The sequence below is a fragment of the Marmota monax genome, unplaced genomic scaffold (assembly GCF_021218885.2).
Source record: "Marmota monax isolate L192 unplaced genomic scaffold, Marmota_monax_Labrador192_F-V1.1 WCK01_AAM20220418_F8-fsc00180, whole genome shotgun sequence".
Lineage (NCBI taxonomy): Eukaryota > Metazoa > Chordata > Mammalia > Rodentia > Sciuridae > Marmota > Marmota monax.
This window is the reverse complement of record NW_026693881.1, coordinates 3,084,583-3,188,496: the sequence shown is the minus strand read 5'-3', so window position 1 is coordinate 3,188,496 and position 103,914 is coordinate 3,084,583. Positions and strand designations below refer to the sequence as shown.

Sequence of the window (103,914 nt, the reverse complement as noted above, 5' to 3'; positions counted from 1 at the left end):
AAAAGTCATGTTAAGGTATGGAGTAAGGAGGGGAGGAGTGGCCAAGCTCACATTTCCTTGTTAAGAACCAGTCCCGTGGCCATATCCAGATGTGCAGAGTACACAGGCAGGGGGCTCTACCTGGGAGGTCCCTTTGTGGCAAAGCATCCCATGTGGAAAGGAAGCACAAAGCTTGATGGACATCTGGGTGTGTGCCACATCAGACCTCCCTATCATTACAGCCATCCAGTTGAAAGCTGACTCTTAATAATGTATTCCAGAAATAAGAGTGTCTTGAACAAGATCAAAGTTTATTTCTCACATAAACGTTATCCAGAACTGAGTGGTTGGGCAGGTTGTACTGTTAGATCAAGCTATCAAAGACTTAGATTCCTTTTGTCTTTCAAAATGACTGCTAGATCTGTAGCCATGTTCACCTTACAGGCTAGAAGGGGGAAGAAAAGATTAATGAATGGGCTTTCTTTTGAAAAGTTTCCCTAAAATTCCACCTAAACATGTCACCTGGTTCCTCCTTGATTGTGACCACATCTAGTGTCAAGCGAGGAGTGTAGAAGAACAATTTTAGCTGGATGCAATGCCGTACCAACAGCAGAGCAATTTTATCATGGGGAGAGAAGGGGCGAATGGATGTTTGGGGAGTCTACAGGGCCACAGGGTCGCTCTGAGTGTGGAAAGGGGGAATCTACTGCTTCCTACCACATTTCAAGGTGGTAAAGGTTTGATATGGCACATTTATTCCCTCTGATTAGTCATATTGATTACATAAATGAATAGACTACAAAAATTTTAGGATCCGTTCTTTTTCCAATTTCTTTTTTTTGGGGGGCAAACAGGGATTGAACTCAAAGAGTACCGGAACACTGAGCCACCTCCCCAGCCTGCTTTTGTATTTTATTTAGAGACAGGGTCTCACTGAGTTGCTTAGTGCCTCACCTTTGCTGAGGCTGGCTTTGGACTCAAAGATCCTACTGCCACAGTTTCCTGAGTTGCTGGGATTACAGGTGTGCACCACTGCGCCTGGCTTCTTTTTCCAATTTCTAACAGTCTAAATGATCACCAGTTGTCATCCCTGTTTATGTGTTTGACAAGTTTCACATGCTTCCGTCTAATGTTTTCCCAGTTGCATCTCATCTATTCATTTATGAAGTCAGTCGGTGAACTAGCGCATGTTAATTTAGCCTGTATGTGGTTCTTTGCTATTTGAAAGCTGCTGGAGAGGATGAAGAAGAGACACAAGACCTAAGTCCATTGAGTTCAGGGACCATCAAATTGGACAAATAAAGTCAAATGATATTCTAATACACATGAAAAGCTTAAGGAGGGCAAACTTTTTGACCTATCAATTCTACACAGAAAAATACAATCTGAGAAAATTATCAAGGGTTCATGAAAAGATTTAACTCTTTGGGTGTTCATTAGAGCAAACTAAAACAAATAGCAGTATTTTAAAATTTCAAACAGGATTTATTCAAGAAGTTACTGTTTTCTTATGCAACCAAATACAGTCAGATCACCTAAACTACCAAGAAAGAATAGTAATGACATGTGAATCATGTTCATCATTTGTCGTTAAGTAGAAAATACATGGCTTTTGGCATTCTCAGTGCTGTCTACAAGCCATCTACTCTTTTCTGAGAACTATTCTTTGGATATAAGAAGATTTCAGTCCACCTTTTTATTACTGGATGATGTCTGCTGATTGAACCATCCTACTTAAGATGGACCAGTCAAATTCTGTGTTTTAGTAATTTGAAATTGAGATTTGCAAAGACCAGTCTGTTGTTGGTGACATAATTAAGGGATTGAGCAGATGGTTGTGTACTGCTTAGCTATGTATATGGAGAATCAAAGAAATGTGCTTACAAAGAAAAAAGAATGAAGAACACCAACATAGACAGTCGAAAGCCAGAAACCATCCATGACAATGTGGTGCCCAGTTCTAAACTTGATTTTAGAATCCATGAGAAACCTATTTCCTTTTAATAATCCCACCTTTGTCTCTAACCTGGCCTAGCAGGTTCACACTTCCTTGATCTGACCCAAGTTAGAGCTCCCATTTGAAACCCAAAGAGCTATTTCTATGAAAAGTAGCAATACAATCCTTGCTCATTAGGAGATATTATTCTGGCATTTGTGGCAGTATTAGCTGCCAGAGAGGTACTTTTAGGGGTAAGCTCCTACAATTAACAGGGAAAAGCTGCTGTCCCTTTAAATGATGGATAATCTCTCAAGTTGTTCTGTTTCAGATAAGACCCTCCAGAGAAAACCACAAGGAACCAGTTAAAACCAGTCAAGGCCTCCCAGCCCCTCTTGTAGGTGACTTAGAATAAACTTTACTCATTATAATCTCATCATAAAGCTGAGTTCCCTGCCCATTAGGCATTCCCCAGTCAGCCATTTTTTTTGAATATTTACTTTTTAGTTTTAGTTGGACACAATATCTTTATTTTATTTATTTTTATGTGGTGCTGAGAATCAAACCAAGAGCCTCGAATGTGCTAGGTGAGTGCTCTACCGCTGAGCCACAACCCTAGCCCACCTCAGTCAGCCATTTCTTGAACATGAGACTTATGGAGAAGGATGACCTTGAACTTCATGCTCAGTAACATGCTCACTTCTACATGCAACAATGATGAGTTTCCCCAATAAAATCCCCTTTCTTTAAAAATTTTTTTTTGGTTGTAGATGGACACACTATCTTTATTTTTATTTATTTGTTTTTTTAAATGTGGTGCTGTGGATGGAACCCAGGGCCTCAGACGTGCTAGGCAAGTACACTACCACTGAGCTACAACCTCAGACCTCCCCTTACTTTGTGTGTGTAGAGGCAGTGCTTTGGAAATTATCTCAAGTGCTCTTCCTATCTGCTGCAAATAATAAACCTTATTGCACTGTTTTATCTCCCTGTAAATAATAAACCTTATTTAACTCTCTTCACCATTGCACTTGGTTACAGCATATGTGGCAAACTGACGCGGAATGTGATTCTGTATTCATCTTGGCTTGATGAAACTTCCATGGGCAAAGTTCTCAGAATATATGTATATTTGGCGGTGCTGGGGATTGAACCCAGGGCCCTGTGCAAGCAGTCTACCAACTGACATATAACCCCAGCCCCTCAGAAAATATTTTCAAGAAGCACTTTGGATGAAAACTGTATCTGATTGGTCTACACAGATATTTCCCTGCTGTTAGAGTTAAAAATCTCATCGGAAGCTCATGAGAAATCATTTCTGTCTTACAAACAAAATTATTTCTTTGTAAGAGGAACTCAAATTTGAATCTGCTGCCAAGTAGAATATAGCAGATATTAATTTGGAGAAATTCTAAGGTAAAATATCTTCTTGTTAATTTCTAAATCAGCGATAAAGTATTTTATTCCATTTTTATCACCATTTCTAAAGCTGTTTTATTTGCAGTTTTAGCTGTAATAGCAAATCATTTAAAAGGATTTATGTAAAGGGTCCCATACTTATTATGATAGTTTCAAGTGCATTTTTTTTTTTTTTTGGGCACCAGGGATTGAACCCAGGGGCTCTTAACCACTGAGCCACATCTCCAGCCCCTTTTTATATTTTATATAGAGACAGGGTCTTGCTGAGGCCTTAAGTTGTTGAAGCTGGCTTTGAACTCACGATCTTCTTGCTTCAGCCTTCCAAACTGCTGGGATAACAGATTTGCATCACTTTGCCCAGCTCAAGTACTCCTATTGATATTACATGTTTAAGGTGAAAAAAAATCTTGCTCTGTTCTAGTACTTGGAAAGACTACTGTAATAATAAGTACCCTGAGATGGGTTTTAATATTCTGCAGAGTTAATGTTCATATGGGCTATTGATTATATTTGGGGAAGAACAAAGACATCACGAATACTACCCACACTTTTCCGGTAGCTTCCTAGTTGCAAGAAAGTGGAGCCAAACAGGCAAAGATCTTGCATGAGCTCAGCTCTGCTCCTTGAATCATCCTCAGTCCAGTTCACACTTTCCTGGCATGCGTTTCACCTGATGGCAGAGAGTGAAGTGGGGTTGCCAGGTTACTGCTGACGAAGGGCAATTTTTAGAAGCATAAAGTCAGTGTCCACACTCTGGGCACATTGTGAATGTTTAACAGTAACCATTGGGTGGTGTTTATTCTCTGGCTCTTGCTTGAATTTGAGTGTCCATGATGGGTATCACTTTTTTCCCCCCACTCCTTTCAAATATTAGATGGTTTGTATTTTCTTTCCAATGGATTCAGAAGAATATGGTACAATTATGAAACAGCAAATCATAAACACAAAATGAATATTTACTTAATTAATGGAGAAGAATTGAACTTTCAGCTCTCTAGATCTCTTATTAAAGTATCAAATTGGATTTGCCTCTAAAACTTGAGAAAGTTTTGAAACATGGGATGGGACTCAGAAATCTATGTAGCCTGTTTATCAGCCCTTTCCTCTGTGTGCTTGGTAGACTGAGATAATCCTAAAGCTGTTTTCAGAGCCATCTTGAGGGATTTATTATTGAGTTATGTTCTTGGACAAGCCTCAAGTTTCCTCATTTGTAAGATGGTAATAATAATATTTAACTCGGAATCATAGAGCAGAATTTAAGGGAAGTGACCACACATATTGTGTATCAGTAGATAGAAGCTATGATCCCATTAGGCCTCTGGGAAATGGAGTTATGTGCTGTTTTATTTCTTGAAAAGATACTTTTTCTTGGGTCAAAGTTATATAGATACAAAGCACTATACGTTGTATCTTTTAAAATCTTTCCCTTCTGTTCCCCAGCCACTTAAAAATTTCCCTCCATGGGTCTGGAGCTATGGCTCAGTGGTAGAGCACTTGCCTAGCATGTGTGAGGCACTGAGTTCAATTCTCAGCACCACATATAAAATAAAGGTCCTTTCACAACTAAACAATATTTTAAAAAATTGTCTCCATGAAGTCAACCAAGATATGTTTCTTGTGTATCTTTCCAGATGTCTTTTGTGTATCTAAAAGAAAAAAGTATATTTTCCCCACTTTTAAAAAATTTACATAAATAGTATCATGCTATTGCCCATTTTGCCTTCCTTTTAAGCTTGAAAATTGTCCATTTCAGTAGTTTCCTTATTTATTTATTGGTACTGAGGATTGAACCCAGGGGCGCTTAACCAGCACTTTTTCATTTTTTTGAAACAGGGTCTCACTAAGTTGCTTAGGGGTCGCTAATTTGCTGAGGCTGGCCTTGAACTTGGGATCCTTCTGCCTCAGTCTCCCCAGCCCCTGGGATCACAGGTGAGCACCACCGGGCACGGTTTCTCCTTATAAACAAGAGTGGCAACATCGGGCAGGGCTGTGACAGCGAGGGGAGCGAGCCACCGACCACCATGCAGTTGTGCTCCGATGACCGGTTCCAGCCCTGAACCACGGGTATTCGCTCATTCAGCCAGCAAATGGCCCCGGGGACACGGCGCCGAACAGGAGGCTGGGCGTCCTGTGCTAACCGTGCGAGCCCTCGCTGGCCCTGGCTCGCCAGATGGCCCCTCTTACGGTGTGGGCAGGGCCGGCCCCGGAGGCGGGCGCGTCCGCGCGGACCGAGGACCAGGGCAGGGGGAGGCCGGCTGGCGGCTGCTCCGCGCGCGGCAGAGAGGGAGGACCCTCCAGGTGGCAGTGTGCCCGCCAGGATGCGAGGGCCGACACCTGCTGGGTCTGTGCCCGCGGCGCGGCGGCGGCCGCGTGGACTCGGGGACCCCGGTCTGAGTGCGTTCTTACAGGGACGCGGAGCCGCGCTCACAGCCAGCTCCGCGAGTCAGGGACAGTAACAGGCTGGCGCGCGGCGAGCGCAACTGGGCAGAGAACTCGACGGAAAACCCTAGCGTCTTCCGTGTCTGCTAGAAGGTGGTGTCGCGGGAGGGGCAGGACCGCGGGACCCGGGTGGCTGGAGCCGAGGGCGGGGCGGGCGGCGCTGCCCAGCCCTTTAAACTTCTGTGCGCGGGAAACGCGGCCCAACAGACACGGGCGGGCGGGGCCGAGCGGGGCGGGGCGGGACGCGCGCTGCGGCGACCAACGACCGCCCTCGGCCCCGCCCCCTTCCAAGGCCTTGCCAATCAATAGCTCCCTTGAATCCTCCCCAGTCCGCCCCCGCGTCCAGGTCCAGGCCGACGCGCGGAGGGCGGTGGGGCGGGGCTCCTGGCGGGCGTGTCTGGGCGGGTGCCGACGTCGCGCGCGCCCTCGGAGTTTCGAACGCTGTTGGCCCTCGCCGCAGAAAAAAATAGGAGCGCGGCAGCCAATGGCGAGGCAGTAGGGACCCGCGCGCAGGTCCGGCCCCGCCCCGTTCCGCTAGAAAGAAGCCCGAGTCCGGCCATTGGCTCGCGCGGCCTGTCACTCGCCGCGGCGGCCAGCGGGCAGGCGCCTAGCGGTGGCTGGTTCCGCCCAGGCGCGAAATGTAACGCGGGAAAAGCCCAAGCGGGGACCGCGGCGCAGGTTGTTATTTTCGGGGCTCGGTACCGCGCGTTCTGCTTTCCTGTCACCGCAAGACCAGGCCGCCCGTCGCTTCTCGCCGCCGCTACCTGCATTCGGGATTACAGAGAGCGGAGGGCGGCGTGGCCGGGCCGGGTCCAGCCTTCCTGCCCGGACGGGCCCGCCGCGCCGCTCCGCTCCTCCGTGTCCGCCTGCCATGAGCCGGCGGGCCTGAGCCGGCGACGCGGAGCAGCGCGGGCGGGCGAGCGAGGGCCGGACCGGGTCGAGAGCGCGGCGCGCCCGGCGATGATCCGCGGCGGGGAGGCGCCGATGGCAGAGCACCCGCCGCCGCCGCCGCCGCCGCCCGTCGTCTTCTGCCACGAGTCCCCGAAGCGGGTGCTGGTGTCGGTCATCAGGACGACCCCGATCAAGCCCGTGTGCGGCGGCGGGGGCGAGCCGGAGCCGCCGCCGCCGCTCGTGCCCACCAGCCCCGGCTTCAGCGACTTCATGGTGTACCCGTGGCGCTGGGGCGAGAACGCGCACAACGTGACGCTCAGCCCGGGGGCTGCGGGAGCCGCCTCGGCCGCTCCGCCCGCCGCCGCCGAGCGCCCGGGGCCTCGGGGCCGGGGCGCGCCCCCGCCCCCCGCCTCCGCCGCCGCCTCGGGCGGCGAGGACGAGGAGGAGGCGAGCAGCCCGGACGGCGGCCCCCTCAAGGTGAGCGCGGGGCCGCGGCCCGTTAACGGCGCGCCGGCTGCCCCGCGGACGGGTGGGGCGGGGCCGCGCCGAGTGGCAACGCGGGTCGCTCTGGCCGCGGCGGGGGCGGCGGCTGACAGGCCCTGACGTCACTGCCGCGCGCCAAAACCCGCCCGCGGGGGGCAGCGTCACGTGGGCGGCCGGCGGCTGGGACCCGCGGCGCCCCGCCAGCAGGTGCGGCGCGCTCCGGGCGCACCGGACTCCAAGTTAGCGGTCGCCGCGTCCTCTGGCCCGGAGCGAGGCGAGGGCCGGGCGCCCGCAGCCGTGCGCCGGGGTGGGGAAGGAGCGCAGCGCGCGGTTACTGCTCTGTCACTGAGGTCGCCGCGCCCTGCCAGAGGTGTCCTGCGGAGACGACCGAGGCCGGGAGGGGACTTCGGGGCATCCTCCCAGCGAAAGTTGAGCCCTTGCTGCCTTTCATACATCCAGCCTGTTGCTCTCTGGGAAGCTCACTGGACAGTGGTACACTGGGCGCTGACCGCTAGTGGCTCGCTGTCACCGTAGCGCTGGAGGGTGTGCCCACTTGGTGCGCACCTACATCCTGCAGACCAGCCAGTGGAGGCTGGAGGATGGCGGATGACCTTCCGAGCACACGACCAAGCAGCGGGACAGCCCGGAGCTGGCCAGGGTTCTGGGGCCCTGGTCTTGCTGCCTTTCTGTGGCCGTGCCTTCCTTCTTAGACCCCGAGCGCTGGCAGGGCGGCCTTTCCTATCTAGTGGACTGTGCGACTTGAAGGCCTTCCATTCTGTTGGTGCTCAATAAAGGCGCTCCCTAAATATCAGCATGATGAATAGATGGTGCTGATACCATTATGATACCAGATTCGGTTTATCTCTGTATGAGATAAGTAATTTGCTAAAGAGGTAAATCACCGAGTGGATACGGTGAATCTGTTGGCAGATACCTTATTTACAAATTGAAACAAGTTTGGTCATCACATGAGAAGCAAGAATCCCGAAACTATCGTTTTGGCTAAGGAAATTGATACAATTTGTTACTGCTCACATTGTTATTAAAAAACTACAAAGTTATAAGAATGGTGCTTTGATATTTTAAATCTTGAGAAGACTACACTTCAGTAGAAATTTGAGAGTAGAAATGCTAGTAGTTGGGGATATTAATGAAGTTGACTGTTACTGTTGGCTGACTCTAGGTAGTCCTAATAAGGTGGCTGGGATCCACCCATCTTAGATATTTTTAGGCATGTAGGCATATTTTTCTGTTAACATATTTGCATGTTTTAATCCTTTAAAATACACATTTGATTCTATTATATAGTTAAGAGAAAGGCATAGATGTCTGAATGTTTGTGGAGGATTATTTATTATTCAGTAATAAATTTTGCATTATCCAAGATTAGTATTGTCATAGATAAATGAATTAACTTTTTGGTCTGAAACAGACTGTCACAGAAACCTTTTATAAAAGTCGTTAACAAAACGCCTAGGTTTGAATTTTACTTATACATTGTCCACCTTTTATCCAGAGGTAATATATATTGGAAGTTATGAAGAACATGTAGAAGTGAAAAGGCTGTTTTATAGTTCTCTTTGTTCCTTTCTTACACAGTCTTCCATATTTTAACTTTTATAAATTATTTGATAAGCTGATTTTATATTGCTCCTTTATTGATGAAGCAATCCAAATTCAACTCAAAAATTCATTTAACTTCCCCAATTTAAGAAAGATGGGTCTGGTGTATACCTAGTTTGATTTGTGGCCAGCAAATTGGACTAAAGACAGGAAGTCCTGACCCCTTTTACTTTGTTTTGCTTCTCTAAATTACTCAGTAGTGATTGAGTCAGTTCACTTGTTGGGAAGATGGGTGACACTGTTTTTGCAATATAGCCAGTGCTGGGAACATGCTCTCTCCACTGAGCAGAAGGCTACTCCGAGGCACTAACAGCTGTGGACTTGAGAGCATTTGTGCTCATTTAATGTCTGTCTGTTGCCTCTGCTCCCAGGGGAGGTGTTCACATCTGAGTTCTGAACACCCAGTGTCTGCTTTTCTTGCTCTTTTGTTTTTTCTTGCCAGACACTGCCTCTCTTGCCTGGGAAAAGAACATCCTTCATCTGCCAACTTAGTTCTCATCATGAAATTGCTTAGCACTTTTGGTATATGATTATATAATTACATATTAATGTTATCTTCTAAGTTGTAGAATTCTGGGAGGGAAGAGGCAGGTATAACTTCCCTCTGCTGCCTCAGCTTGTGCCTCTGCCCTCAACTCGGATGGCATTCATGATGTTACAGCTCCACCATGAGACTGGAGGGACATGGTTTCTCAGATACCATTCATCCCTCAAGACCTGCCACTGCCCATCCTTCATCCCCGCTTCTATATCCAAATATCTAGACTGTAATCTTACAAACAGTTGATTGTTACACGGTAATTTTTGATTACTCCATGTTAAATCTGTTAGTATAGCAGCATCATTTATTGTCTGCCATGAAGTAAGCACTTCATAATGTTAACAACAAACTGCTAGGCTCTGTTGAACAGTTTGAATCACAATTCATTTAATCCTACCTACTTGATAAGGAAGGAGAAATTAAAGAAGAATCACCAAGCTTGTTAAGATTATATGGTAGGTGGCAGAACTGATGGGGACTTTCCCTTGTTTTAATCCCTGTACCATATTGCTCATACCTATAAGCTGACTATAGTGACTTATTATTTTTTAATATTAAGCCTATGTAAGTAGACTTCTGAAATACTATTTATAGCTCATCTCTATCAGTTAAGATGTTTTAGGTAAGGGTATATAATGATTGGATGAATTGGAATTGAGACTTGGAAAATTGTGAAGATAGGTCGAAGTGGGAGATAAGAGTTAGGAAGCAGATATGCAGGAAATTTGGATCTAGATGTGGAAGTAAGGGAAGTAGGATCAATTACACTTTCTCATCAAGGTACACATGCCTCCCTCTAAGACCTGTTTTTCTTTCCCTTCTAGGTTGTGTTTTCCCTTTATTTGGATTTTATTTATATAAGATTGTGTCAAGGACTTTTAGGTCTTTTAGTCATCACGTGACTAAACACTTTCAAAAATCACTAACCTGCCTTCTGGAGTTATTGCAATTCTGTTCTTCAATTACATTTACTAAAGTATGTAACAATTTTGGGCAGTGGAATCATTTTCCTTCTTAGAATTTCATGCTAGTGTTGCTTTTTTCATTTGACTCATCAACAGGCTCCACAAATAATCTCCCTTGGCTGTGGATGAGTTCCTGTCATTGCCACAACATACCCAGAAACATGTTTTTATTGTGTTGTCACAGCCAGAATGAAAAATGGTTCTCTTTCATATTACTTATTTTAATTTGTGTTGCTAAAAGATGCTCTTTATTCATTTATTTAGGCCATCAGATGGTTAATTTCCCTTATTATTTTCTCAGCTAAAAGAATACATTTAGTGAACCCTTACCTGTATATGGCCAATGTTGTGTATATTTTACTTCTCATTTGGAAAATGTAGACATTTGCTTGTGGAGGAAACAATGTTCCTTAAAAGTTGCTAGAAAACAGCTCTATGGTTAACTTTGTCTCCCTCCCTGTTAGACATGCTTGTCTTTTTATTAAAGCTAGAAGCAGAGATAATAATAGCTAAATTTAAACTTAAGTTTTTGGTATTAATGAATCAGTTGATTCAAATTGTAGTAGAGTAAATGTTTTTATGTATTTGAAAATATTAGAATCCTTCCATGCTGGGCGCAGTAGTGCATGCCTATAATCCCAGCGGCTTAGGAGGCTGAGGCAGGAGGATAGCAAGTTCAAAGCCAGCCTCAGCAACTTAGTGAGGTGCTTAGCAACTCAGTGAAACCCCATCACTAAATAAAATATAAAAAATGGGTTAGGGATGTGGCTCAGTGGTTAAGTGCCCCTGAGTTCAATCCCTGGTTTAAAAAAAAAAAAAATCCTTTTATGGCAAAGGAGTTGTATCACTCAGGTTTTTAATTAACTTGATTTCAAGTTCATTTCTTAAGAGCATCACCTATTATTTGTTTATCATAGATGCTGTCTTATAGTTGTTATTATTTTGCTCTCCCCACCACCCCCACCCCTACTTTCAAACCCAGGGCCTGAAAAGCATGCTAGACAAGCACCTTATGACCGAGCTACACTCTCAGTTCCTATTTTATGTTTTTTTTTAAGCAAAATTTGCCAGATGTGGTGGCACATGCCTGTAATCCCAGTGGCTCAGAAGGCTGAGGAGGAGGATCACAGGTTTGAAGCCAGCTTCAACAATTTAGCCAGGCTGTAAGCAACCCAGTGAGATCCTGTCTCAAAATAAAAAGGGATGGGGATATGGCTTGGTGGTTAAGCTCCCCTGGGTTCAGTCCCTGATATATATATGACCAGCAACAATGCATATGACTATCATGGCTCAATAAATGATGGCAGTAGATTCTCTGATTTTACTCCTGCTTGATCTCTCTATTGGTGGCTCTGGGTTAACAATTTTAGCAAGCAAGGCTAGAGCTAAATGTGGCTAGTTGAAGATATTTAACCAAAAAAGGTTAAAGAATCTGATAACCACCAATAATTTCCCAAAGTTGATTTGCTAATGTGGACAAGTAGGTCAAGTATCATGCCAGTTCCTAGCCTCATTATAACTGGATACTTGTGAGGATTAATTAAGATTGGGGAAAGACCTCTATTATATACCTCCTTCTGCAGTCTTAGTATCAATGAAGAATTGATGAGCTCTTTGTTCCATCAACAATAGTTATTAATGGCATGCATGAATCACTTAGTAGGCTAAAGCAAGTTGCAGAATGCAACCTCCAAATCTCAGTCAGACTCAGCATGACTCTTGGTATATGTCTGTGATGGCTAATATACATGTATTCCACGTCCTGTTCATTCTAGGTCTCAGAAGAAATCCCCTACCTGGGTTAGATGGGTCTCAAGACAGGGAAGAGAGATGGTAGAACCAAGTGATGTTTTCCAAAGGTTTTGCTCAGAAGTCGCACATGTTGTTTTCACTCACATTTTACTGACCAGCAAGTGATATGGCCATGTTGTTCTCTAGACCTACAGTGAGAGGGGTGAATATTTTTACAATATTAAAATTGTGATGATGTGTCTTCTCACATTCTTTTAAAAAAAATTGTGGTAAAACCCAAAACATTTATCACTTGGACCATTTTAAGTATCCAGTACATTAGTGCCAACTACATGCAAGATCTCCAGCATTTAATAAACTTACAAAACTGAAACTTCGTACACATTGAACTTACCTTTTCTTGCTCCCCTCAGTCCCTGACAACTACCATTTTACTTCTTGTTTCTAAGAATTTGACTACTTCAGATACCTCATAAATGAAAGTATGCAAAATTTGTCTTTCTGTGACTAGCTTGTTTCACTTGGCCTAATGTCCTTAAAGTCCATCCATGCTATGGCATGATAGGATCTTCTTTTTTTTTTTAAGAGAGAGAATTTTATTTATTTATTTATTTATTTTTAGTTATTGGCGGACACAACATCTTTGTTTGTATGTGGTGCGAACCCAGGTCGCACACGTGCCAGGCAAGCGCGCTACCGCTTGAGCCACATCCCCAGCCCAATAGGATCCCTTTTTAAAGGTGGAGTAATATCCCACTTTATAATCCATTCATACCACATTTTCTTTATCCATTTATCAGTCAGTAGACATTTGAGTTCTCACCATATCTTGGGTATTGTGAATACTGGTGCAAAGGACACAGGTACACAAATATCTCTTTGAGATCCTGTTTTCAATTCTTTTGGATAGGTAGTGTTCTCACATTATTAATTATTTAAAAAAGAAAGAACTATTGAGAACTAATGAAAATTTATTCTACCAACAGAAAACATCTTTTCAATTATCAATATTTTGGGGGGTTTCTGTTTAATACATAGTCCATATCTAAAGACCAAATGAAAATATAGGTAAGGATTTCATTAACTCTTAAACACTTTGTTGACTTTCAGAACAAAAATAGTAAATAAATGTATAACCAGTTAGGATTTCCATGGTATAAGATTAAAATCAGGTCATTAACTTGTACTGAAAGTAAATTTTAAAATCTAAGGATTTTTAATGCATAGATTGTGCTAGACTGTAAGGATTGAGCTTTTCAAAGTGAAATTTGCTGTAGCTTATTAGGCTTCATGTTTAAGCTGATATTTAAGCTTTTGGAAGTCTTCATTCAGGGTTTTATATTAAAAGCAGTAAAAGCTCCAGCTGTGATGGTACACACCTGTAATCCCAGCAGCTGTGGTGGGGGATGCAGTAGGATCACCAGTTTGAGACTCCCCTGAGCAATTAAGTGAGACCCTGCCTCAAAAGTGAAAAGGGCTGGGGATGCTGGTCAGTGGTTGAGTGCCCTGTGGGTTAAAAATAAATAAATAAAATAAAAATAAAAACAAATTCCCTGTTACCAAAAAAAAAAAAAAAAAAAAAAGAAATTTATTTTGCATGTAGTTGTACATGATGCTTTTTAAAAATATATGTTTTTCCTTTAACTGGCATGTTAAAAGTTAACTTACCTGGGAAATAAAAAATTTTTTAAAATGTTTATAGTAGTTTTAGATACATAGAAAATGTGGGCTGAGATTGTGGCCTGGTGGTAGAGCACTTGCCTAGCATGTGTGAGGTACTGGGTTCGATTCTTAGCACCACATAACTAAATAAATGTATTTTGAATGTATTGTGTCCATCTACAACTAAAAATATTTTAAAAGATATATAGAAAATGTTCCCAGGAACTGCACCCTTTCCCCTGTTGCCAACATGTTACATTAGGGTGGTACTTTAATTACAATAAAAGAACAATATTGATGTTATTAACTGAGGTCCATGGTATATTCAGATTTTAATTGTTTTTAAATTAAGGTGAAATTTTACAGCATTAACTATTAAAAATGTACAGTTCAGTGACATGTTGTGCAGAGTTTCAAAACATTTATCACTTCAAAGAAAGCTATCCATTAAACAGTGAGTCTCCATCCCCCAGTGAACATGCGGATTACCTTTTCCCTTTAAGCAGAGAAGGGTGCTGGAGTTTTAAATAGGATTGTGTTAAATCTATAAGCTCACTTTAGGTAGTATCAATATTAAGTCTTCCAATCCTGAATTAAGTTTTGATGTGTTTTCATTTCCATTTGTGTCAAAATATTTTCTTTTCCATTGTGATTTCTCTTTGATCTGCTGGCTGATTAAGTGTACTTTTAAATTCTCACTTATTTGTTTCTGTTTTCCTCCTGTTGACTTATAGTTTCATTCTATGTGGTCAGAGAAGATAGTTTGTATACTTTCAGTCTTTTAAAATTTGTTGAGGGCTGGGGATGTGGCTCAAGCGGTAGCGCGCTCCCTGGCATGCGTGCGGCCTGGGTTCGATCCTCAGCACCACATACAAACAAAGATGTTGTGTCCGCAAATAACTAAAAATAAATAAATAAATTGATATTTAAAAAGAAATTGTTGAGGATTGTTTTGTGGCCCAACATGGTCTGTTCTGGAAAATATTTCTTGTGGATCTTCTGCTTAGTTACCTTATATACTATGAGGTTTTTGAAGTTTCTGGATAATTTTGATCTCTCTTTCTTTAACTGTGCCAATTTTTGTTCCATATATTTTTGGGGAACTGTTGTTTTTGTGTATATATTTATAAATTGTATCTTTTTCTATCCTTTTGTTTTTAATCTACTTGTGGTTTTGAATCTAATGTGAAACTCTTTTTGGACAGCATATAGCTGGGTCATTAAAAAAATGCATTTCTGTCAATCTCTGCTTTTTAATTGAGAGTTTAACCTGTTCATTTTTGAAGTAATTACTGATGAAGAAGGACTTCTGCCATCTTATTTGATTTTTATGGCTTATGTTTGTTTTGTTTCTGTTTCTCCATTAATGCCTTATGTGCTCAATTGACTTTTTTTTTTAATGTAGTGTACTGTTTTAATTCCTTTCTTTCTTTTTTTTTTTTTTTAATTTGTTAGTGGTTACCCTGAGAAATTTTATTAACCTTTTAAACTTATGATAATCTATTTTGAATCAATATTTTTATAGCTTCAATAGTATACAAACTACTCCTATACAGCTTTGTTCATCCCCCCTTACATTGTCACAAATTACATCTTTAGCTGGGGGTGGCAGCACACGCCTCTTCTAATTCCAGCGACTAGGAAGTCTGAGACAGGAAGATTGCAAGTTCAAAGCCAGCTTCAGCAACTTAGTGAGGCCCTAAGCAATTTAATGATACCCTGTCTCAAATTAAAAGGGCTGGGGATGTGGCTCAGTGGTTAAGCTGAGTTCAATCCCTGGTATACACACACACACACACACACACACAGATTAAATTATATCTTTATACATTGAGATCCTATTAACATGGATGTATAATTATTGTTTTTTAAGTATGACATATGCCTTTTATAAAGAAGTAAAAAGGAGTTAAAAGCTAAAAATACAATAATTCTGGCTTTTATATTTACATTGTTACCCATCCCAGTTCTGTATTTCTTAATCAGGCTGTGAATTATTATCTAGTATCATTTCATTTAAAAAAATTTTATGTAGTTGTAGATGGACACAATGCCTTTATTTTGTTTATTTATGTGGTGCTGAGGATTAAACCCAGTTCCTCAGGCATGCTAGGCAAGCGCTCTGCCGCTGAGCTACAGTCACAGCCCTTGGCATCATTTCATTTTTGCCTGAAGAACCCCCTTTAGCTCTTGTAAGGCAGCTATGCTAGCAATGGATTTTTGTTTTACTGGGAATGGCTTTAATTTCTTTCTTTCTTTGTTTTTTTTTTTGGCGCTGGGGATTGAACTCAGGGGCACTTGACCACTGAGCCACATCCCCAGCCCTTTTTTGTATTTTATTTAAACACAGGGTTTCAATGAATTGCTTAGCACCTCACTTTTGCTGAGGCTGGCTTTGAACTTGTGAGCTGCCTGGCTCAGCCTCCCAGGCTGCTGGGATTCAGGTGCTCCCAGCTTAATTTCATTTTTTGAAGGATATTTTTGCTGGATATAGAATTATTCATTTTTCTTCTTTTAGTGCCTTAAATGTGTCATTTCACTGCTTTCCTAGGAAATCAGCATTAATCTCACTTTGGGACCCCTTTGTGCATGACAAGTCACTTCTCTCTCCCTGCTTTCAAGAGTCTGTCTTCTGACAGTATGATTCAGTGTGTCTCACTGTGGATCTCTTGTGTTTATCTTTTGAGCTTCTCAGATGTTTAGATTTGTGTCTTGCCAGATTTGGGACATTTTCAGGCACTATTCCTTCAAACATTCATTTTGTCCTTTTCTCTTACCTCTAGCACTCCATTTATGTGTATATTGGCATCCTCGATGGTGTCTTACCAGTGTCTTATGTTCTTTTTATTTTTCTTCATTCTTATTTTTTCTTCTGTTCTTCAGAATGGATAATTGCAGCTAGCATTTTCAAACTTACTGATTCTTCTGCCAGCTCAACTGTGCCATATAAACCCTTTAGTGGATTTTTTTTTCACTTTAATTTTTTAGTTTTCAGCTCCATAATATCTATTTGGTTCCTTTTGATAATTCCTATCTCATTATTGGCATTCCTTTTCTTTTCTTTCTTTTCTTTTTTTTTTGTAGTTGCAGATGGACAGCATACCTTCATTTTATTTGTTTATTTTTGTGTGGTGCTGAGGATCGAACCCTCACACATACTAGGCAAACGCTCCACCTCTGTGCCATAACCCAAGCCCTATTGGCATTCTTTTTATTGAGAGATTGTTCTGGTTTCTTTTAGCTTACTGAGCTTATTTGACAGTTGATTTGAAGTCTTTCTCTGTTAAGTCTAATATATGTGCTTCTTCTTGGTCTGTTCCTGTTAATATCTCTTGCATATGTACCATACTTTATTTCTTAGCATGTTTTGTAACATTTGTTAAAAATATCTGAATGTTGTAACTCTGGAACTCACATTCTTCCTCCTCAGGTATTGCTTTTATTGTGTGTTGTGGGTTGTGGTTGTTTAGTGATTTTTCTGAACTAGTTTTCTAAACTTTGTATTCATTGTTGCATTCTCTAAGCTGTGTTACTTTAGCATGTAGCCAGCTAGTATTTTGAGAGAGATTTCCTTGAATGCCTAGAGCTCCCCTCTCCTCTTTCTCCCAGGCCCCACAAAAGGAAAAGAAATGCAGAATAGCTTTGTGTTGGACCTCCCTCCCTCCCTCCCTCCCTCCCAGGGCCTTGCTGGACAAGTATTCTACCACTGAGCTTCATCCACAGCTCACACTGAAAATGTGCTTCATTTCCTGCTTGTGCTGAGCCTGATAATCAGTCAGAAGTGAAATGTTAGAGTCTATACAGTTTTTTTTTTTTTTTTTTTTTTTTTTTAAGCATGCTTCTGACACATGCCCTGGGTGCTTGGGTCATTTTCTGGATTCCCAATACCTGAGTACTTTTCAATGCCCTAATTTTCCAAAGAAACTCTCTCCCAGCTTTTTCTCCCAGGCTTTTCATGGGTTTGAAGTCTCTTGCTCCAGATGGCAGTAGGTTATTATTTGTCTTAAGGTTTTTGAGAAGTGCCCTCTGAATAGCCAATTTTCTGCCCCAAGAGAGTTCCAAGAACAAAGTTCCAGAACAAAGACAGTTCCAGAACAAAAACAAATGTCTTACCATCAGTCCATAGGGTCCCCCATGGAGGTCAAATCAGACAGTTTTTTCAGAAGAAGGTATTCTCTGCTCCCTTTGGAAGCAGGGATTAAGTTCCCATACTGAGCTTTCAGCCTGTGGTCTACAGGACCACCTCTGGGGAAGGGAGAAAGAAAGGGCAAGTAGAAGGGCTGCACAGCTTTCCTCCTGTTTTAAGTGGGCATTTTCTTTTTTTAAATTTTTATTGTTGGTTGTTCAAAACATTGCATAGTTCTTGACATATCATATTTCACACTTTGATTCAAGTGGGTTAATAAGTGGGCATTTTCTTGACTTAGTGTTTACCCAGTTGCTGTAAATTTCTATTTCTGGGCTTGTGACAAAGGTGATTGAGGTAGTTTTTCCTGGATTTTTCCAGTGATCTGTAGCAGATGGCCTGTTGGAGCCACCTACTTCACCATTTTTGCTAATATCACACAAGAAAGATTGATATCTTTTATGATACATGACTTTACTGAGGAGAGTTCAAGAAATTTTAATAAGGTTTATACAAATTGTCCACAGGATGGAATCCGACGTGGTAGACCCAGAGCAGATACTGTCCGGGATTTAATAAATGAAGGAGAACATTCCTCGAGCAGGATCCGATGTAACATCTGTAACAGGGTGTTTCCAAGGGAGAAGTCGCTCCAGGCTCACAAAAGAACTCACACAGGTGAGCTGAACACATTTTAGAGAATGCTGGAAGTAATTCTTAACTGGAAAACTGATCCGGTGTTTGTGCTTATAAATTGTTTGTAGTTACTTTACATTACTAGTATCATTTATGAAGTTTTTAAAAATAGGCACGGCGTAGTCAGTTTCCTGTAGATGGGGAGTGGTGTTTTTAAGAACACTGGTTCCGTGTAGCTATTAAAGTTATAGTAATTTAGATGTCACAGTCATTTTATTAAATTTGGTTCTTCCTTCAGAATTTTACTTAATATTATCTTTGTAATTGTTAAAGTTAATTTGTAGGCCAAATACTAAAACAGCAATGGTCAATAGTTTAATAGAATTTGTAGAGTTTTTTCAGTTTGACCTAACCATTAACTCTATGGTGAACTGATTTTTCTTCTTTCTTTTTTTGAAATAAATGGTAAGTAGGTATCCCCAAGATTCTCATACATCTTTATTTGTACATAGAACTTATACGCTTACATTTTAAATACTATGTACAGAGCCAAAAAAGTAATTTATCGAGGGTCCTGTTCTTTCTATAAAGTTGGCCTCATAGGAATGATTTACCTTATAGTTCATCTAATAATTTAAAGACGAGGAAGCTGAAGTGTCAAAAACCCAATTGCCACTGGTTTATAGACTGTCATTATCTTAAGTACAGAGTGGTGTTGCCCAATACTGCAGTTGCTAGCACATGCGACTGTTGGGCACTTGAAATGTGAGCAGTCTGAATTGAGATGGTGGGTAAGAGTACACTTTGTATGAAAAAAGAGGAATAAATAATCCAGAAATTCATTTTTAGGTGTTGAAATGAAATATTTTAGAGAAACTGGATTAAGAAAAACATTAATTTCACCTGTTTCTTTTTATCTTGTCTAAAGTGGCTTCTATGGGCAGTTCAAAATATATGTCTATTGGGCTGTTCTGGTCTAAAATTGGCCTTGTAATCCTCGGTCCTTTATTTTTCCCATTATGGTGATTGTTTCATATTTTTTTATGTTTGTTGAAGAGAGATATTTTAATATGATAAGGTTTTCTTCATTAAATCCCTGAAAAATGGGTAAAGTTATAATTTTGAATCATTATAAGATGGCTAGGGGAATTTAGATTCCATTAGTAAAAACTTACTTAATGAAATAGTTACTTTTGAGAATTTTTATGTATATATTTTTTAACTTTATTAGTTTGAAATATACCTAAAAAACTGGTTTGCAAGTCATAGAATGCTTGCTGCCAGTGTGGGTAAGAGTGAAGACTGTAGCCTCGTGAGGAGAGGCTCAAGGCCCAGTCCTGACTTACCCCTCCCTGCTCCTCTGGGTGTCACCTGATACTTCGCCGGGAAGCTAAGACCGACATGCCTGATAAGTAGTTAAGCTCTAATAGCGTGTACTTTGCAAAAAGTTTTTCTCTTCCTATTTTAAATAATGCCCCTACAATCCTGTGTTTTATTAAGATACATCCAACTATCATGACCACTTAGTATCTCTCTATATAATGAAAAATTTAGGGGACGATCTGTTATTGTTCTGAGTCATGTTAAGAAGAACCAGTGTGTAATATGTTGGTTAAATGATCTTTTTTTTTTTCAAGAAATAACAATTGTAATTAAGATTGAACAATTATTTTTTGGTACTGGGGACTAAACCCAGGAGTGCTTAGCCACTGAACCATATCCCCAGTCCTTTTTATTTTTAATTTTGAGACAGGATCTTGCTCTTGCTCAGTTGCTTAGGGCCTTGCTAAGTTTTGGAGGCTGCCTTCAAACTTGCCATCCTCTTGCCTCAGCCTCCTGAATCGCTGGGATTACAGGTGTGCACAGCTGTGCCTGGCTTAAACAACATTTTTGAGCACTTTGTGTGAGCCTAGCATTGGGTTATTTATAGGAATTTAAATGAAGTATAAGGTGGTATGAATTTTTGGAAGAAGGCTTTTATGATACATAAACAACACAGGACATAAAGTTCATGAAGGCATACAAAGTTCAAGGATTTGGAAGCCAAGGCAGGTAGGAAGAGTGATTGAGAGTCCACAGGATTGGGAAGATTGTGGGGCTGGGAATATAGGATTTTCGAGGATTAGCACAAGGTGAGTAGGAATTGCCTCCTGACTGAATGATTCTCCAGAAGGGAAGTCAGGATTCAACCCTGTCCCTCACCCGTGGCCAGTGAGGTTGGTGAGGCTGCTACAGTGCAGATATTAGGATACCACTGAATAGTCAGCAGGCAATTTTTAGTTGTCCGAGGCTGGGGGTGATTTATGGGTTGTGGGTATCAAAAAAGCAGAGTTCCATGACAGCTAGTCTGGTATCCTGTGCAGGGAAGTGTCTAGAGGCCACTAGCAGACCTGCTGGAGGGTCTTTTCTGGGCCAGTGGGGGATGCCAGCCTGACCAGGGAAAATACCCCTGGGAAGCAGGAGTGGGAGACATCGTAAAGAATCAGTAAGAGCTAGTGACTGGACTATGGGACTATGGGATAGATAAGCTGAAGTGGTGACTTCAAGGACTTGAACTTGGGTTCCCAAAAGCCCAAGACCTAAGGAAACACTGTGCTCCCCAGAGAAGAGCTGCTGATACCATCTAAGTGCTTGCTGGTCTGCGTGGGCTATGACCTGTGTTTTATTGTTGGCTGGAGTCATGATCTACATACACCAGGTTGATTTTTCTCTGACTCTTCCTCTTCTCACTCACTGCCTCATGTAATATATTCTCTTAGGTGAGAGGCCCTATCTGTGTGACTACCCAGACTGTGGGAAAGCCTTTGTTCAAAGTGGACAGCTCAAAACACATCAGCGTCTTCATACTGGAGAGAAGCCTTTTGTTTGTTCGGAAAATGGTATGGTGTTAGAAATTAAATTTATAGAATAGATACTAGTTATTAGTTAAAATATGTTTTACCTCTGCTTTTTGGAGGGAGAGATTTTTTTCTCCTTTTACAATTTATTTTTCATTGGTGCACTATAATGATACCTCACAGATGGCTTATTATGCCGTATTTGTACATGCATGTACTTCGCTCAGTGTCTTTCCCCAGGACTTGCTCTACTCTATTAATTCCCTTCTATTATTTTAATTAGTGCATTCCATATATGTATGGAAAACCTAAGTACCACAAGATTTATTGTGGTATAACAGTACATGGGCACAGCTAAATTTGGTAGATCTTTTTTCCCTAGTACTTTCCCATGTCTTCCCTTTCTCTCTCCCTCTTGAACCCCTTCCTCTATTTCACTGGTCTCCCATCTATTTTGGTGAGATTCCTTCTTCTTTTTTAATTCCTTTCCCCTCCATCCCCCAACCCCACACCACCCACTTCCACATATGAGAGAAAACATTTGACCCTTAACTTTCTGGCTTATTTCACTTAGCATGATGTTCTCCAGCTCCATCCATTTACCATTTAATTTCATTCTCCTTTATGATTGAGTAGAACTCCATTGTGCAAATATAGACATTTACTTTATTCATTTGTGTGTTCAGAGGCACCTAGGTAGGTTTTATAAACTTGGCTATTGTGAATTGTACAGCTATAATTATTGATATTCATGTATCACTATAATATACTGATTTTAGTTTGTTTGGATAAATACCAAGGACTGGGATAGCTGGATCACATGGTGGTTCCATTCCTAGTTTTTTGAGGAATTTCCATACTGCTTTTCAAAATTTGCAGTCCTATTAACAATGTATAAATGTACCTTCCCTGCTCCCTGTTTTCAAAATAGTTCCTCTGGATTTCAGAAATGTCTGTTGGTTTGGACCTTCTGTCTTCTTCTGGTTAGTTTTGCTAAGGGTTTACCAATCTTGTTTATTTTTTCAAAAGAACCGACTCTTATTTCCATTTTATTAATTTGTTTGTGATCTTAATTATTTCCTGTCTTCTACTGGTTTTGTAATTAGTTCGTTCCTGCTGTAAGACCTCAAGATGTAGCATTAGATTGTTTATTTGGGAGTCTCTCTGTTTTTTTAATGTAGGCACTTAATGCTATAAGCTTTCCTCTTGGAACTGCCTTTATGGTGTCTCAGATTTTGGTGTGTTGTATCACTATTGTTTGATTCCAGGAATTTTTAAGATTTTTCTTCATTTCTTCTATGATCCATTCCTCATTCAAAAAAAATATTGTTCAATCTCCAGATGTTTATGTGGTTTCTGTAATGTTTATTGGTGTTCATTTCTAATTTTATTCCATTTTTATCTGATAAGATGCAAGGGATTATATGTATATACATTTTCCCCCCTTTGTTTTGTGTTAAGATTTGCTTCTTGATCTTTAATATGGCCTATTTTGGAGAAGATTACATGAGCTTCTGAGAAGAAAGTGAATTTAGCTGTTGTTGGATGAAATATTCTAAGATGTCTCTTAGGTCCATTTGAATTTATAGTATTATTTAGGTCAGAAGTGTCTATTTTATGCCTGGATGACTTGTCTATTGGTGAGAGGGATGTATTGCCGTCCTCTGATATTATTGTTTTGGGGTTTATCTGAAACCTAATGTCAAGAGGTGTTAGATTTTTCCTTTTACCAGTATTTAGTGGCCTTTCTTGCTGCTTCTGATTTTTGCTTGAAATCACTTTGTTGAATATGACAATAGCTATTCCTGCTTGTTTTTGGACTCAATTTGCTTGGAATGTCTTTTTCTACTTATTTTCGTGCTGTGGATGCCTGCCTATAAGTCTCTTACAAACAGCATGGTGTTTTTTAAAAAATATTTTTAGTTTTAGATAGATACATGCCTTTATTTATTTATTTTTATGAGCTGCTACGGATGGAACCCAGAGCCTCACATGTGCTAGGCAAGCATTCTACCACTGGGCTACAACCCCAGCCCCCTGGGTCTTTTTTTTTAATCCACTCTGCCAGTCTCTGTCTTTCAGAGAGTTGAGACCATTTATGTTCAATTATTATGGAGGTATATTTATTATTGCCTCCCATTTTGATTTGTTTCATATATTTAATTCGGTTTTAATTTTCTTTTGCTTAATTACTCTTCTAATGAGCTTTATGAATTTGGGAGTTCTCTAGTTTGTTTTTAAGTATTTCCTGTGGTAGTGGCTTAGTGGCTCATGATTTTTTTCAGTTTATCCTTATTTTGGAATACTTTTATTTCTCTATAATTCTCAATGCTCACTTTGCTGGGTATAGCAATCTTGGTAATTGTTTTCCATCGAGCTTAGATTATTATCTCATTCCTTCTGGATTTTATTTCTTTATTTTTACTTATTTGCCCTTCTGGATTTTAGCGTCTGAGCTGAGAAGTCGGAAGTAAACCTTTATTGGTTTATCTCTAAATGTGACCTGATGTTTTTTCTCTTGTGACTTAATATTCTATCCTTGTTTTTTCTGTTTGGAATTTTGATTATGATGTATCTTAGAGATTCTTTTTGATTTTATTTATTTGGGATTCTAGATGCCTCTTATATAGGGATGTCACTTTCATTCCTAGGGTTTAGAAAATTTCCTATTATTTCACTGAAAAGGTTTCTAATGCCATTAGTCTCTTCAATTCCAGTGTCTCTTAATATTGTTCCTGAGTTCTTGTATACTCTAATCATGGTCTCCTCATTTGCTTTTTCTTAACCACTTGCTGAGTATTAAAGTTCATATGTCCTGTCTTTGAGGTTTGAAGTCCTGTTTTCCTTTTTTTTTTTTCTGATACCAGGGATTGAACCTAGGTAGGCTTAAACACTGAGCCACAACCCCAGCTCTTTTTTATTTTTATTTTGAGGCTGGCTTTGAACTTGTGGTCCTCCTGCCTTGGCCTCCCAAGTTGCTGGGATTACAGGCATGTGCCACGCCTGGCTGATGTTCTATTTTCTATGTAATCCAACTTTTTTTTAAATATACCTTTATTTCTTTGTTTATTTATTTTATTTATTTATTATGCGGTGCTGAGGATCGAACCCAGTGCCTCACACATGCAAGGCAAGTGCTCTACTACTGAGCCACAACCCCAGCACCGTAATCCAACTTTTATGATACTTTCAAGTGAATTTTTAATTTTATTGTATCTTTCACTTCCGGGTGTTCTGATTAGTTTCTGTTCAGAATCTGTAGCTTTTTACTGAAATTGTATTTCATTTTCTATATGTGCTCTCTTAATTCATTCCTTAGGTCTTTTAATAATCAATTTTTTATAGTCTTTCTCTGGAATTTCATTCTTTCAATATCTGTGGGTTCCTTAGGGAATTGTAAATTTAAGGGGGAGACTGTTTACTCAAGTTTTCAGAGGTCTTAGACTGGCATGTTTTGATGGAGTCTTCTTCCATCAAGGATTCTTTGGTGAGTGGTTGTCCTGTGCTGTTGTTATATATTAGCTTCAACATACAGGCTCAGTGTTATCCAAGTGCGAAGTTCAAGCTCCAGTGCCTCTCTGTTTGCCACTGTAGAGCTGCTGATTTAGGTCATTCTTGGAGAGCTGCTCAACTGTGGATTCCTCTGAGCCTCCATATTGGAGGCTTTCTCTGTTTTGCTGTGGGAACAAATGTCCATGAGTGGAACCTTAGGCGCCTCCCTCCCCAGGTGGTTCCTGTGTGGGGTCTGCTTGTCGGTTTGGGATTTTTTTTTGTCTCCCTTACTCTCAGTGTTGAAGTACTGTGGAAGTTGGAGCAGGGTTTGTGTGTGTGGAGCAAGGTCCGCTGTCTCTTGAATGGGTTGTGGCTAAGCTCAGCAGTGGAGTCTATGGAGAAATTTTTTAAATTTATTTTTTATTTTTTTAATATTTATTTTTTAGTTGTAGTTGGACACAGTACCTTTATTTTATTTATTTATTTTTATGTGGTGCTGAGGATTGAATCCAGGGCCTCGCACATGCTAGGTGAGCGGTCTACCACTGAGCCACAACCCCAGCCCTATGGAGAAATTTTTGACATAAATTTTTTAAAACATTATTAAGCTTTTTTTGTTAATTGTGACCCATGCTGAAAATCTTGGAAATGACTGATTTTTAAATAAAATATTCTTTACAGATGAAAACCTTAAAAGGCAATTAAAAATACCACATTTAGTTGTAGGGAGTAGAAAATCTTTAAAAGTAAGTGTAGAGCTTGCCTTTATGTTGGTTTTAAACTCTTTAACTATTACGTGAAGAAAGCATATTTTCTTACATAATTTTTTAATCACAATTTTTAAAGATTTTTTTCTTATGCTCATTTTTATGGTTATATTTGAAATTTAGCATGGTTCTACCCTATTCCTATAACTATGGTTTTACATAGAATACTATAGTTTTATGCAAAATGATGACCTCAGGGTTACACATCCAATATCTATTTGACCAGTTTTTAAAATTTGCTTGTCACTAGCAAAGTTGAGGGAATGTTTTTATACTTATAGCTTTGAGTATCTTTTGAGATGTTTCCTGTGATAGACTCCAAGAATGGAATTCTCAGCTTTGAGGTGTTCAGTGTTTATGACTTGCATTTCTCGTGGGGCTTGGCACATGTACATGGCGATGACTAAGTTGTATCAGAGCTGTCTTCCTGTCCCCCCACTGGCATTGCTAAGACCATTCAGAGGCTTGTTTGGTTCTAGTCTGTTGAAGCTCACCGTCTTCATTTAATTAAAGGTAACCTTGCTTGGATACCAATGAGGTGGAACATTTTCAATATGTCTGTTGGATGTCCAGGTTCTAACAAGTGGTTCCGTTGGTGTTTTAAAGGCTGCCTGAGCAGATTCACCCATGCAAACCGCCACTGTCCAAAGCACCCTTATGCCAGACTGAAGCGAGAGGAGCCTACGGACACACTGAGCAAGCACCAGGCTGCAGACAACAAGGCTGCTGCCGAGTGGCTGGCAAAGTAAGGCATCCATGCTTAGTCCCTGGGAGTGGGCCTGTTGGGCTTGGGTCTGGGTTAGAGAATGTTCTTATTTCAAATGTTGCTTCTGTACATCTTATGAAATAACTTGAAATAGCTCCCAAAACAAACAGGCTTGGACCCATTTAATAGATGCTTATATAACACACTATTTTCCCTTTCAAAGCATCCATCACACATTTGTTTATTGCCTACTTTCCCTGCTGGACTAGAAGGTCCATGAGGACAGGAATGTTTGTCTTGTCCCTGGGGAGTCCTTAGGGCCTACCACAGTTTATGGATGTTAAACAGTAGTTGAATGGATAAATTGCATGTTTTGTGAGGATAAATTATATAAGAATCAAATAATGGAATCTGAAAATACAATTTGATTACTCAAATTCAGAGAAATTTTCTATTTAAATGTGATATCCCTGAGGCCCTTAAACTAAAATTTTCCATCACTTCCTCCCTTCCCTTATTAGTCCATTTTCTCTTACTATAACAAAATACCTGAGACTGGCTATTTTAAATGAAAGAGGTTTATTTAGTGTACATGTTGGAGGTTGAAAATTCAAGGTCAGGCAGCCCCATCTGATTGTTTTTGGTGAGGGCTCCATGGCAGATGGAATCATAACAGTGGAAACACCTGTGGCCAGATAGGAAGCCAGAGAGATTCAGGAACCAAGTTCTTTGTTTTTTATAATAATCCACTCTCTTAGAGGACTTAACTCAGGTCCTGCGAGAGAGCTATATTAATACCTTCTAAGGCAGCAAATCCATGGCCTAATTACCTTGTATTGGGTCTCAGCTCTTAAAACTCACTTCTTCTACCTCTCAACATCACCACACTGGGGACCAAGTGTCCCACACATGAAACCTTTTGGGGTATCTACCCAAACCATAGCACTCTTCTTTCTCCTGATTCTAATTTTCCCCAAGCCACAGAAACTTACTGGTCTTCGGTGTCCTATCAGTGACTCTGCCTCCTGGCTAGCTCAAGTTTAGCTACTTGAACTCTCACAATCCATTCTCTGTTCTGTTACCAGAGGGAGGTCTCTAAAATGCCCTCAGGCTGAAGCCTAAACCTCCTGTGGCATTTAAAGCCCTTTAGGACCTGCTTCCTGCTGACCTTTCTAAACTTCCTAGTTGTCCTTCAAATCACACTGAAGTCACTGCATTTCCTATATACCTCTTAAAGGTATTACCAGTACTTTCCTAGATTGAGTAGTCTAGATTTTCTGAAATCTGGTAATTACTTTTTGTATGTGATTTTCAAACAGCTTTGTTGTGGTATAATTGACATATAATAAATTGTATATAATTGAAATGTTCAACTTGATACATCTTGACATATGTCTACACCTGAGACCATCACCAGAGTCCAGATGATGGACTTGAACATTACTTCCCAGTTTCCTCAAGCCCCTCTGTAACTCCCCCACCCTAGCCCCCAAACACTGACCTACTGTCACTTCTGGTTTGCATTTTCTAGAATTTTATACAAATGTAGTCAGCGTATGTCCTGTTCGTCTTGCTTCTGACTTAAGTATTCTGAGATGGATCCACAATTGAGTGTGTCAGAAGTTCATTCCTTTTGTTGCTGACTAGTAATCCATTGTGTGGATACATCTCAACTTGTGTATTCATTTACCTGTTGACATTTTGGGTTGTTTTTAGCTGTTACAGATAAAGTTATTATGAATACTAATACACAAGACTTTGTATGGACATTTTTGTATATAATGGTGCTGTCATTTAAATATCAATTTTCTCTTGTGAATATCAGTCATTCATATAGTTGAATAAGGGTAGTATTGTTAAGTTTTTGAAACTGTATGTTACAGATATTAATCCTTCTGTCATATTTTGGAAATTTAATATTTTTACATAGTCAACTCTGTAAGAAGTGGCCATCCTTCTGTGGACTATTTTTTTGGTACTGGGGATTGAACCTAGTACTCTTTAAGTTGCTGAGGCTGACCTCAAACTGTATCCTTCTGCTTTAGTCTCCCAAGTTGCAGGGATTATAGGTGGGTGCTACTGCTCTCAGCTAGACAGGTTTCTAATGAGGTTTCTAATGACTTTCCCCCTAATATTTCTGTATTACTCTAGTCCATTTCTCATGAGATTTAAGGCAGTTTTTTTGTGTGTGTTTTTTTATCTCTAGTATTAGATCGAATCCAGGAACTTATGCAGGCTAGGCAGGTGCTCTACCACTCAGCTACATCCCCAGCTCGAGAGCAGCTATGGTTTAATGGTAAAAACTCAAGATTAGAGAGTCCAGCGTAAAATCTGAACTGCCAGGTTTTGATTACAGAAGCATGAGCCAGAGTCTTCACTTCTTTCTGAGTTATTTTCCCTTTGTAAATGGAAAGTATATATGTGAACTCACTTTAGAACTGGAACACAGAAAAGCAATACTGTGTTAAAGAACTTTGTTTAACCAGAAGTAACTCTTTTGGGAATTTGTCAACCACAGAGCTGACGTGCCTGCTCTTTACCCAGGTACTGGGAGACGAGAGAGCAGCGCGCCCCCGCTCTGAAGGGCAAGCTGGCTCAGAAGGCTGACCAGGAGCAGCAGGACCCTCTGGAGTTCCTCCAGTCTGATGAGGAGGAGGATGAGAAGAGTGGCGCCCAGCGCCGGCTGCAGGAGCAGCGGGAGCGCCTGCACGGGGCCCTGGCGCTCATCGAGCTGGCCAACCTGACTGGGGCACCGCTCCGCCAGTAGCCTGCACAGACTCTCCACTGTACAGAAGTACTGCCCATGTACTTACAAAGTAGATCCTTGGGCATAAGCTAAGCACCTTATTTGCTTATCATAGGCTGCTATTCTGTAGAAATTCATGAAGAATGTCATTGCCCCAGAGTATGGGGTGAGAGAGAATTGCACTTTTTTTATATGGAAATGGATTGGATGTAAAGTTTAAAATATTTTGTAAATATGGACTGCACAGTACAGGGTAGAAAACTACATATTGTGGGAAGCTAGATTTTGCAAGTTTAATGCATTCTTTGGAAGCAGTTCTCACAGGAAGCACTTTCTGAATAAGACACTTGTGAAAAAAAACAGAATGGTACAAATAGCCAAAGAAGGTTGAAAGAGACTATTTATAAGATCATTTTTAACAATGTATATTAATATGTTTAACAATACTGTAAACACTGAAGCAAGAAAGTATGAAATATGTAAGATATATATTTTAAATTACAAAATAGCGTGTCCAATAAGGCTTGAGAAATGGGAAGCTGACTATTTGGGATGATGTTCTAAGTTATGGACTTGGAAGAAAACAGATATTTGAGGATCTTGGTAAGATGCACAGTAGTTCATAATTTTCAAAATTGGAGTAAAATCAGTCTTATTCTTATCTTTCTGGGGCTTTCTAACTCACTATAATGTTTAAGTTTGAGAAGCACTTGTCATTCCTAGCATGTTAACTGGGGAACTTTTGCACATTTCACATTTGCTGAAATTGAGTGATTAATCTTGCAAAGTCTAGGTAACATGGTAACTGGTAATTTTTTTTTATATACAATGGGCCCTGTAATGAGATTTGGCACTTGGATTTTTATTAATAAAAGGGACATCTACAGGGTTGTTTTGTAGTGAAATGTTTTAGATCTTTTGTTAGCAAACACTAAATTTTAGTTGTACTGCTTTTTAGGATTATTAGCAAGTGGAAGCCTCCGTATTTATATTTTCAGTGCATAAAGCCACCTTCTTGCTTTACTTCAGAATAACATGCCAAGCTATTTTGTGTTCACTAAATTTAGCTATGAGTTAAACACTGCAGAAAATATTAGCTACTCAAATATGTAGGCTTCTGGACTAGTTTTAAACTGCAAGTGTGTTAACTTGTGTGGTGGTTTTTTCCAAATAGATGAAGTTATTGAACACCACTTTATGTACTGAAGCATGAACAGGAAAATCAGGAGCTGAGCAGTCCACCTCCTTTACATAGGCAAAAGCCTCCATGGTTTTAGCTTTTGTTTTGGGCTGAACTAAAGGACATGCAGAGCATGGTAATTTACAGATTGCTTAATTGGAGTGAACCTCAAGAGTAGTAGAGGGGAAAGATAGGCTCTTCAGCACCTTTTTTTTCTTGAGTTGAAGTGCAGTTCACACCTTATCCAGAAGGTAGGCTTCTTTATCCAAACATCCCAGTGTGTGGCAGTGCCCAGGTCACAGCCTTGGGAAGGGGAGGTCTGTAAATGTCTTGAGGAGGAGCGGAAGTGTGAAAGAAAAATGATAGTTAACAATAATGTGTATGATGAGGACATACTTTAAAAATGTAATTCCTCTGTACAGTAAATCACAAATCTTTAGGGATTTTTTTTTTTTTTGTAATAAGAGAATTTATATTTGTAATGGTCTAAGAAGTTTGTTTGTAATCTGGTATATAGAATTTTAACTTGGAGCACTTACAAGCATGGTCAGAGACCATAGCATCTGAATTTTCTTGGTTTAGGTTTCAACATTTACTCTAGAATTTTTCCTTTCAAATATCATTTATATGAACTGTAAAGCAACACTCATTAGTCTTGAAATTTAAAATCTGATAAACTTATCTGAGAAGGAAAGGCAGTACAAATTTAAAAAATACAAATACTTGCCAACTGACAGATGATAAAATTTAAGGGCTTCAAAAAAAGTAGGGGTTTTTATTTGTTTGTTTCTCCAGTCAGCTTTTGTCAACCACAGTAGTTATATTCACAAACATTTTTTATTTGTATAATTGGAATAGCTTAAGAAATTATTACAGCTCTAGAAACAGTTCAGAGATTTTTTTTGATATAAGCTATATCCTTGGAAATACATTGGCATCTAAAATTTGAGGTGTGTTAAGACTGCTTTTTGTTTTAAAAATGTGGTTTACATTCAAACTTTTGAAGTGTTTTATGCTTCACGTGGCTAAGTTGTAGTTTGGCAGATTTAACAGCATATGAATACACATGCTGTAATTTTAAAAGATGCTTTGAATAAAATTTTATTTTAACTTAAAGCTTAAAGAGTATATCCTTGAAGTTTTTATATTTTTTCCTCATAAATATAACCACAATATAAAAGTCTTAAAAACTAGAAACATGATCGACAGCTCTACATTCTTCCATCGAAAGTGTTTGGGTGTTTGGGCTGGGGATGTGGCTCAAGCGGTAGCGCGCTCGCCTGGCATGCGTGCGGCCCGGGTTCGATCCTCAGCACCACATACAAAGATGTTGTGTCTGCCGAAAACTAAAAATAAACCTTAAAAAATTCTCTCTCTCTCTCTCTTTAAAAAAAAAAAAAGAAAAGAAAGTGTTTGGGTGCATTTTATATTACATTCCAGTTCCGTCCCAGGTATCTTTTTTGCATAGCTGTAACAATTGTTCTGTCATTTATACAGTTAGGCTTCGAGAATTTAACTGAAAATTGTTAGGTCTCCTCTGCCACTGAACTACACATCTCCAGTCCTTTTCTTTATCTTGAGATAGTCTCCCCAGGTTGCTGAGGCTGGCCTTGAACTTGCCACAGCCTCAGCCTCCGGAGTCGCTGGGATCACAGGCCCGTACCACGGCTTTGTGTGTGTGGTGCTGGGGATTGAACCTAGGGCCTTCCTTGTGCATGCGAGGCAAGCGCTCTACCAACTGAGCTGCTAATCTTTAGCATTTCCAAAAATCGAAACTTTCACAAGTTAACTAGAACAGGTAGGCTGGCTAGCATGACCAGTTCTGGGAGGATTTCCTTCAGTTAACTAGAACCTCTGATGTGCAATCGCTTTCCTCTTGGGAAAGAAACAGCCCCAGGTGGGGACAGAACCCACCACAAAGTGCGTGCGCAGAGGCAGAAGTGCGCTGAGCCTTCATCTCCCTTCTCCCTACCACCTGCCAAAGGCCCAAGCCGGTACCCACAAACACCTGCCCGCCAGGCACTGAAGCAGCGTTCGTGAGGGCCCTGAACCGGAAACAAGTGTCCGGCGAAGGGAACGACCTGCGACCAGCCTCCCGGGTGGCGTCCACTTCGCCGACCTCTAGAAGGGCGTCCCTTTACGTGGGGTTCTAGAAAAGCCAGTGACCCACGGAATGGGAACGAAGTGGGGGCTTCCCCGGCCCAGGCAGGGGCGCGACGCTGTGAGCCGCGCACGCGGGGCCGGCTGCCTGCCGATGCACGCGAGCCGCGCCCCACAGGTGCTGCAGGAGAGGCCCCGGAGCCGGGGCTCACGGAGCGCTGCCCCCGCGCCGCCGGGGCCGGGCCGGGCAGCGCGGGGGCTCCCCGGGCGGGCGAGGCCGGCGCCCGGCTGGGCCTGGCGGGCGGGACGCGCCGCGGCTCCTCCTGTTCCTGCCGCGCCCTCCCCTTGGCGCCGCCGGCCGGGCGGGCCGAGCCGGGTCCGCGGGCCATGACGGCGGGTGGCCGGGCCGAGGGCGCCGAGCCCGACGCGGCGCGGCCGGCCTCGCGGGGCGCCCGGGTGCTGTCGGCGCTCTTCTACGGCGCCTGCTCCTTCCTCCTGGTGCTGCTCAACAAGGCGCTGCTGACCACCTACGGGTGAGGCCGGCGGGTCCGCGAGGCGCCGCGGCGGGCGGGCGGGGGGACCCGCGCAGGGACCGGCCTTCTCCGGCCCGAGGTCGCCGCCCAGCGGAGGGGCCCGCTCGCCGTCTCGGGGACGGGCCCGCCCGGTGCTGCGGGAGCCCGGGAGCCCGGGAGCCCGGGAGCGGAGGCCCGCGCTGCCCACAGCCGCGAGCAGGTCTGCGGGAGCCGGGAGACCCGTCCCTGTCCCTGTCCCTGTCCCTGTCGCCGTCCTGAGATGGGCGCCCAGTGCCGACCTCTCCTTCCCGCCAGCACCTTCCCGGAAACAGGGAAACCATCAGAAGTCGGCGTGATGTCACTGTTTGGATTAGTGTGAAGTAAACCCGCACATCTGTGCTCCCTGAGCCGCGTGACTCGGCTGGCGGCGGCCGCTGTCCCAAAGGGCTGTGGACTTAAACCTCGGACAAGGCCAGTCAGCACTTCGCTCAGATGACTACCAAGGTTAATGACGTCCCGGGGCTTGGCACGACTTGTCACAAGTGGAGTCTGTAAACTGTCCTGTGCTTTGAGAATTTAAGGTTTAAAAAAAAAAAAAGAACAATGCCTAAAGAGACCTAAGAGCCCCTTGGGCTTTCTTGTTTTAAAGTTGGGAAAACCAAGGCTCCTGAGCTCCCAGGTTGTGCCTCCAACAGATATTTACTGAGCAATATCTGAAAGTAAACAAGCAGCTTTAAGAATAAACCAGGCAATTTCAGACATGACCCCAGAGGTTGGTGCTGGCATGTCCCGAGCAGAGGGGGCAGCAAGTGCAGTGTGCAGAAGTGGCCATGAACTTGATGGGCTGCTGCGGGAGACAGGAGAAGGCCACCAGGGCCAGGAGTGAGGGACTGCCGCCAGGTCTGTTGAGTAATGTTAACGTGCACCTGCACCAGGCTCCTGGCCAGGCCCCGGAGTGGAAGTGAACCTCAGGTGCAGGTCGCTAATCTCCCATGGAGCTGACAGATCCCACTGGACCCAAAATAAACTGTACATTTCTAAGATGTCAGATGTGGCCAGGGCTCTGGAGAAGAAAATACTGCAGAAAGTAAGTTAGGGAGTGTGGGGGAATTTGTGGTTTTGAGTGTGTATGGAGGCTTCATAGGTAGGTGTGATTGATGAAATCATTGGCTGCTGGGGCTCTAGAGGCGACCTTTAGCCTAGACCTCAGTGGAGTGAGGGAGCCACTCTGGGAGATGGGGGAAGAACATCTGAGAGGGATGGTTAGGCAGACAGTGTAGGACGATGCCTGTGTGAGATGGGAGGCCGGAGGAGTGTCAAGCAGAGCAGTCTTAGTCACTCAGGCTGCCACATTCACACCAGATATTGGGGGACCAGGGTGAAGAGGGAGATAGTGATAGTTTTAATTTTAGTCTAAATATAGGTGGGGGTTCCTTTAACCTTGGAATGACATGGTATAATTTGTGTGATAAAAAGGGTTACAGGCTGCAGGGGGTGATCCCCTGATCCCCTGGTCAGGGGAGGAGGCTGTTGCAGTGTCCTAGGTGAACGTCCAGGGGACAGCTGACTGGAGGTGAGGGATACAGGTAGGGTACCTTTGGGTGACCCTATGGCTGTCTTTTATTTCGGTGGTCTTGTGATACAGCCCTGGCCTAATTGTAGATATTCTTTACCAGGCCTTGCGCTACTTAGCTTTCTGTCTCTGTGACAAAATACTTGAGACTAAATAATTTGGAGGAGGAAAGATTTATTTTGGCTCACAGTTTCAGTCCACGGTCACCTGGCCATTGTTTCTGGGCCTGTGGTGAGCAGAGCATCATGGTGAGGAGCCTGTTGTGGACAAAGCTGCCCACCTCATGCTGACCAGGAAGCAGAGAGTTTCCTTTATGACAGAGCCTTTCCCCAAACCCATTGCATCTGACCCTGTGAATGGATGAATCCACGGATGGGCTCAGAGCCCTCCTGACCCACCAGGCACCTCTCAAAGACCCCACCTCTGAACACTGCTGCACTGGGGACTGGGCCTCCAACACACGAGCTTCTGGGGAACATTTCAGATCCACATCACAACAGGCTGTGAGCTGCAGGTCGCTCCCTGGTGTCCATAGAAAACACCAACCCTGCCTCAAAGAAATTGAAACGAACCTAAACCTAGATCATTTCACACACAGAGTGCAAGCTAAGGAAGGATAAAAGAAATCTTCACATCTACAAGATTAAAACAAGAGAATGTTGTTGACAGGCTTCATTGAGAGTGGTCAGGACTTAGGTCAAAGGAAGGCTGGGAATAAGGCCCCACCTGTGTCCTGGCCTGAGTGGGTGCTGACTGGCCAAGGGGTTAGTGCTTCTAGAAACACAGTCCTCTTATTGGAAGGAGGGACCTGTAAACCCTGGTCAACGCTTTGAAGACGCAGGACAACATTCCACCAGAAAGAACCGTGATGAGACATTCATGCTGCAGCCTTTTCACACTTTAAAATATTGAGAGCCAGGGCTCGGACTCTTGCTCAGGGGTGGAGCATTTGCCCAGCATGCATTAAGACCCCAGATTCCATTCCCAGCACTACAAAAAAAAGCAAATGGAGTTTTTGCCCCAGGAAGGCGAGAGCCCTTGTAACCTTTGTAAATAAACATTTTTCACATTTCTGTAATGCAATATGTTGTACAGTGGGAGAGCTCTGTTCAAACAACATAGTTCTCCTCTTTCAAAATGCACGAGACACATGTTTTTGAGGGGAGGAAGGCTGTGGTGATTTGTTTCAACAATCAATGGTGGAAATCTGATCCGAGCATGAGCTATTTGAGGAGAGAATCTTGTGTAGACGACAGAAGGAAGGACCTTTTGCCAGTCCCCTCATTCACAGGGTCGTGGGAATGTAGTTTTGGGGATTTCCCCCCCCCCTTCATTTTGGGCAGATAGATTCCGATTAGGGTACAGAACTGATGGGTGTCCCTAGTTGTTAGTTTTAGTTCATTGTCATGCTAGATTTACCTGGCTGGAAAAAGTGGCTTTGGAAGGATGTGAACTATGAGACCCTGATGGGACTGGGGAAAAAGCAAGGTTACCTGAGAGTCTGTGGCCAGTGGTTATGCTCATGCTTCTTTGCTATCAGGTTCTTGAGATCATGCAGGTGATCTGTAATTGCAGTTGTGGTTTGGTTCCCCCCCCCCCTTTTTAATGCTATTGTCTGTGCTGTGAGAGAATTCACTAATGATACTTACTAAAAAATATGGAACTTAATTATACTCAGTCTGTTAGGGTTTAGGTATGTGTCCCCCAGCAACTCATGTGTGAGACCTTGCAAGAAGGTTTAGAAGTGAAATAGTTGGGGTATGAATCCTTACCCCACCATGAGTTAATCTGAGTGGTATACTGGGTGGTACTTGTAGGCAGGTAGGGGTGGCTGGAGGAAGTGGGTCCCTGGGGGCTTGCCTTTGGGGTATATATTTTGTCAAATTGTTGAGCAGAGCTCTCTCTCTGCTTCCTGGTGCCATGTCCCTCCTCCACACTCTTCCCCCATGATGTTCTGCTCCTGAGGAATGGAGTTGGCCATCAATGGACTGAGACCTCTGAAAACACAAGCCCCCCGATAAACTTTTCTTCTTCTAAAATTGTTCTTATTAGGCCTTTTAGTCACAGCAGTGAAAAAGCTGACTAAAACACAGCCCAACAAATATTTGCTCAGTATTTGCTGGGTTTACTTCATGATTCACCGCAGGGCTTTGATCCCCTTTAACACAGTGGCTTCCAAACCCGTTTGGTTGCCTGATTGACTTGGAGAGGTTTTTATAAAACTTACTGAATGGGAGTCTCCAGCTGTGGGAATTTACAGGGCTATATTACAAAGCAAAAACCAACACCTGATTTTCTCTTAATTGGGTAAAAACCTGGTTCTTTCCTGGAGACGCTGCCCACTTCTGCCCACCCAGGAGAAGCTGGATCTCTGACACCCAGAGGGGGAGCCGCCATTGGAGGTGGGTCCTCTTGGCTCCCCATGGCTCATGGTCTGTTGAGACTGGATTTTCCACTGCCTTTCGTCCCCTCTGTGATGGCTCCTGCGTGCCTTCTGTGACCCATCCCGGAGTCTTCTTCCTCTCCACCTGGACCCTGGTCGGCCTTCCCCAGACTTCAGAATCCATGTGCTGACCCATTCTGAACTCATTCCCAGCACTTCCCGCAGCTGCTCCCAGAACCCTGCCTCTCCAGGACATCTGCTGCAGGTGTCCCCTAGGCCCTGACCCTGCTGTGCCTCCTCCTGCCTCATTTCTTGCCCTATCTGTCTCTCCTGGTGTCACTTCTCTGGTCCCTCTGGGAACTGCTCTTGGATGGGCGAGGGAGCGTCCCTTCTCTCTGTCCGTGGATGTCCTTGTCACCTACCCTCCTCCTTTAAAGCTGGAGTGGCTCTCAGTGTCCTGGGTGGAAAGCCACATCTGTGTTGGTAGGTTCCACTTTAGATTGTGATCACAGCCCTCGATGGGACATCCTGGTGACCTGCAGATTGCTTTTCTTGTCTTAGGATGCTCTTTCATGCGTCCTGATTCATGCTGAAACCCACCATGTGCCACCCCTCCTCCCTTCTCCTCCAACCCTTCATTGAGAAAATAGAAACTGGCAGATGAGACCCCTCCGTCTCCTTCCTGCTGAAGTGTGGCCTTATCTTCTGTGGGAGGAAGGTGGAGCTCCTTCCTCTGCTCCTCCCTTTCTCCTCTGTGCTGGTGGCTTCCCTTCTACCAGCTTGAAAACGATGCTCCTCACACAGGCATCCTCCTGACCCCACGCCTGCCCTCTGTCTCCCTACCTTTCAGAGTCCTGTCCACTCCATTTCCACTTCATCCACTCCTACAAGAATTCAGCTCAAAAATTTGAGATAGCTGGATGCGGTGGTACGTGTCCATGACCCCAGCAGGGCAGAGGCAGATAATAATGATCCATATTCCCACAATCTGGAATAAATATATTGAAATATCTCTCTTCTGTCTTTTTTTTTTCTTTTTTTTAAAGGAAAGCCATTCTGGGCCTGGGGAGTGTAGCTCAGTGGTAGAGCACTTCCCTAGCATGCTGAAGGTCCTGGGTTCCATCCCTGTATTGAAGGACAAAAAAGTCATTCTGTTGTCATCTTTGTAAGAAATTAAAAGAAATATTAAGTTGAAATTTTAAAAATGTATTATGATTAATATTAGGCAATAATTTCAGACATCTTTTTAGATGGATGAATGTACATATAGATACACAGATGGAGACAGGGACACATAGATTGCATCTGTGTGTGTGTGTGTGTGTGTGTGTGTGTGGTGTCTGATGATGGAACCGCAGTCCTCTTGCATGCTAGGCAAGCACTATACTGCTGACCTGTAGCCCCAGCCCTTGAATTTCTTTTGATAAGAATGGATCTATGTTACAGATGTTACTTGTTTGCTCATTTATTTCTAAATTGTTTTCTTTAATCCAAAAAAGAATTGGAAAAAGTCTGCCTTTATTTAATTATTTAGCTGTTTGTACGATGACCAGGTCTTTGCCTTTTGTTATGAGAAGTTTCAAGCATTCGGAGACATAGAAAGCAAAGTACAATGGGCTCCCACATGCATGGCCCTAGAGCAAAGTACTCCCTTCCCCAAGACCACTGAAGGCAGGTTGCAGGCCTGGGGATGTGTACTGTCCTCTCCTAACCCATGGATGCTCTACACTGTACCATTTTCACAAATACAACACTGTCCTAAAATAATCTAACACCTCATCTATAATCATCCTATTTGTCTCTAGATGTTTCCTTGGCTTTCTTTTTTTGGGGGGGTACCAGGGATTGAACTCAGGGGCGCTTGACCACTGAGCCACATCCCCAGCCGTATTTTGTATTATATTTAGAGACGGCGTCTCACTGAGTTACTAAGCACCTCGCCATTGCTGAGGCTGGCTTTGAACTTGCGAAACTCCTGCCTCAGCCTCTCAAGCCGCTGGGATATCAGGCATGCACCACTGTACCCAACTTGCTTTCATGGATTTTTAAAAACCACTTGAATTACATTCAGGCTTATGCAAAGCATGTAGTTATGTCTTTTCAGTTTATTTTAATCTGAAAAGGTCTCCAATACCACCCCGTTTTTCATATGGTCTTGGAAAAAAATCATGTCAGTTGTTTGGTAAAATATCTCACATTATGGAATATGAATTATGTTCTGAAGTCTCGGTCCACTTACTTTTCTTCCATCTTCTGAAAGTTAAGTTGGGGGCTTGATTTCATTCCGTGCAAACATTTTTGGCAGGAGGACTTCATGGCTAACACTGTGGACTTCAGATCACATTCCTATCAGAGATTGGTCCACCACTGTTCATGTGGGTTGTATTTGAAGGATTATCTCAGTTGGGGATCTCAAGTTGCACTTGTGAAATTTTCTTTTCTTTTCCTTCTTTCTTTTTTTAGAGGAAGAAAAATTTATTTTGGCTCATGGTTTCAGAGATTTAGTCTGTGGTTGGTCAAGTCCGTACCTCTGGGCCCAAAGTGATAAAGAATGTCACAGCAGAAGGGCATAGTGAAGGAAAGCAGCTCAGGACATGGCAATGGAAAGGAGAGAGAGAGAGAGAGAGAGAGAGAGACTGACCCCCCCTAGGACACGCCCCCGTGACCTACCTCCTCTATTCACTTCCCACTTGCCTACAGTTACCACCCAGTTAATCCATATCAATGCATTAGTCCATTGATTAGGTTACAACTCACAATCCAACCATTCTACCTTTGAACAATTCTTGCATTGCCTCACATAGAAGCTTTTGGGGATACCTCATACCTAAGTCAAAATATTCTGTCCTAGCCCCCAAAGGCATATGCCAATCTCACTATTCAAAATATATTTGATCAATTTCCAAGAATCCCTATAGTCTTAAGAGTTTCAGCATTACCCAAAAGTCTAAGTCCAAAATCTCCTTGAGGCTCAAGGCAAACTCTCAGTATGAGCCCCTCTAAAAATCAAAAGCAAGTTACACATATCCAATATGTGACAGAGTAAAAGTTTCCACTCCAATAAGGGAGCAATAAGGGCACAGAGAGGAAGGATGGAACCAAAACAAGATCCAACACCTCCCCAGGCAGACACGTCCATGTCCGGTGTCTGGGGCACCTGGCACCATGATATTCTATCCCAAGGACTTGTGTAGTTCTGCCCCATGGCTTTTCTGGTCGCAGCCTGCATGGCCTCTCTCTTGGCTTGTTTCTGCTCCATTCCTTCAGCTTTTCTCAGCAGATATGCTGACGTGCCACATTACGGGCATCTCTTGATCTCGGGGGTCTCCACTGTGACTTTGACTTCCTCCTTACTTTGTCAAGCATTGCTTGCTCAGGGGCAGCCTGAAGGACCCTGACTGCCCTGCACTTTGCCTGGTCTGATCTCTAACTTCAGCATCTTGCAATCCTGCAGACCCAGCACCGCATGGTTGATGTGAAGGTCTGCTACCATCTCAAGAAGTAGCCAAGTCTCCTGGGACCATGGCTATAGGTAGCAGCCCGTGTGCAAGCAAGTTCCCCAATGGTCTCTTCTCAATGGAATTTTTACTTTTACACTCTTGAGCCTGACATGTGTGTGATCTTGTCAATTCTTGAGATGCCCTCAAGCCACTTTTCCTATTATCTCTGGATAAAGTATTTAGTATCTCTCTAGTGGCTGTAATGTCCTTAACAACCACAACTTCCCTAGCCCCAGATTTACTCTCACTTTTCTGGATAAACTGCAAGTTTTTCAAATCTTTCTGTTCTGCTTTCTGCTCTTAATTATTATCGCAGTAAACTTATCTAAAAACTGCCAACACTATTCAGGCCACTACCTGACTGCTGTGCTGCCTTGAAATTTCTTCCACCAGATTAAGTAGTCTGTCACCTTTAAATTCAGCCTCACAGAAAGTCTCAGGACATGGGCAAAATGTTGACAATTTTTTTTGCCTGAATATGACATGAATGACCCCTAGTCCAATTTCCAATAGAATCTTTCTCTTCTGAAATCTCATGAGCTCAGTCTTTACTGTCCACAGCCGTATCAACACTCTGGTCTTTTGAGTTTACACCAGAATTGCCCATTAAACTCCACTTACAACAATCTATAACTTTTCCAGCTTGCAGCTCTCAACTTTTCAAAATTGCTCTCACAAATTCCAAAAAGCTTCAAAAGCTCTGAACCACATGATCAGGTGAGTCACAGCAACTACCCCACTTCTCCATACCAATTTCCATTTTAATCATTTGTTACTATTGTTGTTGCTGTGACCAAAAGACTTGCCAAGAACAAACTAGTTTATTTGGGGCTCCTAGTTTTAAAGGTCTCAGTCTGTAATTGGCTGACTCCATTGTTCTGGGCTTGAGATGAGGCAGAATATCATGATGGAAGGAAATGACAGAGGAAAGGAGCTCAGGACATGGCCCCCAGGAGAGAGCTCATGTGTGAAATTTCACTTTAACTGCATTCAATGGAGAAATGAGAAATTGCAGTTCAATTCAAAGAACTGTTGATTTTCAAATATTTTTATCCCTCAGGGTTTGTAGGGGATTGATTCAGGACTCTCAAGCATACCTTATTCCCAGATGCTCAGGTCCTTACATAAAATGTGGCAGTCTTTGCATATAACCTATACATATCTTCCTGTATACTTTAAACCACCTTTAGATTACTTAGAATATCTAATACAATGTACATGCTGTGTAAATAGTTGTTATACTGTATCATTTAGGGAATAATGACAAGGAAAAAGTTTGTGCATATTTAGTACAGATTCATTTTTTTCCTGAAAATATTTCATCCACAAAATATTTGATGGGGAAATCACAAGTATGGATTGTTGAGTACACTTTCCCAGATTTTCTGAAATTCCTTGTGCTTTTAGACATGAAGATTCAGTATGTATTTTTCCCTTCATGATAAGAAGACTAATTTCTCATTTACCTTTGAATTATCTCCTCTCTTACTGAGTTCTTTGCACCAGGCCCAGCAATCAGCCCTGGCTGGCCGTGTCCACCTGTCTCCCCTGCCTGCTAACCTTGCAGAGTGTGTCTTTTTCCCTGGCTGGCACTGTGACCCTGCGGGAGCTGGCCGTTGTTTCCAACAGTGGCTGTCGGGTTCCTGGTGTGGTGTAGGCATTTCTTCAAGTGGCAGTCTAGCTGATTGGTCCTCACCTGGATTCCTGAGGTCTCGGTGCCCTCTTTTCATCTCCTTTGGCTGTGTTATGTTTCAGGGTTGCGCTCTTGTTTACTTATTCTTACCAGGGGGTCTGTAGCCTGAGGGGACTAGGAAGCGTCCTCATCCCCAGGCTGAGTTTTGTCCTAGCTGGGCTCTTTGTCCATCTTCTCCGTTTTGTTGTTTTTACTGTTTTACCGCCTGCTACCCTTGCTTTGTGTTGCGGGCTTGTCCTCTGGGATGCTAGGAGTGTCCTGGAGGATGTTCCTGGGACACAGGCACAGGCAGAGGGAGAAGCTGGGTGGTGGCCTAGTCACAGGAAGGCCTGATCTCAGGGGCTCTGTGCTGGGATGGCTCTGCAGGGTTGTCTGGAATTGGGGTGAGGCCCTGGCCTTTGGATCCCTGCATAGACTGTGAAAGAACGATCAAGGCTTGCCATCGGGAAAATGCCTGTTTATTGAGGAACAGCTCTGCACATTTATAGAGCGGGGGTGGGGGGGTGGTCTGACAATTGGCATGGGGTGCTTTTTGATTGGTGGGTAAGGATCATGTGAGCCAGCAGAGCTCACCATTGGATGGTTCTTCTTGAATGGGGAAGTTAATCTTTGGAGCTGGGGTGACTCCCAACAGACTGGCCGTTGGAACACAGGTCTCTTGGGGGTGGGAGGGGTGGGGTGCTTTTGACAGGACTCTTCTTCACCATCCAAGGAATGAGTGCTTCTGTCTGAAAGGGGATACCTGGTGGCACTACCAGCTTCCGCTGGAGTTCACTTTATTCTCACGGAGGTTCTGTTCAGCCATTCCTTCCTTTTTCTCTGATGGGGTACATTGGTGCTCTGCTCTTTTCTGACCCTGCCTGATACAGGTGTGTTTTCTCTTTGAACAGATTGAGGACCAAGTGTTTGGGGAGATCTTAGCTTTCTTACTGCTTTGAGAGAATGTCTGGGAGCCAGAGAAAGTGGATGGGCCAGTTCAGGTAGTGAGCTGCCCTTTAAGTATGGAGTGAGGTAGGGACCAGGCTCAACCCCAAAATGTCACACAATCTCATTTATTATAAATGAATCCTGACAGCTAGTAGAGTCACACCTACAATTTTGTTCTTTTTCAAGATGGAAAAAGATTGTCTTTGCTGTTTGCCTGTCTATTCAGTTTCAGGATCAACCTGTCAGTTTCCTGTTGGTGTTTTGACTGAGGTTGCATTGATTCTATAGACCAGTTGGTAGGTAACGGACCTCACTATGATGTTGAGTTTCCAACCTGTGACCTTTACTTAGATCTTTAGTTTTTTTAAAAAATGTCATCTTAATGCTTCTCTCTGTAGAGATCTTCTTGCAATCAGTGCCCTTTCTAAGGTTATTTTTATTAATTTGAATAATTTATCATCAGACTATTCTAGATTTTCTACATAAACAGTAATATCGGCCGTTTTACATACAAGGATAAAAGAAAGTTTCCAAGTTGAACAATGATCAGTTAATAAAGGAAAGAAAAATGAACAAATGAGAAGTGAATAAATCTGGTATTGTTTCCATTGTCTAAGGTTTTTTAGTAATTCTTGTCACTCTGTTTTCTATATTGTCTTCACATTTTTCTGATGTTAAACTGATTTGTTATTCTGTGTTTCTTGTAGTTTCCCATCACCAATTGTTCTTGGAATTGGTCAGGTAAGTGGAAAAAATAAATCGGCCTCTTAACAGGTCATTGGTGTACATGATGATACTTTAAGTGCTTTTGCTTAAGATTATGGTTTAACAATTTATATAGCTGGTGTGAGGCCAGAGGATCATGGGATTATTGGTGAGACTACATGAAATATTGACGCAAATTTTCTTTTTTTCCCCTACAGCATTGGTTCTTATATATATGGTCCCTGCATCAGTGTCATGTAGGAAACTTTAAAAGAAAACCCTTTTTTTTTTTTTTTTGTACCAGGGATTGAACCCAGGGGGACATAACCACTGAGCTACATTCCCAGCCCCCCCCCTTTTTTTTTAAAGAGGGAGGGGGGAAGAGAGAGAGAGAGAGAGAGAGAGAATTTTTTTTTTAATATTTATTTTTTTTAGTTTTTCGGTGACACAACATCTTTGTTTGTATGTGGTGCTGAGGATCAAACCCGGGCCGCACGCATGCCAGGCAAGCACGCTACGGCTTGAGCCACATCCCCAGCCCCCTCAGCCCTTTTTATATTTTATTTTGAAACACGGTCTTGGTAGTTGCTTAAGGCCTCCCCAAGTCACCTAGGGCCTTGCTAAGTTGCTGAGGCAGGCTTTGCACTTGTGATCCTCCTGTCTCAGCCTCCCAAGCTGCATGCCTGGCAGAAACTTTTTTTAAATATAAATTATTAACATCTATTAATTGTACCAACTTGTGGGATTCACTAGAATTTTTTGTATATGCATATATCATGCATTGATCATTTTATTTATTCTATAATTAGGAATAATTGTATTTGTGGGAAAAGCAACTCCTGATTTTTAAGTTCATAATTGGATTTGATTACTCTAAAGCAGGGGCTGGAAGACTCCAGGCCTCCAAGATCTGGTGGGTGTCAAATGAGAGTGGTCTGGGGCCCGGGAGGGACAGGGGAAATACTCGTCTAGCCTGTAGTGGGCATGGGATACCAGGTGGAGTCGCTTTTTGGGGTTGGGGGGTAGAGGAGATGTGGTGGGGCCACCATAACCTATTCTCAGACTTTGGGGGGTTTTTTAAGAGAAAGAATGAATTTGAATTTTTAATCACATCTCCAAACTCACAAATGCTGGCAATGGATTCAAATTTTTATTAACTATGGGCCAAACAAAACACATTTACGATTTTCTTCCTCCAGTGTGTGCTTTTTCCTCTCAAGTGCCAGCATGGCCTTTGATGAGCTTTCAAGCTAGCCTGTTTGGCTCTTTTTAAAATTCCCCATTAATGTGACTTTGTGGCCTGTAACTATTTTGGCCATATTTTCAGTAGACAAGCAACAACAGGCAACAAAGATTGATTGTTTGTTTTGATTTTGCTTGAATTTAAAGGGGGAAACAATCCTTAAAATTATGGAAATTATATTTGTTAATTAAATTTTTGATTGTGAATCAGGAAAGCCTGTCACTTATATGAATAAACATTATTCCAGTTAAACGTCTTGCTAATTAGTAACTGTGCAGCATAATTTTAGGGATAAAAATTATCATAAGAAAATGATATATTTCCTTACAGCCAAAAACATTTGACTAAAATATAAGTTGTAGAAAAAAAAGCACTTTAAAAAAGATCAGTGCATATGTAATAGAGCCTCGGATAATCCCAAAATTAAAAAAAAATCCAGTGTTTTTTAGCCCATTAGTTTATGCTCAAGTATGTATGCCTTTCTGATTTGCAGCTTGTTATGGGAAGAGACGATTAGACCTGGAAAAAAAAAAAGATATGTGGGCCTGAGGGTGCACGCCCGTAATCCCAGCTTTTGGGGAGGCTGTAGTCAGAGGATTACAAGTTAGAGGCCAGCTGGGGCAATTTAGCAATTCTCAAAATGAAAAATCGGAAGGGCTGGGATGGAGCTTGGCAAGCTCAGGGCCCTGGTTCAACCTCCAGTACCACCACCATAAAAAAGTCCGAATTGCATATTTAACTGTTAATTTCTTCAAGAAATATGAAGTGAAACAAAAATATGAAGTTTAATTATAATTCAAGGTGTGTGTGTGAGTTACACAAATCTATGAAAGTATTATTTATAAACTTCTTAGGATCAAGATTTTGGGGCTGGGGTTGTACCTCAGGGGCAGAGCGCTTGCCTTGCACATGTGAGGCCCTGGGTTCGATCCTCGAGACCACCTAAAATAAATAAATAAAATAAAGGTATTGTTTCCATCTACAACAACAAAAAATTTAAAAAAACCTTTGAATTACAGTCATGTTAAAGCATTTCTTAAATTTTTGCAACCTAATATAAAGAAAATGGAATGTTTTAAAATTTGCATAGAAAAATGATAATGAAAGTTTTATAAATTTTTTTCTTTTATCTCAAAATAACAATATGGAAGATTTACAATTTCATGTGTTCCATATTTACAGGATGTGAATGAGATATTTTTGCTATGCCAGATATTTTTGCTATGCCTGAGGAGAAAAAGAAACCCATTAAATTTTTTTTTCTGTTCATTTGTTCTAAGTTTTTCTTCTGTTATAGAAAAAATAGGACTTTTTAAAAAAAGTGTGTTTATGTGTTTAACTCTCCTAAATTTTTTTTTTCCTCTCTCCTGAACTGGTCCATATTGGGGGAAGGTGCATGTGCATAGATATGGGAAATGTGGTCCAGGATCAATGTGTGGCCTCCCCAACTGTGGTCAGTGTCAGGGACAACATTCCCTTTCTCCACTATCACTGTTCCTGGGTCTCTGAGAGAGAGAGTGTGTGTGTGTGTGTGTGTCTACTCCATGTTGGACATTTTGCCTGTAGTCTGGTGGAATCTGTCTAGTAGCAAGACAAGAAGTTTTAGCATTCTGTGAAATGGTTATTTATTTACTTATTCTTCCTGGAATCTGGAGAGTGAATTTTTTGTGGCTTTTTTTTTTATGTTTTCTTCTGATAATGCCATTTTACCTCAAGCAGTCTTCCCAAGAGTTTTGCTAAAGTTTCTCTTCTTTCCTTTAGATGGCAGCCACCATAATGATATTGTATGTGTCCAAGCTAAATAAAATAATTCATTTCCCTGATTTTGACAAGAAAATTCCTGTAAAGGTAGGTGATGGAAGCAGTGGTGGAAGATGTGAAAATAATTTAGAATTATAAATTGACCTGAGAGAGCAGCCTGGTTCTATGCACCCTGTTTAGACCAGGTGGAAAGGTCTTAATAAAGATATGCACCCCTCAGTTGTCCATTTAGGTAATGCAATAACAGTTAAAGTATGTGTTTAGCACCTAACATTAATACTATGTATCTTCCCAAATGACCAAATTCTAAACCAGGAATTGGCAAACTCTTTTGGTTATGGGCTGGATCATCTCTATTGCAACTACAGGCAGCTCTAGATAATATGCAAATGAGTCGGTGCAGTGGTGTTCCAATAAAACTTTATTTACACGTACAAGAGGCTGGACTTGGCCCTTGGTTCTAGTCTACTGTTCCCTGTTCTCAGTTGTAGACTCTGTTGATAGAAACTCTGAGTGGAATGGAGAATACAGCTGGATAAATGTTGAAAAAAAAAAAAGGAGATTTTTTTTTCCATGTGCAATTAGAATCATGAGGTCCACTATTTCTTCTGGGATTATGAAATAAACACATTTTAATTGAACAGTTGCAGAGTGCCAGACATTAGGTGGGCATTTAGTTCCACAGGCAATTTCATATGTCAGGTGACATTAAATGATGATGACGGCATTTGGCTTTGAGGAGATATAATCAGATAGCAGTCCCTTGAGGGTGGATGGTTTACTCCTGTGTCTCTAAGGCCTGAGACAAGCCGGCATCCTTGGTACTGGGTTAGTCACCAGATAGCACTTGATTATGACAGCGGTGATCAGGGGTTTCTGCAAAAGGAGAAAAATAAAATGTTAAGGCACAGGATGTAGATCAGCCTAACCAGCATGAACGAAACCAGAATGTCGTTGGCTTGCTTGTACTTATTCTATGATGCAGTATAAAGCTTAAACATTTTCAGAATTAAAAGTTGTTTTCATACATGTACTATACATAGAGAATAAGTCATCATGCTTGAATAGATAATTGAGTGAATAATTACCCTTGAGAATGATTACTTAGCTCATGAAGTGGAACTGCAAATTACCCACTATTCTGAATGTTATAAGTAATAACTGTGTTAGTGTGTGTGTGTGTGTGTGTGTGAGAGAGAGAGAGAGAGTATGTGAGTGTGTGTTTGTGAATGTGTGTGTGTATGTTGTTAGGGATGGAGCCATACTGTAGCTTTTGGAAAGTGTTGATATCTGGGAGAGCAAGGCTTCCCATTCTGTTCTTGGCCCTTTGCATTTCTAGATGATATAGGAAACACACATCTTTAAAAATATATTATTTGGCAAGTTAGAGGTACATACTATATAATAACTTTTCTATACTCTTTTGGAATTGAAAAATGTGGAATATTAATCATGATTTATTGTAGCTTCCTTTGGGTTTTTATGTAAACAACAAAAATTACAGTTTTATTTCAACCTTCTAATTTTTATTTCTTTTAATTGCCTTACTATATAGTATTTGTTGATAGGAATGGTAACAATGGGCTTCTTTGATCTCAAAGGGAAAGCTTTTACTAGTTCATCAATAAGTGGGGTTTTTGGTAGATACTTTCCACTTATTTTGACTTTATAACTTAGTGATTCAAACAATAGTCATTGTATTATCTCTCATAGTAATTAAAGAGTTTCAGAAAGGCTCAATTGGGCAGTTCTGGTTTAGGGCTCCCATATAGTTGTAGACAGACAGTGGCTAGAACTGAATTAATTAAGGAATTGGTTAGTGCAGCTGGAGGCTGGTCATTCAATCTCTCTTACTGTTATCTCCTAGTTTCACCTTATGGTCACCAGTGTAGGCTAGTTGGGCTTCCTTACAAGATGGTGGGCAAGGGGTTAAGAATGTTTATCTGGAGGCCACAGGCTTTAAGGATGTCAGTTCTGGCAAGCAAGACCCCAACTGCATTGCCTTTTATGATCTGTTCTCATAGGTCACATATCATCTGTATTAGTCATAACAGTTACACCCAAATTTAAGAAGGGACATAAGCTCTACCTCTGGATGGAAGGGATTCCATTGCAACTATAAATCAATTTGAGCAGGATTGACATCTTTAAAGTATTGAATCTGGCTCACATTTTGAAGGGAAGTGGGGGGACATGGAGGTAAAAATGATGGTGGGATGAGATGGACATCATTACCCTAAGTATATGTATGAAGACACAAATGGTGTGAATATACTTCATATACAACCAGAGATATGAAAAATTGTGCTCTATATGTATAATATGAATTGTAATGTATTCTGCTGTCATATATAACAAATTAGAATAAAAAAGAAAGTACTGTAAAATAGCTTTCAACTATTAAAAATGTAATTATTTTTATATGAGGAAAAAAAAAAAGAAGAGGACATGGGATGGGAGAGACTATGCTGTCACCTGTGAGAGTGTGGACTTGACTTTTTTCTTGGCTTTTCTGTCAGGGTTTTTAGAATAGTTTTCATTTTTTTTTTTAGATTTTGAGTCTATATCACTAGATGCTTAAAAGTTTAAATTGGTAAATCTTCCTGGTGAATAAAAGTGTTTAATAATATGAAGTGGGTGGAACTTTTCTGTTCCTGCTCTTTTAGTGTAGTTACCTTGGAATTTGCAATATATTTTTTATCTCCTCTTTTTTAAAAAATAAATATCTATTTATATCTACCCATATATTTACTGCTTCCTTTTCTATTCTTTGTGCATCTCACACTTTGCTTTTTCTTACTGATCGAGTGCTTCCTGTAGAATTTACGTTAGTGATGATCTGCTCCGGTGGATGACCATGGTTTTCTTTGGTCTGTGTTAAATGGGTTAAGTTTGGCCTGAAGCTGCTTCTGTATATATTTTAAGTTTGGCCTAAAGATTTCTTTGTCCATAATGACCTATAAACTAACTTGGTGTGTAAGTGGACTGTAACCTCTCTTGTAATAAGGAGCTGAGTCTCAACCAATTACAAGTGGCCAAGGGTTCAGAGCATCCAAACAGGACAGCTGGGAGCTGTAACCAGTTGAACTGTAACCAACTGGCCCGTCGCTGGGCCTCACTTCCGTCTTCCACATGGGGCCTGCGCCACGGTGGGGCCCAGCATTCTGAACTGTCTTTGGTCTAGATGGCTTCCCAATTCTAAAATTGAAATAAAGCCAATTAAGAGCTACAAAACTAGATTTTTTGTAATTCTTTTAACATCTGGAGAAGTCTAAATTTCACCTTTGGTTTTGAAAGGGGAAGAATTCCAGCATGGCTCAGCAGTGGAGATAGAATTCTGCCGCCCTCTGGCTGACCTTGTGTCTCTGGGTTCTGTTTTTCCTTTTATCTTTGGCCAAGGGGTTCCTCTCTGTCTTTCCAGCTCTTTTATGAAGATTTTAAATCATTTAATCTAACATTTTAAAAAAATTGTTCTCAGCATAAATAATCTAACTTACTGTTACCAGAACCTAGAAGTCAGTATTGTTTTTATTTTGAATGATAAATGGAAATGAGATTCACAGGTCCTTTTTGATACCCAGATCCTCTAGATTGTGATACTGCTAGCTTTGTTCTTGTTGAGTAATTTATAGGCTGTTAGCCAGAATTTTAACTAGTAAAGGGGAACTTTCTAGATCCATGATCCCATCTTCCTTATATTCTCTTTCTTGGTCAAATCTGCTCATAAAATTTTATAACTATTTTTGGTAGATGGCAGTATTGCAAAACCTTTCAAAGTATATCTTATCTGAGTGGCGTGCTTAAGGTCCTATTAGCAGAAAAAGCAATGTTGGCCTCACCTTGATAGCTGTGGACTATTAGATCAGTTAATAAGTGCTGAGTTATCATAGGATCTTATGAAAGGATACTTTCTTTTCCGGGTACAAGACTAGATCTTACATTCTGTTGGTTTCTCCATTATATTTGATATAGTATTTCTCTTGACAATCGGAAAATAGCTCAAGATCTCAGTGTGTGGTGAACCCATTTCAAATACAAAGGTTACACTGTTTGACCTTAGTAGATGTTTAATCACTGTAGACCTTTAAAACAGATAAAGTAACTACAAAGTAATGTGGCCAGCATGCACCTTGAAAGGGTCACTAACCTGGTGACCTTTCAGTAAGAGACAGGAGGCTTTGCCTTGGTCCAGAGGAGTAAATATATGCACAGATAGAATCGGCACACCTTATCTCTGGCCTTTGCTAACCACAAAGTACAGATAGCCATCTTCAACTCACCAGTCCAGTCTCTCTGCAAGAGAGTTCCTTGTTCACATCCTTTAGGTAAATATTCTGTTAAAATGGGCAAGGTCAAGGGTTCAGTTTCTTTACCTTGTGCCCCCTGGCCCACCCCGGATAATGATGTCACTGCTCTCCTATTTACTGAGAAACCCCTGACTATATTTTAGATTCTGGAAAACCCACTATTGAGCAGACAGAGGAACCCACATGATTTGCCTGCTGCTCAAAATGACTGTTACCATTTTTATATGCAGAGGAAGATATCTGTTGAATTTCTAACCAAATTTTCTTTCTGTCTCTTTCTAATTTTATTTGAAGCTATTCCCTTTGCCTCTTCTCTACGTCGGAAACCACCTCAGTGGATTATCAGGCACAAGTAAATTAAGGTACGGAGAGGGAGACGGGTGTTGGGGTGCTGACTCACCCATCTTCTTCCAGTGGTTGCAAAACTAAGTTTGATTTTGCAGGAAGCCCTGGTTCCCTTGGGCCACATAGAGAAGGCAATGCTACTTAGTAGTTTAAGAAAGGAAGCTGTAGTTTTGAGTTGAATTGGCCAATGTTTTGGGGAATGTTTTTTTTTAATATTTACTTTTTAGTTTTTTTTTTAGGTGGACACAGTATCTTTATTTTATTTTTATGTGGTGCTGAGGATTGAACCCAGTGCCTCGTGCATGCCAGGCGAGCACGCTACCACTTGAGCCACAACCCCAGCCCCTTTGGGAATGTTAAAAAGCTTATATTCATATATTTACATTTCAGTGTAGAACATGAGCTCTGTAGACATCAAGCTAAAGAAGCCCTGATTTATCTGGGTAGATTTGTTTATGTGAATATGGTTGAATATAACTTTTGGTTTCATATAAAAGCAGGAACGTTTTGTCGGGTTTGGTCGGGGAATAAACAACAGACACATTCAGTTGTGCACCGTCTGCTTCTCACATTGCCACTGCATTGATTTCAGCATCCCTTGATTACTTTTGCTAAGAAATCCAATGTAAAAGCTTCGCATGGTGGTGCACACCTGTAATCCCAGCAGCTCAGGAGGCTGAGGCAGGAGGATGGTGAGTTCAAAGCCAGCCTCAGCAATTTAGCAAGGCTCTAAGCAATTTAGCGAGACTCTGTTCAAAATAAAAAAAAAAAAAAAAAAAAAAAAAAAGAAAAGAAAGGGTTGGAGATGTGGCTCAGTGGTTAAGTGCTCCTGGGTTCAATCCTGGGTACCAAAACAACAACAAAAAAAAGCACTGTATAAAAAGTAAAAATGAGGGCTGGGAAAGACAAAGCCATCTGTCAACCAGAAAATGTGGTGTGACATGTGTAGTCTCGTTGAACACACATGAAGGAAGACCCAAGGACAAGAAGAGAAGTCTGTGCAAAGGGTGACAGAAACAGAGGGACATTTGTGCAGGAGGGTGGGAGGAAGGTGGGAGGAGGCCACTGGTGGTGCTGCCTTCACTCCCAGGTGGAGCAGCCCCTGTGAATGTCTCTGGGGATTTGTGCTTCCTTCTGGGGACAGAGAAGTCACCTTGCCCTAATTGCCTCACATCTTAGCTTCCTGTGCTCCAGTCTCTGGTTGCTGATGATTTGCAAAAGTCTATCCTTTTCTGTAGCCTTCCTTCCTTCCTTCCTTCCTTCCTTCCTTCCCAGGGATAGAACTCAGGGCCACTCAACCACTGGGCCACATCTGCAGCCCTTTTTTGTATTTTATTTAGAGACGGGGGTCTCATTGAGTTACTTAGGCCTCACTAATTTGCTGAGGCTGGTTTTGAATTTATGATCCTCCTGTCTCAGCCTCCCAAGCTGATGGGATTATAGGCATTGCCACCATCCCAGCCCTCTTTTATTTTTTATTTTCAGACAGGTTCTCACTGAATTGCTTAGAGCCTTGCTAAGTTGCTGAGGCTGGCTTTGAACTCGCAATCCTCCTGCCTCAGCCTCCTGAGCTGCAAAAGTTACATTTTAAGGGTAGAAATCAGTCGCATTAAATATATTCACAGGGTTGTGCAGTTGCAGCTGTGATCTGTTCCCAGAACGTTTTCATCATCCCACGACGAAACTCTGTTGATTAAACTGTAATTCCTTCTTTCCCTCATCCCCTACCTCCTGGTTATCTCTGTTCTACTTTCTGCCTCTGAATTTGCTGTCCTTCGCTGGGATCACACAATATCTGTCCTTTTCTGGTGGGCTTATTCACACAGAGTGACGTTCCCAAGGTTCATCCATGTGGTAGCACATATCGGAATTTCATTCCTTCTGAAGACTGAATAATCCTCCACTGCATATACATCTGTGTCATTTCAGCATCCATTTGTGAAAGCTTTTGATTTTGACGAGGTCCAATTTATCTATTTTTTTCTTTTTTCTGTTACCAATTTATCAATGTGTTCTTTTGTTGATTGTGATTTTAATGTTGTGTTTGAGAAGATTTTGCTTGACCTGAGGTCATAAAGACTTGCTATGCTTTCTTCTAAGAGTCTTATAGTTTTAGTTCCTATATTCAGGCCCTTGGTACATTTTGAAGTAATTTTTAGTGTATAGTGGGATTTAGGACTCGGATTTTGTTTTTTTTGCACCTGGGTGTGTGTTTGTCCCAGCCAACCTTTCAGACCTTTGCTGAAAGCACTGATCTTTCCCTTTCTGTTGTATTATCTTGGTACAATTTCCACTGTATTGAAAATTGGTTGGCCACAGTTATAGTGATTTGTTTCTTGACCCTTGATTCTGTTTCACTGATAACATATGTAAACCAGTGACCTTGGAAGCAGTGCTGATGGCTGGGTCATCACAGCCCGTGGTGAGTTTTGAAATGGGAAGGTGCCTTGTTCCTGTTCCACTTCCGGGGTCCCTTGAGCTTCCATGTGAATTTTGGAATCTGTTTGTCCGTTTCTCCAAAGGAAAAGGAAAAGGAAGCCAGTGTTGAGTCTGCATGTGAAAGGGGCATGAAATTCTTTCATCTGTTTGCTTTTATTACTTAGCATGATTTATTAAAGGTCGACAAGAGAATTCAGGTTGATATATTTAAGTTGAAAAATGAATGGGCTTAATTAAAAGTTGAAAACCTGTTTAAAGCAACAAGGAGAACCAGCCCTGGGAGTCTGAAGCCTGCCTGTCCCTCTTCCCAACAGCCTGCCCATGTTCACGGTGCTCAGGAAGTTCACCATTCCGCTCACCCTGCTCCTGGAGACCATGGTCCTCGGGTGAGTGACTTCTGTTTTTCCTGCGCTCCTCCCCTATGTTCCCTGTCCCCTGCAGTATTTTTACCCGGCAGATTCTAGCCATCCAGTCCTCTTTCCAAGTGGCTGGCTTAAGTCTTTCATTTTACATTAGACAAATAACACCATGTTCATGGTAGAAAATCATAAAGGAAAAATCGGTCACCCTCAAACAGTTAGAGGTCCGGGGAGGCAGAGGGAATAGAGAGGGAAGGAGGTCCATGGAGGACGGCGGGAGGATATCAGGGAAACCAGTTCTGATGCAGTGACTGTGATAGAACATCAGAATAAATTAATTTTTATAACATTGGTATAAAAGTTTCTCATGGGGATATTCAGGCCGGCATTCCAAAGGGCAATTTTTAATTTTGTTGTGAAGGTTATCTGAATGAAATTTAGTGGATGATTCAGTGTGTTAAGCCTTAATATTGAATTTTATCTTGACCTTCGAATGCTCCATCCACGTCCCTGCAAACCGGACCTAGCAGCAGGCTCGCCCCTATTTTGTCCCAGCCACTCCCTTGTGACCAGAGATACCAGTTTATAATTAAATTAAGAAAACGGTTTAAGAAATAATTTTGGTCTGAATCATAAACACTTTAGAACTTTTTCTACATGAAGCGTTGTCAGATTTGGGGGGTAAATCGGCTAATACCTCGGTTCAGTTTGTTTTAAAAATAGAGTCCACATTCACCCCGCCCCCTCCTCTCCTGCTTATTCATTTTCCACAGGAAACAGTACTCGTTGGGCATCGTGGCCAGTGTCTTTGCCATCATCCTGGGGGCTTTCATAGCAGCTGGGTAAGAGTCTTTCTTTGTGCCTCTGACAATAGGCCCAGCCCCTCCTCAGTTTTTCATTTTCCACCTGGCTGCAGTTGAATTGACGAGCTCGGAGGCAAAGCTGTTGAGGTCAGTGGGATCCCCATGCCGTCCTGTGAGTGTTCCTGTGAGTGCTCCTGTGAGTGTCCGTCGGGCTCCCTCAGTGGCCAGAATATTTCTGAGAATAAATACGGCAAGCTTCGCTGGACATTAGCATTAGCACAGCCATTTTCTCTTTCACAGAAAAGTAGTGAACTACTTACTTTTATTACCAAATGTCTTCAAATGAAAAATTTTACTTGCACCATTCTTAGGTATTTGATGAAAAATGACAGATTTGGGTTGGGGGCGGCGGTGTAGCTCAGTGGTCGAGCGTGTGCTTAGCCTGCATGAGGCCCTGGATTCAATTTCCAGCATCAGAAAAATCCCAGAACAGACTTATGAAGCCCTTGAGTGTTGTTTTATCATCCTTAGAGGTATCTAAGGGAGAGAGCTGTCATGAAGTGTTTTGGGCTGTGGGCCAACACTGTTGGAGTATGACGACCCCAGGGGTAGAATGCTGTCATTAAACATGTTGTATGTTTGGGACACAAGCCAATGGTTACATTAATTGTTAATATGCAAAAGCAGGAATGAGGAGTCTAAATTTGCATTTGCAAGTATATAGAATATTCAGATTCCTGTCTTTTTTGGAGGGGGGCGTGGGCACTGGGGATTGAACTCAGGAGCACCTGACCACTGAACCCCCTCCCCAGCCCTATTTTGTATTTTATTTAGAGAAAGGGTCTCACTGAGTTGCTTAGCACCTTGCTTTTGCTGAGGCTGGCTTTGAACTCACAATCCTCCTGCCTCAGCCTCCCGAGTCACTGGAATTACAGGTGTGTGCCTGGCTTCCTGTCTTTTATAGTATGGTGCCTGATGTATGCCTGCAGTTAAATTTCCTGGGTTCTAAGCTGTTTTTCATTTCTCTGGGCATCAGTTTCCTCATGTGCAAAGTAAAGGTGATAATAGAAAATGTACCTACTTGAATGAAGGAAAGAAAAGGTTGAAAGAATTTTAATTAAACGCATTTTGCAAACTCCTTTAGACCCAAGGGCTCCAGATCATTCATTGCATGTTGAACAAGGGAGTGGGCTGCAGAGCCAGGAGGCCTGGGACCGCGTCTCCTCACTCTCTTCCTGCATTGATAGAAGGCTCTGAAACCGCCTCTTGCTTCAGTTACTTCTGTAAAACGGAGGTTAGAATAACAGCCACCTCGTGAGGTCATAGTGAGAATTTAGTGACATAATTCACACAGAACTTTGACCAAGTTCATGGCCAAGTTCAACACAAACGTATTGAGCATGTTCTGTACACCAGGCACCCTTCTAAGTGTTGGGAATTCAACAGTTAAGTAGACAAGAATCCTTGCCTTCAAGAAGCTTCCAGTCCAGTTGTACAGGTAGACAATAAGCACAAGAAATGGGTGAGAAGACACAGTAGGCTAGCTGGTGACAGGTATTATTAGCAGCAACACGAGGGTTAGTTATGGTCGTTACTGTGAAGACTGAGGTTTATTATTTGTGTTTTCCTTTGTACCTTCTGCTTCCCCGGTCCCAGCTATGGGCTGAGGTTGGGCCTGGCAGGCCAGTGCCCTGGTTTTGGGCTCTGCTCCATGCCCCTTGCGTTAGGGCCACCGCAGACAATAAGCAGCAGCTCTCAGAGCCTGTCTCACCATGGAGACTTTGTTCAAATGACATCGTGTGAGTGAAGGGCCCTGGGAAGGGGGCTCTGTGGAAGCAGCCTTCTCTGCAGGGCCACCGGGTCACCCTCTCTTCTGGGTTCCTCAGGTTTACTTTGAAAACCATTGACTTGGAGCAAGTTGAAGACTTTTACATAAAATGGTTTACAACACAGAAGGGATCCCCTCTTGGTGGGGACATTCACCGTGCTGAGCTGCAGGCCAGCTTTGGTCCTCTCACTGAAGTTAGTTCATCCCAATGCAGTGACTGTGGATCCAGCTTAGTTGGATGAGCTGGTTAATGCTGCTAAAACAAAAAGCCCCCACGTCTCGCTGGTTTAACTCACCATGTGTCTTCTGGGTAGACTGCATGAAAACCAGCTGCAGTCAGTGCTTGTGGGAGGGCTGTGCTCCTGTAGCTCAGGGACCTGGCCCGAAGAATCCCTGCTTTGGAGGGGACTTCCTCAGTCCTCTAGGCAGGAAAAGAGCATGTGGGGAATTGTGCACTGGCTCACAAGCTTTTGTCCAGAAGTTCTAAGTGCTACCTCCTCCCCCTACGTTTTTTTTTTTTCAAAGCAAGTCACATGGCCAGAAAAAAATTGAAGTAGAATCATCTTCAGATGACTCTAAATGACAACATGAATCTGCTCTGATTATATAGCAAGTAAATCACTCACACACTTCTGTGCACTTAGTACTGGCCTAAATGACTGATGAGTAAGACACCAGAGACCAGGTCACCCTGCCGGGAGTGGGAACATGGCTGTTGGCAACGCCTGGCTCCCCAACATGTGGAGGCTGAGGACTCTGGGAATTTCCTTCAGCCTCTCCAGGCCTCTTCTCTCCATGCCTCTAGACTCCTGACTTTTCCTTTTTATCCAGCTGTTAAAAGAAACACTTTAGACAAATTTAACAGAGTGTATCGGAGCAAAGGAACAGTCTGGAAATTCTATGACTCTCAGAAAACCAGCTTAGACTCAGAGAGCTCCGTCCAGCAGTGCACCAGGCAGCCTTATGGGCGGAAAATGGAAGTGAGGCACAGAGGCAGCTGGACTGAGCCTTCGCCTTATCCGAGCACAGTCTCAAGAGTTGACTGCCTGCAACTGACTCAAGCCTGGTGATGGGCTGAGACTCAGCTGTGTGTTGTCAAAGTTAGGCTTTCCGTCAGTTAGTCTAGGTGCTAAGCTAGGTTGTGGTGCATCATGTGAGGACTCTCCTTTGGAGACGTCCTCAAGCCAAAGTCAGGTTAGTTCCTTTGTGCAGTGCTGGGGATGGACCCCGGGGACGCATGCGCACTAAGCAGGTGCTCCACCATTGAGCTGCACCCCAGCCTCCGTTTGTTTTAGCACAACTCTGCTGTGTTGTGGAGCGCAGACGCTTCTCCATGAGTTAAGCGTGAGTGGGCAAGCCATGCTAAAGACCCTTACTTTGAGGAAAATCCCCTTATTGTGATGGAACTGGAGAATTCTGATGTATGATAATAACCTGAAAGCGATTTGCATTCTCACAAAGATATTTGTAGGTGATAATACCAGTGGAAGTCTCAAGCAAAAATATGATTTAATTGGCATGCAGATTTTGATGCAGTTTTGGCCTCTCTATTGTGTTCCCTTTGGTTGGAGATGATCTTATTTCGACGTTGCGTTGCGGGGGGTGGGGGGGTGTCCAAATACGCCACCACACAATATGCCTCCTTGGGATAAAGGTTATTTTGAGCTAAAGGCAACTGAGAATCAACGGAGGCCTCAGAGTCAGGCATAAATGCCTTTGTGGAGGTGGCCCCTTCTGCACCGGAGAGAGGAGGAGGGCAGCTCTTCTCACTGAAGAGAGCCCAGGCAGCACCGAGATGAATCCACATCGTTAAACCCCAACAACCTTTCTCCTCCGTTATTCCCCTTGCATATTTCCTAGTCACTTCCCACAATTTATTTGTCCCTTGATGTCCAACCCTCTATCCTTTGTTAAAATGTCATGTGAGTCCCCCTGTCAAGCTGTTTCTTTGGGTTTTACTTTTCTGTGAACTCCTGTTCATGTAAAATACGAATAAGGTTTGTGTTCCTTTTTTCCTGTTCATCTGTCTTTTGTCAGTTAGTCAGACCCAGCTGGCTGTGGTGGCCACACCTCTAGGAGACTGAGGCAGGAGGATTGCTTGAGGCTAGGAGTGGGAGGCTAGCTGGTCAACTTAGTGAAATCCTGTCAATGCATTCATCCATTCGTCCATACATACATATGTTAATTCACACATTCACACATTCATTCATTCACAGGCCCCCCAGGTACTGAACCTAACAGGGTAGAGGGGAAAGTTTATCTTCCCTGGAAGCTGATAGTTATGAGTTCTGACATGGGTCTGGTATTGTCTATAAGGATGAAGTGCAAGTGTGTGAATCCCGTCATATATCAATTACTGTTCTCTAACACCTATGTCATATCCCCCAAACATTTTTATATTGGCATTATTTTTTTTAAAAAAAGATTGTTTCAAAACCACAGGAATAGGATGGCTTGGGAAGAGTTTTATAGACCTTGGGGGTGTCTGCCTTGCCCTTTAGATGGACAGGGCACTGTTCGGCAGCAGATGGACGTATCACGTCCTCATATGGCCCTCTTACCCAGTCATTCCCCTGCTGTCCCACAAGGGCTGCACCCTGGAGATGGCCTTGTTCACAGCAATAAGCAAAGGCATTGGTGGGTCTCCCCTTAGAAGAGTCAGGGCTCCCCAGTTATCACGCTGACTTCCAGATAGCAAAAGACAGGGCTTGGCAGGGGGATTGGTACAGTCCTTGGGTCATAAGCTCTGTGTAATTAAGTAAAAGCCACCCGATTGGCTGGTTTTCTTTTTGTCTGGAGGCAAAATTAACCATTCTCCAGCAGAGAAGGGAAAATATGCCGTATAAGTGTTGCTAGGTTGTTACTGGTGTTGGACGTGGATTTGATAAGGAAAAGCAGGCAGGCTTTGAGGCCAAGGGAGGAGGAGTTCCTGAATAACCCTCCTTGTCTTTCGTTTTCCTACCAGGTCTGACCTTGCTTTTAACCTGGAAGGCTACGTCATTGTATTCCTAAATGATATCTTCACGGCAGCAAATGGAGTCTATACCAAGCAGAAAATGGACCCAAAGGTACCGGGTCTTCCCTCCTGTGGCTTTAGGCTTTACTATCTGCCCCCAAGATGATGCGAAAAATGGAAATGGATTTCTACAGTTGGCACATAATTTAATTTATGTAATACGATTGATCAGTCACTCATTTCATCCTAATTATCTGTGTATGTTCTTGTTACTCTTAGTCTTGGAAAATTTGGGGTGAAAATTAGATAGGAGGGGAGAAGTTGTCACTGTGTGAGAGACACAGTCCCAATGTACCGACAACAGCAGAGCACATCATGGCTCTGTCAGCATGGTCATCAGTGACCACGGCAAAGTCCGGGGCGGGACACTTGTTTGGAGAGTGTGGAGTCTGCAGGCCGGACAGACCCCGGCTCTCCCTGGCCATGGTGACTTTGAACCTCAGCTTCTCCAACCTTGGTTTCCTCACCCATGACACGAGTAGCCTGGAAAGGATCCCTGGTGGGTCCTCCAGCAGGACCTGCCTCCTCTGATCCCCAGGGGCCGGCCGGCCGGGAGCTCTCTGGCCTGGGTCTGCCGCAGTGGAGGCCCCAGCTGTTCCAGGAAGCTGTGGAGGATGAGCCGGCCATATGGCTCTTTGTTCCTGGTTCTTTGTGTAGAAGGGGGGAGTTCTCCCTATCAGGCCTTTTTTTTTTTTTTTTTTTAATCTGTATGGCCATTTGTTTCTTTTATTGGTGGCGGTTTTATAAAAACATGTTTGTTGCCTTTTGAAAAACCATAATAGGTCAGCCTTGTTTGGTGGAGAGGTGGTGTGGCCTCTTCTGTGGAAGTGAATACATCAGGGCTCTTCTTCAGTGCAGACGGCAGATGTTTTAAAGGAGTTGTTTATGTTAGCAGTTTTTATCTCCTTTACTGTGTTCCAGATTTCTTTAAAACAGAAAGAAAAGCTCACATAGTCAGAATGTCCAAGGGGGTGGAAACTTGGCCGCCTTTTCATTTCATCATTTTGTCTGTAGTTTTTGGTGTAAAATAAATATTTATTCTGAAACCAAAATACGATTGAAATGAAGCATTTTCTGTTGGGAATTTGTTATAAAATATTCCAGTAAAGAGTCGGTGAGAATACATGTTCTAACGTTGTGTAGATTCGTAGTTGTATAAATAGCTCCAGGAAATTTAATGCTTGTATTCTAAAATTCAGTGGGGTTTTCTTTGTTTTTGTAGGAACTAGGGAAATATGGGGTGCTTTTCTATAATGCCTGCTTCATGATCATTCCAACTCTTATTATTAGTGTCTCCACCGGAGACCTTCAGCAGGTAAGTGGATAAAATGGTCAATACATCTTTCCTTAGCCATCTTAAAATTTCAATATTTAACATTTGGTACTCACTGAAATAAAATGCATACATGTATATCTTATATATAGTATATAGGATCACCACATACACACACACACACACACACACACACATCTCAGATCCATATATAGGATTACCAGGAAGGTACATAAAATGTTATGTCTGGGAGCTGGGCATGGTGTCATGTACCCTGGTCCCAGATACTCTGGAGGCTGAGGTGGGAAGAATAGTTCAAGACCAGCCTGGGAAACAGAATGAGACTCCATTTCAAAAAGAAAATCAAAAGCTGTTTGAGGGCTGTGGTTGTAGCTCAGTGGTAGGCACTGGGTTCGATCCTCAGCACCACATTAAAAAAGAAAAAGGTGTTTGATGTGCCTGGTATTTAACACCCTTAGACACACGGAGGCAGCAGGATCTTGTTGACAGGAACTCAGGACTTGCAAGTTTTTGGAAAACAACAATCAAAATCTGAGTCTGAGTCCCACTGTCCTTCTTTGTTGATGTGGGGACCCTGGGACAACTACTTTCTTGGGAAAGAAATTTTGATAGTTTAAAAATGGGTTTCTTTGTTATTTTTATCATAGACATTTTGAAACATTTGCAAAGTAGGGAGAATAATTCCATGAACTGTCGTCTCTCGGTCCCCAGCTTCTTGGCATTTCGCTGTGCTGATTTTATCTGTTCCCATCCAGCCTCACCTCTTCCCGCTTCTGCAGTATTTTAAAAGAAACCCCAGACATCGTACCATTTGTACATCTAAACATTTCAGGGTCTACCTTTGACTGTTGAAAAGGCATTGTTCTTTCTGAATTTGCCCTGCTTAACTTAGCCACTGCTTGTTCATGAAAGACAGATAAGATGGTCAGTTAGGCCCAATATTTCTGTCTATTCCCAAATGTAAAGCTTCCCGAGTGCCAATTGCGACACCACAAATGGAAAATTCCACACCTGAATCGTTTGTGATGGGTCACAGTAAAAATGTAGGCATACTAAAAATGTTGCATAAAATTACCTTCAGGCTACATGTGATTATGATATATATATAACACACATGTGAATTTCATGTTCAGACCTGGGTTCCATTCCCAAGATGTCTTATCATTTTTTTCACCCATTACATATTAAAAAAAAAGGAAATCGGAAGCACTTCTGGTCCCAAGCATTGCAGATGAGGGATACGCAGCCAGTCGTAAGGTATCAGGCCCAGTGGGAGGGAGAGGAGGACAGGTCTGCCAGGGAATGACCACTCCCCATGTTAAGGGTCATCATGATGGCTTCCAGGGATACATGCCCCAACTCCTCTAAGTTGTAAGCCCCACAGCTTCTGTGAATTTTTTTTTTTTTTTTTTTTTTTTTTGGTACTAGGGATTGAACCCAGGGTTGTTTAACCACTGAGCTACATCCCAGCCTTTTTATAGTTTATTTAGAAACAGGGTCTTGTTGAGTTGCTCAGGACCTCGCCGAGTTGCTGAGGCTGGCTCTGAACCTGTGATCCTCATGCCTCAGCCTCCCAAGCCTGCTGCTGGGATTACAGGCATGCACCACGGCGCTTGGGCAGCTTCTATGAATTTTGCCTGTATTGAGAGGTGTAGGAAATGAGGGGTGACGGGAAAAATCCCATCAGGTTGCCTCTGCTCACTGTCCCCCTTCTGGCCAGGCATTAACCCTCCCTTTGCTGGACTGGGTGGCTGGTTCAGAGGGCTTCCGACAGGACAGTTCTTCTATTGTAACAATGAGCACAGTCATTGAAGTTGATCGTATTTGCAGCCCTTTCAGGCTCTGAAGGACTTTAGGCTGCAGGTCCCTGTGGACTTCTGGGGTAGATGGCCAGGCTCCTTGCTCTTCCTTCAGCTACACAGTTCTTCCCCAGAAGCTGGAAGCTACTGAAGGGCCCAGTAGCCAAATCCCCAGGGGTGAACAGCCATGTCCATGTGTTCATGTCAAAACCCGCCAACAGGCATCAATTTTGATAAAGAGCTCTCTGTTTCAGGTTAGTGGGGACCCTGGGTGAACCCGGGACTCACTGTGAGTTCAGTGTTGGAAGACAGAGCGAGCTCCTCCCCCCAGCATCTCTCCAGCAGACGCAATGTCTGAAAAGACAATATTTTTTTTTTAACCCATCATTAGTCCATTTTAAGCCAAGTCGGTGCCAGTGACCTTACACAAAATTATAAATCTCAACAAAGAAATGAGTTTTTCTGTTGGATCACTGGAATATGTCTGTACTAGAATTCTGGTCTCTTGTAGCTGTTTCAGAGATATATTTAATTCTAGGAATAAAAATGTACAAACTTGAGTTGGGGATATGGCTCAGTGATAAAAGGCTTGCCTGGGTTTGATCCTTTGCATGGGGAAAAAAAAAAGTTTAGAAATTCTTACAAACTCCTAGAATACCTACTTGGGACTAAAAGCATATTTTCCTGTAGGAACAATATGATGAGTGACAAAATGAATATTAGGAACCTTATGGGTAAAACGGCCTGGGAATATAGCTTATAATACCGCTTCTATAGGAACATGTATTCCCACATCCAAATCATTGACTTCTAAACTTGTAGCCTGGGGTTTTCAGAAGCTGCCATAGGCTTGCAATGATTATGCACAATTCTCCTATTTTCTCATGTGATAGTTAATATTTATTGAGGAACTATTATATTAGGTGTGTTTCAAAGCATTGTTCATAAACTATCTCATGACATTCCTAGAACCATCCTGGGGAGAGAAAGTACTGCTGTCAATCCCATTTTATAGCAAGGAATTTAGGGCTTAGTGTTTAAGAAACTTCCAAGAACAGCAGGTGATAGATCTAGGCCCTCTGGCGCTAGAAACACATTCTTTGCTGTATGTAATGGCAGTTATTCTATTTGGATATATAAAGCATTTGCATTTCTTTCCTTCACATCTATCTTATAGAGTGCAAGAGGCCTAACATATTCAAATAGTCTTTGTCTTCTATTTTTCATTAAATTTGATTCATTAATTAATTTTGAGATGGAGTCTTGCTGTGTTGCCCAGAGTGGTCTCAGACTCCTGGGCTCAAATGATCCTCCTGCTTCAGCCTCCCGAGAAGCTGGGACTTCAGGTGTGGGCCTCCGTACTCGACTAGTCCCCGTCTAAACGTGGTTTGATTTTTGTACTTGGCAATAATGTAAAATGAGGCTCATTCAGGAGGAACCATACTTCATTTTTTGTTTTGTTCTTCTGTGCGAGCGCTGGTGTGGTATGAACCTCTGTCCAGATGCCATGGCTGCCAGTCAGCCACACACGTGATCACACACACAAATCAGGGTTTGCTCAGACGATATCGCCCAACTGTTGGCTAAATGTAAGTGCGTGTAGGCCAGGCTAAGCTCTGATTTTCAGTAGATTAGTGTATTAGTGCATTTTTGGCTTATGATATATTCAACTGATGGTGGGTTGATTGGGAAGAAATCCTATGGTAAGTCAAGGAGCAGCTGAAATTTGTTAAATCCTGACATTCAGGAAGAATATTCTCCTTCTATTCTTTCTTGTGTTGGAAAACCCCAGTAATATTTGTTCATGTATTGACCCTGTCTGCCTCTTCCCTTTGACAGACTCTGAAGATTTCAAACAGAACTTCCCTTACCTACCTTAGTGCTTAGTTTTGACTAAAACTCCAAGTGGATCAAAGAGTTCAATTTATAAGCTTAGTATTAATAAAAATTATAAGAGAAATAAATGGAAGACTTTTATAACCAGAAGAGAAGCTCAGTGGTAGAGTGCTTGCCTGTATCCTTAGAACTACATAAAAATAAATAATAAAAATAAAGGTATTGTGTCCATCTACAACTAAAAGCCGGGGTGGGGGGGCTTCTCTAAAATGTCAAATATTTTTAAACTTTTAATTCATATACAAAGTTAAAGTAAAAAATGTGACTATATTTTAATTTTAAAATATCTGATAAGAGATGCCAGAAGATGCAGGATAAGCTTGTGAATTTGTGAGCATCTGGGAGCCTACAATAGAAAGCTCCCCCTTCTCGGCCACGTCTGGGTTAACTGTACTGAAAGCTGAAGGATGGGATAGAACAAAGGTTCTTTTTAATGGAAGGAAAAATTGGTTGAATCATTTTTCCTGGTTAACTGGGAGCAGGAAAGAGGGAGAGGGAGAGGTAGTGGCAAAACTTGCTCGTGACTCACCACCCTGGCGATTCAGTCAGGACTCTGGATTCACATCCTTGGCAGATCTTTTAACAGTATCTTGGTTCTACCTCTGAACAATGAGGTCGGAGATGACAGCTCCTCTTGTTGACATATCAGGCCCTTGGAAAATACTCAGTGGGTGAACTTTGCTTAGCCATGAATCCCTGCAATAGGTCCAAAGTACATCTAGTGTATTGTAGTTGATGAATGAGGGTGAAAAGATAGGACTGTTTTTCCCATTTTAAAAAACCCCCAAGTGCACCCTGAAGAAGATGGTCCCTCCTGAATGAGCCTCACTTTCACATCATTGCCAAGTACAAAAATCAAACCACATTAAGACAGGGACGAGCCAGGTGCGGAGGCACACACCTGAAGTCCCAGCTTCTTGGGAGGCTGAAGCAGGAGGGTCATTTGAGCCCAGGAGTTTGAGACCAGTCTGGGCAATGCTTTGAAACACACCTGATATAAAGCAAGACCCCATCTCAAAATTAAATAATGACTCGAATTTAATGAAAAATAAAAGACAAAGACTATTTGAATATGTTAGGCCTCTTGCACTCTATAAGATATAAGGGTTATTATAGTTTTTACATGTGAAGGAAATACTCCAACATACTTGGACTGCAACAGTAAGTCTAAAGGAAGAACTACTTCATTATTACTCACCTTTAATTATTTCCTGTTTTATTATGCTAGATTATTTCTCAAAATGCTACTAGTACAGCATTATTATTATTATGATGTTATTTTTGTGTACTGGGAATTGAACCCAAGGCTTCATGCATGCCAGACACGTGCTGTACCATGGACCTACTTTCCCAGTCCTTTATTTACTTACTTTTGCGATGCCGGAGATCAAACCCAGGGCCTCAGCCGGGCCTGGTGGCGCACACCTTTAGTCCTAGCAGCTCAGGAGGATTGCAAGTTCAAAGCCAGCCTCAGCAACTTAGGTACTAAAACAACTTAGTAAGACCCTGCCTCAAAATAAAATTCAAAAAGTGCTGGGGATGTTGCTCAGTGGTTAAGGCTCATGGGTTTAATCCCTGTTACCAAAACAAAAACAACCCCCAAACCCTAGGGCCTCACGAATGCTAGGCAAGCACCCTACCAGTGAGCCGCATCCCCGTCCCTTATTTTTATTTTCCTTTGAGACAGGATCTTGTTAAGTTACCCAGGCTGGCCTTGAATTTATTATCCTCCTGCCTTAGCCTCCCAAGTAGCTGGGATTAAAGGCGTGTGCCTCCATGCCCAGTCAGCCTCGTTATAACTAAGGAAGCAATACTGGGGCTCAGTGGTGGAGCACTTGTTTAGCAAGTATGAGGGTTTGATTCTCAGCATCACATATAAATAAGTAAATAAAGGTCCATCAGCAACTAATAAAAATATTTTAAAAAAAAGAAACAAAGCTAAAATTTGTAAAAACTAAATTGGGTGAAGAGTCAATGTACCCAGCACTTCACCCATGCTAAGCACGTACTTTACCACTGAGCTACACCCAGGCTCCCAAAGTATGCATTAAAAAGTTTTGTCTTTTAATGATGGAAACTTTGAAGCACATATAGACGTATAGAGAATAATAAACAAACCCCATGGGCCCATCCCCTGTTTCAACAATTATCAACGTTTAATGTCTATCTTTTCTTTTTGTTTTTATTAAAACATCTTTATGGTGCATTATAATTGAACATGATCGGGATTCCTTGTTACGTATTCCTACAGGCACACAGTACAACAATGTAACTTGGCTAATTCTGTCCCCAGTATTTTCTCTCTCCTTTGTTCCCTCCTCCTCTGGTTCCCTTCCTCCATTCTGCTGGTCTCCCTTCATTTTTATGAGATCCCTCCTTTTCTACCCTTTTCCTACCTAGCTTCCACATATGACCCTTGACTTTCTGAGTGTTTGTGTATCTTTTTGTTAGGAGACGGGGCAGAGTATTACTAATGAATCAATGTCAGCAAAGTATGCAAGGCTGTATGAATTGGAGGAGAGAATTCCCTTTTAATTGTTTAAAAATTTGAATAACAATTTGAAAACCTATTTAAATAGTTTTAAATGATTCAGTTGCTAAAACTTGGCTAGCAAAGTATTGCTTAGTAGAAAGAGAATAAAACTTTGATCTAAGCATGTTATTGAGCACATTGCTTAAATGGTCTTGAGTCGCCTTAAAATCAGTTTTGAGCCGGATGCAGTGGCGCATCTCAGTGTCATGGGAGGCTGATGCAGGAGGATCACAAGTTCAAAGCCAGCCTCAGCAAATTTGGGAAGTCCTGAGCAACTTAGCAAGACCCTGCCTCAAACTAAAAATGAAAGGGGCTGAGAATGTGGCTCAGTGGTTAAGTGCTCCTGGGTTCAATACCTGCTACCAAAAAGAAGGAGGAGGAGGAGGAGGGGGAGGGGGAGGGGGAGGGAGAGGGGAAGGAGAGAGAGGGGGAGGGGGAGAAGGAGGGGGAGGGGGGAAGGAGAGGGAGAGGGGGAGGGGAGGAAACAAATCAGTTTTGGATGCAGGCAAGAGAAAAATCATAAATAAAATACTCCTTTTTATTGTTACCTGTCATTTCTACAGGGTTTGTTTAAACTTGTCTATCATATTCTTCACCCTCCATTATTTGATTGCTATGTAAATAGCAAATACTAGCTCATTTGTCCATGATGTAAATTCTTGAAAACAGTCTGTGAACTTGAACTGTCCTTGCCAATGTTACTGATTTTTTTTGAGCTTATCACCTGCGAAGTTCAGCTTCACTTCAACTTCACATCAGCCTGTGCAGGAAGGTTTTTTTCCCCCCCCCCGATTTCCCATTTTGTACAATGAACCTGAGATTCGGGGAGGGAAGTAAATTTGTCCATTGTCACATAACTTGTGTGACCTAGGACTTTGAAAATTGGATTTTGTTTTTGGAAAGATGGGTTTTGTACCCAGACTCACAGTCTGGGCAAAGCAACAGATTTGAACTGCAATGTCATTAATCTAATCACTTGTTCCTTTTCTTTTTAATAATAGGCTACTGAGTTCAACCAGTGGAAGAATGTCCTGTTTGTCATGCAGTTTCTTCTTTCCTGTTTTTTGGGGTAAGAAACCATAGATAAGAAGATGTATTGGTCAGTAGTCTCTTGACAAGTCAAATATTGTCTCTCCTGATCTGTCCAAGTCCCTTTGTCCAGGTTTGTCTACATTTCTCTAGAAAGTCCATTCTGCTCCCCATTTCCACAGGTTTTGCATTTGCAGATTCAACGAAAAGTGCATAGAAAATACTCAGAAAGAATTGAATCTATACTGAGCCTGACCAACTTTTAATTTTTGTCATTATTTTCTAGGCAATTCAGTTTAATAAGTATTCACATTGAGTTTCATTGTCTTAGGCATTATTAGTGACCTAGAGATATTTTAAAGTACAGAAGGATGGGCACAGGTTTTATAACAACGTTGCACCATTTTTCTTAAGGGACTTAGCATCTGTGGATATTGGTGTCCACAGGAGTCTTGGAACCAATGCCCTACGGATAGGAGGGATCCTGCAGCAAAGGGGTTGACCTTGATCCAGGACACTGAGAGCTCAGCCCAATAGGTCAGAAGCAAGCATGAAACTGTTTCGACTTTGAAAGTGATGCTAATATCACATTGTACTCCAAAATATGACATTGCCTATTGATTTTTGAAAGTTCATCTGAAAAAAAAGTCAGCTGACATCTGAGTTCAGTGCCAGGTTTTTGTCTTTGTCACCATGACCTTAGTTTCCCAAGATTCATTCCTAACATAAATATATAGCAATGACAACCTTTTCCCCTAGTGCTGTAGTTGCAGTACTCAGAGAAGTTTCTGAGGAGATATGTCCAGGCTGCAGGGTCATTCAATAATTAGGGTTTTGTTATTGAAATGTCTTTATCTGTTGAGAGCTCTTGTGCCCTTTTTGATCTTCTAAAAACTTGGAAAATTCCTTTGCATGAGTAGTAAAGTAAGTTATTAGTAAATAATTCAATTAGTGCAAAAGAATAAATAGGAAACATCAGCTCTACCCCTTATTTCCCTCTCTAGCACTGTAGTTTTCCTCTCGAGAGAAGTAAGCCGGGCCCCACTAGTACACAGGAACCCAAGTCTTAACCCATATTGAAAGGGTCTTTCAATTACTGTCTCAGGGATTACTCATCAAAAGATTTTTTCCTATGGAAAAAGATAAATATGCCCCTTTTCATTATGTGTAAATGGACTAAGACAATTCATGATTTCTTTGATCAGCATTTTAATTCTCAAACTTGACTGTAATTATCTCTAGTATAGTTGTATGAGAAGCGTTCATGTGTATCTTCCATTCATTAATTCTCTCTTTAACTGTGTCTAATTTAATGTTTATCCTGTTATTGAAATTTTTAAGTGTTTTATATTCTATTTATACAAGTGCCACAGATTTTTTTTCTTAACTTATCTATTCATTCATAACATTATTTCACTAGTGATCTTTGTGATTATATCTTTTATTTCTTGAAATGTTATACACATAGTTATTTTATATTCTGTGTTCGATGATTCCAATATCTGGAGTTCTGGGTTGGGTCTTCTCCTCCCCATTTTTTAATTGGTGCATTATTGTTGTACATACTGATGGGATTTGTTCTTACTTAGCTGTTCATGCACACACAACACAATATAACAATATAATTTGGCCAATATCATTCCCTAGCATTTCCCCCTCCCCCGCCACCTCCTGCCCCTTGGTCTCTTTCTTCTTTGATTATCATGAGGCCCATTCCCCATCTTTCTTTTTTTTTCCTCTTTAGCTTCTGCATATGAGAGAAAACATGACCCTTAACCTTCTGAGTTTGACTTATTTTGCTTAATATAATGGTCTCTAGTCCTACCCATGTTCCTGCAAATGACATAATTTTATTTTTCTTTATGGTTGAATAAAACTCCTTTGTGTATGTATACCATTCATCTACTGATGGACACCTAATCTGGATCCATAGTTCGGCTATTGTGAATTGTGGTGCTTTGAACGTGGTTATGCATGCCTTGCTATGTATGCTTACTTTAATTCTTCAGGATACATACTGAGGAGTGGTATAGCTGGCTCATATAGTGGTTCCATTCCTAACCTTCTGAGTAACCTCCATACCAATTTCCACAGTGGTTGTACTAATTTATAGTCTCACCAACAGTATAAAAGTGTTTCTCTTTCTTTATATATTCTCCAACATTTCTTATTATTTATATTTTTGATGACTGCTATTCTGACTGATATGAGATGAAATCTCAGTGCAGTTTTTAGATTTGCATTTCCCTAATTGCTAATGATGTTGAACACTTTTTCATATATTTGTTGGCCATTTGTATTTCTTATTTTGATAGGTGACTATTAAATTTGCCAATTTATTTGATTTTTTGGTGTAAATTTTCTTTATATATTCTAGATACTAATCTTCTGTCAGAAGAGTAGCTAGCAAAGATTTTCTCCCATTCTGAATGTTCTCTCTTCACAATTTTTAATGTTTCCTTTGCTGTACAGAAGCTTTTTAATTTGATGCCATCCCACTTATTAACTTGGCATTATTTCCTGAGTTTTAGGGGTCCTATTAAGAAATTTGTTGCCTGTGCCTATATGTTGGAATGTTGATCCTATATTTTATTCTGGGAGTTGCATAGTTTCTGATCTGATTTCTAGGTCTTTGATTCATTTTGAGCTGACTTTTCTGTAAGGTGAGAAATAATGGTCTAGTTTCATTCATCTCCATGGGAATAACCAGTTTTCCCAGTGCCATTTGTTAGAAAGGCTGTCTGTTCTCCAGTGTATGCTTTTGCCACCTTTGTCAAGGATCAGATGAATGTAGGTGTCTGGGTTTATCTCTTAACTTCTATTCTGCACCATTAGTCTCTGTTTTTAGACCAGTACCATGTAGTCTTTGTTACTGTAGCTCTGTAGTATAATTTCAAGTCAGGGATTGGGATGCCTCCAGCATTGCTTTTTTGGTTTAGAATGACTTTGGCTATTCTGGGTCTTTTATTCTTCCAAATGAGTTTTAGGACTATTTTTTTCTAGTTCTGTGAGGAATGTCATTGGTATTTTGATGGGAATTATATTGAATTTGCATATTGCCTGTGGTGATACGGCCATGTTAATAATATTAATTCTGCCTATCCACAAACACGGGAGGGCTTTCCGTCTTCCTGTGTCTTCTTCAATTTATTTTTTCTCTGTTTTATAGTTTTCATTGTAGAGGTCATTCACCTCCTTGGTTAGATTTACTCCTAGGTTTTGTTTGTTTGTTTGTTTGTTTGTTTGTTTGTTTTTGTTTTGAGACTATTGTGAATGGAATTGTTTTCCTGGTTTCTTTCTTTCTCAGCAGATTCATTGCTGGTATATAGGAAAGCTATTGATTTTTGTATGTTGATTTTGTAACCTGCTACTTTGCCAAAATTGTTTGTTATTTCTAGCAGTCTTTTGGTGTAGTTCTTTGGGTCTTCTAGGTATACTTTCCATTTTTAAATCTCTTTTATTCCCTTGTCTTGCCTAACTGCTGGGGCTAGAATTTCTAGCACTATGTTAAATAGGAGTGGTAACGGGGGACATCCTTGTCTTGACCTGATTTTAAAGGAAAAACTTTCAGTGTTCTCCCATTTACTAGGAGGTTTGCTGTGGGTTTTCTATATGTCGTCTTTATGATGTTATGCTAGGTTCCTTTTATCCCTAGTTTCTTCAGTGTTTTTATTATGAATGGGTTTCGAATTTTGTCAAAGGCCTTTTCTGCATCTGTTGAGATTACTAAGTGATTCTTGTCCTGAATTCTGTTAATGTGATGAGTTATATTTATTGATTTGTGTATATTAAACCATCCTTGCATCTATGGAATAAAACTGAGCCATGGTATATACTTTTAATATGTTGTTGAACTCAATTTGCTAACATATTATTAAGAATTTTTGCATCTAAGTCCCTCAGGGATATCGGTCTGTAGTTTTTCTTTCCTTGATGTGACCTTGTCTGGTTTTGTATGAGTGTGATACTGGCTTCACAGAATAAATACCTTCAGTTCTTGGGAAACTCAGTATGAGTTTTCCTCTTAGGTAACTGTCATTGTTGTTTGCTTTCCTGTGTTTGGCGACCTGCAATTGTGAGCATATTGCTTTATCTTAATCAGTCCTGTGTCCTGGAATTGGAAACTAGAGAAACTTTCCTACAGGGACAAGCTGATTTTGCTTCTTCTGGTAGCCAGGGGTTGCCTTGGACTCGCCTGAGTCCACTATGTTTGAGGGCCTGGCTCTGTGGCCCTCCCCACCTGGGTTTGGACCTGGTGTCGGGTCCCAGATGGAGCTATTCCACCATGGTCCCCACCTTAAGGTCCCCACCTTAAGGTCGTCATCTTGTTCCTACTGTCTGCTTTATAATGAGGTGACTCTTTCAAGACCGACAATATCTTAAAGAATGTGTCCTTTCCAGACATTGATTTTCGGTAGTGGGAAGGTCCTTAGGTACTTAGCCATTGCTGGAAGCATCAGTTGAGTTAAATATTTGTAGATTTCCCTGTTGTTGATGGAGAACATTTAACCTAGGGAGGAAAAAAAAAGCCACATTTGTGAGCCACCCTTTGTCAAGCCATCTCCCTCTCTGTGTTTTTCCTCTTTGATGAAAAAACAAAACAAAACAAACAGACAAACCAAAAAACCCAAGTCATACACATAAACTCAGCCCAGCTTCTTTCCCTGCTGAGGATTCAGTCTTTCTCATTTCATCATGAACGTGATAAGAATCTGCTTTTGTTGTCTGCCTGGCCCTTTACCATCCAATCACAGCATGTTAATCAGCTTTTCGTTGCTGGGACCAAATACCCAACAAGGACAACTTAGAGGAGGAGAAATGTATTTTGGTCTCCGAGGTTCAGTCCATGGGGGTGCATTGCTCTGGACCCAAGGTGAAGTAGAACATCATGGCGGAAGGTGGTGGAGGAGGACCTCTGCTCGGTTCATGGCATCAAGGAAGCTGGGTGGGGGGGAAGCTGACCCCTCCAGGCCATGCCCCTGTGACCTACCTCCTCCAGCCACACCTCACCTGCCTACAGTGACCACTCAGTCCAATCAGACTCGGGGGCTGATTAGGTTCCAGCTCTCACAATCCAATCATCTCACCTCTGAAAATCCTGCGCTAACTCGGGAGCTTTGGGGGACACCTCAGATCCAAACCCTAACACAGGGCATGAAAGCAGTCAAGAGGTAAACCCTCTGAAGTCAGCCACCTCGGTGGTAATATGGTGGCAGCCCCTGCTATGAGCTGTCAATCAAGGGCTTGTCCCTCAGGGGCTAGACTCTGTCTGTGCCTGAGACCATGCATTTCCTCCCCGTTTACTACAGGACTTCTTAGAAAACAAGTAGTCTCTGGTCAACTTATGATCAGTTGTCATTATCCATGAATGTCACGAAGGTAAAGGTATTGTGAATAAGTCAGGGAACATGATAAAATCAACAATTTAGCTTCCTCCCAACTCTAAGGATAAAAACTAAGGAGATGCCAGTTTTTGAAGTGGGTCTTAAGGGGGAGACTCAAATCCTGGTGCCATCCCACACTTAAGCACCTGAATTGTGGACTCAGATGACCTGGGTTTGAATTCTAGCTTTACCACTTATTATGAGCTGTGGGTTCTTGGGCAAGTTATATGACCTCTCCAAGCCTCAGTTGTCTTATCTTTAAAACAGGAACAATGAGCTAAAGTAACTGATTTATAGGAATGAAGTTATATGAATTGAGTGATTTAATAGTAAAGAGAACATGCTAAACACAGAGAATATGTGCAATAAGAAATGCTTTTTTTCTTTTTTCTTTTTTTGTACTGGGATTGAGCCGCAGGGGTGCTTAACCATTGAGACACATCCCCAGCCCTTTATATATTTTATTTAGAGAGAGGGTCTTCCTGAGTTGCTTAGGGCCTCACTAAGTTGCTAAAGCTGGCTTTGAGCTTGCAATCCTCCTGCCTCAGCCTCCTGAGCTAGATCATCTGTTCTTGGAGGCAGCCTGGTGTCCTCTTCAGCCAGGCAGATTTGGCTCTCCCTATATACAGCCCGTGGTTTCAAACGTTTTTCTTCTTTTATGTACACTTTACCTCTCATGGTTACCTTTTAACTCTGGAGGTGCTGTGGAAGGAAGCTTTGATTCTGGCCTGGCGGATTCTCAGAGGACACCCCCGTGGGCTGAGTACCTGCCTTTCCAAAGCCCTGGAAGCCATTGCAAGCTTTGACCACATCCTTGTGTTTGGGGACTGGCCCTGGGCATGGGCAGTCCTTTCTTTCCTGATGGATGCTCAGCGGGCATCTCAGGGTTAGTCACAGGCATGTCCAGTGTGGGACTCCCGAGAGCCGGGCTCAGTGTCTGGGTTCGTCTCACTGCTTTGAAGTTTGCATGTCAAACTTGCCTTCTTCAATAACCAAACCTCTGTTCTCAGTCGAAAATATAATTAAGAAATTATTACACTCTTTAAAAAAGTATTCTAAGAAGTTGCTGAAATGGTAGAAGGATGGATGTTTGATTTCCTTTCAATTTGTGGCAGGGGATTCAGTATTAGGAAACAGCACTCTATGTGATCAGGCAGAGGACTCAGTATTAGGAAACAGCACTCTATGTGATCAGGCAGAGGACTCAGTATTAGGAAACAGCACTCTATGTGATCAGGCAGGGGACTCAGTATTAGGAAACAGCACTCTATGTGATCAGGCAGAGGACTCAGTATTAGGAAACAGCACTCTGTGATCAGGTAGAGGACTCAGTATTAGGAAACAGCACTCTGTGATCAGGCAGAGGACTCAGTATTAGGAAACAGCACTCTGTGCCACCAGGGGTTTGTAAGTATAGCATATGGAGTTACCTGGAGTGAAGCTACTTCAGGAAGGTGAACTGGATTATAGGAGGCAAGATGTTTTAGTGCTAAGGTAAAATATAGAATGGGATTTAGGTCGACAGACTAGATGTTTGAGAAGCTAGCTCTGCAGGTCTTTTTAATCTTGCTGAGAAATTACAGCTTCCAGTTCATTTCTTCCAGTGGCTGGCACTGTCCCCTGGGTCCCAAGAGGATTATCCTAATTGGTTTCTGCCCCAGAGGCAGGCCCTTTGATTCTATTGAAGCAGTAATGGATTCCTTAATTGAAACCCCAAAGTATCAAATTTTGCCTATTCACAGCCCCCCAAATGCCCTATTTCTGTATTTTCAACTCATTCTTCTGAAGAGGTAGGAACAGGAGAAAGTTGGATCCTGCTGGTTTCCCTGTCAGGGGGCTAAGGGAACCCATCATGGGTGTGAATGTTTCCATCTCATGTCTGGGAAGATGTTAGTGGAAGGTTTGAGCTTCAGAAAGATGCTTCATGTGTACCCCATGACCTTGTGCATCTGGCATGTGACAAGGTCCTGGGTTGGATGCAGCTCTTCCCAGAGACGAGGAAGCAGGATTACTCGAAATTCTTTGAAATCTAGAATTAAAACAGAAAATGTGCCTTGGTCCTGGGTGGAAAAAACAGACTCACACTGAGCTCCTCCCACTGTTCCCTCACAACACAGGTCACGCCTGTGACCTCTTAGGGTGTGGGAGTGTCTCCTCACCAGCAAGTAAGCCATCGATTCTGCAGTGGACCCCAGCCGGTGTCCCCTGATTCACTTCAGTTCTGACAAGTTGAAGGCTGCGTCCCCAAGATCTCTCCCACTTCCGAACCAGCGGCAAGCCCAGGCCTTCCAACTGGCTAAAATTGGGGTTCTCACCACCCCCTCCTGGAGTTTGAGGAATTTACTAGAATGTCTCCCAGAATTCAGGGAAACTCTGCATACTGACCAGCTTATTTTAAAGGATGCAAATGAACAACTGGACAGACTAGATGGACACACAGGTGAGGTCTGGAAGGGCCCCCAGAGCAGGAGCTCCCACCCATCGCTGTGCAGCTGGGGTGTGGCCAGGTGGGCGAGTCTGTTCTTGGTCTCCTTCTGTGAGCCTCCATGAGCTCCGCTGTGCAGAAGCCCTGTGACTCCTGTCCTTTTGGATTCTTACCGTGACTTCATTTGTGGACATCGGGAACCCTATAGAAATGGGCCTGGGCAGAGGGCAGAATCCAGTGCTGATAGGGCAGCTAGGAAACCCAGCAAGGTGCAGGCTCCTCTTGGCCCCTGTGCAGCCCGCCTTCCTCCTGGACATGGGGCAGGGCCTTGGTGGCCATCTCCAGGACAAGAAAGTGTGGGGGAGATTAGATGGCCTGCCCTGGGAAGACAGAGTCTAGTGCCCGTGGCCAACGCTGAGGAGGGAGCTCTGCACCTGAAACCTGGGATGAAAATCATCCCAGGTTGGTAGGAGGCGTGTAGAAGTGATCTTTTATTATCTGAACATTTGCGTGGAATTTCTGGGTGTGCTGGTGCATGAAAGGTAACCAGTAACAGTAAGCCAGGTCATGTGAGTTGTTTGTGACTGGCGTGGTTGGGCCAGATTAACCTCGGGTAAATCAGTTATTTTTTAGGTCACTTTTAGAAGCAGGAAGAAGCCTTTGGGTTTCCACCTGGGCACCCTACTCCTGGGGGCCCCATAAGCCACAACACTCACCTGGCAGTTATTACCAGAAAAACTGTGCATAATAATGTGCCATTATTCTTCAAATGTACACAGATAATATTATGTTTTAAAGTTGAAAAAAATTAGAATTCAGCAGTGTTTTAAAATATCTTTGCATTTTGTTAGTCCAAAAATCAAAACTGCTGACACATGGAGGTTGATGTTTTTGATGTTACAAGTGGTGTAGTTTCTTTTGTGTGGAGTTAACAGAGGCTCTTTTAGTCCAAAGCCTTGGTCTTATCCAATGTGCCCTGCAGGTACTTACTTGTATATAGAAATAGTTTCTTTAAAAATAATTTCTATGTTCTACTTTGATCCTAGTGGTGTATAGCCTCCCTCTCTGGGGACATCTAGTGGCCATAATGTGAAATGCAGCCTGTCTGGCTGGAAGTCTTCTGTCACTAAGACAGCTGTCAGAGAGGGATCCCCTTCCTCTAGCCACCCACACTCCTGGTAGATGGGTACTGGGATCTTAGATCCCATCCACAGGTTCTGATTGCACGCCGAGTTGCTTTCATTAAGGTGCAGTTGGTCTCCTGTGTCGCATAATTAGAACCTTAGAATTGGGATTTTAAAGCCAAGATAAAAACAAGGGCATTCATGATTTTCCTTGGTTGAAGGCTGTGTTCAAGTTTCAGAAGGCTGCAGGAAGCAGCCAGCCCTGTCCTCTCTGGACTGGACATCTCTTATTTTTCTGGACTCTGAGACCCTCCAGGGCTGACGCTGTGGATTAACTTCTTCAAGGCCAAGGTGCATCCGCACTCGGTGACGCCACATTGACTTTTTAAATCTTTTCATTTTAGGCTTGAGTAGGATTATTGCAGTTTTCTAAACTAATGTTGAATTCACTAAATTGTAACAATTCTAAAACATAGGTTTTTCTGAATCTTCCAAGTTTATCGTCTAAATACACTGCTCGTAAAGTTAGTAATTTTTCTATAATGGTAAAGACATCAGCTTCCATTATTTGATTCGCGGTTTATTAACTCAAATTTAACTGATTTACATCTACTAGACATTTTACTGTGAATTCGTTCCATTCACAACTTAGTGAACCCAACCATTTTAAACGTTTTAAACTGCATTTACAATTGTGATCTGCTGGGTTTTTCCTGACTACCCCAACCCCTGGGGCTGGCTGTCAGAGCTAATAGGTTTCTTTATGCACTTAGGCAGCTCTTTGAAATCTAATAAAGCAAACTTGGAAAATGTGGCCAATCAGTTTTTCATTATTGTCCTGCTGGGGACAGAACCCAGGGACTGGGGTGTGCCGGGCAAGCAGCGCTCTTCCCAACGAGCTACATCCCCAGTCTGTCCGTCAGCTTTTAAAGCGAACATTCGAATGCTGTATACAGGTTTACTCAGACTCTTATTCCTTTCAAATTAAAACTGCAAGCCTCATATCAGTTACACATTTCAAATTAAAACCACAGAGGTCTCGAACTTGCCCACTTGTTCTAATTACCTAATATCCAGCGTACACATTCCTCTGAAGGTCACAGACTTCAGGTTTGTGGTTTATTCCTCCTGTAAATTTTGATGGGCTTTAGCTAGAATATTTTTCCCTCTACCATTCCTAGTAGAAAACACACTCAGGTCAAGCGGGGTTCTAGCACTGAAGGTCTGTGACGCTGATTCTGTTGGTGACCATCAGCAGGCTGAGCCCGGCACTTAGGACTGGCAGGAAGAGCTTTCCTTTCGCCTGGGGTTTATCTTCACAACCCCACGCATCTTATGCATTCCATGGACCTTTCCAATTTCACTTGGCCAATTTTCTTTGTTGGGTACCAAGTATTGAACTCAGGGGCACTTGACCACTGAGCCACATCCCCAGCCCTATTTTGTATTTTTTTTAGAGACAGGGTCTCACTGAGTTGCTTAGCGCCTCAAAGTTGCTGAGGCTGGCTTTGAACTCACAGTTCTTCTGTCTCAGCCTCCCGAGCCACTGGGATTACAGTCATGCACTACCACACCTGGCCACTCAGCCAGTTTCGATATTAATCCCTTCAACATTTGACCATGTGATGTGGGTGAGTGGAATTTTGCATCCCACTTAGGTCCTGGCTAATTTCCTTCAGTACTTGATAAGAATCAACTCACTTCTTTACCTCTGACTGGATTCCACCTTCTTTTTTTTTTTTTTTCCTGTGTATATGTTTTCCTGTCTGGCACTTAGTCACAATTCTGCAGTCATTTTACTGACAAGTAAGTGCCAGTACTTACTGGCAGTGGTAAGTGCTTGAATCAACTTTGGTAAGCGGGCACAGGAATACCATGGCAGGTGGAATCTGTTCACTCCAATTTTCTTTGCCTAAAGCCAGCACTCGCTCAGCTGCTTTTCTCTTCTGACACCCACATCCTCTATGTGGCTGCACACCTGAGAATCACCTGCGGAACTTTCCTATCACCTCAAGCCAGTGGAATGGGAGCCTCTGCTGGGCATTGAGGTGTGTGTGCAAAGAGCAGCAGGTGATTCTGAGTCCACCAGAGGGTCCACACCACTGGGGTAACGTAGCCACTAAGTGAAAGATTCGGGTGGTTTAAAAAAATCTCCTCTCCATGTTGTGGAAAGTCTATTGGAAAATGCGTGGAGAACATGAGAACAACACCAGGTGAGGAGGTGTGGCTGAGGCTCAGCTGGGGCATTTTCCTGGGATACGGATGTCTTTGGTGGAGGTGTCTTAGGGCGTGGGTTGTACGACCTTGGTACTTGTCCTTCCCTTCTCTGCCTGTGGCCCCCAGCATGCGCAGGCACAAGCTCAGCGGTTGCTTTCTTTGACTCAGGTTCCTCCTGATGTACTCCACGGTCCTGTGCAGCTATTACAACTCAGCCCTGACCACGGCGGTGGTTGGTGCCATCAAGGTGAGTGGAGGGGCCTTGCAGTGAACAGCTGTGGGGAGTGGGGTGGGGGTGGGGAGCCGGGCTAAGTCCAAACCATACATGGAAGCTGAGCTTGGTTTTGAGGGCTAGTGAGAAGGGCTTCTTGTGCCATTTGCATCTGGTCTGGGTGACCCTGTCTCACTCTCTCTAATCCCCTAATGCATCCAACAGAGGGAGGACTTGCTAATTTAGAAAGGAAAACAAATTATTAATTTTAAGTGAGCTACAGTGTAGTTTTCTGGAAGAACTGGCTACTAAGAACGGGACCCTGGGAAGGACGGTTTTCAGCCAGGTCTGTGCTCAGTTGTAGTTGTGGATCAGCCTGTGTGTGTGTGTGTGTGTGTGTGTGCATTTGAACACACTCGGGAATGAACAGGGCTGGAGTTTCTGAATTCTCTTCTGCAGGTTCTTGATTTTCTATTAACTCAACTTCCTGGAGTGAGGGGCAGTTGTTGGGAAGCTGTTGGCTTCCCAAGGCCTCCTACATACAGTGGACAGAGTGCTGCTTGGAATTTATTAGATGCCTCTACTCTGTTCAATTTTAGGTTCAATATGACTAAAATTCATCACTCAAAAGATGGGATCTGGCAAGCTGATACAATTCAACTCTTCAGACAGGGGCAGAGAATAATTCAGTTTTCTGTTATTATATCATATTTTACTTTATTTTTTGTATTTTTTTAGTTGTAGGTGGACACAATACCTTTATTTTATTTTATTTTTATGTGGTGCTGAGAATCGAACCCAGTGCCTCACGCGTGCCAGGCAGGTGCTCTATTTCTTTATAAAACCACCTGTGATGCTTTTTAATTCATTTATTGGATATTCATGAAAAATTACTCTCTTCAAAACTCTATGAAAAGTAGACTGCCTAGCTTCAGATTTTTCCTGTTCTATGTATCCCCCCACCCCATCCTTTGCTTGGAATGACAGATTCTCTCTCCTCTTGCAGAACGTGTCTGTCGCCTACATTGGAATGTTAGTTGGTGGAGACTACATTTTCTCCCTATTAAATTTTATAGGGTTAAATATTTGGTGAGTGATATTTTTAAATGAACTTATCTCAATAAAATCACATTTTTAAAGATTGAATGTAATAAGCAAAAGATCCAAGAGAGATGTTACATTTTAAGCCAGCAAGTATTACAATATTACAGTTTCTAGACTAGTTTTACTTGAATCATTCAGTTTCTCTCTGGTTTTTCTTTTTCCTTCTTCTCTCTCTCTCTCTCTCTCTGTCTCTCTCTTCTACTGATCAGACCCAGAACCTCCTTCAAGGCAGACAAATGCTCTGCCACTGAGCTATAGCCCCAGTTCCTCTATTTTTATGACTTAATCCCTTGTGTGGATTCACGGGGACATATGTCATAAAAATTCACCTGGCCAGGATCTGAATTTGATTCACGTATCTTCCTCAAAGAGACGTCCCCTAAAGTTACCTGTCTTCCTCCTGCCCAGTGGCTTCATGAACTTGTGCCTTCAACGTGTTGTACTTTAAAAGATGCTGTGAGAATTTACTAGCTGCCTTTTGAAAGGTATTTTGGGCCAGGCACGGGGGCTGTTGGCTTAGGATAATGGAACGCAGGGGAATGTAGTTTATTTATTAAAAAACCATTTATTTTGTTTCTGATGTTCTCTGTCAGATCAGACCCCAACCCCCCACTCCCTGCTACCAAAGATTTGTAAATAAGAGGAGAAAATCTCATCAAGGAATCCACAAACTCAAGGAAGCCCCCCCTCGCCCCCCAGATCTGAGTAAAGACCTCCGAATTAAGCTCACTCTATTTATAAGAGTGTCAGTGACCGCTGGTGCAGCACCATGGAATTCTCAGCTTTTTATTCTCACTGTTTCTCCTCCAGCATGGCAGGTGGCCTGAGGTACTCCTTCTTGACACTCAGCAGCCAGTTGAAACCTAAACAGCCCGTGGATGAAGAAAACACCCCCCCTGGATTTGAAGCCTTAGAGTCTGGGGCAGAATGCAGACTGGGGGCACAGGGAGGGCATTCCTAGCAGGGCAACGAAACCAGAAGTTTCCTACGGGGGACATTCACCCCGTGGTCAAAGAGCACCCACAGGAACGTCTGCAAAACGCAAAGACAGCTACCTCAACGCACTGCGCCTTGAGCCCCCCGGGGCTCCTGCACAGAACCTGAGCAACTGGCAGCGGGGCTGTTCAGACTGGCCAGTGAGACTTGTGCAGGGACACCAGCGCTCCCCAGCGGGGGTCGGCTGCCCTTCCCTGCCCTGGGCTCTTAGAGGGCGGGAGGGCGACACTCAGTGGTGACTTTTCTTACCAGCACCTTTGCCTTAATTTCAAGGGTCAGTGAGACCTTTTTTTTCTCTTAGTTTAAGCAAATCTACTTTAATAAAACTACCCAATGTTCTACCAGGAAAATTGTTAGCTTTGATTGAAGCTATGCTGGGGTCTTTTCCTTCTTATCAAAATAAAATAAAAAGCCATTTTCTATGTATGTGTCCTGCTGTGATATTATTGTAGACAGAAAACCGTCGGTTTCTCACCATGTAGAAGACTCTATCTTGAAAGGGACAATGGGGGCCTCCTTTTAGGATGCACATTTGGAAAAATGACAGAGTTACTCAGTGGGGAAACAGGCTCAGGGTCTGGTCTGTCAGCATGGAAGCGGCTTTTCTGCCTGCTTCTTCACATCCCCCTCCAGGTTTGTTCAAGGGACTTTGAAATTCGGACCAGGTGGGCTTTAAGCAAAGGGGTATCTCCTCCCAGGCTCCCCTACCACCCAGACAGCTGGAGTATGGGAAGGCACCTGAATGGATAGTGTCACCTTTACCCTCACCATCAGGAAACGGGCTGTCCCTATCGTAGTGATGCAGGTGTGGGGACAGGAGACTTTCTCCCTCCCTCTCTAAAGGTTTGTGTCGTTGCCCCAAATGATCTGGAAATACAGCAACAGGAGAAATGCATGCACACTTACTAATGCTCATGTGTGTGGCAGCCCCACAGGGCATGGACCTCAAGGGCCAGGTGGTTCCAGTTCAGTTCCCCCTCACGGGGAGAGGGAAGTGGAGTGTAGCAGTTGGAGGGTAGTAGACTCTTAGGGGAGGTGATCCAGCCAGTCCACTTCTGGGCCTTTGGCCATGAAAGCACTAAGGTATCGATGAGGTGTCCCTACAGCTGGGCTCACAGCAGTATTACAAGAGCCAAAACGTGGAAGCAAACCAAGTGTCCATCAACAGGCGAATGGCTGTGCAGAACGCAGTCTGCAGGTACGGTCCATTCCATCTTAAAGAGGAAGGGAATTCTGACAGGTGCTCCCCCATGGATGAACCTCGAGGATATTTCGCTAAGTGAGATAAGCTGTCTAAAGCAGTCAAATTCCCAGAGACACACCGTAGACAACCTGCTCTGGCAGGTTGCCAGAGCAGAGGGAAGGGAAGTGGGGAGTTGTTTGACAGGTGTAGGGTTTCCCTTGTGCAAAATGAAGAAGTTCTGGAAACTGGTGGCACAGCAACATAAATGTAACTAATACTAATTAATTTTGGGAGGGGGGAGGAGAAACTGACACTGAGCTGCTTTCCTTCATGTCTACACCACTTTGTTACTTATTTACCTTTTAAAAAATATTTTTAGTTGTAGTTGGACACAATAACTTTATTTATTTATTTTTATATGGTGCTGAGGATCGAACCCAGGCCTCGTGTGTTCTAGGTGAGTGCTCTACCACTGAGCCACAACCCCAGCTATTTATTTTTAATGTGCTGGGGATCGAACCCAGGGCCCCATAGGTGGGAGGCGAGTGCTCTCCCACATTGCTGCAGCCCTGGACTGACCCCTCTATACTCTCACCCGTGAGGCTCTGACTTCTTCACATCCTTGATAATGAGGTATTTTCTGTTTCATGTTTCGTCTTGTTGGGTTTTGGTTATGATGATCCTAAGAGGAAAGATGCCTGTTTTTGATTTGCAATTCCCTGATTCACCAGTGATGTGGAACTTTTTTTTTTCACATGTTTTCTGGCCACTGTGATCTTAAGAGAAATGTCGGTTCAAGTCCTGTGCTCATTTCTTAATCATGCTGTTTGGTTGCTGTTGAGTTGTAGGAGTCCTTTATTCTTTCTGTTTACTTTTAAAAGGTGTTTAGAGCATGACTTTGGGGCTTCCCAACTGTTGACATTACTGCCTTTTGTTTCATCAACAGAGACCAAAAATGTTGAGAAAAAACAAAGAAACGTCAACTTTTGCCTTATTGCGTGAGAGAGAGAGAGAGAGAGAGAGAGAGAGAGAGAGGGGGGAGGGGAGGGAGTATTTTACCTCTAATTTCTTTTAAAATATTTATTTTTTAGTTTTGGGTGGACACAATATCTTTATTTTACACTTATGTGGTGCTGAGGATTGAACCCAGTGCCTCATGCATGCCAGGCGAGCGCTCTACCACTGAGCCACAATCCCAGCCCTCTAATTTTTATTCTTGGAATTTTTTTCATATTGTTTTTACTGGTGCATTGCACTTGTTCATCGTGGTGGGATTTGCTGTGACACATTCATACCTGCTCCCATACAGCAACACGACTTGGCCCATGTCACTCCCAGTCTTTCCCCTTGGAAGGAGATGGTCTAGTGGCTTTGCCGCCTCCTTCCACATGTGGCCAGTAGGGGGCACCCTAAGAGCAGCACAGCAGCTCCGCAGCTGGGTTGAAAATCGAGATTTTTTTTTCCCCCTATATCTTAAAGAACCAGGTTTCCAAGAGGTGGGGTTGAAGGGAGCTTTTGAATTAAAGTTTGTTGGATGCTGAGAGGTGGTTCTAGAAGAGATCTGTGAGCCTCAGGAGGCTGAAGAAGAAATGTTGCCCAGTGACCTATGTCTCTGAAAAAAAATTTTTTTTCTTACCTAAAACATAAAAACAGCTCTTAGATGGGACAAAGAAAACTAATTTCCTTGATATTTTGTGTACTGCTGGCTATTGTATTGCTAATAACACCTTCTGTTGACTTGGACTTTCCTCTGCTGTTTTAATTTTTTTCTATGACTATATCTCAAGTTCAGGGCTCTGGAGCTTTTAGACAACCAAGGTCGCTGAAAAAACAGAAGAGTCATTTTAAATATATTTTCAGTACCTTACGGAAAATAGCAAAGGTAATTTTGTCAATAATTTCTAAGTCTTCAGTTGCGTATTTTGTTTTGAATTGTCATTTCCACTTTCACAGTCAGTTGTCTGGGCTGTGAGTCTTTGTGTCCCGTGGATGGACATGGGTATCTGCACATACATTCTGGGTGCTGGAACTTGCCAAGGGTCAGAAACTTACCTGATTGTCAGCTGCTGCTTTGTGGTAGCTTTTAGTAACCAGGGTGCCCAGGAGCTCAGAACCTCTATCTAAGTTCTCCTTCTGTTGTCAGATACTAAAGCATATAGAAAAGGAAAGCATTCAGCCAGGAAGCCCTGAGCCATTCCTGGAGGTTTTAAGGGTATGCTAGTCAGCTTTCCATTACTGTGACAAAACACCTGAGATAAACAGTTTACAAAGAGGAAGGGTTTATTTTGGCTCATGGTTTCATGGTTGCTTGGTTCTGTTGCCTTCTGGCCTGTGGCTGGGCAGAACATCATGGAGGAGAGTAGAGAGTGGAGCAAAGCTGCTCACCTCATGGTAGCTGGTGAGCAAAGAGACAGGAAGGGGCTAAAGGGGCCCAGTATCCCCTTCAAGGACACATCCCCAAGACCTAACTTCCTCCCCCTAGGCCCCACCTCCTAAAGGTTCCCCACCTCCCAGAGCACCACAGGCTGGTGACCAGGCTTTCAACCCATGGGCCTTTGGGCACACTTATCCAAACTATAGCAAAGGGTCAGGAAAGGCGGCCTCTGTGCACTCTGGCCCTCGCCTCCACCCAGTGAAAGTCTTTTGCCTCCCTTGAGGATTCTTCCACAACAGCAGCACCGTGAACTGGAGGCTCCCTGAGAACACAGACTCCCGGCTCACTCACCGAATTGGCATCTGCACCTGAGCCCAGGTGGTAGGAGGGTGCTCTGTCCCAAGCTGTTTGTCCAGACTGTACTTTAGCAGTAGAGGGTCTTAACTTGGGATTCCATGGGTAGAATTTAGTGGGGAAAGAACACATCTTGATTTTCCCCTCCTTTAACCAAAATGTAGCATTTCTTCTCATTTGAATGTAGCAACCCCATAGGAGTAATAGAAGTGCTTGTGACTTTATTACCAAATAGAATTCAAGACATTTTTATGTCAAGTTATAGTTTTATTTGTTTTTTAACAAACAAGCCATTTATACCCTCCTGGTAGTTATTAGACTCCCATTACTTTTTGTCATTTAACATGTTTATAAAGAAGCATATTTTTGCTTTTGGTGTGCACCTGTCACCCCAGTCACTTGAGAGGCTGAGACAGGGGGAACACAGATTTGAGACCAATGTGTCAACTTGGTAAGACCCTTTCTCAAAATAAAATTTGGGAAAGAAGGGAGCTTAGCTCAGTGGTCAAGTCCTTGCCTAGCATGCAGGAGGCCCTGGGTTTGATTCCCAGCCCCACAAGAAGCAAAACCAGCAACAACAAAAAACCCAGCATATTTTTAGTATGAGAACTTTAAGAAATATTGTGACAACTTTTGGGGGTAATTTGTTTCCTTTATAATTCTGTATACTTTATTTAATGAATTTTGAAAACATTATTCAAAGAAAGAAGCCATCAGTAAGCTACCATTGTGGTTACTGGCTGCCTTAGATGGATAAAGAAAATTCCAGATTAACATGTTGGGTCAGGGGTTAAGTGCCCCTGGGTTCAATCCTCAGTACCCCATCCCCCCCGAAAAAAAAAAAGCCTAGGGAAAGGTCGAATGGCAGTGTGAAGAGATCTTTACAGTGAAATACATAAATAAAGCTGGTGAAAACTAATTTTTTTATACCTTCATTTTATTTATTTTTATGTGGTGCTGAGGATCGAACCCAGGGCCTTGCATGTACCAGGTGAGTGCTCTACCGCTGAGCCACAACACCAGCCTGGTAAAGACTATTTTAAAAGGCACTTAAAGTTTCTTGAAATTGTAAGACCATAAGGCGAATGAAGAGACATTGATTCAAGAACACCAAATGAAACCTGGTAAGAACAGTCTGAATCTATGGCATTGAGACTTGACCAGTTCCCTGTCTCTCCAAAGGTCCTGCAGCTCAGTCCGGGGCATGTTCCACTCCAGGTGAGTGTGGCCGTGAAGAAAGGGCTTATTCTGTTCTTGGCTTCCAGTCAAGGGTCACCTTATCTGATTTGGAGGGTCAGGCCATCAGACTTTCTCATCTCCTCTAAATTTCTCATCTCCTTTACCAAGCCCTCACCCACATGGAGGAGAGGTCAGAGTTTGCCCAGGGGAAGAAGCAGTCTGTGCAGAACCTAATCTTGCTCCAGAATTTGTCTGACCTTTGACCTCAGTGTCTTGGACTATCATGCCTAATAGGGTTTCTATTTACCTGGGGACTTGGGTCACCTTGAATGGTCTAGAAATGTGATTTTGGATGGAGGGTGGTCATATCTGAGTCGGGGCTAACCACCAGCAATGCGGTTCAGGGAGGGGGTTCAGGTGATGTCTGGGGGTGCAGGATACTGAGGGCACCCACGTGGGCCTATATACTGAAGTCCCCAAAGCACCCTGCACATGGAGGCTCAGGGGGTCCCCAGGCTGGTATTCTCTAGGTACATTGTCACGTGGTGCTGGCTTCACATCTGGTCCTTACCCAGAGTCTGCCCTGAGCTTTTCTTCCCTTGGCTGATTTTAATCTGTGTCCTTTCTGTCAACTGTGTCCACAAATGCAGCAGCTCCCTGTGGGGTCTGTGAGTCTTCCTAGCAAAGGATCCAAACAGGCTGGTTTGGGGAGCTGCTCAGACTCACAGCTGGTATCAGAAGGGAGGGGGCTGCCTGGAGGGCTCCCCCGCCTCCGGTGTCTCAGTTCTCCACAACGCACACGAGAAGGGAGGAGTGGGGGACTTCAATTGAAACAGACATATAAAAACTCTTGAAAGCAACCATCTTCTCAATTAAGAGCAACAAGCTAAATCATAGGCCAACTAGTTTGCTGGGAAGAACCTGGAAAAGCTATAGCTAAGATGACATCTTCCAAAGCTGGCCTCAGAAATGACCCCCTCAGAACTTAACTGGACCTGATCAGGCTGGGGAGCCATTTGAGCCTCAGAGCACTGTCAAACCCAAGGGCACAGGCACTGCCAACCGGAGCCCAAGGGGATGGGACAACTTCAAATGAAAATCAGGGACACTGACAATCCAAGCCCCGTGAAACCCAGACACCGTGGGGTGAACATGTGCCTCCAGAGGACTCACCCTCAGAGGGACGACACCAAAGGAGAGCCAGACTGCATGTGCGCAGCCCAGGACCCAGCTAGGACATAAACCACAAGCGACAGAGGCGAGCCCCTGGGAGCAGGGAGGAGAACCCGGGTCCGGAGTTGCCATATTATCTAAGATGGCAATTTTTCAAAAAAAAATTACAAGACATTCAAAGAAACAGCGTGGGTCATAAAAGTGTGACATAAAAGGAGGCAACAGACCTAGTATTTGAGAAGGACCAGATATCATATTTAACAGACAAGACTTCAAAGTAGTCATTGTAAATAGGTTCAAAGGACCGAAGGACACAGGATTAAAGAAGTCAAATCAAGAGGAAGTATTAAAAAGAACCCAGAGGATATTCTGGAGTTGGAAAAGGCAGAACCAAAATCAAACACTTATTAGAGAGGCTCAACCGTAGATGTTAACTCCCAGAAGAGGGGATCAGGGAACTCCAAGAGAAATCAGTAATTACAATCCCAAGAACCAAGACAATGAAGAAAGATGAACAAAGAAAGCACAACCCGGAGAGGAAAAAAGAGAAACAGGCAGAATAAATTCCAAAGAAACATGGGCAGATACTTCTCAGACTGGATGAAGACGGTCTCAGCTCAGAAGCAAGATGGCAGCTAAGATCCTCTGACGATGGTTCCCCACAGACACACCAAGTTGGGCTTCTATTCATCCACCAAAACACCTTCACAAGAGCCAAGGAAATCAGGTGAGAGACCAAAGTGCCTGCTTATTTTTTTTTCTTTTCTATTACAAAACAAAATGACACATTGAAGAACGCAGGAAGGAAGAACTGCCATGTCATCCCTTCCCAAATTCCCAACAGACCAGAATGGAGGGAGCGCCCTCTCCCTTGGTAGGGACATACCGAATGAAGTCCAGGTCTCAAGGTTGAAACCTCGTTCCAGGCCCAGGATGATGAAACCCAGGGCTGGGCAAAGCCCACACCCCCTACCTCCAGGCCAATCAATACCTGTGGACCCAGTCACTGGAACTCGGCTAGGCCAGGTGCTGACTATGTCCATCCCTCTGCTCTGACATGGTGTAGCAGAGTGGGGAGCCAGACTCCACCCACGGGGCGGCATGAGAGTTAGCATAGGGTTTTGTCTAGGAGCTCAATGCCAGACCCACTGCAGTGAGACCAGCAACCAGGAGAAGCTGAAGGCCCCCACACAGGCCAGAGCCCACTGATGGAGCCTAGAGCCCATCCAGCATCAGGTAGAGATTGTGCATCAGTGAGACAGACTCTAGTTTGGGCCACATCCGTGCCAATCTTGGAGTGGGCCTGAGGCACACCCGTCCTGCTCCTGGGACTGTGCAGGCCCCTGCAGCTCTGAGACTCGGGCATAACCCTGCTTATGATCATCAGCCAAGGGACTATCTCCACCCCCCCCCCACCCTTGGCCTTGGGCAGTACAGCTGCTGCCAGGCCAGTGCATACAGACAGGGTCCTAGAACTGCTGCGTGCCAGAGAGAGACCTGCACTCCAGTGGGATGGCCTCATCTGGGCCTGCATCACTGCCCGCTGAAGGCCCTGGCCTACCCCAAGACCACGCAAGTCCCTGTGGCTGTGAACATTCAGCACGGCCAACTTAGTGTCAGCCTTGGTGGCCAAGGGTCTGCCTTCACCAGCACTGCCCTGACCTTAGGCAACACAGTGTGGCATAAGACCTTATTTGCTGGGGTAGGAAGAAATAGTAAGCAAAAGACTTTGTTCTGGAACCTAAATCTGGGTTGGTGACACCCAATACTGGGCAGGCCCCAGAGCCCCCTCTCTAGACCTGGCTGCAGAGGAGTCTCTGGGATAGCTCCAGTGCCAGATGAAGCCCGTTCTATTGGACTTCTAGTCTAGCTAGTGCCATGTGTGGCTGGTTGTAGCAGCTTGGGCTGTGAGTCCACTTCCGTGATGGGCAGTCCACAAAAGCTCTTGTCCCAAAGGGGTGGAGCAGTGGCCCTGGTGGGCTGGAGCATGCCCTGGTCATGCGGAGTCCACCAGGCTGGCATGGGCCTGAGGCACATTGTGGCAGCCCATCCTGGGCCCGATATGAACACTGTCCACACAGTGCCTTCACTCTGAACCTCTGAGCATCCACCATCTGCCAGTCTCAACCCCTGGGAAGCTGGGATTGCAGGTGAGCACGAGAAAATGGAAACAGGGCAGACCCGAATGGAAGTTCAGACTCAAGCGTTGACCAATTGCATTAGTGCTTTTCCAAATCCTGATTAGCATAAATCTCAACCAATAGTGTTGACACAAGTACTGTATGAACCCCTAGACTAGACACTGAAACGGGAACGCCTCTTGGGTCCCCTCTTGCCCTGTGGAAGTTCTGTTTCTATTCACACTTGAATAAATCCTACTCCTACACTCACTCATCCTCATCTGTCTATTTCCATTTTCGTATTCATGAAACAAGAACCTGGGAGGAAACTGGTGGTGAGCTTCTGGAGTCTGCTGCAGGCCTGGGGGGCACAGCCTGCCATTAGGAGCTGCAACATGCCACTCAAAGGTTTGCCAGCTGCGACCCTCAGAGCTGACACTGGCTGGCATCCCCTGCCTTCGTTAGTGGCTCACACTACAGTAGGCTTCCTCGGCTGCAGAGGCCTGCAGCTCATACAGAGCCCACCCACCAACAGAAGTAGAGTCTAGTTTCATCTCAAACTCTGGTTTCACTACCTCAGTGTTGTGCTGGTCTTGGTGGGCTGTGGGTTCAAGGTAAGATTCAGCTTGGTGGCATTGGTGGACATGTGTGACACAGGAGCCCAGGGATGTTCCATCTATGGTCACTGACCCTAGACAAATTAGTAAAATTAGAAATGAAAAAGGAGATATCTTCAATGACATCTCTGAAACCCAGAGGGTCATTGGGGACTACTTTAAACATATTTCAATAACTTGGAAAATTTAAGAGAAATGGATAATTTGTAGATACATACAATCTACCAAAATCGAATCAAGAGGATATAGAGAATGGACTGATAATAAGCAATGAGATGGAAGCAGTAATAACAACAAAGAAAAGGACCAGATGAATTCCAAGCCAATTCTATCAGACTTTAAGAGAGGAACTAATTCCAAAGCTTACCAAATTATTCCACAGAATAGAAAGTGAGGGAACATTGCTCAGTTCACTCTATGAAGCCAGCATCTTGAATATCAAAACCAGATAAAGACTCATTAAGGAAATAAAATTACAGGCCAATATCTCTAATGGACATAAATGCGGAAATCCCTAATAAAATATTATCAATTCTTACCCCAAAACACATTAAGAAGATTGTACCTCATGTTCAAATTGGTTTCATTCCAGGAATTCAAGGATGGTTCAACATATGCAAATCAATAAACCTGATTCATCACATAAGTAGAATTAAAGACAGAATCATCATGGTCTCAATAGACGCAGAAAGAACCTCTGAAAAATTCAACACCATTTCATCTTAAAAACACTGAAGAGATTAGGGATAGAAAGAGAGTATCTCAACTTCCTTAAGGTTCTGTATGACAAACCCAAGGCCAACATCATAGTGAAAGCATTTGCTTTAAAATTTGGAACAAGACAAGATTCTACACTCACTGTGCCTCGTCAATACACTACTTGAAATTTTAGCCAGACCAATTAGGCAAGAGAAGGAGATAAAAGGGATACAAAGAGTCACGTCATCTCTATTTTCAGATGTTATGATCCCATACTTGGAAGATTTTTAAAAAACACAAAAAATTGAATCAGAAGATGTCTAGAACTGACTTAGCAAATCTAGCAAAGTCGCAGAATACAAAAATCAATGGCTCTCTTGTGCACCAATAATAAATCTGCTGAAAAAGAAATCAGGAAAACGTGGGAGAAGCTCTTTGCCAGCTAGTCCCCTGACAGAGGTTTTATGTAAAGAACACAAAAAGCCTAATACCCAAAACCCAAATAACCCAGTTCATAAATGGGCAAGCGAACTAGATAGACATTTCGCAGAAGAAGAGATACAAATGGCCAACAAATGTATGAAAAAATGTTCAACATCTTTAATAATCAGGGAAATGCAAATCAAAACTACGGTGAGATTTGATCTCACCCCAGTCAGAATAGCAGTCATTAAAAATACAAAAAAATACTAAATGCCGGTGAGGATGTAAGGAAAGAAGAAACACGTTTACACTGTTGGCAGGATTGTAAATTAGTAGAATCACCACCGAGTACAGACTTCTCAAAAGACTAGCAAGGGAACTACCATATGAGCCTGCTGTACCACTTCTTAACATTTATCCAAAAGAATCAAAGTCAGCATGCTATAGCAATGCATGCATTCCGCGTCTACAACAGCATGATTCGCAGTAGCAAAATTATGATTACTATTATTCTTTAGTACTGAAATAATAAGCAAAAGACTTTGTTCTGGAACCACAAACTGGGTTGGTGACACCTACAGAGGGGCAGACACCTTCTCCAGGGATTTCACAGTGCAGCCGGCTAGGTGGTTCTCATTCAGGGAGTCGCCTCTGGTTCCAGGGGTGGTCTGCAGCCTCCTGACCAAGTTGTTCCTTGGTGGGTGTGAACAGCAGTGGGTGGGGAGTGGGGGAACAGACCTCTGCAGGTAACCACGACACCGTCTTCCTCAGCCTGCAAGCCTTAGTTAATGAGCATTTTCAACATGAATAAGAATGAATCACCCTGAAGGAAGAGAGAGGGGAAGGTGAGCTGCCCTTGCTACATAAAGTCTTGTTACTAATTGGCTTCTTACCAAGTCTGGCATAGAAGACACTGATTTTTTTTTAATTTGTAGTTGTAGATGGGCAGCATGCCTTTATTTTATTTGTTTATTTTTATGTGCTGCTGAGGATGGAACCCAGTGCCTCACATGTGCTAGGCAAGAGCTCTGCCACTGAGCTGCAGCCCCAGCCCCTGATTTCTTTTGAAAATGGTTTAAAACTAATGTTTACTCATTTACTTTTTGGGTACCAGGGATTGAGCCCAGGGGTGCTTTAACCAGGGATGCTTGAACCCAGGGGTGCTTTAACCACTGAGCCACATCCTTAGCCCTTTTCATTTTATTTTTTTTTTATTTATTTGGAGACAGGATGTTGCTAAGTTGCTGAGGCTGGCTTTGAACTTGTGATTCTCCTGCCTCAGCCTCCTGAGCTGCTGGGATTGCAGCTGTGTCCCCCCATGCTGGCTAAATTTTTTTTTAAAAAGTAGTGCTTGGAATTGAACCCAGTGCCTTACACATGCCAGGCAAGCACTCTACCACTGAGCCACATTCCCAGTAAAACTGTGATTCTTAAAGTGGAATTTATGTCTGTGAACCATGTCTAAAAAAAATCTAAATTGAGTAGAAGACCTGGTAAATAGGGAGTGTTCAAGACATAATTGTTGACTACAGATCTGAACGAACCATATAATCCAGGGGCAAGCTGAACGATGGTCTCATTTGCTTTTCTCCAATCCATTTTCCCTAATGTACTTCCATGAAATGTAAATGAAGCTGAATTCTCTCTTCCAGGTAAATTAAACATAAATTAAACTTGGAACGTTCACAAGAGTCTGTTCAGCTGGGTGTGGGTCTCTGTTCTCTCCCTCCCTGTCCCTCCACATTCTCACCTCTGGTGTGAGAAAACATGGAGTTGAGCAAGGTAGGGTTTGGTTTGCCTATAGGTTGTTTCCTGGAAGAATGCATATCCAGGACAATTGGGGACTTGAGGTGACAGGTAAAACCGGCCATGGTGAGCTGAAAGGAGGCCAACATGACCTTGGAAGTTAATAGGAAGGAGCAACAAAGAAGTTCCATCATCCTTTGGTATCCACAGGGATTAGTTCTAGAATCCTAGGGGGCACCCAAATCCAAGGAGGTACATGCCCTTTTATAAAATGGCACAGTGACTGCATATAACTGGTGCACAGCCTCCTGTATACCAACTTAAATCATCTCTAGAGTACTTACAATACCTGATCCAGTATAAATGCTATGTAAGTCGTTGTTATATTATATTGTTTAGAAATAATGACAGGGAAAAAAAAATCTGCACATGTTCAGTTCAGGTGCCATTTTGGGGGATGTTTTTGATTCGTGGTCGGTTGGCTCTGTGAATGCAGGATCCCCAGTACTGAGGGACACCTGTATTTACCCCATCTCCTGTATTCCCAGGGTGTTCTTGATCAGCTGCTAAAGAGGGGGCCCTTTGGGGTAGCAGGCTGAGCTTGCACACCCTTTCTGCCATTAGAAATGATCCTCCCAGGTTTCCTTAATAATGAACACATATGCAGGGTAACACTGTTAGTGACAACTACCATTTCTTTACTCCCTGTTGTAGGAAACACAAAATTGTGGGAGTTGATGCCTCTATTCTCTTCTCCCGCTGGTTTCTGGCTCTTCTTCTTTTCAGGGCTGGGGATGGAACCCAGGGCTTCCCACATGCTGGGCAGGCGCCTGCCCTTTGCTACTCCTCAGCCCAGTCTCCCAACTCTTTCCACCCAAGTATCCCTTAGTCGTTGCTCCCACAATTGAAGGCTTTGAAAAATTAAAGAACAATAAAATTAGACTCATAAGCATCATAAAGTATTATTATGTGCTTTTTGGACTTTATCCAAACGGCGTGCCTGCCAATCAGAGCGTCTCATCTGCATGAGAGGAACGCTGCCGACCAGCCGACTTGATTGAATTCTAGGCCAAAGCCAGGAGAACGGGTGCATCGTTCTTGGCCTTTGTGGCTTTGAGTTGGAAAACTGTGCTGGAAGTTTGGCTTTGGGGGGGATCCTAAAAATAACTGGAGGGTGGCCAGTATTCTTGTTTTCAGGAACTCGCCAGCAGTTCAGGACTTTAGTTTGGGACAGTTCCTCTAGATTGAGTTTTTCATGCGCTTCTGTCTCAGTGCAGGACATTGGCTTTGAGAGTGGGAGGTGGATGAGGTTACCATGGTTACAGGTGGAGGAGGTGGCGCAGAGCTTGTGCATTTAGTCTAGAAAGCAGACTGCGGGATTGGCGACATCTAGACCACTGGACTCTCCCAGCCGTGACATTGTTCTCCTGTTGGGATAATGTAGGGAGGCCGTGGCTGTGTGATGGTGGCTTCTGGAATCCCATGACCTGGGTTGACATCCTGCCTCTGCCAATTTAAAAAAGCCATTGTAATGAGGTATTATTTAAATAAATTGCCAATTCTAAGTGTACGATTTAATGATTTTTTGGGGGTGTATGTGTGTAAATTCAGAGTTGGGCAACCTTTACCACAACCCAATTTTAGGAAATTGCCACCATGGCCCAAAGACCTCTCCCACCCACGTGCAGTCAGTTCTTATCCCCAGAGCCAGCCCCGGGCAACCGCTAACCTGCTTCCTATAAAGACACTTCAGTTTACTGTACCGCCACAGAGGCGTGAAGGCAAACATGGGTTTCATTGTATCCTTATGAGTACTAAGAACAACTTCCAGTTTTATTTACTCCTTTATGTGTCTGTAGTATTTTATTCATCCAGTTGACATTTCTAATAACACATGAGGTCCCATATTCCACTCATTTGTACACTAATTGGCTTTTTGCTTTCTTTTACTTCCAGATGTCCTTTGATGTTAGAGTTGGTGCATTGTGTCTTGAATCTGGCCCCTGCTTGGGGCCCATATCTGCCTAGGTTTACCTGACTTATTATGTGTGATCTATACCTGCCTCCGTTCCTCCCAACCTGTGATGGAGAGAGGCTCCTTGGGGAACCTGGTTGGGTGAGTCAGCTGTCCATCACTATAAGAAAGGCCTGACATAATCAACTTGTAAAGAAAAAAGGTTTATTTTGGCTCACAGTTTTGGAGGTCTCAGTCCATGACTGGTTGGCGTGTTGCTTTGGGCCTGGTGGGAATGTGATGGAGCAAAACCATTCATATCATCACCAGATGTCAAAGGAGGGAAAAGAGGCTGGGGTCCCCAATCCCATTGACCCAGGTGCCCCCCACTAGGACACATTTCTTTTTTATTTTATTTTTTTGTGGTGTTGGGGTGAAACCCAGGGCCTTCTGCATGGTGGGTAAGAGCTACACCTGTTGCCCAGGCCCCACTTCTTAAAATTTCCACCACCTCCCAATAGTGCCCACCTGGAAATCAAGCCTCCAACAGCGTGCCTTTGGGGGCGCTCAGCACCCACGCCATGGCCTTGGAGATGGAGTTCTGCTCATGGTTCCCCTCAGCCTCCGTTCTTCCCCATCACCACCAAACACATGGTTTGGGAGTTTGTCGCTTTCTAGGCCAGACTTGTCATTTTAATAGAAGCAATTTTAATACAGACTGAGAAATGTCACATTAAAACCTGGATTTTTGATATCACCTAAAAGAAAAAAAAAATCACGATTTATCTCATGGTCTAGAATTTCCACAGGACTAAGGCCGGCTGGGGCGGAGGTGCAGCGGTGGCTTCCTTTGGGTCCCCCTGTGCTCTGCTCTCCGTGTCCCCGATGCCCAGGCTCAGAGTCACTCTCCACCATTCAGTGTGCTTGCTATAGTAGAGTTAGGAGGAAAATAAAAGCTGAATCAAGAGAGCTAAGGAGATCGGAAGAGAATGCATGTGACTGTGGAGGTGACAATTGTACCTACTGTGTATCCATACTGAAGGGGCTCCGCGTAAGTCTGTTTCATGGATTCGCGTTGCGCCTGCCGTCCTTGACTGCAGGTCAGGAGGTTGCCATCCTTTCCAGAAGGCCATGGAGAGTGGCCAGATGCATGCCAAGGAGAGATTTCTAACTACGATTTATTGAACTCCAACAATGAAAGTTTCCCATGGGGGCTGATGTTCATCCAGCTGCATTTCTTGAGTAGGGAAGAAAACAGCCGTTGCCATGTCTGGCAGAATCATGTGTATCCCCAGTGAAGGTGTAATTTTAATTTTATTGATTAAGGTCCTCTTGTGCCAGCTCCGGTTGCTGTAACAAAACCCCATAGCCTGGGTGGCTGGAATGACACATCTTTTTTTTTTTTCTCTCATAGTTCTGGAGCTGGAAAGTCCAAGATCCAGGTGCTGGCCCATTTGGTTCCTCATGCGGGTCCTCTTTCTGGCTTGAAGATGGCTGTCTTCTTGCTCTGTCTTCATGTGGTAGAGGGAGGAAGAAAGGAGGCGCTCGAGAGAGGGAGAAGGAGGGAGAGGGCAGGGGAGGGGAGAGATCGTGTCATCTTCAAAGGGCCCTAACCCATCACGAGGGGCCCAACCTCAGGACCTAATTGCTCCATCTCCAAATACCATCACATTGAGGGTGAGAGGGTCAACATAACGAATTTAGGGGGAGCAAGGATACAATTCCATCCACAGTGTCTTGTATGTAGTGAAGTACAAATTTATCTAAAAGCTTGCTTGTGATTTGTCTATTATATGGGACTGGATATGTTTTTTGGTGTTGACAAGTGAAGATGGGCAAGTCTTGGTGTGAGACCAAGCGTGCAGGTGAGTTGCTCCTTCTGATCCTGGTAATAGGGAAGTCTAAGCTACCCACCCCCCACACTAAATCACTGCAGGATAAAATTTATTTAAAATCGAGATATAATTAAATGTAGAAAAATGTATAGCGAGATGTGTTTTGAGGAGGGTATACCCCATGAACGCAAAGTTACCATGTGCAGAGCATCTCCGTCCACATGGAAAACATCCTCAAGACTCTCTAATCTCTGCACCTCTATCAGGCAACCAGTGTTCTGATTTGTTTTGCTGAAGATCAGATTTGCCTGCCCGTGTTCGTAGTGGGTACATGTGGTAGGCAGTTTCTAAAATAGTGCTCAATGGTCCTGCTTCCTCACTTTCTAACCCTAACCCTAACCCTATGGGTGTGGGCTGGACCTAGAAATTTGCTAGTTCTAAGGCAGAGAATACAGCACAAGGGAGGAGATGACCCTTCCAAGATCAGGTTAATGTGAGGGGGGAGCGTTTGTCTTTCCCCTCTCTTTCTCTGACTCTTCTCATCTGTCTGTTGGGATGAAGGTGACTGCCATTTTGTGAGCTACTCTATGAAGAGGCCTACATTGCTTGGAATACCTGGAGAGGAATTTGCTCCAATCAGGAAACATCTCAGAGAGCTTTGAGGAGCTCTTGCCCCTGTTGAGCTTTAAGAGACCTCAGCCCTGGCTCCACCTTTACCCTCGCCTGTGGAAGGCTTGGGGCCAGAGACCAGCTGGTCTGTGGGTTGGGTTTCTGGGTTGCCAACCCACAGAAGCCATGGGATAACAAATGGCGTTCTCTTAAGCCATTACGTTTGGGGTTGATTTGTTATACAGCCTAGGTGACGAAAGCAGTACTTTTCTGTGTTTGGCTTTGTTGGGGATCCGAAAACAAGACCCCTAAACATGGCGCTTTGGTGTGCCGATTCCTCCAAACTAGGGAATTTAGAAAAGCAGCAGTTACGGGGAGAGCCTTTCTCTGAAGTTCTCCTACGGATCTAGAGGTCAGATTCTCCAGAAGATAGTTGATCGCTGGGAATCCCTTCCTCAGATATTTCATCAGCTGGAAGAGACTGAAACCTATGGCAAGAAGGAAGACCAAGAAGAAAGAGTTGACCCTGTGTCCGGAGCCCAGACAGACCTTGTCACAGATTATCACCCATTTTCCAATCCATCCATCTCCCCTGAAAATCATTTCACTCTTCCTTGAAACTGCCTGCTTCCCCCTTCCCCGGGAGAGGGCCTATGAGCTTCCAAATCCCACTGGGTTATTGGGTACTCCCCTTCCTGGGATGCCCCCAGGCACATGATAGATCGGGTGCCTCGTTTCCTGTTGAGTTTCTAGCAAACATTTCCAGCATGAGGGAAAGTGGTAACCCAGAGAGACCAGGGAGCACCCAGCCACGGCAGATCCACGGTTGCTGAGGCGGTGAATGGAGCTTCGGTGCTGCTGATGGTGTGGAGGCAGAGGCTGAGGCCAGGAAGAGGTCACTGTAAGAACCTCCCTCCACGGGGCTGAGGCCCCAGAGGCTTTCTTTCTGTCAGGCTAAGAGCGATCCAGAAGAGACACGGATTGTAAGGAAATGGCACGGAGCCGCAGGTGGAGGGGGCCAGGAAGCCAGCTGTGGGTCTGTCCACCCAGGCCGGCGTGCTGTCTTGGGCAGACCAAATTCACTTCCCCAGAGTTGGCAGAAGAGAGAGAAGGAAGGAAGGAAGGGAGGAAAGGAGAACCCAGGCCTTCAAGCCACAAATTGAGTTTGAATTGGGTCCAAACTGGTGGTTCATCTGGGCACCAGGAAAGAGGGCACCCTGGGTGGGAGCCAGAAGAGCCAGGAGACCACGGCAGAAAGACCCCAGGTATTGGATCATACGACGCAGATTAGGATTCAACTGTGCTAAATAAAGCAAAGTCAAAAGTAATGTATCTCCGTGGAAAAAAACACCATCCTCTAAAAAAGAACCAGTTTTGAAAAGGCAGAAAAAGAACCTTCAGCAATAAAATTAAGACCATTTCTGATTGAGCCGTGACCAGGCACCTCTGAAGAGAGAATTAGTGAACACAGACCTGATAGTGAAATGAGGAGGCCTCAAGCCCAAGGTCAACAACCACCACCACAACAACGAAAAACGAGAAATACAGGTTGAGCACCCTAATGCAAAACTCCCAAACCAGAAACGCTTCCAAATTCGAATTTCTGAGTGCGGACAGGAAACCACAAGTGGTAGATTCCACCCCGACTCTGTGGCAGTCTAACCGCAGTGTGCTAAGGAGTTCTGGGTAGAGTTATTTCAGGCTATGCGTAGAATATATGAAATACAGGTGGACTTCATGTTTACCCTTGGGTCTCATCCCCAAGACATATGGTTCTGTACATGCAAATTTTCCAAAATCTGAAAGAAAAGGAAAAAGAAAAACAGGTCCCAAGTATTTTTGGATAATCAATACTTAACCTGTGCACAGAAGGAAATAGCAAAAACCACCCAGAAAAATGGCCAGGGGAAAGGAAAAAGAAAATAACACAGGGAAAAAATACAAACAGCCCTTAGACCTACAAAAATATCTTCAACTCCACTAATAAAATAATTTAAGCCGAATGAGGTGGCACATACCTGTAGCCCCAGTTACTCAGGGGTGGAGACCTGAGGACCTGAAGCCTGAGGCTGGCCTGAGAAACTCTCTTAAAAACAATGAAAATAAAAAGAATGGGGTGTTAGAGCACCCCTGGGTTCAATCGCCAGTATCACAGGGGTCGGATGGGGAGGAAGAATTTAAAATCAAAATAACATCGTATGCTGTTTCTCACCTTGTAGAAAACCCCCAAAGCTTCACACCATACTCCATTGCCAGGGCCATAGATCACCCCCCTCTATTGTTTGGAAGAATTCAAAATTCAGCCTGATTACAGCTCAGGAGAAAGTTTTTTTTTTTTAAGTTGCTTCTTTAAGTTGCTTTCTGACCAAACACAACTGAGTTCTCTTCTTGTTTGGTTCCTGGTTCCTCTCTGACCTCTAGCCCAACAGAGAAACATCTTTCAGACATTTACAATCTGAGTCCAAGTCCCCAGCTGACAGGAAGAAGCTCAGAGAGGGGTCCCAGGCCAGGACAGCTGCTCTTCACGGTACTCAGAGAGAGGCGGCATTTCTACCCGCGAAACCTGCAGCCCTTCATGAACTCTCTCACCCCTAAATATTTCTAAACTTCTGCAACAACTATTACCTATGCCACTGTTTATTTTAAAGCATAATTAAGTTAATCAATATAAATTGATATAAATTAAATGGAAGCATAATTGTATCCTAAAAGCACTAATTGAAAGTCCAGCGCATATTGGCAAATGAATTCACCCATGTGTGACCATCATCATAACCAAGTTCTAGAAAGTCTCCGTCACCCCAAGAAGTTCCTTTGGCCACTTTCTCAGGCCTCCATTATTTTGTTTCCCATCACCCAACCTATTTTGCGTGTTCTAGAATTTTACTTAAATGGGAGCATAAAGGGAACATTCTTTGTTGCTTGGCTTTATCAACTTAGTATAAGGTTCTGGGTATTTGTGCAGTTGTGTGTACTAGTAGTTGATGTTTTGGCTGAGTAGAGTTCCTAGTTTGCTGTCTAAATTATAAGTCACATTCTATTTGGTTTACTCATCCACCTGTTCAAAAATATTTGGCTCATTCTTTATTTGGGGCCTTTATAAGTAAAGTTGCTGTGAATATTCATGTGCAACAAAAAGTTCAACAGGAAGGAAAATTGGACATATTTGGATATTTAGCTTAAGGACATAAGAACTTACCTTCGGGCCAGCAGTTTTCCTCCCAGGGGGACTGCACAATGCCACTGATCATAGCACTATTTGTATTAGCAAAAGACTGGGGACCATCAAAGAGTATGCGTAGGGGTGTCCACGAGTATGGTGCATCTTCATCAGAGTCCTATGAGGGTGTAAAAATAACCAAAAGGAAAGAAGAAATCTATATCTACTGGGAGGCAATTACAGAATCTGTTATTAGGTAAAAAGCAGCAAGATGCAGAAAAGAATGCGGTGCTGGAGTTCATTAAAAAAAAAATACAGGGGCTGGGGTTGTGGCTCAGGGGCAGAGCACTTGCCTAGCACGTAGGAGGCACTGGGTTCCATCCTCAGCACCACATATAAACAAATAAAGGTCCATCAACAACTAATAAAATATTTTTTAAAAATACAGACAAGTAGTAAAAATTTGTATGTACGTGTGTGTGGATTACACATAATGACTCGTGTATTCATAGAGATGTGTATGCATATGAATATGTGTTCTTAGAAATATGAATGTGTGTGTTCACAAATGGATGAATAATAAAAACTGAATAAAAGTTTGAGGTTACCTTTAGAGAGAGGAAGCAATTAGAACAGAGGGCATTAAGATCAACTCAAAGACTTTTCTCAATGCATCTTCCTTTGTAAATTTGACTTTGAAACTATGTGGATGTTGTACACATTTATAAAACAAAATTAAATCACAAAGAATCAAAAAGATATAATTTCTTTAAAAAAAATAAAAGAAACATCAGTATATATACCCCAGACATAAAAGCAAACGTAATGCTAGGATTCAAGATGATCAGTATCAGAGAAAGACGATCTGAATACAGAATCAAGTATATTAAGTGTGGGCTGGGGATGTGGCTCAAGCAGCAGCACGCTCGCCTGGCATGCGTGGGGCGCTGGGTTCGATCCTCAGCACCACATAAAATAAAATAAAGATGTTGTGTCCACCGAAATCTGAAAAAAAAAAGTATATTAAGTAAGACTCATATAATCCTGAATTCTAATGACTCATGAAGTATATTCACTTAAAAAAAAAGGTTTTCCTAGTTTTGTCCCAGAAAGACTTCTAAATAGTGACAAATTCAGTAACAGCTAATAGGTGTTCAAACCATGGTATCAAGTAGGTAGTTGGTCATGCTAGTTTGGATGTCAGCCAGGGTGACTAGCTGAAGTGATAAATTTGAATTTCTTCAGCATGTGGCAAGTCCATAAGGTCAAGAGATTAGATTACATCACCAAGGAGTGAGCAAATAAAAGAGCAGAGGGTCAAGGGCTGACTCTCCGGACCTGCTGGTGTCATGTCCTTGAACCTCCAGAATCATGAACTAAATAAACCTGTTTTCTTTACAAATTACTCAGCCTCAGGCATTTTGCTCTAGCAACATGAAACAGATGAAGACCGTCATAAAGAAGGATTAAATCATGGCATTCACTGGTAAATGGGTGGAAATAGAGACCATCATCGTGCTCAGTGAAATAAGTCAGATGCAGAAAGTCAAGGGCCAGATGTCTTCTCTCATCTGTGGAAGCTGGAGCAAAATAAGGGAAAATAGGAGGTGGAGACTGGATGTCATAGAGACACAGGGAAGACCAGTGGAACAGAAGAAGGAGATGGAGACTGAAGGAGGAGGAGGGATGGGAAAGGGGAGGAAATGTGGAATGAATTTAATAAAGTCATGTTCGGTGCGTATATCAACACGCCAACAGTGAATTCCACCTTGATGTGTGTTGATAAAGCACCAATCAAGAATAAATAGGTGAAAGGAAGAAAAGAAACAAGCCCCGATGCAGGCAGATGGCTCCCTAGTCTCCTCAGCTCCCCTGCTGGGCTTGTCGGACCACCTTCCGTCTCCATCAGCCTCTGGCCGGCCGTGACCTTTGGGAGGTATAATCCCATTGGCCTCTGCAGCGGCTTCCTACTGCCCTCAGCCTAAATTTCAAACTCCTCACCACGAGGGCCTGGCTGCTCCCCTCCTCTGTCTCCCATACTGCAATCGGAGCTCCAAGATGGAGACCCTGCTTCATTACTGTTTCATTCCCAGGGCCTTGAACAGGGGCCACCATCTGTAGGCAGTCAGCACATACTTGTTGAATAAACCCATGAGTGACTTGATTTGGCATCCTTTTTGGTTTCTGTATCACCCAGTTTTTCATTACTGTAACAAAATATCGGAGGCAGGCTAACTTTATAAAGAAAAGATGCTGATTTAGTTCACGGTTTTGGAGGCTGAAAGTCCAACCAGCATGGTGTAGGCTCTGGTGAGGGCCCCCTGGGCTGCACCACCGTATGGTGGGTTACAACAGAGCAGCAGCCACAGCTTGAAACAGGAACTCAGAGAGATTCAAGGGTTGGGGTCAGGCATTGATGACCACTTGTTCTTGAGAGAACTCTCTAAGTGGTCAGTATTCCCCTCCAAGGGCAAACCCCTCTGCCTAAGGACCCACGGACCTCCCACGAGGCCTTACCTAAAGTTCCATTGCTTCTCACGTCTCCATGCTGGGGCAACGCTTCCAACACAGAGTTGTTGTGAGAACAAACCATAGCAGTTCCCGAATCCAGAACTCTGGGCTGCCTTTTCTTCATTGTCTTGTTTTCCTTCATGTCCACTTTTTAAATTTTTATTTTTTAAACCAGGGGCCCTTGAACCTGGAGCCACATCCCCAGCCCTTTTAAAATTTTTTTTATTTTGAGACAGGGTCTCCCTAAGTTGCTTAGGGCCTCACTAAGTCACCGAGGCTGGCTTTGAATGT

The 103,914-nt window shown here is 43.0% G+C and overlaps 2 protein-coding genes across 7 annotated transcripts; both read left to right on the top strand.

Annotated features, from left to right (window-relative positions):
• The first annotated feature begins 6,733 nt into the window (after nucleotides 1–6,733).
• On the top strand, nucleotides 6,734–31,303 carry Znf367 (zinc finger protein 367). Its single transcript, XM_046462803.2, has 5 exons — nucleotides 6,734–7,141; nucleotides 18,344–18,494; nucleotides 21,212–21,331; nucleotides 26,155–26,293; nucleotides 28,799–31,303. The coding sequence occupies exons 1-5, from the start codon at nucleotides 6,734–6,736 to the stop codon at nucleotides 29,019–29,021; spliced, it is 1,041 nt and encodes a 346-aa protein (XP_046318759.1). The 3' UTR covers nucleotides 29,022–31,303.
• A 1,352-nt stretch (nucleotides 31,304–32,655) lies between these two features.
• Slc35d2 (solute carrier family 35 member D2) lies at nucleotides 32,656–82,108 on the top strand. 6 transcript variants are annotated; one of them, XM_046462709.2, is made up of 12 exons: nucleotides 32,656–32,813; nucleotides 43,576–43,609; nucleotides 46,578–46,664; nucleotides 51,179–51,246; nucleotides 53,983–54,054; nucleotides 54,801–54,869; nucleotides 59,624–59,726; nucleotides 60,897–60,989; nucleotides 68,198–68,265; nucleotides 79,544–79,622; nucleotides 80,593–80,675; nucleotides 81,501–82,108. In XM_046462709.2, the coding sequence occupies exons 1-12, from the start codon at nucleotides 32,668–32,670 to the stop codon at nucleotides 81,649–81,651; spliced, it is 1,053 nt and encodes a 350-aa protein (XP_046318665.1). In that variant the 5' UTR covers nucleotides 32,656–32,667; the 3' UTR covers nucleotides 81,652–82,108. The 6 variants fall into 6 exon arrangements, with proteins under 6 accessions (XP_046318665.1, XP_046318667.1, XP_046318669.1 ...); XM_046462713.2 differs by lacking the exon at nucleotides 32,656–32,813 and adding an exon at nucleotides 32,926–33,296; XM_046462710.2 differs by lacking the exon at nucleotides 32,656–32,813 and adding an exon at nucleotides 33,326–33,879.
• Nucleotides 82,109–103,914: the final 21,806 nt, after the last annotated feature.

What these genes read in the sequence shown, in the direction of transcription:
- Slc35d2 (XM_046462709.2), top strand. Translation starts at nt 32,668, where the DNA reads ATGACGGCGGGTGGCCGGGCCGAGGGCGCCGAGCCCGACGCGGCGCGG. An exon ending in GGGGCTTTCATAGCAGCTGG is followed by an intron (nt 54,870 to 59,623) that starts GTAAGAGTCTTT and finishes TTTTCCTACCAG; the next exon opens with GTCTGACCTTGCTTTTAACC. An exon ending in AGCAGAAAATGGACCCAAAG is followed by an intron (nt 59,727 to 60,896) that starts GTACCGGGTCTT and finishes TTGTTTTTGTAG; the next exon opens with GAACTAGGGAAATATGGGGT.
- Znf367 (XM_046462803.2), top strand. Translation starts at nt 6,734, where the DNA reads ATGATCCGCGGCGGGGAGGCGCCGATGGCAGAGCACCCGCCGCCGCCG. An exon ending in TTTTGTTTGTTCGGAAAATG is followed by an intron (nt 21,332 to 26,154) that starts GTATGGTGTTAG and finishes GGTGTTTTAAAG; the next exon opens with GCTGCCTGAGCAGATTCACC. An exon ending in GCTGCCGAGTGGCTGGCAAA is followed by an intron (nt 26,294 to 28,798) that starts GTAAGGCATCCA and finishes CTCTTTACCCAG; the next exon opens with GTACTGGGAGACGAGAGAGC.